At 41.8% G+C, this 113,402-nt stretch overlaps 7 protein-coding genes and 2 long non-coding RNA genes across 24 annotated transcripts; 6 read left to right on the top strand and 3 right to left on the bottom strand.

Moving 5' to 3' along the window:
- The first annotated feature begins 2,037 nt into the window (after positions 1-2,037).
- Positions 2,038-14,466, top strand: DGKA (diacylglycerol kinase alpha). Of its 3 annotated transcripts, XM_051962979.1 has the most exons (24): positions 2,068-2,190; positions 5,620-5,767; positions 6,274-6,350; positions 6,731-6,863; positions 7,093-7,173; positions 7,583-7,632; positions 8,033-8,107; positions 8,274-8,393; positions 8,539-8,656; positions 8,807-8,895; positions 9,057-9,176; positions 9,434-9,532; positions 9,844-9,915; positions 10,246-10,319; positions 10,502-10,576; positions 11,049-11,134; positions 11,220-11,309; positions 11,850-12,010; positions 12,377-12,441; positions 12,714-12,804; positions 13,168-13,363; positions 13,496-13,616; positions 13,826-13,886; positions 14,176-14,466. In XM_051962979.1, the coding sequence occupies exons 2-24, from the start codon at positions 5,704-5,706 to the stop codon at positions 14,257-14,259; spliced, it is 2,202 nt and encodes a 733-aa protein (XP_051818939.1). In that variant the 5' UTR covers positions 2,068-2,190; positions 5,620-5,703; the 3' UTR covers positions 14,260-14,466. The 3 variants fall into 3 exon arrangements, with proteins under 3 accessions (XP_051818941.1, XP_051818939.1, XP_051818940.1); XM_051962980.1 differs by lacking the exon at positions 2,068-2,190 and having other exon boundaries at positions 5,448-5,767; XM_051962981.1 differs by lacking the exons at positions 13,168-13,363; positions 13,496-13,616; positions 13,826-13,886; positions 14,176-14,466 and having other exon boundaries at positions 2,038-2,190; positions 12,714-13,161.
- Positions 14,467-14,557: 91 nt separating this feature from the next.
- Positions 14,558-22,179, bottom strand: PMEL (premelanosome protein). The gene is made up of 11 exons (XM_051962982.1): positions 22,036-22,179; positions 19,363-19,479; positions 19,063-19,209; positions 18,736-18,867; positions 18,272-18,433; positions 17,192-17,947; positions 16,740-16,856; positions 16,335-16,419; positions 15,976-16,181; positions 15,791-15,878; positions 14,558-14,806 (listed from the first exon to the last, which is right to left on the bottom strand). Exons 1-11 carry the CDS (start codon positions 22,133-22,135, stop codon positions 14,671-14,673), a joined length of 2,046 nt encoding a protein of 681 aa, XP_051818942.1. The 5' UTR covers positions 22,136-22,179; the 3' UTR covers positions 14,558-14,670.
- A 1,982-nt stretch (positions 22,180-24,161) lies between these two features.
- Positions 24,162-46,093, top strand: CDK2 (cyclin dependent kinase 2). 6 transcript variants are annotated; one of them, XM_052001810.1, is made up of 9 exons: positions 24,163-24,499; positions 25,326-25,403; positions 25,576-25,696; positions 26,270-26,440; positions 27,914-28,015; positions 29,006-29,161; positions 29,458-29,661; positions 36,861-36,916; positions 46,006-46,048. In XM_052001810.1, the coding sequence occupies exons 1-8, from the start codon at positions 24,384-24,386 to the stop codon at positions 36,888-36,890; spliced, it is 978 nt and encodes a 325-aa protein (XP_051857770.1). In that variant the 5' UTR covers positions 24,163-24,383; the 3' UTR covers positions 36,891-36,916; positions 46,006-46,048. The 6 variants fall into 6 exon arrangements, with proteins under 6 accessions (XP_051857771.1, XP_051857770.1, XP_051857769.1 ...); XM_052001811.1 differs by lacking the exon at positions 46,006-46,048 and having other exon boundaries at positions 24,162-24,499; positions 36,861-36,922; XM_052001809.1 differs by lacking the exons at positions 36,861-36,916; positions 46,006-46,048 and adding an exon at positions 36,728-36,823.
- RAB5B (RAB5B, member RAS oncogene family) lies at positions 46,085-56,417 on the top strand. The gene is made up of 5 exons (XM_052001815.1): positions 46,085-46,247; positions 50,066-50,217; positions 50,759-50,881; positions 51,342-51,435; positions 51,776-56,417. Exons 1-5 carry the CDS (start codon positions 46,085-46,087, stop codon positions 51,889-51,891), a joined length of 648 nt encoding a protein of 215 aa, XP_051857775.1. The 3' UTR covers positions 51,892-56,417.
- Positions 56,418-56,517: 100 nt separating this feature from the next.
- Positions 56,518-62,814, top strand: SUOX (sulfite oxidase). Of its 4 annotated transcripts, none has more exons than XM_052001797.1 (5): positions 56,518-56,814; positions 57,407-57,498; positions 58,484-58,564; positions 58,916-59,087; positions 60,333-62,814. In XM_052001797.1, exons 3-5 carry the CDS (start codon positions 58,500-58,502, stop codon positions 61,740-61,742), a joined length of 1,647 nt encoding a protein of 548 aa, XP_051857757.1. In that variant the 5' UTR covers positions 56,518-56,814; positions 57,407-57,498; positions 58,484-58,499; the 3' UTR covers positions 61,743-62,814. The 4 variants fall into 4 exon arrangements, with proteins under 4 accessions (XP_051857757.1, XP_051857760.1, XP_051857759.1 ...); XM_052001798.1 differs by lacking the exon at positions 56,518-56,814 and adding an exon at positions 56,957-57,327; XM_052001800.1 differs by lacking the exon at positions 57,407-57,498.
- LOC127564955 (uncharacterized) lies at positions 58,968-63,554 on the bottom strand. Its single transcript, XR_007954398.1, has 3 exons — positions 63,461-63,554; positions 60,247-60,351; positions 58,968-59,065 (listed from the first exon to the last, which is right to left on the bottom strand). It is a non-coding gene; the product is annotated as an uncharacterized LOC127564955 (long non-coding RNA).
- Positions 63,462-93,509, top strand: IKZF4 (IKAROS family zinc finger 4). 6 transcript variants are annotated; one of them, XM_052001803.1, is made up of 10 exons: positions 63,792-63,835; positions 75,813-75,867; positions 79,982-80,043; positions 81,651-81,774; positions 81,885-81,989; positions 83,056-83,316; positions 84,186-84,353; positions 87,342-87,491; positions 88,209-88,343; positions 89,833-93,509. In XM_052001803.1, the coding sequence occupies exons 6-10, from the start codon at positions 83,076-83,078 to the stop codon at positions 90,591-90,593; spliced, it is 1,455 nt and encodes a 484-aa protein (XP_051857763.1). In that variant the 5' UTR covers positions 63,792-63,835; positions 75,813-75,867; positions 79,982-80,043; positions 81,651-81,774; positions 81,885-81,989; positions 83,056-83,075; the 3' UTR covers positions 90,594-93,509. The 6 variants fall into 6 exon arrangements, with proteins under 6 accessions (XP_051857767.1, XP_051857761.1, XP_051857766.1 ...); XM_052001804.1 differs by lacking the exon at positions 81,651-81,774; XM_052001801.1 differs by lacking the exons at positions 79,982-80,043; positions 81,651-81,774 and having other exon boundaries at positions 63,759-63,835.
- LOC127564956 (uncharacterized) lies at positions 92,174-94,922 on the bottom strand. The gene is made up of 2 exons (XR_007954399.1): positions 94,609-94,922; positions 92,174-93,676 (listed from the first exon to the last, which is right to left on the bottom strand). It is a non-coding gene; the product is annotated as an uncharacterized LOC127564956 (long non-coding RNA).
- A 96-nt stretch (positions 94,923-95,018) lies between these two features.
- RPS26 (ribosomal protein S26) lies at positions 95,019-96,551 on the top strand. The gene is made up of 4 exons (XM_052001816.1): positions 95,019-95,037; positions 95,347-95,524; positions 95,934-96,064; positions 96,451-96,551. Exons 1-4 carry the CDS (start codon positions 95,035-95,037, stop codon positions 96,484-96,486), a joined length of 348 nt encoding a protein of 115 aa, XP_051857776.1. The 5' UTR covers positions 95,019-95,034; the 3' UTR covers positions 96,487-96,551.
- The last annotated feature ends 16,851 nt before the right edge of the window (positions 96,552-113,402 follow it).

The raw sequence follows: 113,402 nt of genomic DNA, 5'->3' as shown, positions 1-113,402 counted from the left end.
AGCTGAGCCTTCTGATTCAAAATTCTCTGCTTTTCCTACAATACAACTCCAGCATCTGAATGAATATTCTTTGCTGGGAAAGGAGAAGATATATAAGGACGTAGGAAAAAAAGAGAAATTTCAACTCATTCATGGGTTGAAACAGCCCAAGGGTTGTTTTTTTTATTTTTTTTTTTTTTTGACCTGTGATTTTATTGCTGCAGAAAAGTCCCAGTATGGGAAGCTTCTCTATCCATGCAGATTTGGCAATTGGTCTCTAATTTATGCAGTTGCCTTACACATTGAAAGAGGAAGTGACTTGGCCTCTCTCTTGAAAGGGGTTGAAATCTCGGGGATACTGGACCCCAGTATTCCTGACTCTAGGGTGGGATTTCTATCTTGTTTGCTACTCCACTTCCTCTTACAGTATTACAAATTACATATATATATCACATTTTAAAAGTATTTAAAAATAAATCGGGTAAAATTTTTCTCAATTATACACAACTGTATAACCAATGCAAGTTATTTCACCTGTGAATCTTAGTTTTATCATCTATTAACTAGAATAATACCCCATTCCTCAGTAGGGCATTATAAGGAGAGGGTTTTTCAAGACTTTAAGCTTGCTATGGAAAAAATGAATTATTTTTTATTCTTTCTAAAAATGGGAGGGAGCAGAGAGAGACTACATAGCCTTGCCTCTCAGATACCTGCCCCAGATCTTTAGCTAAGATAACCAGCAGCAACCTCTTCCTAGCAGAACCTTTTTACTTATTTAGCAGCTTCCTTTCTGGGGAACATAAGGGAGGATCCCCCAAGCATGTCTGTATTGGGGCTAAACAGAAACATCTTGGATATCTCTTTTTTCCAATCCCATTAAAAGAGAGACGTCCCATTTGAAGAGGCTGGTTTATACAACTCGCCCACTTTAGACCTCAAAGCAGGTATGAGAGAAAAGATTCCAGGAAACATGGGTTACTCTGTTCCACTTTAATAGAAAAAGGGAATCCTGGTTATTGGAGATAAGATGTGGCCAAAGAGAAGACAAATCTTAAAAGTCTAAAGGTTTTTAACTTTTTTTCAGTCTTCTAACCCCACTCTCTAGGGGTCCCAAAGTGTCTTCTCTACTGAGTCTTCTGTTTCTGGGATACAGAACCAGTCCTCTCAAACTCTGTGTTCTGAGGTAGGAGCAGCACAATATTTTTGCTTTCATTTTCCATTTCTGGTGAAGCATGGATAGTCATTCGATTGGTGTAGCAGAGAAGAGGGGCAGGAAGTAGAAATGGAATAAAAGGATTAGAGGGGAACACTGTGTACACATAGACACACATCCCTGTATTCCACAAAATAAAGTGAAGGTGAAGGATGGAAATGTTTCCAGAATAATGAGATGGTGTCACTTGGGATCTGAGAAATCTAGAAATCTGTGCAGTGTGAGGAAGCATGAGGATCTGGAGATTTTTTTTAGTTGTGCTCAGGTGAGGATTGAAATCCATGGACTCAGAGAACTTGAAAATTACTAGGGGAAGAGAGGAAATCGCCATAGCTATTATAAGATGTTTTAAAGCTAGAAGGGAATATAAGAGGCATTTGGTTCGACTCCCATTTTACAGATAAGAGACTTGAGGCACCCTCAAAGTACCCCAGGCATTAAGCTACGATTTGGACACAAGTACTCTTCCAAACTATCCATTTCGGATAAGATACTGCCTCCTTAAGGAAAAGGACCACAGAGTGGGGCGGGGTCCTTTCAGCCCCTTAGCTCTTCCTTTAATCTCTAGTCAGTCAGGGTCAGAAAAAGGTGAAAGTGGAAAGGGACGTCATTGGATGATCTAGCATTGAAGAGAAAAAAATGGGGAGGAGGATTTACTAAGGTCTGAGGTTTGAGTTGTAAGAATCAATGAGATCATCGGGACCAACAAAACGGCAGGGAGAATCTAGTTTGAGAGCAGTAAACCAGCTGGGTCCTTGACATGGGCTGGGGAATGGGGAGAGAACGGGGGTGGGGGAAGTGGAGATCGGGGTAGGGGCGAGTCCCGCTAGGCTGAAGGGCGGGAGCTGGAGGCTGTGTCGTCAGTCTCTGGGCGGCCCTCGGGAGGCAGAGCCCGCCCCGCCCGGCTCCCCAAACCCAGCTCGGGCAATAGCTCTGGCTCCTTGCTCCAGCGCTGGCGCCGCAGCACCCTCCCGCGCCGCTCCGCTCTCCTTAAGGTAAACTCCATAAACCCCTCATTAACTCCCCCACTCACCTCATCCCCGAAGGAGGGGCAGGGAGTGAAAACCTGCAGGCTGTCTCCCAATTGCTATGGCGGGATCAGTCGGAGAAAAAAACCCTTAGGATTGGAACGAATCGTAGGCTGTGAGGGGAGGCGGGGAAAGAAGGGGGGAAGGATTGAAGGTTGGGGATATTTGGAGGAAGGGAGTGGAAAATCAACCCTGAGTGGGGAGCAGAAGTGTCTGGCTGGGAGGAATGGACCTGGGTATCTGTTTTCCTTGGTTGGAAGAGCTGTGGTGCTTCTGGACTAATCGATCCCTCCTTCCTAGATCTGGGTCCGATTTTACACACGGTGACTTCGGGCGGTCCACCATCTCACCCCACCCTCCTTCCCTTGCCGCATTTATTGTTCTCGGTCTATACTCTGTTCTTACTCTATTTCGGTAGGAGAATTAGCCCGGTAGGCAAATCATTGCACTCAACCCCAACTTTTACTCCGGTGCTCCCTGAGGGTGAAGTGATTTAGAAATCCTTAATCTAAATCTTTGCCTCCGGGGTACCCATTTGTCAGCTAGGGAAGACCAAAACTTAAGTCCATTAAGTGGCCTAAGGACTCCTGCCAGCTGGTCTCAGAGCTGCTGCTGTTCTCGACCCTGGTGGCCTAGCTCCCAGTCATCCTTTTCCAATGTTCCCTTCTGCAGTGTTCTGCAATGTTTCCTTCTGCGCTCAAAGCCTCCATGGCCTTGGAAATCTTCCTTAAAGGTTAAGATACGTTGTTTCATGTAACAATTTGTTTCAAACTTCTTGAATGTGTTTTTTAAGGAAAAATACTAAATTAGAAAATGTTTTGAACGTACAGTTGATTTCTTTCAATACTAGTAGCCCTAGGCAAAAGAAGTGTTAAGATAAGAGTTAAAATGTAGAGGCAGTGTAGTAGAATAGGAATAACACTGGACTTGGATCAGAAAACAGGGTTGTAGTCTCTCCACTAACCAGCTGGAAAATGACCTTAAAACGCAAGTCATTTGATCTCCATACCTCAGTTTTCTCAATTCTACATTAGGTGAAGGGGAATTGGATTAAAAGATACCTAAAGTCACTTTAGACTTCCATACATACATGAGGGACTGACTCTTTTCCTTACCTTGCTGAACCTGGAGAGTCTGGGGAAGGAGGAGGGGAGGGAAGGATGAGTCACATAATGAAGAAAGCAGCAGACTTGCCCTGCCCCTACCTAGACTTTTGCTTGGACTAGCCCAGATTACAATTAATCAGAAAATTGTGATGAGGCAGGGCCAGAGGAATCCATGTATCCAAATTCCTAAATTCTGTTGTAGTCGTTGATTGATTTTTATGAGATCCAGGACTGATAATTCTCAATCTCTGCATGCACACACCACCCATAGTCTCTTTATTTTTTTTCCTTCCCTTTCCAAAAAAAAAAAAAAAAATTTTAAAGCAAACCCAAAATCTACAGGATTTTCTAGATATTCTGGTAGTAGTTCCTAGACACTTCCAGTTCCTGGGATTAGTTCTGACCCATCTGAAGTCTATGAGGAAAATGGAAAAATTTGGTTGGGAGCTGGGTGGACATTGGCTTTAACAAGTGCAGACAATTAAATGCATGAATCACTAGTTCACTCATTAGGGCTATGCTGTCTTCTCGCTCTTCCCTGAAACAAGTTTGGGGTACCCCTTGGGAGACAGATTGGATTGAGTATTTCTAGATCCTTTCATCCTCTGGGGACATTGAAAGTAGAGATCAAGGATGGTAAAGTAGCACAGTTGGGGAATTGAAAAGAGTGCTCAAGTTTGAGATATGGAAAAATTTAGAATGGGTCTTCTCTGCTATGTTGGGGAGTGATAGTGTGGTGAAATTAACTGGAGTTTAATTCTTCCTGGACTAAATAGCTCCCTTTTCCCATTCTCCTAGCACCATACAGGTTCTTTCCACCCTAGCCTCAGTTTCATCTTCTAAACTGAGATACTTTGGGCTCCTGGAACAAGAAAGAAACTGCCTGCCCCTTGTTCACTTTCCCCTGTCCCTTTCTTCAGTTGGTACTCCCTTTACATGTAGGGAAAGAGGAGGGTTGGTGTTTATGAAGGAAGTTCATTAATCCAACCAGATCTATTAGCTGTGACATTATGTCTTATTAGCTATTGATATCCATTAGATCTAATGGAAACAATGGCTCCAAGTCCGGGTATACCACAGTCCCTGTGGAAAATAGCCCTTTTTCTTCCCAGCAGCAGGAGGCTCTAAGTCTTTTGAGCTCCCCAGGAGCTTCAATTCCAGACACAGAGGGGTTGGGGAGGAGAACGAGGCACAGGAACCAGAGAGGACTGGCTGGGAGATACAAGCTGAGGTGCAGAATAGACAAACACTAGGCAAAGGCTGGATTGGGGTATGAGGGGGAAGCAGAGAGGTGAATGAGTACAAGTTTCTCGCTACCACAGGAAGGAAAACTGCCAGGGTTACCCCTGCAGACTTCAGCTGCCTTCCTGGGGCGCTGCCTCCTCCTTTTCCCTTACCAAATTTGCCTTGAGATGAGAGAAGACAGTCCTATAAACTTCCCCTCTGGGATCCTTTAGAAGGAAACATAATCTAGTTCCTAAAGTTTGCTGCATTCTCTGCAATCTAATTCAATTCAATAAGCATTTATTTTGCTCCAGGCACCCAGCGGGGCGCCAAAGATACAATAACAAGAAAAGAAAACAGACTGCACTCAGTTCACTCTTTTTCCCCCTAAGTGCCTACTGCCTAGAGTTGGAGAGGCTGGGACTAGAGCTTCCCAAGAAGTTCGGCCAGGGAATAATAAGGCCTCCCGCCCGTCTCCGTGTCTCCCTAGCTCCTTTTCCTTGAAGTTCTGGGGAACTAGTTAAGCTCTTCCCAGCCCTGCCCACTCTGGGTCCATTGTCTTCTTCCTCGGGCACAGCCAGGAGTAGAGCTACTGCTCTACTGGGCAGGGCGGTGGTCTTTGGTCCTCCTCCGCCCCTGGATTCAGGGGTGCTAGAGGTAGTTGCCCTACCCATGGCAGTGAGGCCTGGAGTGAACTTGGGACTGAGGGGGGCGGGGTGAGGGGGGTAAGAGGGGTGGGGGGCGGTAAAGTAAATGAGGGGAGAGGCAAGACACCACAAAGTTGGAAGGTGGGGCTAGATGCAAGTACGAGCTGGCCTCCATCTCCAAGAAAAGAGATCCCTTTCCAAGAGAACAGCCACCAGGGTGGGGGGATGTACAAGAGAGATGGGAAGGACCAGAGACCGAGAAACAGCTAAACATAGAGAGGAGGTGGGAGGAGGAAGGAGTAGAGAAGTGGTTTCCCCTAGTGGGGCAGGGCCAAGAAAGAAGACACATTTACCGGTACTAACATCCTCCCTACATCTCACTTCTGGGTAACCCATATTATTGTGCATCTTAATTTCAGTACCCCCCAACCCAACTTCTATTCTGGACTCCTCCAGAAGAAGGTCATCCTCCTATTCTGCCAATTTAGGAAGCAGTCGAAAAGATGTTGAAAAACGGGGGCCCCTTAAGCCCCAAGGACTTTGCTCAATTACAGGAATATATGGAATGTGAGTTTTCTGCACCCCCTCATTCCTGGGATACCCTACATGATCTCCATTTCTGAAGATGCTTTTTTGCTGAGGACTTCCCTCCTCAGGCTGGTCTTTAATCTTCCAAGTAATCTTGAGCTGTCCTCTGCCATGTTCAGGGCATGAGGAAGGAAGCCAATAACTGGGATTTGAAATCACTGATCCCTTGCTCTGTTCCTCAGTTTGCCCCACCCTGAGACCTTGAAATTGTCTATAACTACCTATTTCTTGGTTTCTATGTGTGTGTCTTTCTCCATATCTCTGTCACTTTGAGCAGCAGAGTTTATTTCTCTATGGGCTACTCTTTTGGATGTTACTTCTCAATGACCCTCCCTTTTCTTATCTGTAAAATGAAATGGTGGGGAGAAATTCTTTTTAAGGTGCCCTTCAACTCTGAATATCTAGAAATATATGCTTTTAAGGCAGATCTGCATATTGGGGATGAGAGGAGATTCTGCCCTGATTTTGTCTATTATCTCCTCCAGATTCAACCAAGAAAGTCAGTGATGTCCTAGCTCTGTTCAATGAAGATGGAGAATTGGCTCAGTATCTCCAGGGAGATGTGAGAGGCATCTACAAAATCTTCTCCCAGCTCCTAGCCCCTTCCCTGGGGAATTTCTGATATTCCTTCAAAATCCCCAACTTCCAGGGATCACTTCCTGTTCCCCCTATTTTGTATCCCCCACCTGCCAGAATCCCGTATCTTATTGTTTTTGTTCCCCTGCGGCCCTCATTCCCCATGGAACTTCCCATCCTCATCTCTAGACTCTTGTAACATAAAGGGTGGAAAGAGGATAAATAACTTGTTGAGTACAGAAACACATTCTTGACACAGGTGATCATGGCTCACCCTAAGATATTCCCAAGCTTTACCTTTGTCCCTGGCCCATCATTCCTTGTACTCCAGCTACACCTCTGAGGTAATACCCCTTTCTACTCTAGTCCATAGGATATGAAGGGTTTCAGCTCTTCCTGAAAGCCTACCTGGAGGTGAATAATGTTCCTCCACAACTGAGCCAAGCACTTTTTGGGTCCTTCCAGACTATAGAGTCTCAAAAACAAGGTGATGAACAAGGTATGGAATTGGGAGTTAACAAGTACTGAGCCTTGGAAGCAAGATCAAATCAGCTTGGGCCAGAACAAATTCAGCTGATGGTCTTTGCTCAATCTGTTTGAAGAAAGGAGGGGTGATTTAGGCTGTTATTTGACAGGAGGGGACAAAGATAAAGGAGGGGATGGGCTAGAAAGGACAGATTAGCTGGATCAGGGAGGACCTCTGACCTTGCTGAACTCTCCTCAACCAGAAGTAGCCTTGATCTGTCTCAGTGATGTCTCCTGCTATTTCTCCTTACTGGAAGGTGGACGGCCTGAAGACAAGCTAGAATGTAAGTCATTAAAACAAGAGAAATATTGAGGGGGAAGGTTGGGGTAAAAGGAAAAGTTGAAGGAGAAGGTATTTCCAGCCATCCTCCCCTAACTCTTTTGGGATTCTTAGTCACTGAAGCATCCATAGAAAGAGGTGGAATGGCCTTTTAAGTTCTTCTTACCACTCCCCTATTTCCTCTAGCTTTCTTTTACATATCCTTATTCAGGTATAATATATAGCTTACGCTTATCCTTAGTTTTATGTTCATAAATGTGTTAGCTCCCATAGCAGACTTTCTGACGGCAGAGTATAGTCTCTTTTTTCCCCAGCATGGAATTCTTCAAGGAGGGCAGGGAAAAGATTTAGGGCAGGCTGAGGGAATGGCTTTCATAAACTGACCCTAGCTCTGCTTCCTCACCAATTCACAGTTACCTTCAAGCTATATGATACAGACAGAAATGGACTTTTGGACAGCTCGGTGAGTTCTGAAGATTGGGGAAGGGGTTGGAGTATAGGAGATGGAGACATTTTGGTCTTTTTTCTCTCTTCCTTGGGCCCCCATCTTGTGTAGATGCAGTTGCTGCTGAGGGAAGAAATTGAGTTTTCTGGGCAATGTTGTGGAGTGGGTTCTGACTCCCAGAGAAAGGACATAAGAGGCATAGGACAAGACAAGAAGTAGGAGTTGTCCTTACTCACCATCCCATCCTACTCTACTCTACTCCCTCCTACACCATAAGATTTCCATAGACAGATAAGACTATGGGGGAGGCAGACTTAGAGATGAAGACTTCAGTTTCATGATCCATGAAAAAGGACTTTTTAAGGGAAAGTCAGTACCTTGTTCAGGATATGAGAGATTTCATCCTGGCTCTTCCTAGGAAGTGGACAGAATTATCACCCAAATGATGCGTGTGGCAAGATATCTGGACTGGGATGTAACTGAGCTGAGACCAGTAAGACGGTTTTTTTCTTTCCCCATCCATGTATATTGTTTCCTACAACCCTCCCATGGAGTTTGTATCTGTTTTGGGCTGGACTCTTTAAGTTGGGGACCTAACCAATGGGACCTTGAATACATAAAATCTTTTTTTTTTCTTGATGCTTTTCCCCAATATTCAGATTTTGCAGGAGATGATGAAAGAGATTGACTATGATGGCAGTGGTACAGTCTCTCTGGCTGAGTGGGTACGAGGTGGATCTACCACTGTGCCTCTGCTGGTGCTGTTGGGACTAGAGGTGGTAAGTCAAGGAGAAAGGGAGTGTGCATTTCTCTCCTTCCATCTCTGAGCTCTTTTGGGGAGGATTATGACTGCTGTCCAGGAAGTGGTACTGGGGGAAGGACTTAGGTGCCCCTCATCCAGATTACTTGTGGTACCCTCCACAGAGCTTGAAGGATGATGGGCAGCACATGTGGCGACTGAAGCAATTTTCCCGTCCAGCTTATTGTAATGTATGTGAGACAATGCTGCTCGGGATAACCAAGCGGGGACTCTCTTGTACCTGTGAGTGTATTGGGAAAAAGGTGGGAGGTTGGAATAATCTTTGAGTGATGGAGACTTAAAGACTTGTGCTTGTGATGAGTGAGTGACCTCAGGCGTTCCAACCATAGCTAAGAGCTTCCCCTCTCCTTTTTTTTTTTCTCTTTTTCCCAGTTTGTAAATTCACAGTACATGAGCGCTGTGCCAAGAAGGCTTCTCCCTGTGAAGTCAGCACCTATGCCAAGTCCAAGAAAGACACTGGTGTGAGTGACCCCTAACCTCAATCTCATGTTTTTATTACCCCTCCTCAGCCCCTTCTCTGGACTTCTCTAGATGTAAGGTACCCCCCCCCTTAGGAAACAGGGGTAAATCCAGCTATTATTCCGCTCTTTTGAGCCATCGGGTTATTCCCTACTTCCTTAAGGCCCAGACCCATGTGTGGGTTCGTGGAGGCTGTGACTCTGGACGCTGTGACTGTTGCCAAAAGAAGATAAGGAATTTCCAAAGCCTGACAGGACTGCATTGTGTGTGGTGCCATTTCCAGGTCAGAACAAACCTTTTCCTCCAGACCTTCCAGATCTTCCCAGCTATTTTAGAGTCTCCTCAACTTCTTGTCCCTAGGCTTTCTCCTGAAGTAACCCTTCCCCTTTGTTCCTTTTAAGACTTTCCTACTATAATGTCCCCCATATTCCTACCACATGGGGCTTTCTAAACCCCCAATTATTCTTCTGTCCCTTTTCTCTTCCCTGAGTTGGAAAGCCAGAAGGTAATTTTCCACTAATGGTTTCTCTTATTCCCTAGATCCATGAGGATTGTCTCTCTACCATGAGCCCTGAATGTGACTGTGGGATGCTCCGTGACCACATCCTGCCTCCCTCAGCCATCTATCCTTGTATCCTGGTGAGCACTTGGACTTAGGAGAAGAGAAGAAATATATATCAGAAAGAGAACCTGTAGAATATCCCCAAACCCTGTAGAAAGCCACACACCCCCTAGACTTTGCACAAATTTCATAGTTTCCTTAGAGAGTACCCATTGATCTCAGAGAGAGCCTATCACTCTTACCCATTTCTTTAGGGTTCAGGCCAGACTGGTACCTCTCTGTGGCTGAGAAATAGTGAAGGCCCCACAAAGTGGATTCAGCAGGGACACAGATACCCATACACAAGATTCAGCCTTCCTCCCTTCTGTTTACCTCTGCCTCTGAACAGGACCGCCAGAACTTGAGCTCCAGGAATGTGGATGAATTACAACATTTGGTCCCTGATGGGCAGGCCCTGCGGGTACAGGCAGCAGTGCCTGGGCATCATGGTGGGGGAAAGCCTTGGGGATTAGGATGGCTGGGCTCTGAATTGGGGGAGGATGAAGTTGGGGGAAATCCAGAAAATATAACCTGGTCCCCAAATCTTCATTCCTGCTAATAACAGGCAAAAAGGAAAGGGGAAAAGAAGGCATCTCTGAGTGAAGTCCCAGAAATGCTGGTGCCCCTGAAATGTTTTATAAATTTTAAACTCTCTATAAATGTGAATTATTATCATAATTAATGTTAGGGGTCTAATTTGGCTCTTACATAATATCCCTACCTTGCTTTTATTGCTTCTCCTCCTAAACAGATTATTCCAGTCCCCAACACCCACCCACTCCTCGTCTTTGTAAACCCCAAAAGTGGTGGGAAGCAGGGGGAAAGGTAAGTGGAAATAAGGAAGGAGGTGGAATCATAGGTTGGAAATACTGCTACAAGAAAAGTGGAAGGAGGCTTCCCAGGAATTAGATTTGATAAGAGGAAGGGGGCAGCTTGAAAAATGTTTCAGGAGAGAATAGGAAAAATGATTCCATAAACTTCATCACCTGCATCCTCATAAACCCTAGGGTCCTTCGAAAGTTCCAGTACCTGCTGAATCCACGACAGGTTTACAACCTTGCAAAGGGGGGTCCCGAACCAGGGTAAGTATAAGAATATTTACAGTTTAATATAAATGTCTAGGTATGTGTTGTGGGGAGCAGAGATGAGTGTGTGGGAAGGCCAGGAGAATTGTTTTATGTCCAAGGGGCAGGGAATTTAGAACAGGACCTCTGGGATCTCTAAGATCATCTTTTTTCCTGCTGGTCTACCTTTAAACATACAAATTGAGACTTTTTCCTGTGTTGTGGGGATCTTCAAGAAAGATCCTTTGTTTTCCCAGTTGTTAACAAGCCCCTCTTAAAGTTTCTTTTCTTTATACAGTTTCAAATTCTTCCCTTTCTCTACCATCAGTCTGATTTCAGTTCTTGCTATGAACAAAATCTTAGAAGTGGGATGTTGGAAGAGGTGATCAGCAAGGAATTTTTCTCATTGAGTTTGAGGGTCAAAGAATTAGGGTCCTTCCAACTTTATTAACCTTCATGATCCCCTTCTCCCTTCCTTTCTATATCTCAGGCTCAAGTTCTTCAAGGACCTCCCAGATTTCCGGGTATTGGTATGTGGAGGAGACGGCACAGTAGGCTGGATCCTAGATGCCATTGGTCAGTGTTGGGGAGAAGCATGGAGTCCTGAGGGTCAGAGAAGTGGTGGCCTTCCTGACTCCATTTCTGTCTCTTCTATTCCCAGACAAGGCCAGCTTCTCTAACCCACCACCAGTAGCTGTGCTTCCCCTAGGCACAGGGAACGACCTAGCTCGATGCCTAAGATGGGGAGGAGGTGAGTGCCATTGATAAGAGTGCAGAAGAGGATATAATAAAGAGAGCCTAAAGGAAAAAAGAGCGTAGGAGGCTGAGAGGATCATAAAAGTTGGGATGTGGATGGACAGGTAATGACTTAGAAGAGAATAAGAGTAGAATCAAGAAATATGGAAAACTATATTTTAAAGCCTGGAGGAGTAATTGTTTTCTTTACTGTTCTCCTGCTGACATGGACCACCATTTTGGGGGTTCACAGAGATAGGGATTCAGTAGGTGTTGGAGATGAGAATAATTCTAGTGGAAAAACTACTAGATTTGAGGAGAGAAATATCAGAGCCAGGCTAAAGCTTTGGGAAAAGGAAATAGGAGAGAATTAGAATATGATAACCAGAGAAAATCTTTCCAGTACCCTACTGTCAGTGTCACAGCCCATCTATACACACGTGCACAAAATTGGGCCATGGGCTCCTAAAGAATCAAGATGAGACATTCCCTGGTAATTGGTTGAACCTGAAATTTTCTTTTCAGTTGCCTCTCCTATCTCCCCTCTTCCCTTCAGGTTATGATGGGGAGAACTTATCGAAGATACTCAAGGACTTAGAGTTAAGTGAAACAGTATATATGGATCGATGGTCTGTGGAGGTGATTCCTCTGGACCCCCAAGAAAAGAGTGATCCAGTTCCCTACAACATCATCAACAATTACTTCTCCATTGGTGTGGTCAGTGGACTTTGCTTTTTTATGGAAGAGTGTGGGATCAGAGGAAAAAGTGGGTACTCAAATCATTGGGAATGGAAGTTATAAAAAGGAAACTAGAAGTCTGAAATTTTAGTACCCATTGAAATAGTTTAGGGAATAAGATTGCTTTCATAGACACTTGAGTTAATAGGACCATTGGCATCCAAGATCTAAGTTATTGTGCAATTACCCTCCTCTTCCCCTCCCTCCCAGCAACAGAGAAAAAATAGGAATGTTCCTAGATACAATTTTTTTGGATACTGAACTAGTTGGAGGGGTGGGATGAGGTCTTTGCTGATTAAGAAAGATGTTGGAACTTGTCTATGACCTTTTGCCTTCCTCACCCAGGATGCCTCTATTGCTCACCGATTTCATATCATGAGGGAGAAACATCCTGAGAAGTTCAACAGCAGGTGAGGGAGGTCTGGAAATAATGGGAATGGGGTAGGCAGAGCAACAGAGAGGGCCAGGCTTTGACTACTATCTATGTCCATGTGCCAAACAAGGCAGTGAATACATTAAGTGGACATCCTCCTACCCCCAAGCTCCCCTTGTACCTAAGAGAGACTGGAGATGGAGTGCTCTCTCGCCTCCTCTGCCCCCTTGCCCTCCCACAGGGCTTATGTAACCTGGCCTATGTAACCTGCCCCCTCCCCCCTGGGCCTGGGGTATGGGGCTGAGGCAGGATGAAGAACAAGCTGTGGTACTTGGAGTTCGCCACATCTGAGTCCATCTTCTCCACATGCAAAAAGCTGGAAGAGTCTGTTTCAGTGGAGGTGAGGTTTGGACACTTTTCAAACATGGCCTGAACCCCATACCCAAAAGACATCCCAACCACTCCCATATTTCTTTTGCTTTCTGATATATCCCAATTCTCTGACTCCTAAAAACCACACTTTGTCCAGACTCTATTAAATTTCCCCCAGGCTTCAAAGACCCTGACCTTCTCCCAGTCTTCCAAACAAACCTCCTATCCCATCCCATCAAGAAGATACCCAGTACCCAAGGCATAGGGTGGAATGGTGCCCAGTCATGGGGAGGGTTTAGGGAAGGGCATTAAAAGGAGAAGAGACACAGCTACCTCTATTAGTCTCTTTGGGGAATGGGAACATGAGCTCCAGAATACTCTCATTCCCCAGATCTGTGGGACACCTTTGACACTGAGTGACCTATCCTTGGAGGGCATTGCAGTCCTAAATATTCCCAGCATGCATGGAGGCTCCAACCTCTGGGGAGACAAAAAGCGACCCTCCAAAGATGCTCAGGGTTTAGATTTTGCTTCTGTGCCTCCTGAAGCAATCACCAACCCTGAAGCCCTGAAAACCTGTGTACAAGGTGAAGGGACCTTGGGAAGGTTATGGGTCACCTAACTAAATTGGGGGAGGGGGAGTTGAATGACCCTTTAAATGATGGGAACAGGGCAGAGAATATTCTTTCTTCTTATGTTCACCCCTCAACTTTCTCCAGATCTGAGTGACAAACGACTGGAGGTGGTAGGACTAGAAGGAGCAATTGAAATGGGTCAGATATATACCAGGCTGAAGAATGCCGGACACCGGATTGCTAAATGCTCCCAAATTACTTTTCGGTAAGGAAGAACCAGAGCTTAGTGGCAGAAGAAGGGAGGGACACAGGAGATATAGAGAGAACATGATAATGGAATAGTTCCAAGGGCTTAGATATTGTGCTCAGGTGAGAATAGGATCTAAGTTCCCAAAGGCAAATTGGGGGAAATCTGTATGTTAGGTCTTCTCTCTTCCTTGTCTTCTCCATGCAATCTGCTCTGGACTCCCACAGGACTAAAAAAGCCCTACCCATGCAGATCGACGGGGAACCCTGGATGCAGGCACCATGTACTGTGAGTTCTTCCCCAAGATTCTTTAGTTCCTGAACTTTTACCCCAGTGTCATCCAGTTCTTGACCTTGTACATGGTCAGCATGTTCCCTGAGTTTTCTCTGAGCTCCTAACCCAAATCATTTCTTCCCAAGTCCCCTCTACCACTATTTCTAAGCTCAGCAGTTTTCTAATGATGTTGGTAGGTCACATATGTCTCCAGATTCCCACAGCATTTCCCTGGAGCTCTCATTGCCTGATCCCTAAGTCCACCAGCTTCCTTCACTATGAACCTGGGCTCTTTACCTTTCAGATCCAGATCACGCACAAGAATCAAATGCCTATGCTTATGGGCCCCCCACCACGCTCCTCCAACTTCTTCAACCTTTGGTCCTGAGGGAAGGGCTCTTCAGCCCCTCTTCTTCATTTCCCTAGGCTTTCCTCTACATCTATGCTACCCACCCCCTGCTCCTCCCTTGGTGAGCTTGGGTGGGCTCCTTCCCCTCACAAATATTTATTGTCCCACTCTGCTTCCCTTCCTGCTCAACATAACACATTGAAAGTGCCTCATCTGAATAAAATCGTTTGGTTTTTCACTAAACAATCTTGTGTTAATTGAGGAAGAGTAAGTTTGTTCTCCTATTCTGTATTCCTACTCTACTTTGGGTTGTTGATAGACAAGAAAAGATCCAGTGTTGTGTTCAAAATTTTTAATTCAGGTGATGACAGGGTAGTTATGGGGGAGAGAAGTGAGGGGAAGATCTGAGTTCTTCCAAGCTGTGGACTAGTTTTTAGATGCTTTGAGGTCTCAGACCTGGTGCCCATTGAGGAGAGGGCTACTTTCTCCACTGGGGCCTGGATAGAAGGAAGAGGGTAATCTCAACCAGTGAACAGTACGTTGAGGCAGCCAGGATTGTGGAAGAGCTGAGCCCCGTTTTACCCGCCTGCAGTAATAGGAGAAGAAACAGAAATCAGCAGATGCAAAGTCTTTCTGAAAGCTGCCCTGGCCAGCCTACATGGGATTTTCAGGTATGCCATTCCAAAGAAAGGGATATATCACCCATTTTCAACATGTCTGACCACCATGAAGTATCATCACTTGGGACCTGAGGCCATTTCTCTTCCCTTTTGCTTATCCTACATGGGGATAAAATCTCCCTTTAAAGGCTTTATATTCACAGGCTACAAACTTCTGGGAGACCTCATTCTACTCAGCCTTCTCTTTATTTTATTTATCCCTCAAAAATAAAGAGCAACAATTTCCTTTTTGATGAAGAGGATATCTGTGGGAGGAAGAAGAACAATAGACCCTAATATAAGAATACATTTGTATAGGAAGTGCTCTATATACATTCTTACCTTTTCCTCATAATACTCTATCAAGAAAGCAGTACAAATTCTTAATTCCCATTTTGGAATAAGAATTTAGAGCTGAAAGGATCTTAAGAGTTCAGTTAGTTCAGAAGTTCTTCACCTGGGGTTTGTGAAATTGTTTTTAAAAATATTTTCATAATTTTCAATATAATTGGTTTCTTTTATAGGCCCATGTTTTTATTTTATGCAGTAGAAACAGTTCTAAAATCCATAAGTCCATAAGCTTTACCAACTGCTAAAGGGTTCAAAGCCCCTCTATTAAGTGAATATCATGTTACTGAAGGAGGAGAAGGGACTTGTTCAAAGTCATACAACCTGTAAGTTGGCAGATCTAGGACAGAAATTCTCACCACTACATCATACTTCAGAATACTATAGAAAAAGAAAATGAGATTTAGCATTTCCCAAGAAGTAAAGGTTAGAAAAGCCCAGAGCTCCTTAAGTTGTAGCAAGAAGGCTAAAAGATAGCTGAGCAAAGATCAAGACCTACTTCTATGTTCCAATCTCTATGGAGGACAGAATGATGGGCAAGGGCTGAAAAGAAGGTATCTTACCTGTACGTTAGAAATGCCAAGGCTATTGCCACTATAGCCAACATAACGCCTACCAGCAGCGGAGCCTTCTGGGTGCCTGTTTCTTGTCCTGTGAACAGAGCCCCAGGTATCCCCGCTATTAATACTCCTCTCTCCTTGAAATCTAATCACCACCAGCAATATCCCACCTTCCCTCAGATGCCTACCTGGGACTATGAGCTGAGTGCTGGCCATAACCAAGCTGTTGGTATCAGCCAGAGATACATTTAGGCAGTAGAGCCCTGCCCCTCCCTCCAAAACTTGGTGTAGCACCAGCTGACAGTCTGGACTAGACACTACAGGCTGGCACAGTTTCTGGACAGGGAGCTGACATCCAGGAGATGAGATCTCTGTGCAAACTTCCTCAGGCAACCTGAATATGGGGGATGGCGGAGGGGTGGGGAGAAGGGAATCAGTTTATGGCAGGGAACTGAGGAGAAAGCCTGAGCAGAGTGCTATCAATCAGGATTGGTGAGTCCCTTGAAATTAAACATTTTCAAGGGTCATTGTCCCAAAGACCACTCACCCGCCTTGGCAAGATACAGTCAGTTCAATTGCATCTCCTTCACTGACAGGCACAGCCTGCAAGATTTCAGCACTCTCAATGCCCTCTGTGGAAAGATGAACAATCACATAGGAATTCTTAGGGTTTATGTCCAGAAAGACCTTGGAGATAATCTCCAACTTCCAAGGAAACTGAGGCTCAGAGAATCAAGCTATTCCCCAACTCTGTGATATGGAAACTGCTGATTCTTCCAAATAAGGATCCCTTGTCTAAGTGTCCCCTGAACTTTGGAACTGGCTCAGAGCCCCAGAATTTTTGTGGAGATCTTGCCAAGATGTCTTTCCTTCTCAAGGCTTTGGGAAACTATTGCCTCCCTCCTGTTCCCCTCCAAGCCTCTCCTGAATTAAGCAGATAGATAGGACTCACGGACAATGTCAAGGGTGAGAGCAAATGAGCCAAACCGATACAGGATGCAGTCCAGAGGAATCTGACGCTTCACCAGAGCCAGTTCAGCTGTGCCAGCAGAGGGGAGGACTGATAATCCTTTAACATATAGTGAGAAAAGAAGATTGGGGGGGGAGGGGCGTTAATAATAAACAGGAGTTTTAGAATTTTTCTAGCTAGGACCAGGTCAATCAGATGCATTAATTAGTTGAAATGGGTATTTGGGAAAATTGGGGTTATATATCAAGGACCGGGGGATTTCTACACCTTAAATATGAAATAATGCATACAAATGAAATGTAAACCCAATGCAGGTTAATTCAGAGTCTACCACACATCCCTCCCTTCTTTTCTACTTCTAGGGACAAGCTGTTCTGTCCCTAGGGCAGGGACAGGGCAGGGACCCAGAATTCCTGAATCCCAAGCATACCCACCTGTTGTTCCAGGGAGATTGGTGGCTTCTGGTCTTAAAGAAGGGGTTGTGGGTACCTCTGAGGTGCTCTGTTCAGGAATAGCTGGGCTGGTGCCTGGGCTTACCATGACCATATCAGAGGTCTCCACAGATTCCATAGTTTGTCCTGTTCCTGTTACATTTCTTATTATGTCTGTGACTGAAACCCCCTCGTCTGTATTAGCACTTGGTGCTACAGTTGGCATTTTTTCAGCAGTGGTAACTGGGAACACTGCAGTTGGTACTTCTCCAGCTGTAGTCCCAGAGACCTGTATAGTTTGTGCTTCCCTAATAGTGGTGCCAGAGGCCACTGTAGTTGGTATCTCCGTGGCTGTGGGAGTAAAGGCCATTGTGGTTGGAACCTCCCAAGCTGTGGTTCCAGGGGTTTCTGAAGTTGTTATTCTTCCATCTGTGGTGCCCAAGGGTTGGGTGCTTGGGAGATCAGTGCCTGGAGCAGGAGAAGTCCTGCAGGAAGTTAGGGGAATAGCAGCCTCTAAAACCACCTGGGCAGTTACAGGGCCAGACACCTGGTATGTGTGAGTGACAGTGGGTGCTCGGGATATGAGAGTCCCACTGCCATCTCCAAAATTCCAAGTGTAGGATAGATCAGCCTGGGACAAATAGCTGCTAGGATCATGGAGCTGGAGGTTGAAGATCAAGGGCTGGTTTCTCAGAAAGTGTCTCTCTCCCCCATCCAGAGCCTGAAGCTGTGACACACTCACAGAGAATGGAACCTGGTCTGGAGTGGGATCAGAAAGAATAAGATGCAGGGTCAAAGACTTTTCTGACTCCTCCCATTTTCCCAACCCTCTCTGAAATTGGACATCCAGAATAACTGGAGAATCCATTTCTAAGACTATTTTATTTTTTGGTCTGCACTGATTCTTCACTAGTTCTTTACCCTCATATTTTCTATAATCATGCAAATTCCCTGACTCAGTTCCCACAACAAAATACTTCCCTACCCCAATATTAGCATCTGGCTAGTCCCTCTTGAAAACAATCCCTTCCTAGACTTCTTGTCTATTTTTGTTACAAACATGATTCTATTCTCTTCTCCTACCAGTAAGGGTGAAGGTAGACAAGCCTCTGGCAATGGGCACATAACTCCGAGGTCCTCGGTGATGATAAACTGTCACTTCCATGGTATGGGGACCTGTAGCTACTCCAAGTGTCTCAATACTCAGTTTGGACACTGGACCTCCCAAAACTTGCCAATATTTTCCTGTAGTCAAGATAGAGAGAAAGATTAAAGAATTTCAACTATGTGACCCAGAGAGGACAAAGGTGCATATTGGGGTATGGTCCCAATAAAGCTGATATTGGCAAGATGTTCAAAGGAGTACAAAGTGAGTTATCAAAAAAAAAAAAAGATCCAAGATATAGAACCATGGAATGGGGGAATCTTAGGACCAAAAGGGCAGAATAAGGTTCAAGGGAAAGAAGGTCAGGATTAAGCTGATCCCAGAAATGAATAGAGGGAAGGAGTTGAATGCCTTGATAGGTTCAGAGAAGACAATTTTTTACCCCAAGTCTTCCAGACATAGATGAAGCTCCTATGAGGTCCAGCCTTAGATGGGCAGGGTTGTCCATCAGGGAAGACACAGGCAGCATCAGAATCTTGAGGATAAACAGGTTGTCCATCCCATACCTGGCTCCCTGAAAGAAACATGGTCATCTTTGAACTTTAATATCTTTTTATACTCCAATCCCAATCACTAATAAATGGAGCCAGTGGCTCAATGGGGCAGCATTCTAGCCACATGAGGCATTATTAAATTTGTGAGGATATTAGGGAGAATACACAGAAAGGCTACTAGGAGATATACTCAGGCACAAAGAGAGGTCCCTTACCATTGATAGTACCATTGCCAGTCCAAATAATATGTCCATTGGGCAAGACCTGCTGGCTTGCAGGGAAGTGCAAGATAATAGAGAAGGAAACATGGGCACCAGTCAGAGTTGGGGCATCATTACTGACCTCCAGTGTCACCTGGCCTCCTGGATAAGGAAAGAGCATTAGTTGGGGATCCTGACCTCTGCAGGACCCTTTTCATTTTGATGGTTTATCTTCTAATCTTATTTCTAACTTTGCTCCTCTTACCATTTTTCTAATTCCATCTTTCCCCACATATCCCAAATCCTGTTTCTTACCTCTCCAGCAGTCAAGACCCCGAATTCCGGCTTCTGTCCATTCTGGATACAACTTTGAGTCCCAGACATTAGTCTGGGGTTGATTTCTGGCACCTTTCCAACCTGGTTCATGTGGCCCTAAAAATAATAAAATACAAGAAGCAGAGTTAATAATCCTCCCACTTAGGGAATATGTAGTTGGAAGAGAACAAGGAGGAGGAAGGTGATGGTTGTGGTTTAATATTTATTATTTATATATTTATATTTTGTTGTTTTGGACTTGTGATTTCATTGGTATGGGAACATATATACATATACTGGTATAGGTCTGCAACTCATATTTGAAGTAAGATACTACTACCCTTTCTTACCTAGGACTCTAAATACAGAAACTAACCCATGGTCACTTAGCTACTATGTGTCAGAAAAAGAATTTGAACCCATTTTCCAAATTCTAAGGTCAACCCCTTTATCTACCATGCTTTACTGCTTCTAGGTAATAAATGCCATATTGCAATAGATTAAAGAGAATATTGTGAGAGGTGGGTACAGTATCAAGGAAAGTGATCCTTTGTTTAGTAAGAATGGGAAATCTTTGAAGGATCTAGAAAAGGGCTAGGAACAGCAGAAGAAGATAACTAGAAGAATACATGTTTGTGGAGGAGAATGCTGAGAGAACAATAAAGCCCTTGTCTAGATGAATCTGATGGAGGACCCAATTCTGTACTCTAAATTTCTATGGAAAACAAAGTCATCATGGTTAAAACTGATACAGATCGGTGAACTTGGTGGTTTCCAACTTGAAGCAAGGAGATATTACAATGGGTCAAACAGATCTTTTACAGATTGAATAAATATTCAGACATACTACTTGTATCATCTAAGACCACAGTTTCCTTATCTGGATTGCCTCTGGGTTCCCTCTTAGCTCTGAAGCTATAATCCCATGAAATAATGTTGCATGAATTTATGTATCACTACATTTCAACTGTATATAGATATTGTTACTCATACAATACAAATGAATTTAAAAGTGTTACTGAATTCTTAGTAGCTTTTTTTTTTCAATAAATGGATACTAATAGTACAACTGCTACCATGTGAGGGACTTGTGAAGTATTAGTGATACAGAAAGAATGAAAAGGAAAAGAAGAAAGGAAGGAAGGAGGAAGGGAAGAAAGAAGGAAGGAAGGAAGAGAAAGAGGGAGGGAGGGAGGGAGGAAAGAAAGGAGGAGGACGAAGAGATAAAAGAAAAATCTATCAGACAAAATGTTCATATCCTTTGATCCAGATTCCACTCAGGCATATTTACCAGAGAACCCATATTTACCAAATGTTTATAGCAGCACACTTTGTGGAAATGAAGAACTTAAACAAAATATGTATCAACTAGAGAATGACAAAATAAATTAATGGAATAAATGGAATGGAATAATTGTGCTTTAAGAAATGACCTATGCAATGATGCATAAAAGGTTGGAAAGACTCATATGAACTAAAGCAGAATGAATTAATAAGAGCCAAAAAATATATACATAATGATTACAACAATATAAATGGAAAGAACAATCACAAATGAGTTTCAAAATTAGAGATCAAGAAGACATCTTTTGCCACTTCTTAGCCTAGATGTGGAAGTCTACAGGTATAGAATATCATATATTGTGAGGTTTTACACATATAAATTTATATAAATCTCTATCTATGTATGTACTAATTTTTCCTCTTCTGTTTTTCATGAAAAAATTCTTTGTTGTATGATATGGCTCTCTGGAAGGATGAGGAATATTTAATTTAAGGAGGAAATTTAAGTGATGAAAACCAAAAGCTGTTAATAATTTTTTAAAAAATTATCCTTATACTAAAAAAAAATAGAGAACTTCTGGGTCAGATATTAGGGAGATGGAGTTTTCTGATTTTCCAAGATTCAGAGGGACAACAGGACTAAAAAATGGGCTTGGAGACTTAGAGGTAGAGAGAAGGAACCTAGAATAATGTAACTGAGTAGCTCATTGTTAGGATAAAAGGAGTAATAAGCTCTCTCCTTCTTTCTCCTCTCCACTCTCTTCCTTACTGTAACTTCTGATATTCCAGACCACCACCCCCCTTCCCAGTCACGAGGTGCCAATCCCCCAGCAGATCCTTTTCATGTGATTCTCAGCTGAGACCCCCATGCCTCCCTATCCCTAGACCCAGCATAGCAGGCAGAGACAATAGGTGTCTCACATCCAAAGGAATAAGTGATTCCTTTTTAATCTTTTGATCTCATATACTTCATTCTTTTCCCCAAGAATTGCTTCTTTCACATCCCCTAAAGTGCCAGGTACTAGAAGAGGCAGGAACAATTGATTTATCAACTTTAGGGATTGTCTATTTTACCTTCAAAAATCCTGATATGATCTATTCTCATCCTCTTGGGATGAGAACTTAAATAACAAGTACTCCAAAATTGCTTCCCTCTTCAAGAAATGCTTTGGCTCAATTTCCCCACATTTCTGAAAAGGAAGGGATGTTTAATCTAAATGTTAAAGTCCTTCTGAATAGATGGGGAAATGGGTCAGAAGAGACCTGGGAAATTGGCTAAGGGAGTTGTCCCTAAGAGAATCTGGAATCTAAGCCTAGGAGATAGTTCCAGCTCAAACTGCCCATTCTCTCCCATCCTCCCAACATCTCCATACTTATTCTCATACTCACCATCAGCAGCTATTGTGGTCAACAGGACACAGGTCATGGCCGTATAATAAAACCAGATCATCTGTCCTAGTGTCATTCTTTCTGTTAGTGGAACAGCCATAGCACAGAGACTAGTGCTAGCTCCTATATAAGAAAGGGGTACTACTGCTCATTTGCATAGCCCTGCCTATAGTCTCCTCCCTTCAAATTCCCAGGGAAGAAAGGAAGAATTGAAGAGAGGTGGATGTAACTTATAATGGTGTGATAAAAGTAAGAAAGAGAACACTGCTCTATGTAGCAGAAAATGTGGGTTCTCTTTCTTTTCCTGCTTCTACCAACTATTGGCTGTATGACCACAACCTCTCTGTTTCCTAACAATAAAACAGAAATGAATGAAAATGCTTTGAAGTTTTTCTTTTTCCTACTTCAATACTTGCTTGTTGCTTTGAACCCCACTAAAAGATTAGATTTTTTTGGCTCCATTTCCCCCCAACAACCCAGATAATTGCTAATTATATGGGAGCCTGAATCTCTGGAATAGACAGGAATTAAGCAAAAATCAAGGAATATCTTTCCATATCTTCATTGTACCAATCACCTTCCTCTTCCTCTTCCACAGTTGCCCAAATAACTCAGTATGACAGATTCAGCCAAAGAGTTAAATTACATCAAATCAGGGACCTCACAAAAAGGAGACAGAATATCTTCATATGACAACCTGTGAGACAGAAACAAGAAGATTCTGAAAGACAAAGGTTAGTGGAGAGAGTAGTGGATTTATAGTGTGAAGGAGGGGAGAAGAGATTAAGAATTCTGGCTCTTATAAGCCTTCCGAAGCCACCTGGTTCTGTGATCCTCAAATTTTTCAACTATAAAAAGGAGACTCTCACACCTGTACTTCCTATCAAACAGTGTTGTTGTGAGAATCAAATGAGATTATGAGTATAAAGTATAGTTATCAACACTATCTATGACTATATTTACACCATCACAGGGCTGTTGTGAGGATTACATAAAATCAAGGATGAAAAGCTTTTTGTATATTTTGAGTGCTATATGCAGTTATTCAGAGCTTTAAAATCTGAAGTCAAAGGGGGATTTGAAGTTTGATTCTAAATACAGGAAACTATCCACTGTGCCCTGCTGTGTCCATTATTATTATAACAGAAATATAATCAAAAATAGTGGTACATTGGTAAATGCTTTACAACAAGTTCTCTGGAAAAAGTATGAATGACATACTTTAAAAATTTTCACTTTTGTAAGACAGTCAAAATAATCAGTCAAGCTCTGATTTTAGCATTTGCTGATTTCTTAAGTGCAAATTATTACACTGAAAATTTTACAATTGACTCTCATATAAGTTGGTCTGGGCTGGCTCCAGCACTCCCTTGGATATATTCTGGGCTCAGAACCACAGTTGTCCCTATTCAAAATCATTCTTTTCTATCCAGGACTCCCTTGGAAGAATGGAAAGTTATCCCAAAAAATCTGAACTTGGAGCTAGGAGAGACTTTTAGACCTAGCACAGTCCCTGGACCTATAGCACAGAGTAGGTGCCTAATAAATGATCACTTAACTGAGCCTCAGTTTCCTCAGCTGTAAAATGGGGATAATTAACACAATCTAGCTGACACAGCTGTTATGGGGATCAAATGAAATAAAGTATGTTTAACATTGGTGGAGATGTGCTTCTTGCAGTGTTTGAAAAAGATTTTGTAAATCTTAAAGCACTTATATAAATGGCAAATATTATTCAATTCCTTTGATCAAGCTTTGTAGATAAAAGGTGGACAAGAGATTATAGTCTCTGCAGACACAAGACACAAAGGGCAGAGGATATAGATTCCAGAGACGTACGTGGCTGTCTCTAGGAAGCGGGAGATTATCTACAATGGATGAATGATCATTGGACATAGAGAAGTACTATCACCAAAGTAGCCATTCTTTAGGTTTTTCAAGCAAGAAAAGTTGACCTAGGGAAGGAATTGGCAGGCTGGAGAAAAGGGATGGGGCGATAGAGTATTTTACTGGAGCCAGTAGGACAGGACAGGGCTCTGAGCCCCACCCCTGTGATGACGCAAACCAATAAGACACTCTGGGGGCGGAGCGAGTGAAACGCGGGAAGCTGGGGCGGGGCTTCTGGAGGAGGCCGGGCGCGGGAGGGGGGAGGCGGCAACATTGTTGCAAGTTGAAGAAACTGACTGACAAGGGGCAAAGGATACACAGCGTTCCATCCGGGCTCGGGCCACGGCGCCGGCCCCCTGCCCTCCAACTCTGCTCCCAGAGCCAGGCTACTCTTCTCTGGATTCCCACTCGTTCCCAAGTTCCCACTCCTGGGCCGTGCCGGCCTCGCTCCCCGGCTCTCCATGGATAATTTCCAAAAGGTGGAGAAGATCGGAGAAGGCACTTACGGGGTGGTGTATAAGGCGAAGAACAAGGTGACTGGAGAAGTAGTGGCGCTGAAGAAAATCCGTCTGGACACGTGAGTGGCCCCCTCCTACTCTCGACCCTACTACTTCGAAGATTCCTGGAGTGCCCCCCATCCTATATAGGAGTCGGCGGGACCGGAAGATGGAGGGGCAGTTTCTTTTGGAGTGGGGTTCTGGATTGTGGGGGCACAGGGCAGCGTGGCTTTCTAGGTGGTGTATTGGGAAGGGTCTCTCAGCTCCCGGTGAAGGCTTTGAAGCTTAGAACATGAAAAACCCTTTTCTAAAATTGCCTATGACAATGCCCCAAATGTGTAGGGATTAATTGAGGGAGAGGGGAAAAACCTCTAGAATGGCCTGTGAGACCCAATGGAGTTGGATTTTGTAGAGAGTAAGGAGGGAGAGGGGTGGCAGAGACATCAACTGGTAGGAAGCAGCTGCCAACAGGTCTTCCCCTCTTCCCCTACCTTAGAATTCTCCCTGCTCTTTCAAAAGAATGGCAGTTGAACCTTCACTGGCCTTTCTGGGGGAGGTTAGGATTACCCCCTTCAAAACTTTTCCCCATTGCCTCCCTTGCCTCAGTTTCCCATAATATAAAAGAGTTAGATAGAAACTTCACTTTCTAGGACCTTATTGTACTCTGGTAGGAGGGAGGAAATGGTGGCCTTTTATGTGTCCAAAAGCCACTCCCTGGCCTGTGAGCCCCACCCTGCATGGGCAGGAGTAGTTTGTAGGTTGGCATTCTCTCCTGAATCTCTTCCCCACCTTCTCAAAAAGTTTGGAAGGGCCTCTGTTAGCAATTGGGGTCTAATTAGGGAGATTGGGCTGTGGGGAGTGACCTTCTTGCTAAACTCCCATCTCTGCTCCCCCATCCTCTCCAAGTGAGACAGAGGGCGTCCCCAGTACTGCCATTCGAGAGATCTCTCTACTCAAGGAACTTAATCACCCCAACATTGTCAAGTAAGTATGTTTCTGAGGAGGCTCTCTGATATGTTGATATGTTCATTCCTAAAGAGTGGGCCTCTGATTCCCCCATCCCTTCTCATAGTGACATAAACTTGTCTTTAGTACATCAGTATCAATAATCCTTTTTCCTTGCCTCCCTTTGGTCATTCTGACCTCTCCTCTATAGGCTGCTGGATGTTATCCATACAGAAAACAAACTCTATCTGGTTTTTGAATTTCTGCATCAGGATCTGAAGAAGTTCATGGATGCATCCGCACTCACAGGCATCCCTTTGCCCCTCATTAAGGTAACTTGCCTCTCCACCTTTAATCTTCAACTCTCTTCTTTTTGATGATAACATCCTGAATATCTGTACCTATATTCCTTGTGTTCATAGCAAATGGGGGATTCTGCCTACAGCAATGGGTTTAAAACATAAAATATTTTGCAGGTAATTCAGGTTCCTTCCCTCCCCCATCTCATTTGTGCCTTATTTTGTAAGCTCGTTAATTAGGGCTGAGCTGGGCTGGGCTGGGCTGGAGAACCAAAAAAGTTTCAACTACACTGAGTCAACTCCTTATTAAATAGATGGTGGGAGAGTTTTAGATGAAGGAGGTAGACTAACTCATTTAACTGAAAGTCTAGTTTACTTACTCATCCCATCTTCTGACATGAAAGCAATTGTGAGTGCCTTCTTGGGAGGGACAATGGCTACATTTGAAGACTCGGGCTTTAGGTTCTTCCTAAGAGTTATTTTTAATGCATCAGCAAAAACAAAAAATCCTTTCATTGAATATCAACTGTATACAAGGAACTATAAGGAAGGAGAGCTGCATCCTATGATGCTTTTCTCTCTTCTTCCATATACTTCTCTTGCCAGAGCTACCTGTTTCAGCTTCTCCAGGGTCTAGCCTTCTGCCACTCTCACAGAGTCCTCCATCGAGACCTCAAGCCACAGAACCTCCTTATCAATGCCGAAGGCTCCATCAAACTGGCTGACTTTGGATTAGCCAGAGCTTTTGGAGTACCTGTTCGTACCTACACGCATGAGGTGAGATACCCATCCTCTGCTCCCCCTAATGATCTTCTTATATGCCCTTTATCATCACTAATTATGGTTCTCAAATTCTCAATAAGTATTTACTTAAAACCTACTATTTTATTAACACCACTGTGGGAATACAAACATGGAACAATCCCTGTCCTCACAGAATTTACATTCTATTCAGGGAGATAATATATATGTGAAGAAATATATGAAAAATAAGAGGTCATTTTTTGAGGGGGAAGGACATTGGCAGGTGGGAAGATAAAAAAAGCTTCTTTTAATTGTAACAAACAGTTTTAAAGAAAACAAAGGATTCTAAGATGTGAAAGTGAGTGGAGGGGGCATATTGCAAAGATCATATGAATAACACATATATCACATATATATGTGTTAAAAACAGCAAGAAGGCCAATAGAGGAAATAATTTTAATAAGATGTAATAAGGGAAATTGGGGCCAGGTATAAAGACCTTAATAGCAAAACAGATTATATGTGATCTTACAGGTAGTGAGAAGCCACTGGAGTTTGAGTAGGGGAGGGTATCGTAGATTATCTCATTTGAGGGAAGAAAGCTTCTACAATATCAGAGGTTGGTGCTATTATCCCAATTTTACATTTGAGGAAACTGAGACAAAGGTTAAAAGACTTGCCTAGACTTCCATAGCTAGTAAAAGTCTGGAGAACAGATTTAAATTTGGGTCTTGCTGACTATAGGACCTCGCATTTTATCCACTGTGGTACTAGCTGCCTCTAAAGTGACAATAATAAGATTTATACTTTAGGACTATCATTTTGGCAATTGTATAGGAGATAAATTTGAATGAAAAAGGACTTGAGGCAGAGAGATCAAGGAAGAAGCTAGTTCAGTAATCTTGGCAAAATGGAGGCCCAAACTAGAATGGTGGCTAAATAAAGAGATGGAAGAAATACTGTAGGTTTGGAAGTAAGAAGATTTGGTAACTGATTAAATATGTGGGGTAAGAGATTAGTAGAGTAAGAAATCAAGAATAATGTTGAAGTCATAAGCATGGGTTATTGGAAAGGAATAGAAATGGTTTGGGGGATTTGGAGATTTCTTTTATCAAATGGAAAATATTGGTAGGCCATAAATTGGCATATAAATTGTTTTGTTTATTATAATAGAATATATAATTGACAACCTTAATAAGGGGAAAGAACTTCTGTCACTCCAGGAAGATCTCAGAATTTAATCCCATTCACTGTAGAATCTGATTAATTAGACACAAAGCTGGAATACTTGTCTAGAAGCATATAGAAGACATGTAAAATAAAATGCAAAGCTAAGGACCATGTGTTAGACTAATTGGGGTTGGAAGAAATTGTTGGGGGAAAAAGGGAATCAGTGAGAGCAACATGTTGGGAAAGAGGAAAAGCTGCCCTAAAGAATGGAGTTTTAGAGACTGGTGTTAAGAGTTGGATTTCTCTACTGATTTCCCATCTTTCCATTTTATTCAGGTGGTAACCCTGTGGTATAGAGCACCAGAAATCCTCTTGGGTTGTAAATACTACTCAACAGCTGTAGATATATGGAGCCTGGGTTGTATCTTTGCTGAGATGGTATGTTATAGACCCTGACCCTAACCCTCACCAATCCCCACCTTTTCACTCCATCAAACACAGACATAACCCCTTCTATCTCATGGCATGAGAACACTTAAAAGAGTTGCCACACTGGTTAAGACCTATGCTCCATCCAGCCCTTCATTAGTTTCTGACAGCAAGGGAAGTATGGAAGTGGGATGGGGTGGTTGGGTATGATTTTCTTCCCTGATAAGGACCTTCAAATTTCAAATAGTAGGATAGTCTTCCCATAAAATCCTCACTTAATAGACTGCTGTAGATCTGTCACCATTAACTTATAAACTATTATAGCTATTTCGTGCACACCAAGAGTTTATTACCTGCTCTGAAAAAAGTAGTACTTCCTATACTGAAATTTTAGGTTTTCATTAACTTTCTAGAATATCTCTCCTGGATAGAACAGAATTCAGGGAGCTTTATATACTATTTTTTATTTTATAAACTTTGAGCATATGCTTAACTTTTGACTTTTCAAACAGAAAATTCTTAATATTTTAAATCATGTGCGAGGCACCCCTCCATCCCTTTGATTTTTTAAGTTATCCTTCTGAATCTTCTCCAGTTTCAATGATAATCTTTCTTGAGATACAAAGACCTGAACTGCACCCAGTATTCCAGGTACAGATGTACCATGATTTTGGGCAAGGGAGGACTAATGTTTCCCCCCACCTTTTTTTTTTTTTTTTTTTAAACCAATACCTTCCCTGATAGCTCCTGGCCTTTTGTAGGTCTTTTTGGCCAAAGCCACACAGTGTCTTCAAATCAGCAACTAATATTTATTGAGAGTTTATTCCCAGGGCCCTTTACTGGACCTTGAAGGTCATCTAGTCCACCCCCTCATTTTATAGATGAGGAAACTGAGCTAAGGGCTCAGAACCCATCATCTTAAAAATATGGTATGGGTTATTTGTCCCTTCATGCATTACCTTACACTTGCCCATATTCCTGTTTCAATCAATCAACAAGGATTTATTAAGCACCTACTGTGTGCCCAGCACTGTGCTAGGTGCTGTGGGGGATAACAGAAGAAGTGGAAGACACAGTCCCTGCCCTCTGTACTCCTATCTAGAAGTGGCTGCATCACAAGGAGGGGGGATGACTTCAATGCCCACCCCACACCCCGTGAGTGGCTTGGGATCCCCTTGCTGCACATCAGTGGCCCCCACTCACCCCCACCCCAACCCCTCCACCCCAGCCTAGGGGGATCTGAAAAGCCATGGTTGGGGGAGGGGAGGAGGAGGCATGGAGATAATAAAGGGGCTTTATTGTCTCAGGCTCATGTGTGACTGACCCCGTGAAGGGCCCTGGGGGGAGTCATGGGGTCCCATTGACCTTTCACTGCCTGTGGGAACTTCTACTCTTTATGTGCTGGGAGGGGTTCACCTACGTCAATCCTGTCCCCCTCTTCTACTTTCCAGATTACCCGTAGGGCTTTATTTCCTGGAGACTCTGAAATTGACCAGCTATTCAGGATCTTTCGGACACTGGGGACACCAGATGAGGTAGCTTGGCCAGGAGTGACCTCCATGCCTGATTATAAACCCAGCTTCCCCAAGTGGGCACGGCAAGATTTCAGTAAGGTGGTGCCTCCACTAGATGAAGATGGACGGAGCTTGCTGTCGGTAAGCTAGGGAGAAGGGAAGAAACTAACCTGTTCTTTGTACCTCACAATCCCAGAATAGAGGCTTCCCCTCACCCCAATGGAGAGTCAGGCTCCTTGGACATTTGCTAAAAAAGAGGAGTCTGTGCCTCCTCTTTCCTTGGTGATTTCCTAGCAAAATTTAGAGGGATAGGGGTTGAAGTTGAGTGAATTGCAAAAATGGCCCATCTGTGGGGAGAATGAAGGATAAGTGGGATCCTTTTTTCATAGCTTGTTCCTCACCCCTTCACATGTTCATAGACATACTTCTTAATAATAATTTCCTTTTCTTTTTCCAGCAAATGTTGCACTATGACCCTAACAAGCGTGTTTCAGCCAAGGCAGCTCTAACTCATCCCTTCTTCCTGGATGTTACTAAGCCTGTACCCCACTTACGACTCTGAGCCATGCTGTGCCCCTATCCCCCAATCCTATTCTCACCTTCTAGGGTAGATCAGCCCTGGTCTGACTCCAGAGCTGTTTGAACTTAGATAGGGGTCAGGGGAAAGCCAATTTGGCTGCCTCCAACTCTCAACTTACCTTCTCACTTTTCCCATTCTACCCAGGTGGGGAATGAGGAGGATAGGAAGTGAAAAGGAGATTCAGTATTCAATGCACTTAAGCCAACATCTGCCTTCCACTGCCTCCTTCTAGGGCATGAGCAGTGAGACAGACTCTGCAGCCTCAGCTCCTGATCTATGCTGAGGGGGATGGACAAAAGACAGGACCTCAGGGCTCCCCACTGTCTGATAAACCACCCCCTACCTAGGACTTCTGTCTGGTGATGATTGTCTCCTGAGTTTGGGAGTGACAACATAGGATTTTCAGCATACCCCTCCCATCCTCCTGCTGCTACTGTTTATATAGGACCTACTAGAAGCAGAGGGCTAGGTGGGAAGCTTTGAAAGAACATTCCACAGGGCCCCTTTTAAATAATTTGTGTATTTTTATTTTTGGGGTGTGTGTCTATTTTGTTGTGAATTTTTAAAAAAGAAAATAGATAAAACCAGATTTTGTACCCTAGAATGGCTCATCTCCCCTTACAGGGTGGAAGAATAAAAACTTAGTCCCAATAAGGGCTGCCACAGAACTAATTGGCCCTAGTTCCCCTTGTCTGCCACCCTTCTGTCCATGTGGCAGAAATGGAACTTGGGGTGAAGGATAGAGACAAAGAAGAGAGAAAGAATTGTTCATTTTAATTCATGACTACTTCACTGCTGCCTTATAAGGGTGGGAGGTGTTTGATTTTTCCATCCCTTTTGGAATTGGCTTGTAGTTTCAATTAGCATCTCTGCCTCCTATTCTCCAATGAAGGAAACTCAAAACTGGGGCAGAGGTTAGGGTTAGAAGTTATTTGAAGAATGCCTGAAATTTTTTTAAGGGAAGGTTATGACTGGGCAAAAGGAATGCCAGAGAATATTTGTTTAAAGGAAGGACATTACTATTTATATTCCAGGTTGTATTTTTTTTGGTGTGTGTGTGTGTGTGTGTGTGTGTGTGTGGTTTTTTTTTAATCGGGGAGGAATTTTGCTGCCATGTGCACCTTTAGGGTTTTGTAAGGGAAATCTTAAGAAAAAATATTTTTTGTCATTTTTGTCTTCCTATGGTCTTGTGTGTCCTCACTCCCTATCCCCACAACCAATTCCTGTTAATGTTATTTGTAATTTAGTTTGTAATTCATTAAAATAAAGTTCCTAGTTTTATAGCCTGTTTCTTTATCCTTGGGATTCGGGGTAACGGAGGGCAGGGTCTTAGTCATGGGTGAGGTCTTGGATTTTCCTCACCAGGGCTGAACCTTCGACTAAATGACTGGAGGCCAGAGCTAGGGAGGCAGGGCCACAAAGAAGCTCTGGAAGCTGGCGGGAGGAAGCCGGAACGGAACTCAATTATTCCCGCCTTGGACCTTCCCCTTCCCTCCCCCCACAAAAAAAATGTAAATGGGGTTACACAGACTATCGAGTCAGGCCGCTCGGACCCGGAAATAATACAGCACCTACACCTTCCTACCCTTCAAGTCCCAGAATGAAACCTACACAGTGGGGACCCTGTCAAAAAGCAAGAACCAAGCAAAGGGGGTCATGACCTTTGCCCCGACCCCGGAAGTGAACATTCCCTCTACCTCTATTCCCCTCTCCTTTCTTCTGTCCAATCCAATGAAAGTATCCACCTAATAAATATTTAGGGTTGATCTGCGAATTCCTCAGGGGAGGTACAACCCGGTATCAACCCCAAACTCGGTGGTAGAAGGTTAGCAAAAGGCTTCCTTTTTGTCCCGCCTCATTTGCCAATCAAGCTCAAGATCGTGACACGATTGGTCAGATCTCTTCCACGATCCTCCCCGTTTTCCTCACCTGATTAGATGTTTATGAGTCGAAAGAAGGAGGTGGGGGGGTTCATTGGGTGTCGAGATTTCATTGGTCGCTTCAGACGTCCGTTAATAACGCACCGCCTCCTACTCGGAAACTAGACTCTTTAATGGTTGCTCATTTACATGGAGCTTCGTTGTCTATTGGTTGCGTGCTTCGTCCGTCAGGGCTCCCTTTCGTATTCGTTAGCGACAATGCCGGAAGAACCCACCTTCCCAAAGACGATTGGCGAATGTATTGACGTAAGCTCCACCTCCAGCGGCGAGTGGAGGAAGCTGCTATTGGTCGAGGCCGCCGCCCCAGGGTGAAGAGAAGGAGGAGGTGGAGGAGGAGAAGAAGGGTTTGGTTGACTTGCAGCTGTTTGTTCGACACAGGCTCGGGCCCGATTGGGTAGACTGAGGCTTAGGTACTGGAGCTGGTGGAGCCAAAAGGGCTGGGGCGATAGGAGGCTCCGGTGAACTGGGGAGGAGAGAGGCCCTGCTTTGCGGGTGGTAAGGGGACCGGGCTTCGGCGCCCTCCCGGACCAGGGAGGGACTGGGGATGAAGGGGGCAGGGCTGGGCAGGCCTAACGGGGAGCTCCTGAGTCGGGGGACCGGAGCAAAGAGAGAGTGAAGTTGGTGGGTAGGGGTTTGGAGTATTGGAAAAGGTAAGAAGGTGGAGTGGGAGGATGACTAGATCCAGCTAGGCCTGACACTAGTTGGGGTGGGATATGATAGGGTGGGCCTAGCGCATTATGGAGATAAGGGGTACAGGGGGGCTGGGCCTGGCAAGCTAAAGGGGCTTGCTTGGCGCAGGGGTTGGCTTACTTGGGGATGACAAAGAAGGGGAACTAGATCTCAGCCCTGGAGGAAAGGAGGGTAGGAGGAGTGAATGAAATAAGTTCATTTGTAGGCACCAAGATAGGGTGGGGATGATGGGTGGTGGAGGGGCTACACCTGACAGATAGCCCTAATGGGCTGCAGCAAAGAGATGAGGGAGCTATGGGGGCAAGTCGCTTTGTGGGCAGAAATAAGGATGAATTGGTAGGATCCATGAGGGATCCTTATCCTCATAAAGTGGGTGATAGTGGAGCTAAGCTTAAGTGGAGAAGATCCCAAAAGGGGATGACAGGGTGGGATGATTTAAGGTGTTTAGCTGAAGGAGATTTGGAGCAAGTTGAAAGAGTTAAGGTGAAAGAAGTAAGCTTTATTTAAGCTATAGGAAAGGAGTTGAGAAACTTGACACAGACTTTGGGATCATTTAACACAGACAATTGGGATCTTTTGAGAGGCTAAGGGTTCCACAAAGTAAGAAATTATTCTTCTTGTCCATTTGAGTGACCCCTGTGTTGAAGAGAGGGTTATCAGCGAGTTTTGCTAGTGTCAGAATTAGAGAGCAGAAGTAGAGTGTGGTATGATAGGATTTTTTTTTCTGTTTGGTAACAAATTCAAACTCATGTCTCCCCACCTCATATGAAGCACAGCTGGGTGGAATATCCAGTCTTTCCTACTTTTTTTTGACTCCTTGAGGATTTCGTTTGGGAGAAAGAAAGATAAAAAGTTTGTATTGGGAGAGTATGGTTAGCTTCATTCCCATCTAGCTGCATGATAAGATAATGTTGGTGCTGTGTTCCCTACTGAGAAATAGAGAGTGGAAAAGTTTGAATTAATCATCTTAGAAAGATGCTTGGAGCCTTCACCAAGTCAGTTAGATGAAATTTTCTAATGTAGGACTTTAGGTTTTCCTAGCCAGTGATGGAGTTGGACAAAACAAATTTTTTTCCCAGAAACTTGGATGAAGTTCTGGAGATTATTTGGCTTTAGAGTAGTAAAATTCTACTCAGGAGCTTGGTTTAACTGTATAGGTACCTGTTTGCTAATGGACTTTATTATTGGGAAGCGATATTGGTCAGTGACAGCATCTGTAGGGTTTGGATGAGATGACAGATAGGTTGTACTCAGAGATAAGAGGCCCTGTTAATTATTCACTTCCAATATCCCTACCTAGCAAAGCCCAAACTGTATTATTGACCTCCTGAGAAGTCAATTCCTGAGAAGTTAGTTTAGAAGTGTTGAAAGTTGGGTGTATATTGATTTTTTCCATCTTTGAGATTTTTTTTTTTTTTTTACTATTTCTAGTTTATCTTGTATTATCATACTCTCCTATCATTATTTTACCCTGAAAAAGGAAACATGGCAGAGCACTTCAGATTACATCGGTTCTCTCCCAATCTCATTCTTGTTGCTTAGAATGCTGGGGAGCCAAAGATATATTGTCGACCCCTAACTTCTTTCTCTTAACCCATTCCATATCCATCTTCCTTTTTTGTGTGACTGTCGTAGGCCCTCTTCAGTCATTGATCTTCACAGTTATGTTTCCCTTTACCTTGCCTCATTGAGCAGACATTTTGTTCACTTTGCCTTTGCAACTATTCAAGCAGGGAGCTTCTCTGCTAATGTTCCTGTTGCCTGATACTCCAGGTGTAATTTTCCCATCAATATAGCTTTGCAGATTGCAACTTAAGACATTCTTCCCAACGAAATTGCCCAAATGCCTCTCTAATGTGGGAATGGCCACAAAATATAGTACTTAGGAAGGATCTGTTCTCCAGTGAGAAATCCAAAACCTTTTATCTTTTAGTTTGGAATCTCTGAATGCCATATGGGCTTTAGGACCCCAACAGATGGATTCACTCAAGTTTTGGATACCTTGGTCTATGTTTTGGTTTTATCAATGATTTAATATATCTTTGACTCTTCCTGGCTCCACAATTGATTTCTATATAGATTCAATGATATTTACTTGAATCATTTTGCTTAAAAGAAAGTATTTCATGTAATGGACCAGTGGTTTGTAAATTGTTTGCTTCATTGGTTATTAGGAAACTTCTGGTTAGCATTTTTTTAATGTCCAATTCCTTACTTTTCTAGAATTCCCATTCTCTCATCCACAGAATCAACCCTATACAAAATTGTGAGATAGACAAAGTTTCTTATATGCCATTCTTCTTTGTTTGTTTGTTTGTCTATTTTATCTCATAGTTGGTAAGTCTTTCCTTTACTTCCTCCCTTAGGTTTCCATTTTTGTGGATAGCCCACAGGTTACCACTCAAGCAGCCACAGAACCCAAATTGGCAGGTACATCTGAGGTCATTTAAGTTTAATTTGTACATGAGTAGAAGTCTTCTATGATAATACTTCAAAAATGGTTATCCAGCCTCAGCTTGAGTACTTTGTCATATAAAATATACTTTTCTATCTCACTTAAGTACTTCTAGTCATATAGAGTACACTGTTTTTAGAGTCAATCATGTCCATTTTTAGACATCTTAGAAAGTATTCCCTTATACTGAGTGAAAATTTAGTTTTCTTGCCATTCTGGTTAGTCTGCCTCAACTTCCTAAAATGTTTTATGAAGACCTAAACCAGTACTTAAGATTTGTTCCAACTGGGGCCAAGTAAACAGGATTATTACTTCCTTTACTTTGAACACAGGCTGCATTACCAGAAACATAAAGGTTCCAATAGCTTTTTTTGGCTATCATTGCACTCTGTTGACTCATATTAAACTTGCAGTCTTCTGAAACAACCATATCTCTTTCATATGAACTGTTCTGTAGTCATATCTTTCCCATTCTGTACAATTAAAAACCCATGATTTCATTCTTAGAGGGAATACCTAGTGAGAAAATTCTCTTTATTAATGTAGATCAGGTCCTTTGCAACTAAAGACACTTGCCCAGAAAGATTAGTCACATGCTGAGATTTATATATTTTAGTATGTGTCTGAAATTTGACTTTATTCTTGGGTGACTTTATTTTGAGATGGCTGTCCTCACTGCTACATTTGCTCAGTTAGAGGGATTTTACATTTATCTCTATTAATTTCATTATATTAAAGCTGGCCCAGTGTTCTAGGCTTTTTTTTTTTAATTCTTTTTTGGTTCTCTCATCCAAACAGATTTGTGTGATTTATACATTTGATAGTCATCTTATTCATACCTCTGAAGGGTAAATACTATATCTCAAGGAAGACCTTATCACTTTGACGTATTATAATGGTTACAAAGATTTTTTTCCTTGAAATTAAGCCTCTGTAACTTTCAGATATTGTTCTCTATTTCCATCCTTTTAAGTCATCGGAACAAGTATGGTCCTTCTTCTACATGATAGCCCTTAAAATACTTAAAGACTCAACTCTCATGATCCACCTCTTCTCCCAGCTAAATATTTCCTAGTTCTTTCAACTGATCTTCATGTCATGGACTCAAGGTCCTTTACCATCATAATTGGCCTTTGGACACTCTTCAGCTTATCTTCAGATTGTCCTTAAACTATGATGTTCCAAACTGAACACAGCATTCCAGATGAGTTCTGTCAAGAGCATTTAAATGAATATTTCTTTCTAATTGGGGAAGAATTTGATTCCATAGAAATAATGGAACAAAATTCCATCTGAGAGGCTCAAAAATAATTTAATTTTGTAATTCCTCTTATACTTACATATTTAGAAGGTCAAGCATAATGGTGGGGTCAGTGAATGTAGCCTGAAGAATAAAGGTTTTGATCAATTTCCTATACTCAGCAAGCAATCAGATATAGATTGAAAATAATAATATAACTCTTTTATAAAATGTTTTGTTAAAACTTTCTTTACAACCACCTTTTGAGGTAGGTTGTATAAGTGTCATCTCCATTTTTGCAGATGAGGAAACTGAGTCTCAAAGAGGTTGAAAATGGAGCAGCCCTATGGGAGGACAGAGGCCATAATTCATTTGCTTAACATTTATTAAAGTCTTCATATGCCACAACCCACTCCTCCCAACTTCTTCCCCCAGGATCTGAGAAAAGATGAGATCAGGACATGACCAATGCTGATCAAAGGGCAGCCCAGGTGAGGAAGGTGTGTAACTAATACTTGAACCAAGTTGTGATTTCTATCCAGAATTTTCTTTGAGTCCTTTCTGGCTCTACTATGACAGTTATTGCCTGAGACCTCTTCAGGGTTTCATAGTGGGATAATAATTCAGAACTTTCTGGCATTCATGTAGCAACTGAGAATGTTTGTGAGTGTTCTAGACCCTGTTGGGTTTGTTTTTTTCTTTCCATTTAAAAAATGATTACAATTATAGTCACCCTAATACTGAAGTTTAGAAGACCACTTATTTGGTGTGATTAGGACATAATAGGTTGTAGTAACAGGTAACAGGAAGCACAGTTAGCCCATGTGAATTACTGTAATGCCTTGTGGGTCATGTCCCACAGGCTGGTAAAGGGGGTGGGGTTCTATTCCAAAGGGCTTCTGAGGTACTAGACAATAAAATTGAGGTTTCTTATAGGAAAAGTCCATTCCATCCACATCATTAAGCCTTCCTGGAAGAGAAGAGAGGAATAAATAGGGTGGTGACGAGAGCAGAATTGATTCTGCTCTTCCCTCCCTAGTCTTTCTAGATTAATATTGGAAGGTTTGCACCACCTTGAAGACAAAGATGCTGCTTGTTTTTGGGGAAATGTAAACAGGAGTAGAAGTGGTAAAAATCATATTTAAACTAATAAGTGATTAAAAGATAAGGGCCATATCATCTCCTCTAAATATGCCCATCCACCCCTACCTTTCCATTTCATATTATATAGACAGACTCCCAAGCAAGATGCTTCCTTATTTTGTATAATAAAGTTGGACAGTTTACAGGAAAAATTAATCTTTGTTAATTTGCTCTATCATAGGACAGATCTGTGCCAAGTTGGATTTGATGCTTCATTTTTATTTTTATTCTTTGAACTCTTTGTAGAGTTCAATAAGTCTGGTTTCTCTGAGGGAATAGGATTGTGGTGTTAAAAAAAAATCTAAAAGTTGCTTGAGTTTAGTTTTTTTCTCTGTCCCTGTGTGATGTAGACAAGTCAATTGGTATCTATTACTTTTCTCATTTGTGAAGTGAAGAGATTATATTATATTATCTAATGTATTAGAAAGAGCCCTGTAATTCCAATAGACTTGTGAAGAAAAGAGCTATCTGCTTCCAGAGAGAAGATTATGAAGACTAAATGTGGATCACAACATGGTATTTTTTTACCTTTGTGGTGGTGGTGTTTGCTGGTTTTTTTTTTCCTTTGTCCTTTTTTTCCCCCTTTTGATCTGATTTTTCTTGTGCAACTTGATAAATGTGGAAATGTGTTTAAAGGAATTGCATGTGTTTAACCTGTTTTGGATTGCTTGCTGCTTTAGGGGGCAGGAGAAGAAAGGGAGAAAAATTTTGAACACAAAGTTGAAGTCAAAATCCCATGACTAAGACTTAAAATCTGTGTGACTCTAAGTCACTAGTCTTCTTTGACATTGACTCTTCTTATCTATAAAGTGAAGGTATTGAACTTGCTGACCCTGAGGATCTTTCCAGCTTTAGATTTAGAGTCCAATGATTGACAGGTTCCCTACCAGCTTTAATAGTCTGTCATCTCTGTGAAGATGCTATTGCTGCTTCTCTAAATGACTGGCTTTAGAGACACCAAGAGGGGGAAGGCCTAGATGATGATATTTTGGATCAGTTGATTATAAGTAATGCATTAGTTTGGGGGGCAAGAGCTTAACTTTATAAAACAGATTGGAGGGTCAGCTAGGTGGCACAGTAGCTAGAGCACCAGCTCTGAAATCAGGAGGCTCTGAATTCAAATCTTGCCTCAGACATTTAACACTATTAGCTATGTGACTTTGGGCAACTCACTTAATACCAATTGCCTCAGCCAAAAAAAAAAAAAAAAACAACACACACACACCCACAAAAACCCAAAAAACCAGATTGGATTGGACTACAATTCAGTTAACTTTTGAAACTGGGTTGGACTTTGGGAAATAACTTGCCAAGGAGTTGAAACCTACTGCTGGGTGACAGGTTCCTAGAGGGTTACAATCACAGATGGGATGTTTGATATGTAGAAGGGACACTTAAGATCTTGTCCTTGCTGGAGTAGCAAATTAAGAAAATGTTCCTATAAGACTTCCTTTTCTGTCCTGCTTGGGAATCTTCCTCTACTCAGCTTCCTTTAATTGACTTGACTGATCAAGTTCTAGCCCATCCTAATAGTTTTCCCTTGAAGTTGAAGGCCATTTTTTTTTTTTAATTTCTGTAGTATTTTGTTTTTCCAATTACATGAAAAGATAGTTTTCAACATTCATTTTTGTAAGATTTTGAGTTCCCAAAATTTTTTCTCCCTCCCTTATCTTTCCCTCCCCAAGACAGCAAACAATCTGATGTGGATTATACATGTAGAATCTTTATTTTTTTTTAACTATTCTTTTTTTTTTTTTTAATAAAGGTTTTTATTTTCAAAACATATGCATAGACTAGACAGTTTTCAATATCTACCCTTGCAAAACCTTGTATTCCAAATTTTTTTTCTTCCTCCCTTCTCTCCTCCCCCATGGCAAGTAATCCAATATGTATTAAATTAATATTAATCACTATTAATTATTTAATTAATTATTAATAAATTGATATTAAATATGTATTTCCACAGTTATTATACTGCATACAAAAAATCAGGTCAAAAAGGAAAAAAATGAGAAAAAGAACAAAATGCAAGCAATACTAATAACAACAAAAATAGAAATATTATGTTGTATTCCACACTCGGTCCCCACAGTCCTCCCTCTGGGTGCAGATGGCTCTCTCCATCACAAGAAAATTGGAACTGGTCTGAATCACCTTACTATTGAAAAGAGCCATGGCCATCGGAATTGATCATTGTATAATCTTGTTGCTAAGTACAATGTTCTCTTGATTCTAGTTACTTACATGTACAATCATTTAAAATATTTCCATATTAGTCATGTTGTGAGAGAAAAATCAAAGCAAAAGGGAAAAACTACAAGAAAAAAAGTAAACAAAAGGTGAAAATAGTATGCTTTGATCTGCATTCAGTCTCATAGTTCTCTCTTTGGATGTGGATGGCATTTTCTATCTCAAGTCTATTGGAATTGTCTTGGATCACTGTATTGCTGAGAAGAGCCAAGTCCATCATAGTTGACTATCACATAATGTTGCTGTTAACTGTGTACAAAGTTATCTTGGTTCTGCTCACTTAATTCAGCATTGGTTCAAGAAGTCTTTCCAGGCTTTTCTGAAATCATGCTCCTCATGTTTTATGGAGTAATAATATTCCATTATATTCATATGCCATAATTTATTCAGCCATTCCACAATTGATAGACATCCACTCAATTTCCAGATTCCTTGCCAACACAAAAAGGGCTACTACAAACATTTTTGCATGTTTTTTTTCTTTTTTTTGTAATCTCTTTGGGATATAGAGCCGGTAGTAACACTGATGGATCAAAGGGCATGCACAATTTTTTAGCTTTTTGGGCAAAGTTCCAAATTGTTTTTAAGGGTCATTTCCAACCAGAAATGCAGTGATTGTGACTTGGGCATTTAAAAGACAGTATCCCATCTTTTCTCCCTGCCTGTGGTGGTTAGTCTTTATCTATTACTGTCTCTTACTTCTATTCCCCTTATTTTTTTCCCCTGGAGTCTAGAATGATGTGACTGGCAAATTAGGACCTAGTTCAACTTGACTGCCATGTTTTTCTATTCCAGAACAGTGGTACTGTCACTTAGCATAGAGTTCTTCTCAGTGGTTCCAAAATAAGAGGAAGAAGGTTGAAAACATTCTAGCAGATGCCAGCAGAGATAGAAAATTTGGATAACACAGTCCTCATTCTTGAGTGTACAATATAGCACACACAAATGATTATAATATAAAATAATTTAGTAATGTACTATATATTATATATATGATAATATAATAAAGTATAAAATAAAGTAATGAATATGAAAGGTACAAATAGTTCTGGGTGAGTTTGGGAGATTACAATAGGCTTCCTGCACAAAGTAGGATTTGAATTGTACTGTAAAAAATGAGTAGAAATTAGTGGTCAGATGGGAAATTCTATGCATGGAGAACTTAAACAAAGGTAAAAAAGTATTAGGCATATACTGAGGACATTAGGCCATCACTTTGGGTCCTATACATAAAGAGGGAAGTAATATGAATTAAGATTAGAAAAGACTCAGAATAGAGCTGCTATCACAGAGCTAGACAATTATAGAACATCAATACATCAATAAATAAGGTTCATCTTTTCCTTTATCATCTTTCAAAACTTAAGGTGGCAGTTTTCCAAGGTATTCTGTACACTTTCTTTTTTCTCTATGTTCTCTCTTCTGTGGCACTCTATTTGTTCCCAACACTCTGTGCATGTCAGTCTCCAAAATCTGTCTTTTGGGCTTTAGGATACCATTTTCTCTATGTTATGTTCCACAGGCACATCAAAATGAACATGTCAACCACAGGTTGGATGATTACTTATACCTATGTATATCATGGGATTTCTGTTGGATGTAGGTTCGACTAAAGATGGTTGCTGCTTTTTTTCTAATTCTAAAATTTGGGAAGGGAGAGGGAGAGAGAGAGAGGGGAAAGAGAGTACTTACCTTTTCTCAAAAATTAGTTTCTTGACTTTACTATTTTTGTTATTAGTATTCATTCTTCTATGTTCTTCCCATCTCTGTTCCGTCTCTTTTTCCTCCTGATCATCTTCTCTTCCTAATTGTATGCAGCTTTGATCCTGGAATCCAAGTACTTGGGCATCTTCATTAATGGTGGATCCAGAAGACCTCTCCCTCTATAGCCTTCTATACCCTTTATAGATCATTTTCCCAGGAGAGTGAAGAAAACCAAAAGTTTTCCTCTGGTGTGTTAGTGTGGCACTGTCCATTTTTATCCCTCTCTTTTTATGCTACATGACAGGTCTTACTCTATTTTTGAAAATATACTCCTTGATGCTTTTTCCTTTTAGACATTGTAGTCTACTTATATTTTCCATAGATCTTCCCCGTGCTTTTCAGGTCACTTGGAATTTTGATTCTTCTGAACTCTTGCTTTTCTGTGTGTTGTTGCCTGTTGTATCATTACTTCATTCAACTATGGGTGGATGCAGATGGCCTCTGAGATTGCTTCCATCTTTGAGAGTCTATGACAAGGAGAATATAAGTACAGGTACAGTTGCATTGCAGAAATTCCCATATAGAATCCTTTTTCTTCCTTTTTATTGCTGAGTCCAAGTTCATTGTTTATCAGACGCCAACAGACTTTCTTTCTGACTGTTGTCATAATCAGAGCAGTGAAGGTAGTTTTTATCCACCCCTAAAGATGTTCAGGCAGATCTCTGGAGTGATAATGGATTTCCTATTTCTTTTGAAATTCAAATCAGTTAAAATAAGTTTTTCTTTAAAAAAAAAAGGATACTCTATTATACTTAGAACCTTTACATATTATAGTTGTGGAATTGCTTCCATTTTGACTCTGCTTTAACTTCCAGGAATAAGTGAAACTTATTGACCTTTTTCAAGGATCATTGACCTTTGATAGGAGAAAAAAAAAGTCCTTACTTCTGCCATTGGTATGCCATATCATTTCCCAAACCAGTCTTAATTCCAGGCATAGAATTTGAGGGAGTTAATAAAATCCTGTTCCTCAATCTAATTTACCCAGTTATTCCCAGAAAGACAGGACATGGGTTTGTAACCAATCTTGATTACTCAACAATATTCATCTAATATTTCCTGAGTACCTTCTATGGGAGATGAATATGAGTATTTTAAGGAAATTAAAATTTGAATGTTTTCATTACATAACAGCTACAAAATGCCGAGTTTGGAAGACAAATAATTTCCTACTGGGAGAAAGTGGGGAAAGCTTCATTTAAGGAGTTAATATTTAGTCTACTTATCCTTCATACCTGACATTCAATTTCTCATCTCTATGCTTTGCACAGACTATCATCCTGTGTTTGGCATGTCCTCCCTCCTCATTGACACCTTAGAACTTAGAGCATCTTCCTTCAGATTTCTGCTCAAGAGTTAATCTCCTCTGGGAGATAACATTCCTCATTCTTTCCCTAGAAAGAATGTACTCCTGGAAAACCAAACCAAATCAATCTTGTTTACTTTGTATATCTTTTGTATCTACTTGTATCTATTCTTTCTCTCAATCCTTTGACTTCATTTCCATTATTTTCTCCTTTACTCCATTCTCTGGTGCAAATCTCCCTTTATGTATACCTTTAATTCCATCATTCTTTCCTGTCTTCTTTATAAAGCTGCCCCTATTATCTCATCCCCAGTCTTTCCCAATCTACTATTTGCTTCTCAGAAACTTAAAAATTCATTTAGGTTTCTGATATCCTTGAAAAATTCTTATCATCCATCCCATTTCTCTCATTCCTTTCTTAGCCAAATTCCTTGAAAAAGCCATTCATACTTAGTGCCTCTGCTTATTCTTCTCTCATTTTCATCTAAATTTTTTACATTTGAATTTCCAGTCTCATTATTCAATTGAATTGTTCCCTCCAATATTACTACAGATCTGTTAATTGTCCAGTCTAATGGCACTTCTCAGTCTTCACCCTTCCCAACCTCTCTTCAGTCTTTAACACTGTTGAGCACTCTTAGAGAGATTTCTCTTGAATTTTTCCCCCTCAAACCCACTTTTCTTCCAAAGTGTCCTGTTACTGTCAAGGATACTACTGTTCCAGTATCCCAGATTCATAACGGCAATCATTGAGTTCATACCCTTGATATTCCTTTTACATTAGCTATCCAGTCAGTTGCTAAATCTTGTCATTTCTGTCTCCATAAAATTTCTTGCATACATTCTCTTCTATCTATTCACAAAGCCACTGTCCTAGCGGAAGCCCTCTTCACTTTTCACCAGGATTATTACTGCAATAACCTTTTAATTGGTCTCCCTTCCTCTATTCTCTCCCTGCCTCTTTTCCAGTCCATCACCTACGTAGGCAGTAATGTAAATTCCAGTAAAATTCAGTTGTTATACCTCTATAAATTCTTATGTTTAGATTTTAAAGCTCCTCAAACCCCAGTGCCATCCTCCCTTTCTGCTCTTGCCCCTTACTTTCCTTTGAGCAGCTTATAGTGGAGCCATACTGGCTTGCTTGGGTATTCCTCACCCTTATCTCCCCACTTTCACACTTGCTGACTGGCATGGGCTTTCCCCTCACTTTTGCCTCATAGAAGTCGTCCCAGTTTCCTTTAAGGCTTTTCTCCATGAAGCTTATCCTGATTCCCAATTGCTAGAGCCCTCCCTTCCTCCCGTTCTCCATCTGAGAACTTATTTGTATTCATCTTGTATGTATTCTGTAGACAGGTGCATATATATGCATATATACAGGTTGTCTCCTTTGTGGAGAGTAAGCTTCTTGGGATCAGGGACTTTTGTACTTCTGACTTTGTAATCACAGGGCTAACACAATGCTTAGTACATAGATGCTTAATGGAGACTTGTTGATTATATTTAGATGTTATTTCTTCTGGTCACTGTCAGTTCCTTGAAGGCCAGGACTATTTCATTTTTGTCTTTATCATCATGAATAACTAGCACAATAACTGGTACACAGTAGTCACTCTAACAAATACTAGTTGATTGATCTTGTGATGGGCCTTAGAAAATGTGAAGGATTTTGACAAGTGGAGATGAGAGAGGGAATACATTTCATAAAGAAAAAAAAAAGAATGTGACTGGAATCTCAGAATTAGAACACAAGATTAGCTATATTTGGGTAATGGAACATAGTCTGATTTTATTGGAAAGTAAATGAAAGGAATGTACTATCTTCCAAGTGATCCCTTAATATACAAGTAAACTTGATATATTTTTCCCCCTACTCTCAACCTGGTATTGTGGTTGCCCAGCCCACAAGGAATGGAGAGCGCAATCCATTCTTCAGGCACCAGGAGAACAGCTGTGAGACAGTAGGAAAGATTTGCTGACTCATATGTGATAAAACCTAGCTGTGGAGTTGTTTTTACATTTCTTCTTCCACTTCATCAAAAGCAGTTATAGTCTACTGAGCAGTTTGATGGCACTTTCTCCAACTTGTGTTTGAAGAGTTTGAACTACAACTGGAAAAGATAATAGTAGTCTGGGAATTAATGGCTTTTTTTAAACTTGTATTTGAAAGAGTTGAACTACAACTGGAAAAGATAGTAGTAGTAGGCTGGAAATTGAAGAGTGGTTTGGTTGGAATGTTTAGAAATAACCTTTTATTTAAAAAAAAAAAAAAAAAAGGAAAAATCTAGATCGGTATGAAGGGTAGACGACTAAAAACTGCATGGAGTCCTAATTACTCTTCAGAGAGGACTCCTGCCCCAAATCCCTGGAGGGCAGTTTGGAAACCTGCACAAAGGTATCAAAGAAGTTCCTGGGGATGTACCATAATAGTTAAAAGGTAGAATTAAGTTTTCTTTAGACTGATTAAGGTTTGATTTTACTGGGACCTAAAATGATTTGTGTAGTTTCAAAGAAAGTTCTTGGAGGTTATAAAATCCCGGGAAGAATGAATAAGGGATAGGTCTTTTCTCTCATCTATGACTTTCCATCTCAAATTTCATGTCAACTTTCTTGTTAGTAGAAATCAGGTCAAGGGTTAGGTGGGGTCTATTTTGGGGGGCTTTGAGGAATGATATTAGTTGAGTTTTATTTTATACATATATACAAATACACACATATATATGTATTTCTTGTAACATTTCCATTTATTATAGGATGTCACATTCCAGGTACTCCCAGAGGAATGTGCTTTGGTGGAAAGATCATTGGATTTACAATCAGAAAATCTGAGTTCTAGTCCTACAAAATCTGAGCTCTAATCTATAATACTCCATTTAACCAGCTTTAAGACTGTTGACAAGTAACTTAATCTATGTGCCTTGATTTTCTCATCTATAAATGGAAATACTTTTACCATTGACTTCATAGGACAATTGTGAAGGAACTGCTTTGCAGTCATAATAAATATTCCATAAATTTAAGCAGTTCCCTTTATAATTTTGAAGGTAGATAAGAGTTTCCAACCCTTTCTTAGAGTGATTGGAATATGTCTGCATTGTAACTACCTAATTTATTTTGCAGGACTGCTGAGAAGCTGGGAAGCCCCGTTCCCCTCCCCCCCCTTCCCCATCCCCACCCCACCCTACCCTAATATTTGATCATGACAAGCAGAGGCACAGCTCGGCCCAACGGCCAGCCTCAGGCCAGCAAAATCTGCCAATTCAAACTCGTCCTGCTGGGAGAGTCTGCAGTAGGCAAGTCTAGTTTAGTGCTGAGATTCGTCAAGGGGCAATTCCACGAATACCAGGAGAGCACCATTGGAGGTAAGTGTTACATGAATCCTACAGACTAGGCTCCACATTTCAGCCCTCCAAGGGCTGAATGAATGTGTGTAAAAGCATTAGTGCTTTAATGAAAAACTATCTGAGATAGCTGTGCCTGCCATCCAGCTTTAAAATCATATTCATTCTTTATGGTTTAAGACTTCTTGAAGAAGATAGATGTTTCTTTTTTTCTATCATTACATATTTTTTTTTCTTCTGTCAACTTTAACCTGTGGTTGGAAGTAGAGGGATCTTGACACAAGATACTCCCTCAATAAACTTCAGGGACTCCCCACCGCCTCCATGATTAAATACAAAATTATCTAGCGTTCAGAGCCCTTCCTAACCAGTCTTTAATGCCTCCTTACCCCTACGCCTCTGCTATTCCACAAATAAAACATTCCATCTTTGGTCTGAGTATTTTCTCTAGCTGGTCAAGACTAGACTAAAATCCCATATTCTACAGAAAGTCTTTTTCCAATCCCTCTTTAATTTGGTTTCTCTGCCTTCTCTCTGTTAATTGTTTTCACTTTAACCTGTATACAGCTTGTTTGTACATAGTTGTTTAATGTCTCTGTCATCAGATTGTGAACTTCTTCAGGATAAGGACTGTCTTTGTCTTTTGCCTTTCTTTGTATCATGATCACTTTGCACAGTCCCTGGCACTAATTGCTTATTGACTCATGTTAATAGAGGTCCAAATGATGGGGGTGAACTCGGAAACTCTCCTCTGTCAGAGACCCACCCTTCAGGGCAGTTAAGTGGTCTCATTCAATTGGAGATCTGGCCAGAGATGTGGTCACCCTCTTTATTGAATTGAAGACTAATCTGGGACCACTCCCAGTTTATTTGAGAAGTAATCAATACCCATTAGGGCTCCCAAAGCCTGTTCTCAACTTTCATCCACATACAGAGTGAAAGGCTTTTCTAAGTTAGGTAGGGCCAGGTCAGAGCGGAGTCAGTTTGGCCTTCAGGGTTTTAAAAGCCTTGGCCTGATCAGGTCCCCATTCAAGAGGAAGATTATCAGGGTCTTGAATAGAATCTTAGAGAGGTTTGACAATAATTCCAGAATTAGGAATCCAGACTCTGTAGAAACAGCCATGCCTAGGAAAGGAGCTGCCTCTGTGAGCAAGGTCTAGAAGACCTAAAATGGTCTGTTTTCTCAAGAAATAGGGATGAGATTGTGGCCCAAATATTTGACAGACTGGCAGGCAATGTGGGCTTTGGGTAAGGAGACCCTGTAGCCCGTGAAAGCTAGAAAAGAGACAACCAGTTGGGGATATCCCAGAGTATGGCCCTGCTTGTCAGGTCAGGTCAGGTCAAGATAAGATTGCAGTTAAACTTCTCCAAATCTCTTAACTCTCTAACTAAAAGTTCATGCATAAGATTTCTCTGGAGGTCTGAGAAGAGAAAATCAAGTCCCCAATTTCACAATTAAATCACTCCCCAATAAGGGAGCAGGATAGGAAGGAATAATAAGAAACAAGCGTTTAAATCACAGGTCACCAAGCTGTTGAAGCAGAGGAAAGGTCTCAAGGCAGCTCTTCAATTCCCCTGCAATCCCCACTTTATGGGGGGAGGGTCAGGTGAGACTAGAGTGCCAGAGCCAGAGTGAAAGAGTAGCCTTCTGGGCTGTTGTGGTGGATGGAGGGAGAACTTGACCAAGCCCCCAACTCCTGCTGGAGGACAGGGCATGGAGTGTGGAGTAGCTCATCCCTTGTAGGCAGTCTCCCCTCCAGTGTTCCTCCTGCTTGAACTCAGGACAAGGACTGGGGAGTCCTCAGACAGATTTCATGACACGTAAAGCATGGATCTTTGTGGTTCCTGGCAATGTCAGTAGCCAAGAGTAGGGACTTTTCTCCAAATTTCGTTTTAATTCTGAGGCCTCTCTCAGCTGCAGTTTGATCCTTATCATTAAAGACTCCAACAGCTGTTTCTAAGGGAGAAATTTGAGGGACCAAATCTGACCTCTGCAGCTTCCTCCTTATTTCTGGGGCAAATTGTTTAACATTAACATCTCCCCAGGACAGATCAAGGAGGGTGTTGGCTTTGGATCCCTCAAAAAGCTGGGTGGAGTCCCCAGAATAATGGCCAGATTTTTCTTCAGTCTGGGAGAGATTTGATATTGAAAGAGGCACCTCTGCTCTGAGTGTCTTTCCCTGAGAGTCTGCTGTTTCTCCCAGGGGGCAGAAATTAGAATCAATATCCTGAGGAGGAGAAAAAAAGCTGGGAGTCTCAGGATCTGGTTCAGGTGAGGGAGATAGAGTTAAAGAGATATTGCCGGACATAAAGTCCCGTTCTGGAAGGGATATGCAGAAGCCTCTGCATAGAGATGCAGAGGAGGGCTCCTGTGTCCTAGAGGATCAGGAATGAGGGAGTTTGATTTCCTTCTAGCAAACTTAAGCAACATCCTGCAATGCTGTTTTAATTTAAGCTTTTTAATCTTGAGATCTTTCAAGCTGAATTTGTCTCTGTTTTTTAAAAGACTTTCTAAGGAAGGATCCTTAGAAATAGAGGTGGTTTGTCCCATTTTGCTACAAGCCTTAGTTTCCCCAATTTGTCCTTCTCTAGACATCTTTAGAGATGGAGAGATGACAACATGTTCCCTGATTAAGGGGATTTTTGTTAGACCACAGGAATTCCCATTTCAAGCATCCCTGAGAGAATTCTGCTCAAGGTTGGGCCTCCAACGACCCAAATCTTTCCTGGAAATTTTTGGATGTCTAGCTATAGAATAGAAAACAAGAACCTCATCTTTTACCTCATCCAGATTCTCAGGGATTCCTGGTCAGGGAACCAGAGTGATGCAGTGCTAGTGGTAGTGAAGAGGTTCAAGAATTGGGTTGGGGAATCCCCTCTGGTTAGTGCAGGTCCAATGCGAAAGAATTCACAAACCCAAAAAGTCTGTATGGTAAAAGAGATTTATTATTGGCACTAAGAAGCCAGCTTTGCTAGGAAGACAGACTTCTCAGTGGGTAAGGTCCTATCAAGGAAATAACAAAGGTTAACACTGAGAGGAGAATATCTTCTCAGTGGGCAAGAGTCCTGGCAGGCAACTTTGCCAAGAAGAAAGTTTCCTTGGCAAAGCATAATCCTGTTTCGGACTTCTGCAAAGATTTGGAGTTCAGAATTGTCTTTTATTAGCAGTCTGAGGTTCGGGTTTCCTTTCAAAATTGAATGAGATTCCTTCAATGTTGTCAGTGCCCAGGGTTAGATCTCCAATAGAAAAGAGATCATTTATCTTAGAAGTTTGAGTTACTGGGAGTGGTCCCAGACTAATCTTCACTCGGTAGAAGATGTGACCACATCTCTGGCCAGATCTCCAACTGAATGAGACCACTTAACTGCCCTGAAGGGAATAGTCTTTGTCAGAGGAGAGTTTCTGGGTTCACCCCCATCATTTGGACAGTTTCAGGGTTTACCCCCATCAATATCAATTTTATGAGAAAAGTGGTATGTATGTAAATGCAACTACTTCAATTTGTCCTCTTCTGCACTCCGCAGTTTCTGGTAGTTCACGAATTGCTACTATTTCCCATTTGTTAAAACTGCTAAGAAAGAACTTTAATCTCACACTTTGGGGGTTGTCTCTCCAATCTATGAATCATTATGGAAACTGTGGAAGAAAGAATCCCAAATTCTTGAATTTGAATAATACCTACCCATAGAAGTGCTAAGTATAAATGATAGGGGGAGGGGAAGGGAGATTAGAGAGAAAGAGACCATTTCCCTGTCACCTCCTCATTCACTGCTTTTTCTATTTCTCTTCTCCCTTGGGCCCTCCCTCCCTTCCTCCCCAACAAATTTTTTCTCCACAGCTGCCTTCCTCACACAGTCAGTCTGTCTGGATGACACAACAGTCAAGTTTGAAATCTGGGACACAGCAGGACAAGAACGATACCACAGCTTGGCACCTATGTACTACCGGGGTGCCCAGGCTGCTATTGTGGTCTATGATATCACTAACCAGGTAAGTGATGTGAAGATATTGTTCTTTGATTTTGGAATTCTGAGAAAAGATAATCATAGTTTTGAATCTAATCTATATAGGCAAAACCTAAGAAAAGATACCATAGGAGAATATAAAAGAATAATAATAGCTTCCATTTATGTATATACAAAATACTCTTCACACAATAAAGTGTGTGAAGCAAATGCTACAGTGTTATCTCCATTTTATATACTAGGAAACTACAACTCGGAAGGGTAAGTGATTTGCCTAGTTATGTAGCCAGCAAGTATCAGAGCCAGAATTCTTTACGTGTATTGCTCTTTCCACTATATTTTTGAGTTTAGTTGGGAAAATGAGATACACACATTTGAAGTAGCCTATCCTGGACAATTGAAATCCCCGGGCAAAAATATATATAAATATACACGTGTATGAGAAATGATCACTAACATGATTTCAGGGAAGAAAATCTTGGTATAGGAGGGGGATTTAGAAGATGAGCAAGAATTGGTGGAGTTCAGAATGCACCCCCCCTTGCACACTTCCTCTGTTTCCTCAGGAAACCTTTGCTCGAGCAAAGACATGGGTGAAAGAACTACAGCGACAGGCCAGTCCCAGCATTGTCATTGCCCTGGCAGGAAACAAGGCTGACTTGGCCAACAAGCGCATGGTGGAATATGAAGTAAGGGGGCCCAGAGTTCTCCCCAAGAGCCTCACTTTTTCCCAACAATTTGTTCTTATCTCTTCCTTCTAACATATAAGAATTGGTGGCTTTGTGAATTGTTGGGAAATGTCAGAACAGAGGTTTAAAGGGAAAGGAGTATCAATATGAAGAGAAGAAGGAAGGCAGGTAATTGAATATATGAGGTTCCCAAAGTCTCAAGGACATCTCATCCCATCCCTTACTACCTTATTCTCATAAACAGCTCTCTGTCCAAGAACATGAATTTTGAATTCTATAGATGACATAGTTCCCTGCTGAAATAAACAACAAAATGGTCTGGCAAACTGGAGTGGGACAGTACAATTGGTGGGAACTAATTAAAAGGGAAGGAACCAAAGGGTGGCCTAACCCTAATGCAGATCTAGAAATGCAGATCTATCTTTTGAACATCCAGATGTCTTACCCTGATCCTTTGCAGGAGGCCCAGGCATATGCAGATGATAACAGTTTATTGTTTATGGAGACATCGGCCAAGACAGCCATGAATGTGAATGACCTCTTCTTGGCTATAGGTAAGGGCAGAATAATCCAATATCCTGTTTGAGTGTTCCTTAGTTCCATGATCAATTGGCCCCAAGGTAAACTACAAAAATAATCTCTATATATGGATATGTTGTGTCTCTTATTTGTAAGATGTACAGTAAAGAAAGTCCTTAGCATGTTTTTAATAGAAACTTACAGATGGAGAGTCCTTGGTGTTATCTGGTCTTTCCTTTTTTAATTGTAGTATCAGCCCCTTTTAGCCTTTACCCTCTGTCCTTAGAACATTTCACTGGTATCCCCTTCCCTGCAAGGTTCTCTTTTTGAAGTAAAACCATCTATTTTTCTGTCTTTCTTGTCTCTTGTCTTCAGCTAAGAAATTGCCCAAGAGTGAACCTCAAAACATGGGGGGTACAGCAGGCCGAAGCCGAGGTGTGGATCTCCATGAGCAGTCGCAGCAGAACAAGAGCCAGTGTTGTAGCAACTGATGGGGTGGCTGGCACCAAATGAGTGTGGAGCAAGCACGAGAGCTAAGACATAACTTCAGTCCCCACCCCTCAGCACACAGCCCCTTCGGTAACAGCACACTGAGCCCTGGCTCCCAAAGGCCACCTCCCAACAGCTCCGTCATGGCACTTGTTAATGCTTCAGCAACCAACAACAACAGGCAGCTGTTGCCACTGGCCTCCCACCCTCTGCCCTGGGGCTTAAGGGGGTGGTTAGTTCCCCCTGGAACTTATCTTCCAAAACAAACTTTCTTCACTTTGTATTATAGGTGCAAGACAATAACCTACTTATCTATCTTTCTCTTTCCATCCTTCGTCCCCATGTCTAAGGATAACATTTTTGTCACTTGCTCCTTCTGCTTTCCATCAATAACTGGTTTTGGTCCTTTTCCCCACCTTGATGTTCCCCTCTCCCCAGGATTGGAGAGGTGAACTTGATGTTAACAGCACATCCACATTGGTAACCTGGGGAGGAGAGGGGAATAAGGGTCTGGAAGGAAAACAGCTCCTTTTTTTGTCATTATATAATGGGTATTTCCCACATTTGAAGAAAGCTGCAATGTCCTTGATCCTTTTCTTCTACCCCTAGGTGGATGATGGGAAACTTCTGGGTAAAGATGAGAATTAGGGAGAAAAGTATGCAGGGTCATGCTGAGTTAGTTAACCTGGCCAGAGGAAGAAGCTTTTAGGGTTCCTTGTGAGCTCTGTAGTACTTTCTCTGCCTTTATTTTCCCTTGGCTTTTGGGAGCATTTCCCCCATGGTGATTCAGCCCCAGGGTCTTCCAAAGAACTGTTATTGGGTGCCTTTTTCCTGGCTCTGCTGTGGTCTAGTTGGAGGAGGGACCAGTCTCTGATACCCATCCTCTGATTGATAATACATATAGAATTGTTTTCCTCATTGGCCACAGCCCCATCACCTATCCCCTTCCAACCCTGGGCATGGCCTGTGTATCATTGCGGTTTGCACTTTAGTTGATGGTTGGTTTATTTGGAATGCTTATTTTATGTTGTTTTTAATGCACACACCTTCCTTTTTTATAACTACATGGAAAGTGAGGTGTATATGAGGTCTGTGGGGTGGATGAGAAAGGGCAATGGCAGTTACCCAAGCCAAATCCTCTCTCCTCCTTAACCCTACCCTCAAACTTTGATTCCTTTCTACCTTGTCCACTCCTTTGCTGTGCTTGAGAACACTCTGAAGACCTGGTGGAAAGACAGATTGAAGAGTGCTCAGGGAAGCACAGGCCAAGGTAGAGATTAGGCATGTCCCAAGCAAGAAGCAGGGATATAGGGAAGAGGAGAAGACAACTACCTTTTCCTCAGATGAGTCTCTCATTTTGATGCCCTATCTCTGTTGTCTTTTCTACTTCCCTGTAAATAGGTATGGTGATCGCTTTCCCCTTTGTATAGTCTGTCATGCCATTTGGCTTCCAAACAGGCCCCAGTCACTCCCTATTCTGTGGGGATCCCTTGCCTTCTACCCCTACTCCTTTGGTTATTCTTTAACATCTCGCTTCTGAGGGAGAATGACAAATCATTCTTTCTATCTTAATCCCCTTTACATTTATTCCTAGGAGCTATGGCCTCCATATCCTGCTCTTTTGTCATTAAGCCACAAAGTCCTAATTGCAGTCCCATAGACCATATGAGCTGCTCTTCTGGCATGAAATAACTGGTTTTGAGAGTTTTTTTCATAGTAGTGTTAGTCTTCTCAAGAAGGATTAACACATGCTGCATCCGGAATATAGATTTCTGAGATGAAGGTGGGTAGAAAAGGTCCTTGTCTTAGAGTATTAGGGAAAGCCGTCAAGGGAGCAGATGTCAGGAGAAGATAGATTATTGTTTCTCCAAGTATCCTCTTGTCCATTGTTAGGAATGTAGTCCTATTTAGGAGAAAGCTGTATATAGGACCATGGCTCACTTTTGTGTCCCAGGGTTTAGAGTCCCACTTGTTTTTCCTGATCCATAGACACTTAAACTGCCTTATCTGTCTCAAACACATAAACATGCCAAAAAAGAAAAAAAAGCTATGAAATTTATAGACCTATGTCCTCGTTGGAGTCATCTTAGGCCCTTCAGCTGAGCTTTTCCCAGTGACATCCCCAGGGGCCTGGCAGATTCTTTTTCCTTCCTTTCAGGTTGCCATCAACTGATCAAACATGCAAACAGCCAGCATACTTCAGAAAAGCTGGGGAACGGAGGGATCTCTGGGTCTCTGCATATTTGTGTGTCTACACTTTGGGGTGAGGGTATCTTTTTGCCTTGGGATTGGAGTGTTTTCCCCAGAAGATTCTCTTTTCTGCCTCCATCACTCATTCCCCATCCTTGTACACATACTTAAGGAACAGGATTGGCCTTAGCTTCTTTGGCTTGTCTACTGCCTTCCCATTCATCCAACCTTTTCTGCTTGCCTTTGGGCTCAGTGAGACTAGCTTTACTGGGCTTTGGGAGTTTTTTAATTTTTCTGCTTTTTTTTTCTGATCAATTGTTTTTATGGGGTTTTTTGACTTTTTTTTTTTTTTTTTTTTTTTTTTTTTGCTTCCAAGAAACCATTTGTCTTTCTCCCTTTCCCTTCCCTAAATATAACAATCGTGGTAACAGAATGCACCTGCTGATTTACCAATGTATTTAATGTAAGTAAAAAAGAAAAGAGGGAAAAAAGAGGAACAGAGTGTATTAGTATTTCTTTCCTAATATTTTTCTAGCTGAAGCTAGATGTTGGAAGAGAAGGGGGCAACGAAATTGAATCAAAATGCCTAGTTTGATTCCATTTTCCATCTCCTCCAGGACATTGAAGGACACTTCAAAAATGACCAAAGTTACTATTTTGGAGTGGTGGTTTTTTGGGGTAGGACTTTCTCTGTTTTTAAAGCAGCAGATCACTTATTAGATTATCAAATTCCTTTGGAGGGTCTCCAATAAGCTTCTAACCTTTTTTGTGTCATGAGTCCCTTTGGCAGTATAGTAAAAACAATAGCCCCCTTGTCAGATAATTTTTTTAAATTGAAAATTGAGGGAAATAATAAACTTCAGTTAAAATTTGGTGAAAATAAGGTAAAAAATTTCCCATCCAAATTCACAGACTACTTGTGAGTGTCTCTTGATATTCTCTTTTCTTAATAGCCCTTTCCTGTACCAAAAGTAGAAAGCAGGATTTCCACATGTCCAAGGAATAGAAAGTAGAAGAGTAGGAGCAGATTTTTCTCCTTATGCATTCCTCAGTACAGCACTGCTTTCAAATGTATACCAGTAGGATAGGTGGGAATTCGGCCTCTTGGACCACTAGTTAGTGCCCAAGTCTAGTTTGCTACTACATCAGCTTTTTATTATACTTTATAAATTGGTTTAGTGCACCCAGGCCTTTAATATTGTAATCAGTACTTCCAGGACCCTCTAATTCATCATTCACATTACTATTACTTTTATTCACCAACCCGGCATTTTTCTGTTGAGAGAGGAGCATGACTGAAGCAGTCTGACTTATCATGTAGTTGAATCATCCTGTCACTGGGGGGCGATGTGGGAATGTCGTAAGACAAGATTCCCCCAACTGCTTGTTGACCCATTGATTTCAGTTCTCCCGGGACCTGGAGAAGTGAGAATCGAATTTTGACCTCCATTCCATATCCTCGAGGGGTAAACTGTCACGGAAGGAAACTGTAAGAAGGCGAAAGCAGGAGCCAATATAGCACTTTTGAAAACGACGTTTCGAAATTGCGGGCTAGAGAATTTGCCTGCTCAGAGGGTGTGCCCAAGAACAAGGCACCGCACTAAATGCTGGAAATTAAAAACAAAAATGAAATCCTGTTTAGATTCTACTCTAATTATCTGGTTCATGCAAGGAGAAAGTAGGGAATTGCTGTCCGGATGGATTTCAGTATTTCAACTTGTTTCCCGCTAGTTCGTGATTTGGGGTATTGAGAGGAAGAATAGCTTCCAAAATAGCCATATAGAGGCATAGATGTGATCTCAAATCTATCTGTAGCTTCCTTTTCTAGCCTTGGTTCAGTTACTCGCTCCACCCCCTTTGCTCTTTACGATGCCACTCAAACAGGACATACCAGTTCTGTGGATCTCCCCGGAATGCAATCCCTCGATCCTCCGCCTCGTAAGAATCTGACGTCTGCTTCAGATTAAACTTCCCTGGACCCCTCAGCTGTAACTGTTCTCATGATACTGGCTCTCTCTTTTGCCTCCATCACTCTCCACTCTTTATTGATACCTAAGACATATCGCTAGAACGCAAGAAGACTCCTAATCTGGTGGACTCTCCAGTGGCGGATTTGTAGGGGTCTCGCAATGGTTTGGGTTATTATCAGCATTGTTTGAGGAAATAATCCACATACATGAGTTCTGAGACCCAATTAGTCTTAAAGCTCACATCTATCCTTTCCAATAGAATGTAAGCTGCTGGGAGGCAGGAACCTTGTTTTTCTTTTTTGTATGCTCGGCGCCAAGCACAATACCTTGCACTCAGTAGATGCTTAATAAATATTTCTTGAACGTTGGCTATTGATTAGAGTTATTGGTGGGCGTCGTCCCCAATCACCTAATCTTCGACATATCCTTAAGGTCCCTTTTACCTTTTCCTACTCCGGTGCTGGTACTAAATGGGTCTCCTTCCACCTGACCTGTTAATTTTCCCAAACCTGTTGGCCCCCTAATTAGGACTAAAGCATTAACCCAGGGAACTTCGGAAGACTTAGCATCCGAATTCTCAGCCCTCAATTATTTGCTATTTCCGTGGGATTCCTTTTCTCTTCAGTAGTTGGGAAATAACTGCAGGGCGAAAGTGGTCCTTTAAATGCGACCCTGACGTCACCATCGGGAATCTCCGCCCTCTCCGACTAAGGTTCGAGCTGAAGAATCGCTGCTGCTACTGCAACTGCTGCGACGTTGCTCCGGGTAGGAAACTGGGGCGGGGGCGGGGAGGGCAGAAAGAAAGGGGAACGGGGGAGGGGGAAGCCTAAGAACATCTCCGGGGAGGATGGGGAGGGCTGTTGTATGGGGATTCTAGTATGGCACGTGCCTGCGTCATAGGTGGGAGTGGGGTAAGGGTGGGGTGCAGAAGGTTGCTTTAGAAGCCTTTTCTCTTTTCCCCTCTTCACATGTTCCTTCGGTCAGGGCAGCTGCCCCCCTATTCTAAGAGCCACCTCCTGCTCCTGTCCCGCCTTCGAGACCAGAGAAAATAGATTGTAGGTTACCCCCACCGACTGGATGTTGCTTTTTAGAAGACTGCCTCGACCAAACCAGGACGGGGAGGCATTGACAGGGTTCACTTTAGAAAAAGTAGTTGCTCCTCCCAAAGGGCCGCGTATGTGATGTAAAAGATGCTGGGAGTCGGGTGCTAAGAACTAGAATTAAATTCCTCTACTTTTCCCAGCGTCACAAATCTCCTTGCCTGATTTCTTTTCCCAGGTATCTGCTCATAACTTTTTCGGGTTTCTTGGACTGATTCCCCCAATAGTTTAACTCTAACTTTCCTCTCCTTCCAAAGGCGGAACACTCCAGGTGGGCCCATATTTTCCTTGTCCATTGCTTTCCGTCCTTTGATTCTATCTAAAGGATTAGGAGACAACGGTTGTTGAGGTGAGAATTGTGTAGTTCTCTTCTTCCCTATTCTAGAGAGGAAGTCAGTCTCTTCAGTGACACTTGGGACAATAACCCCTTAGTTTGCTGAGCTCAGGAAGAATTGAATGGCTAGGATGGGGTGGGGACTCAGGAATATTGATCTTCAGTTAATGCTATTTTGAATGGAGAATGAGGGGTCTGCTTTATCTTATTTCTCCCTACTTAAACTTGCTCCCCAATTAAAACAAAGCAAAACTTGCTTTCTGGTAATAGCATAAGTACAGTGTGGGCACTTAGACCAGAGGGAGGTTGAAAGAAAGAAGATAATGTTTAGTATGGTTTGTTCCTCTGACGACTGTGGTGTTGGACTCAATTATCTTTTTCCTAATGAAATTTGGTAGTAGTTCATCACCCCTCTTATTGTTGAGGTCTAGATTTGGGGTACCTAAATGAAATTAGAGTTTAGTTAAGGTCTACTGGCAGGTTTGGGATACAGGGAGTCAAGCAAAGCTCCCCTACAACGCCCTTGGATTCGGTGCAAGGATATGGCAGTAAATGGGGTCTAGTAGCGCTGGAGTTCCCAATAAAAGCATTTGTTGTTTATTAGGTTTGGAAGTAAGGAGATAGATGAAGATAGAGATAAGGAGGGCACTGGACAAAGGGTCCAATGGACAGAGGGTCCAATGGACAGAGGGTCCTCACATGGCTACCATGTTTGGAATCTCTGCAAAGAGGAGTTCCCAGCATGGACTTTTTATAATAGGAGACTTAGCTCTAGGGGCTTTTGGGTGTAGCCCCAAAATTGACTCAGATCCGGATCTTCTATTGGAATTCAAGGGGACCAGGATTTGTGAGTTAAAGGGTAATTTACATTATCAACTAGGAGAGGGTAGGAATCTAGAAAGGAATCTTTCCCACTTCATTATCTTATCTCTAGTCTTGCTTCTGAAAGTCTCTCCTGTCCTTGCTTCAGGGTAATTGATTTTTTCTTCTCCTCCCCTAGAAACCCGGGTTCTATAATGCTGTTGCTACAAAGAGTTGCTGTCTCTGGCCTTCGAGTTTCCAGATTTGACAGTTATGCCAGGTATACCTAGAACAGTTTCTCACTCCTGTATTTCCTCTTGTTTCAGTATTTTATGATGTATTATCTTATCTGCCTGGGGAAATTAGCTGTCTTTAATAACCAGGAGTGATTATAAATCAGAGGAGGGAAGCTGCATTCTTCTAATACTACCTGCTCCTGGGAAAGAACAAGTTCTAGCTTAGGAAATTAAAAGACAAGGCATGTAGTTTCCTTTATCGCTTAGTCCAGGACATCTTGTTCTTTCATCCTTGAATATGGTATGGAGGGCATCAACCTGACAAACCCTTGCATGAAGCTCCTTCATTTTGAGGCATGGTAGGGAGTATTACTAATAATCTCCCCTCTTTACAGGTTCGTTGTCCCAAAACTGTATCCCCACGTCTTCTTTACCAGCAATTCCTCTCATCTCCAAAGGCGCACACCTCACTTTTCTAATGGCAGCACTCCTTCTGGATACTGGGCAGCTGCAGGGGCTCTGCTGGGTGTTGGGGCTATACTAGCCTATGGAAACCACAGAGAAAAGGTAAATTGGAAAGGTGGCTAAGTTCCTTGATTTGTAAGGTAGTAATACATGTTTGTTGAATTAAATAACAGCTAGCTAACATTTATATAGTACTCTTAGGCTTGTATAGTACTTTACAAATATCTCATATAATACAACCACCCTGGGACATAGGTACTATTAAGATCCTCATTTTACATTAGAAGAAACTGAGACAACCAGAGATAAAATGATTTGGCCAGGATCACATAAAATACACGAGGCCAAATTTGAACTCATTTCTCCCTGACATTCCATTCACTGTGCCGCACTTTGGAAAGAAGGAATTGCTGCTAGGGCTAATTCTAACACATTTTCATGTGAATTTCACATTTACAAAGTATTTGCCCAGGGCAACACTGTAAGGTAGGTAGAGCAAAAATGTTTGTGGCAGCCCTTTTTGTAGTGGCAAGAAATTGGAAACTGAGCAGATGCTCATCAGTTGGAGAATGGTTGAATAAACTGTGATATATAAATGTTATGGAATATTATTGTTCTGTAAGAAACGATCAGCAGTCTGATTTCAGAGAGGCTAGGAGATTACATGAACTGATGCTAAGTAAAACGAGCAGAACCAGGAGATCTATATATAACATGGTACACGGCAACAACAAGATTAATAATGATCAATTCTGATAGATGTGACTCTTTCCAGCAATGAGATGATTGAGACCAGTTCTAATGATCTTGTGATGAAGAGAACCATCTACACCATGGTCCCAGAGGACTGTGGGAACTGAATGTGGATCACAACATAGCATTTTCCACTCTTTTTGTTTGTTTGCATTTTGTTTTCTTTCTCATTTTTTCCTTTTTGATCTGATTTTTCTTGTGCACTAAGATAACTATATAAATATGTATACATATATTGGATTACTTGTTATCTAGGAGAGGGGGTTGAGGGAAGGAGGGGAAAATTTGGAACACGAGGTTTTGCAAGGACCAGTGTTGAAAAATTATACATGCATATGTTTTGAAAATAAAAAACTTTAATTAATATATATATAGGTTGTACAAGAGTAATACCCATTGTACATCTGAGGAAGCTGAGGCTTAAAGAGAGTGACTTATCCAGTAACACATAGGTAGTATGCCACAATTTGAAAATCTAATCCCAGTCCCAGATTCCCTGGTTCCATACCTTATCTGGATTGGATTGGGGGAGAAGAAAAGGCTTATAGCATTGTTAATAATTTTTCCTTCTGTCTTCTCTCCTTCACTCCACAGGCTGCTGAGGAATCACTACCTATGTACACAAAGGCAGAAGTGAACTATCATCGAAGTCTTGAGAAGCGGGTTTGGGTAACCCTGGGCAATGAGGTCTTTGATGTCACCGATTTTGTGGCCATACACCCAGGTGGACCATCTAAATTAATGCTTGCTGCAGGGGGACCGCTAGAGCCTTTCTGGGCTCTCTATGCAGTACATAACCAGCCACATGTTCGTGAACTCCTAGCTCAATATAAGATTGGGGAGCTAAGCCCTGATGAGGAAAAATCTTCTGATATAGTTTCCACTGACCCTTTTGCCAGTGATCCCCCAAGACACCCTGCTCTCCAGATCAACAGCCAGAAACCTTTTAATGCAGAACCACCCCTTGAGCTCTTGGGTGAGAGCTATATCACACCCAATCCTCTCTTTTTCACCCGAAATCACCTGCCAGTACCCACCCTAGATCCTACCACATATCACCTGCAAGTGGAAGGGCCCCCAGGAGGTCAGACATTGAACCTATCACTAGATGACCTCCGTCGCTTCCCCAAGCACCAGGTAACAGTCACCCTGCAGTGTGCTGGTAATCGGCGCAGTGAGATGGCCCAAATTAAGTCTGTAAAAGGGTTAAACTGGGGAGCAGGAGCTATCAGCACAGCCCAATGGGGTGGTGCTCGGCTCCGAGATGTTCTAATTCAAGCTGGTCATTCACCCTATGGTCCTGAAGCCCATGTATGCTTTGAAGGGCTGGACTTTGATCCCACAGGGACAGCCTATGGAGCCTCCATTCCCCTGGCCCGGGCCATGGACCCTGAAAGTGATGTGCTGCTGGCCTATGAGATGAATGGGCAGCCATTGCCCCCTGACCATGGTTTCCCAGTGAGGGTGGTGGTGCCTGGTGTTGTGGGTGCCCGCCATGTCAAGTGGCTGGGGAAAGTGAGCATCAGCCCTGAGGAAAGCCCTAGTCATTGGCAACGTCGTGATTACAAAGGCTTCAGTCCCTCAGTAGACTGGGACACAGTGGACTTTGACTCTGCTCCAGCCATTCAGGAACTCCCTGTCCAGTCAGTCATTACAGAGCCCAGGGAAGGGCAAACAATAGAGCCAGGGGAGGTGACTGTGAAGGGCTATGCTTGGAGTGGAGGAGGCAGGGCCATAATCAGGGTAGATGTATCTCTGGATGGTGGGCTGACCTGGCAAGTGGCAACTCTGGAGGGGGAGGCACAGGCACCAAGGAGAGCTTGGGCATGGCGGCTGTGGCACCTGACAGCATCAGTGCCTCCTGGGAAGAAGGGACTGAACATTATATGCAAGGCTGTAGATGATGGATACAATGTACAACCCGACACTGTGGCCCCTATCTGGAATCTTCGAGGTGTACTTAGTAATGCCTGGCACCGTGTCCATGTTCAGGTAGTCCCATAAAAACAATTGCTGCAGCCTTGACACTCTATAAACCACCCTTCTCAATCTTTTAATTTTCCTAACTATTTCTTGAATTCTTCCCTTTTCAATAGATAATCAAAAATTCTCCTCTGGTTTTCTCTACTTCTCAGACACAATCTCTAGGGTAGCCCCACTCCTCCCACATACACAAATATATGTATCCCCTTACTTTCAAGCATACACATTTCCATCCTGCTTTCCTCCTAACTTCAAGGATGAATACTGATTTTTGCTATATTTATTCCACTGTGATATCTACCTCATACTCATGTTTCTCCAGACTCTGAGTGAGCTGAAAGCTGTCTGGACAGAAATAATGTAATTATACCAGCCACCATCACTTTTCTCTCTCCAGTCTTTTAATAACCCTGTTGATTCTGAGGCCTTATTTTGTCTTCCTTTATACATAATGTATATAGAGAGACACTATTACCTGTTCCCAGGGTGGGAAGAGGAAAAAAAGGGGGAGAGGAATTGTAAGCCTCTCTCTTTTTAAATTTTATCAATAAAGTATTATGTTTATATAGGCTTGTTGCCTGGGCAGAAGGGTCAGGAAAGGAATAGGAAAGGAAATACAACATTGGAGGCTGTGTACACCTTAGAATTGTGTACACTAAAAGAAGGGGTGGCAGCATGGTCACACTAGTTAACATAGGAGATGCCTAACAAAATTATACTGTGCTATAAGAAACAATGAATATTACTATAAAGAAGCAGGGGAAGAGTTAATGATCTAAAGTAAAATGAAATAAACCAAAACAATATACATAATTACAAAACATAGATGAAAAAAAAATCCAAGCCGAATTCTGTGAAGATTTGATCTCAAAGAAGACGCCTCCTGTTCTGCTTTTGGAAGTGGGTGAACTTGGGTGTGGAATACTGAATGTAATGTATTTTTTTCCTAATATTGGTTAGTTCTGCCTTAATTTTCTTTCCCATTGTTAAGGGATGGTTTTCTAGAGGATGGGGAGGGATAGTACCTCTTTGTAAATGTAAATAATGTAAAATCAAAAAATTTCAATAAAACTGGTTTTTAAAACTTTCTTAATTTTGAATCGGCCGACCTGAGTTTTAAATCCTGGTTACAATTTACTCAAAGATATATATAAGATTTAAGGAAACCAAGTCCCTCAAGTTTTCTTTTCCCAGTCTATCCTCACAGCTTTTTGCTTAACCTCCTCAGCTGCAATTTACTCCTCCGTAAAACGGAATAAATAGTATGTAGAGTCCCTTCTAACTTGGGCAGAGAGCCGACAAGCTGGGAGATCTTCCTTTGAGCTCTTCCAATGAAGCCCCCCCCCCCCCATCCCAGGAGAAAGTAAACTCTTAGAGGGCAAGGGCGCTGTCATTTTTACTCCTTGTTTCTCCGAGTGTGAAGGCACTGATTTAAAGCTTGAACTGAATCTTTGTGAGCGAGCCAAAGATTACCTCAAAGCAAGAGGGATTGGGACTCCCCCCCCCCTTTCTAAATTTCTTGTTAACAGACCGGAGACCTTCGTGAAACTCCCCAGGGCAAAGGAAAAGAGATGAGTGGAGAAAGCCTGGGTGGGAGTGGCGTGCCAGGGGTATCCTACGGTTGAACGCGGATGATGCCGATCATACGGGTAGATACAGAGGCTGGTACAAGTTCCACACTGCCACCCCCCGGAGGGCGCCAGTTCGACTCGATGCCCTCGGTGTTCGGCTGCTCTCACCTGGCTCCGCTCCTTTTCCCCGGCAGCCTCCCCGGCTCCGGAACGCTCGGTGTTCGGCCACGAAGCCTGTCGCCTGGCAGTGGGACCGGAAGTTGTTCGGGGGAGGGGGGGACGGCTGTGATGGGGGGGGGCCCAAGGGGGGGGTCCGTCCCTCCTCAGGTGAAGCAGCCGATGGAGATGGAGCCGCCGCCGAACGCCCTCACCCCGGCTCCGGCTTGGCTGCCACCGCCTCAGTGACCCCGCCCCCCGTGACCCCCCAGCCCCAAGCCGGCCGGGCCGGGGGGCTTCCCCCCCCCACTGCCCCGCCCCCCTCGTCCCCAACACTTTCCCCCCCCTTCCCGCCCCTCCGCTCGCGCGCGCGCGGCGCCGCCTCAGGTGAGTGAGGGGCGGGGCCTGGACGCGCGCGGGGGGCGGGGGGCGGGGCCCAAGCAGCCTGGGGGCGGGGCCTAAGGGGGCAAGGGCGTGAAGTGGTGGGGGTGGGGGGAGACCTGGGATGCCTCGGGTCCCCTGGGCCTGGGCCTGGGGATAAACAGGGCGGTGAAGGAAGAAGGGATGGGGAGGGGGAGAAGGGGGCATGACCCCCTGGGCCTGGTGGGGGAAGGATTGGTCAGTAGTCTTGGAGGGAGGGGAGATTGAGCTGGATGAAGAGCTAAAGAAAGAGGGGCAGAGGATGGAGGGGGAGGAACCCTTATGGGGGAGAATCCTAGTAGGACTGGGAGAGAGAGCACAGGGGGCTGAGAGGCGGTGGGGGGGAGGGAGGAAGAGGAATAGGAGGGCTCAAAGGATGGGGCAAAGTTAAGGAAACTGAAAGAATGGGGGGAAGTACAGAGGAGTTCAAAGGATGGGACAGAGGACAGAGGGACTGAGAGTATGAAGGGGAAGAGAGAACAAGAGGGTTGAGAATGGGGGGAGAATAAGGAAGGACAGCGAATAGGAAGAGTATAGTGGGGCCCAAAGGATGGGGGGAACGAAGAGCGGAGCTGAGAGGATGAGGGGAGAATACTGGAGAACTGAGAAGATACCAGAGAGACTAGTGAATAATCTGGGGGGGATGGAGAGAATGAGGGAGAAGAGTACAGGGGAGATGAGAATGGGGGGAGAAAGCACTGGAAGACTGAGATTGGGGGAGCAGAGAAAACAGAGGGATTGAAGATGGGGGGATAGAGAAGATAGAGGAAAGTGCAAGGAGACTAGGAAGATGGGGGGAAGGATAGGGAAACTCAGACTGGGGGAGAGAGAGCACAATAAGGCTGATGGGGGAAAATAGAAAGTTTGAGGACTTGGGATCCTGCCTAAGAAGTAAAAAGAAAGGGGAAGAAACACCAGAAGAGGAAGAATATTAGTATGGTAGAAAGAAATGCCTAGAACAGGAGGAATAAAGTGGGCTTTATCTATTGAGAGATCTAGGAGATCCAGAAAGCAGGGCTGGGAATGGGACAGAATCCATGAGACAAAAAAAGGAAGAAATGTCTGGGAGAAGGGTGGGAAGTTGTTTCTTCCTGAATACTAAGGGGATCCTATAACCAACCAGTCTGTCTAATTCTCCCTCTGCAGCCCCCTTTTCTTATCTTTCTCTCCCTTCCCTTCCCCCATAATCTGGGAATTTAAGTTTTCTCACTTCTTTTGTTTTTCTGATGTTGTGACAGTTAAACTTGGTTCTCACTTGTTACTATTCTGAAATGAAACATTTCTTAGATGTAAAGCCTTTAGGAAGTATGATACACCCTTCTGTCTACAAGGCCTAGTACATTGGGGGTTTCCCCACTCCATCTGGGTCTCAGCTTATAGATCTTTTATTCTTCAAACAAGTTAAGTTGTCTAGTAAGGAACCTCAGTTCTTTCTTTACTTGCATGCCTCATTACTCCTTCCATTATGGACTTCCTGTCTTTCCTGTGATGTTCCTGTTGTCCTCTACTGCCCTGCATTGGTAGTTGTCAGAATTTGATTTGTTAGATCTCTGAGCCCCTAATCAGGGGTCCTACATATGGGAGATATACAGTAATGGGACAAGCCCTGTATTTGAATTTAGAAAGCCAGGGTTCTGGTCCACAGTGTGGCATTTGCTACCTGTATGACTGAGCAAGCCATTTTACATCTTGGGTCCTCAGCTCTAAAATAAAGTTGAAGTAGATAAATTAAGAGGTTCCTTAGGGCTTAATAATTTATTGTTTGGTAGATGATTATGTATATGTTTATGTGTGCAAAGTTGCCTTTCCCATCCTTTGACCTTTATTCATATTTCCTCTAGCATTATGGCTTTTGAGGCCCAGATTCTCCTGGTGTCACCTCCCCTTTCTGCTTCCTCTTTATCACTTTGCTCTAGGAGGCATCTTTTGCTTCTTCTTCTGCCTCTTCCATATCCTTAGGTAACATAAAAACCTGCCTTTCTACCATAGTTCCTTTTGCATTAACCAGCAAGTGTCAACTATATGGCTACAGCTAGTACAATATGGAATATTTCCATCCAAGGTGACCAGGAGTGTCATTAAGAAAGATAATTCATATTTCCATCATCAGGCAAAGACAACTCCTTTGGAAAGTAGAGTTCCAGTTAGCAGAAGACATAAGTTCTTGGATGATCTTTTCCTCTCTTGCTTTTCCCCCTTCTCTCTCCCCACCCCAACAGTATTGCAGCCAAGAGAAAGGGTTTTTCAGCTCCCCATGTACTTTCCTAGTACAGACCTCCTCTATAGGCGGGGGGATCCATATAGGGTCCTGGATCAGAAGAAGAGACAGAAAAGAGGCTCTTGAATTAAAAGTCTTTAGCAATTTCCAATAAACTTCAACTAGGTCACCTTTTACCTTCTTGTGATGCCACTGGTGCTGACTCACCACCTTTTGGCCCTTGAATGAGAAGCTATCAGTCTCAGAATGAAACAAAAAAAAAGAAGTGCTTGTAATGCTCCTGGCCAGTGGCCTTTATTAAAGAGGAAGACTTGGCTCAGCTGAGAATAAACTAGACTCTCTCTCAGGGACCCATTTTCTGTGTGAGTTTGAGAGGTGCTCCGGACTTTTTCCTTCCTACTGACAGAAAACAATTAGAGTCAGGGTAGTTTTCAGTAGTGTTCTAGGTTTCCTTCTGTATGGGAACACAAGACTTAAAGGCTGTTCTGACCAAGATTTGACTCTGATGATACAAGCTCTTTTGGTTTTTCTTCCTGACCTGTGATTTCATTATTATAAGGGACTTCAGATGAGGAATTCCTTCTCCCAATGCAAATGAACCTCTGCTCTGCAACTGGCAAAAGTCTTAAAGTTGCCCAGGGATTCATATTTTATGTAAAAGGTTAGATTCTGATATCTAAAATCTTCAAATCATCTCTTTTCCTTTCTTTAGAATATTTAATCTTTGGGGATTTTTTTTTTTCCTATAGTAAAGATGACTTAGTGACTATTCCTTCATTTAAAAAAGTAATAAATCTGAATTTAAAAATTGTTCTTTGTATAACTCCTAAAAAGTTTAACTTTATTTTTTAAAAAATGGTTTTACTAGAATGAATTAGGGTCTTCCTAGAGCTTGTGGAATATGCTTTGCAGATGTGAAAAACGTACTGAATTAGAAACTTTAGTATTATCTCTTGGTTTTTAGCTTCCTCCATAGAAGGTGAAAACCTGGAAGAGAGAAGGTAATAGGCATTCTGTAAAAACAATTTGGATCTACTGGAAGTCCCTCCCAAGATTATCCCCTCAAAGAGATTAATTAAAGTGGGAAAGGACTTTTAAGTACAAAAATATTTATGGCAATTCTTTTTGTAATGTCAAAGAACTGGAAACTAAGGGGAGAACGGTGCCCGTTACTTGTTTAATGGCTGGACAAAATTATGATATGTGAATGTAATGGAATATTGTACCATGAGAATTAATAAAAGGGATGGCTTTAATTAAACCTGAGAAAACTTAAATGTTCATTTAAGTGAATATTCATTCACTTATTGAGTGAAATAAGCAGAACTCAGAGAAAAGTTAATGTAACAACATTGTAGAGAAAAACAACTAAGACTTAACTCTTGATCAGTGTAATGAACAACTAGAATTTCAAAGGGTCAGTGATGAAACATGTTGAAACATTTACCTCTTCACAGTGAAGTGTGAACAACTCAAAGTGAAAAATAAGATACACATTTTTAGACAAGCCCGAGGAAAGGGCTTAACAACAGGGTCAGAGTTACCAAAATGGAAGGAGATAAGAAAAAAGGGTCATTGAAGCTTTTTTTCCTTTAGAAAAAGTAGAAGGAAAGTCAACAGGAAACACAGACAAGGAGGGCAGCTTTAAAAATAATATGTTGAATTTTTATACTTTGAGAGAGAAGCAGTGGGCAGAATCATGGCTTCAAGTGCACGTCTGTAATTTTCTGCTTTGTATACACAAATTTTCATCTTATTTAGTATTTATTAAGTTCAATTTTTTATGATAGAATTTGGAAATAATAAAAATGTTCATAAATATTGTTTTTAAAAGATTTAAAGAGAATAAAAATCAGTTCAGCAAAACCAATTCATTAACCTATTGTCCTGCACTTAAGCAAAGAAGAAGAGAAGTTTATTTTCTCAACTCTTCCCCAGGACCAGACTTGATTGTTATAATTACATATCATTCAAGGATTTTTTTCTTCCTTCCTTTCATATTTTTGTAAGTCATTATTTCTATTGCCTTTCTTGTTCTCTTAATTCTGCAGCAGTTCATATGTTCTGAATTCTTCATATTTATCATTTGTTGTACTATATTCCATTACATTTATGTATACAAGAGAAGCAAGGGATACTATTTTTCTGTTCTATTTTGTATGTGGAAATGCTCATTTGGTATTAAATTCAAAATTTTAAAAAAGTGACATTGTTATACTACAATTTTTATAGTTCCTTAATTGATGGGAATTTACTTTGTTTCCGGTTCCTTGCCACCATAAGAATGCTGCTATGAATATTTTGGTGTATGTGGTACCTTTCTTTTTGTCTATGACCTCCTTGGGATGTATATAATATAGGAGTGGAATTTTTGAGTCAAAAGATATGCACATTTTACTCACTTTGTTACCATAATTCCAAATATGCTTTCCCAAGTGGTTGCACTAATTCACATATACACCAGTAGTGTATTAGTGTGCCTATCTTCAGCTTCTTCAACATTACTTTTTGTCATCTTTGCTGATTTGCTAGATATGAAGCAAAACGAGTTATTTAATGCTCTTTTCTTTTGTTTTGCCTCACTGTCTTTCTTTTGCCTATGTTCCTCTCTTCCTTATAAAATCTCCCTTTACACACATAAACACAGGCAAAATAAATCCTCATGCTGACCATGTCTGAAAATGTATACTTCACTCTATATCTGTAGTCAGATCATTTCTATCCTGAGAGGTGGAATTCATGTTTCATCCCCAGTAAAGTTGGATCATTTTTCCCCCAAAACAATATTTTTGCTCTTTGAGAACAAATCAGAGCATGGCATGCTGGTAGATTCTGAGTAATGACACATAAGTGAGATATACATCCTAATTTGCCTGTTTACCCTTTGTATAAATGGGATGAGTTTTACTTCCAGACTATTGGGGTCTGTTTTCTTTTCCACACAAAGGTTTGGACTGTGGATTCATCAAAAATCAAGATTCATCTATATAAGTACTCTAAGGAAAAGAACAATTTTGATGCAAAATAATCTTGTCTTTTCATTGTTTGTTGTTTTAATTGTGTTCAACTCTCTTGACCCCATTTGGGGTTTTCTTGGAAGATACTCTGGACTGGTTTCTTATTTCTTCTCCAGCTCATTTTACAGATAACAAACTAAGGGAAACAGAGTTAAGTAACTTGTCCAAGGTTATAGAGCCAGATTTGAACTCAACCTTCTTGATCACAAGCCTGGTGCTCTATCCATTGTGCTACCTGAAGAATATAGCTACCTGAAGAATATAGATAGCATACTCACTCACACTTCTTATCAATTGCCTAGTCTTTAGGAGTCTGCCTCTTCCACATCTCTCTTGACACTACTTCCAGTCATTTCAGTCATATTGTATTCTTTGTGATTCCATTTAGGGTTTTCTTAGCAAAGATAGGCCATTTTCTTGTCCAGTTTATTTTACAGATGCAGAAAATGAGGCAGACAGGGTTAAGTGACTTGCCCAATATATGACACAAATTTTGATCTCAGATCTTCCTGACTCCAGGCCTGTTATTTTCTCCACTGCATCGTAGGTGCCTTGTCTTTTCACTGGGCATCATATTTGGAATCAACATGGCTAGATTGCATAGCAGAGATTTACAGGCTGTGTTCCCAGATTGTTCATTGAAATAGAAGTGGAAATACAAGTTTTTAATGTCAACCAAGAAATGAAGTGTTCCGTTGCAGAAGTTGTTTTTTGTTTTTTGGGTTTTTTTTTTTTTTTTGAGATTGGATCTCCCTATCTTGCCCAAAATGGAAGCGTATTGGCTCTTCTCAGGCCCAATTCTTCTGCTGATTGGTACAGAATCTTCTGATATGGGTCATTTTGATCCTCCCTAGGCAGCCTGGTAGCCCCTTGCTCCTGAGGGTTCTTCAATTTGTTGTTAGACTTAGTTGGGACACCTGATTGATTTTAGATCTGCTATAGTGCGGAACTCCTGAACTCAAATCGAGTCTTCACCTCAACTTGCCAGGAGCAGGGACTACAGGCCTTGTGCCACTGTACCCAGTAAGAAATAATTTTTCAGGTGAGGAAATAAATGGGTAGTTGAAGAAAATGCTATAAAGAAAGTATAATATATTTAATGACAGCATGATATTTGACAAAAAATTTTCCTTATGTGGACAAAATAAAGAGATGTGGCCTAAATGAGAACATAGTAGGACAATGAGCTAAATCTGATAATGTACAGTCCAATACAGTTCAAAACAATCAACTTTATGTAAGTAGGGGAAGCATGGTTCACAGCATTGTCTGTGAGGGAGAAATGGGGGGATTTTAGTATACAGTAAACTTAAAATGAATCATCAGTGTGATCTGGTAGCCAAACAAGAAGAGATCTTTGCTTTAACAGGCATTGGTTCCAAAATGATGGAATTTTATAATCCCATTGAACCCTATCATGAGTCATTCTACATTTGGGATACTTTGATTTTGGATAATACCTGTTGAGAAAGACTTTGAGAAAATGGAGCATGACCAGAAAGAGAATTCAGGATAGTGAGAGAACTAGAAATAATGTCTTACAAAGATCAATTAATTAGAAGACTAGGGTATGTTTAGGGAAGAAAAAACTTGAGGGAAAACATAGAAATTGTTCAGGTATTTTAAAATCTGTCAAGTAGAAGGCAGAAAGTATTTGGGTACAAAATTCAGAAGTAGAGGGTATGGGTAGAAATTTCAAAGATGCAAAATTAGGAGTCCACAATAAAGAAGAACTGTGGATTAGATGATGTACTAAAGCAGAATAAGTTGCTTTAGTAGGTAATTAATTCCATTCTTTGGATACCACCTAGCTCATGCTTGGTGACTATCCTGAGTCCTATAACTCCTATTTAGATATGAATTAAACTAAAAAATCTCTGAGGTCCATTCTAAATCTGGAATTCTGTGCAGCTGGTATGGTTTAGTATGGGAAAAAACACTGAACTGAGAATCATCTAACCTCTCTGGCCTTGTTTCTTCACTTCTCAATGAGAAGATTCAACTAGCTGATTTTGAAAGTACATTTTAGTGTTAAAATTATATGATTTTATTGTCTAGGTAGGACATAATATGTTAAATGCTATGCTAAATAACTTACCAGAAGTCTTATCTGATCTGAATTAAGTGTGGTAACTGTTCAGACTAATTCTATGCTGAAATGCAAGAAGATATATGTGGATAGCACAGAAGGTGTTACTACTTTCTTCTCATATGCCTTAGCCCCCTCTTTTTTTTTTTTCTAAAATACACATGAGAAAAAGAGGCAAAATGAAGGGGCAAGAGAAAAAATATAGCCATAGGAGATCTAAAAGAGGGTGACATGGTATTTTCCTACCTCTTTGGTACTGTGGTATCTTCCTAGTTATTATCCCTTATTTTTAGAATAGCCATTCTTAGGATGTCTTGGAAATTTCTTCCTTTCACTCTCCAAATATTTAATGAAACTATAATGCTTTCTTATGTTGTCTGTGAATATGAAATCACTATTAAAGCCTGAAGAAAAAATTATTCAGGCATCCTCAGCAGAAAAGATAGCCACACAAACTAAAAAAAGGCTGTCAGGTTACCTCTTAGGGTGTCAACTCCTGGGGGGGAAAAAACAAGCTAACCCTAAAGGTCATTTCAGAGCAGCAAAGCTCTTTGTGTCTAGATTTGTTTCCTAGAAGGCTCTGTGGAGCTAAGCAGAAGATGATACTTCTTTAACCAACATCTTTCTATGAGAAACCTGCCAAATTTACTCCACCCAATATGTTTCCTTTATGAAAATACAGTTTTAAAGCAACAAGACAACAGTGTCATTCCCAAACCACAAGCTTCCAAACTTTGATTGTAAAAGACAGAGGCATTAGTGAGCAGGTGTATTTTTGATCTGCTTGTTCAACTGGAACTGTGAATACATGCAGGGGTGAGGGCATTGCCTATTGTCAGTGAATCATGGTGTACTCGAGATCCCATATCTCGAGAGATTAGAAGAGATCTTTCTGCTTTTCTATTTCTTGTTCCTCTTGTACTGAATGACAAAAAGAACCTAATTTATCTCTGCCCCTTTATCCTCTCTATGAGTTCCATCATCTCACAGAAAAATGGGGCTAAAGCATTTGAACATTAACTTGCCTCCAAAGTCATTTCTCAAGGGGGAAAAAAAAATTTGTTTCTAGCCAGAGAGTGGAATGCTTATCCCTTTTTCTCTTTAGGAACAAATCAGAATAGGGGACCCTGATGGAGACTGAGTAAAGCTACAGTAAAAAGGGAGATCTCCTTTCCCAATTAATTTGTTTATTTTATCTAGGCAGCATGTCTTTTTAAAAGTCCCAGTTTGGGAGTGTCTCAATAACACTGGATTCTTTGGGGGATTTGAAGCACTTTAATTATTTCCATTGTCACTCTTTATTTCAACGTTTTGTAATATGCAGCTAGGTAAACTCAACTCTGTCATTTTTGTCATTAACAGTTAGAGCTGTGGGAATATTATTTCGGAGACATAGAAGGTGGCAGCTATTGGCAGAACTGTGAAAGACAGACACTGGATTGGGCCACCAAGTTACTGGCATATACAAGTCCCACCCTTGTGGGCTTGGTTACTGGGCTTGGCGGGAAATCTCCAAATTAGATAATACGGATTTATATTAATATAGTACTGATAGAGGTAGAAAAATATCTGGCTAAGCTAAAGTTTAGTTTAGTGGAAATAAATTGTCATTCTAGTCAGAAAAACAGAGAAGAAAACTCATTTTGTTGCTGAAGATTAACAATCTTCTTTCAGTTTAGTTGAACAGATTAATATATATATGTTCTCTCCCCCCCCCCCCTTTACTATATGCAAGGTGCATGGACAAAACGGTTCTCAAAGAGCCTGCATTCTACTTGGGGGTGGGAGAGGATAAATCAATACAAGGTAATTTGAGAGGGGAATGAGGATGAGGGGAATGAGAGAGCTGAAGGATTCGGGAAGGTTCGCACATGAGGTGGCATCTTCTACACATTTGGTATACCCTGGTTTCCCTTCAGAAAGGTGGTTTTTATCTAGTTGATTGTAATTGCTAATTGAGCTGAATTTGGCCCTGTCCATTATCCGTGTCAAGTGGAAAGATTTGTTGTTGCCATTAAGTCAATTCTTTCCCAGGGTCTTTTATCCAAAGCTGTCTTGTGTAACCAAAACTTTTCCTATTTTTATCCTTTACCTAAAATAGTGTCTTGACTCTTGGCAAAGCAAGATTTGGCCCAGTTCTTCTGCCCAAGGAGATACTAGATTTTGCCTGGTCATGAAGAAATGGAATCCAGATTAGAGGAGGAGGAGTTTATACACATTGGGTGGAATGAGATATCTGGCATTCTCATCTCTTTCTTAGAAAAGCTAAGATGCACTTCAAGGGTGCTAAAGTTAAAGCAGTAACTGAATCCTCATCCTCTCAGTTTTGACGTTATCAGTTTGCATTGGTATCAATTAAAGATTGCTTTCCTGCCTTCTAACATGTTATATCTGTTTGAATGGTTAGAAGGCAGGAAAGTTCACTTTGATACTCAGTAGCACTGATTCCTCTAAATAGATGATTAATCTAAATTCCTTTAGAAATCTAACAGGGATTATTTGAGCAACTCCCAGTCAGGAATACTTCATAATCCAATGACTAGAGAGCAATTTTTTCATATGTCCTTTGTTCACCTAATTGTTGCTTAGTCTCTAATCCAGGGAATTACTATTGAGTTATCACTTCTTCCTGGGAAGTTTGTTGGTTCAATTGTTTCTACTTTTGAAGTGAATCCCCACTCTCCTGTAAGATGACACCAAAGGAAAAATTGGTTTAATTGATGTTAATGCTAGAAATAAGAGAGAAAACAGGAAGAACTATGAAGAAGATCCTGAACAACTTGACTGTTCGAGTAGTTCAATGGAAAAGAACCAGCAGATGTCCTACATTCTGGTTTTGGACTCTCACCATGTGACTTTGCACAAGTCACTTCATCTCTACTGGCCTTATTTTCTCTAAGTAGAAGACAGAATCTTACTTTCTTTTTCCTATTTTCTTTGGGTACTGTGAGTACCAAAGAGATGTAGGCAAAAGCATTTTGAGGAGCTCTCTTGAGCTCTTGTAAATCCCAAAATGGTGTTATGATGAAAATGGTTTGGGAAGGAAGAAGTCTCCATGGCTCTCCAGAGTGTTCTTCCTATGATTTTGATCACCTTAGGGAGCTATGCCTTGAGTACTGTGTGTGAATTTCATAACATGAACAATATTTAAATAAATGGGCTAGGTCTACTGTTATCACTATTAATAGAGAGATTTAAGAGGCCCCTTTTTATTTTGGCTTGTGTGTTAGTTCTGCAGCTCATTGAACTCACCTAAGGGAAAGACATTAAGAGATAATGGAGGGGCAGCTAGGTGGGGCAGTGGATAAAGCATCAGCCCTGAAGTCAGGAGGACCTGAGTTCAAATATGCCGGCAGACACAACACTTCCCAGCTGTGTAATCCTGGGCAAGTCACTTAACCCCAATTACTTCAGAAAAAAAAAGAAAAGAAATTATGGATTTGGAGACTTGCTAAATATTTCTGGAGAAGAGGGTGAGGACCTGGAGTTTAGTGCAATAGAGGTGAAAGCTGCTGGATGATCAGAAGTCAGTTCCTGGCTATGTATCAGTCTTTTTTTTATTAACTTTATTTGTGTTCTCAAGTCTCTCTCTGAGCTACAAATAATTAGAAAGAGATGGAAAAATAGATGCTCAAGGGATCTTTTCCCTGATTTGGTATGAGTTACAAACTGGATAGCCAGGAATTTGCTCAAATGGAATTCTTCAAAGTGGTCAGTCCTACCAATCTCACCACTTCAGGGTCTTTTACTTCCCTCCACCTTCTCTTTCAAATCATCCTGTGATTTATTGTTATGTGGTAAGGACAATTTTGGACATATGCAAATTTCCTATAAATCACACTCATTTTTCTCCCTCCCATTCAGCTCCTAAGGAGATAATTCATTGCAACAAATTATCACTTTTAATTGTTCTCAGCACCAACTTGTTTAGAACATGCTGTTGGCAATTATTGCCTGCCTTCTTCAAACAGTTCAACCTGTATTTTAAACCCAGACTCAGGTTTTGTTTTTTAACACAGCAAATGTAATTGCTTAGAGGGGGAAAAAGCCACTTAAATGTATAAAACGTTCATTAGCACTGTAGGGAATCCAGCACTAAATTCTATCATGGTTGCTCTTCCCCATCTCCCTCTTCGCCATTATCACCCTTTTCATTGCCTGGCAATGAAAATCCTTAGTGTGACCGTCTCTCAGCATCACTGCCATATCACTGATCTCTTCTTGGCCAGAGGATGGAGCTTTCTAGGAGAGTCCTGCTATCTCCCAGTGGATAGGATGTGTATATTCCCTTTGCCATGTTAAAGACCACTGCTGGAGGGATTTCTTCCCCCACCAAAACAAGCCCAGCTAGAACAGTTCTGGAATGATCTGAAGCTTAATTCTCATGGGTTGCAGGCGCCCATACTTCTTGGAGTTTAAGCCAAAATATTCTTTTCCTCCTCTTGTCAGAGCACAATATAAATTTTCTCCTCTTTCTGGAGCTGTATCAAATGAGGCCTGCCACAAGGAAGAAGATCTTGATCATTCTTCATGATTCCTTCTTATTCAAAAATTATGGGAAGGCACTTCTGCTACTTACCCAGAACTCAGCTTCTAATAGCATTTTTTTTTCTCTTGCAGCAAAGTCTCTTTAAGATGGATATAGAGAACTGCAATGGCCGCTCGTATATGTCTGGTATGTTCTCTAATTTGTTCTGCTTCTAAAAAGCTGGGAGTAACACTCCTTTTTCTTAAAGGAGCCACCTTGGACCATAAGGTCCTTAAAGCTGCTGGCCAAAGGTCTGGCCTGGTAGTGATTGCTTGCTTCCTTATTTTATTTCTGAGATCAAGAGTAATTCCTCTCCCTAAGTTTTCTCTGTATGTAAGGAGATGATGAGAAGAAGCATTGCCCAAGTTGGAAATATGGGCAAAGAGGAAAGGAGTGATTCTCACTTATTAGATTGACTCTTACAAGCAAATAAGTAAAAGAGATGCTAGGTTCCCTTTTCCTCTTCTGAGGTCAATGGTCTCTTTTTGTTACCACCTGAATCAATCAATCAATTTGTTTAATTGATTTATTAAATACCTACTACATGTCAAGTACTGTGTTAAGTACTTAGGATAAAATAACAAAATGTTGAATGATGGTGAGCCAGATAAAAAATGAATCTGTTTCCCATCAGATAATCAGAGCAGAATGAGTGAGCATAGGCCCCACCCAGCATCCTAAAGAAATGTGTTTTTTCTTGCCTGAAGATATTCTGACTAGGGTGGATGGAGAGCCTTTGCTTTTAGTGTGATTTTCAGTGATGCAGAAATAACCACAGACTTCCCAGACTCAGATACAGTGGGTAAAAATGGGAACCTCTCTTCAGCCTCTTTTTAAAAAGATGAGTGTAAAGGAAGTGAAACCAGGTTTTATCTCTAGGACTCAAGGATTCATGATATTGAAGCACTGGATAAGAATCTAATTTAGCGGAATGAGGCCAGGTACAAGTTTTAGGATCTTGAGTTGTTCCCTTCCACAATGTGGAAAGAAACTTATATTTGTTTTTTGTCCCAAAAGAGGCTAATATAGGAACTGATGGGATGAGTCAAGGACTAGGAAAAAATAGAATGGGTAGGAGATCAGTTTGGAATTCATTGGTAGTGTAAAATGAGATTTAATTAAGGACATCTTTAAGCTAATGTTTATTTCTCACCATTCAAGACCTATATTTAAGGAAGAGAAGAGGGTCTAGCCAAATGGAGAACCAACTGATAGCTATTTCCATGGACAGAGTTAACAGGAAAGAGATAGACTGCTTTGGATAGAAGAAACCTAGCTTAAACCTAAAGTCATTGTCCTCCTTATATATCTGTGAATCTTCTAAGCCTCCTGCTTCATGAAGTCAAAGACTCAGAAATACAAATGCATCCTCCTTCATTGGTACTTCTTTCCTTGAGCATCCAGCATTATATCTAACTTCATTATTATCATATATTCCTTCCCTCAGAGTACTAAAGAATCCAGAAAGGTGACCATCAAAAGTCTCCTTCCCAGGAATTCTTTTAGTTCCCAGTCGAACATCAAGCCTGGAGACTCTTTCACTGCTCTGCTATGAAAGTAAACTTTTTTCACTTCCTAAATAGATTGAGGTTTCCTTGTATAACCAAAAAAAGAGGCTCCTACTCCAAATGATTCTTAAAAAATAAACGGAGAAGCCAAAGACACCTCAGATATGCCTTGAGAATATTCACCTGGCATTTCTGGGGGACAGTTGCGATGAAATGGGACTGGGGAAAGGGGAAGAGGGAGAAGAGCTGATAGGATAACATAGTGGACCTCAAAGATGTCCCCTGTCTGTCTGAATAGGGAGACTTTTCTCCCTAGATGTCTGGGGGTCTATCAGCAATCCTTCTTTCCTAAAGGTGATATGAAGTATTGAGGATTGACTGTAATTGTTGAGAGTATCAATCTCAGTTTTAGAGATCATGACGTTATCTTTATTTATCTGAGCCAAATAAACTTAACCTAGTCTGGTCAGTTGATAGGGAAATGCCATTTTGTCTCATGACTAATCTTGACATTTCTCTAGAAGAAAAAATGAGCAATTCTGCCCCACTTAATGTTTAAATCTCAGGAAATTTTTTCTCTCTACTTTTTTACTATGTAAAAGATCTGGATAAGTTGAATCCACATAAATTCCATTCTTATCCATATTCTACTTTAGAAGAAACTATCTCAAAATCAGTCTACATCTATCAGAAACATTTATTACTTCAAACCTTCAGGAATAATAAAATGCTAAAAAAAAAAATAGTTAAAAAAAAGAAAGGGACTTGGGAATAGAGGATGCTGTTTTTCCTTTTATTTTTTATTTTTACAAACTGGACACTTTCTCTCAAATTTCCTGTCCCTTCTTCCTCCATGGTCTCAAAATCAGAGAATCTAGTCCTTCAAAGTAGGTCAGCACTAAAGTGCTCAGCTCCTTTGGAAGGGAGCACAGCCAAAGCCTCATCCTGCTAGAAGGCTGATTCCTTGGGGGAGGGAGGAGTGGCACAGGGGCCCCAGAGGGCAGTCTTGGGAATGGAAGGCAAGCAGAAATGGTACAGACACATTTAGTTGTGCTCAGTGATTTTGTGAATTAACAGATGTAGTTAGGGTCCCTAAAAAGGCACAGGACAACAGAGCAGAACATGCCAGGAGCCAGAATGTTATTGGTCCCCTCAGCTGTTGGGAAAGAGGGCTTTGTCTTCACTAGCCCTTAAGAGAAAGACCTCCCTTTTGCTGGAGAAAAAATAGGGACAGAATTGTCCATGTTTATTGCAGGGAGTGGCTTTGGCCCTGTCCTGGAACCTCAGCAGCTGCTCTGGGTCCTGGGTCCTGTGGCATCTGGGGCCTGAGCTGGTAAAGGGCTGGCTGGCCTGCCCCTTGTGGCCCCCTCCAGCCCAGCAGCTCTGTCTCTCCCTCCTCCCTTGCACACACTCCCTGGATTCTCAGGTATTTGTTGAGTAGTTGTTCTTTGTCTGCTGGGCATGAGGGCATCTGCCTCCCCCCGCCCTCTCAGCCCTCCTCGCTGCCTTGGGAAAGAGCTGTTTTAGCCTCAGCGCCCCCCATTCTTTCTCCCTAGCCTTTTCTTCAATCATACATAGACACACACACCCCCCCAAGCCGAGCACTTCTTGCCAGCTGCAGCTGTGGGCCCCTGCTCACCGAGCTGTTTGCTGCTGGTGCCTATGAAATGACGGCGGTTCCCCTCACTTCCAGGAATCCATGCTTCCTGGAAGGTGAGTGGCTGGGCTCACCCCTGCCTGCCACCCAGACGCAGACATGCACACACCACCCGCACTCCAGCACCGTTTCCAAGGCGGTGGCTTGCGCTTGCACCCTGGGGTCTCACCAGCAAGGGAAGGATAATGTAAGTTCAGGCAGGAAGTGGACAGAGGGAGGGGGAAGGGGGTTGCTGGGGCTAAGGAGCCAATTCAGAAACAACTCCGGAGCCTGAGGAAAGGGAGAGGGGTAGAGAGAAGGGAGGAGGGAAGGGGGAGGGGGCGTTCCTTGCTATGCTTGCCAAGGATGGGAGAGGGCGTTTGGCGTTGCTAAGCAAAGACAACGGCTTGAGCCGCCTGAGCTAGTGGTGACATCTCGATTAGGCCTTAGGGACACAGATGGAACTGCTAGGGGTAAAATGCCAAAGCAGGTCTGGGTGGGACAGTGGGAGAAGAAAGGGAACCTGGTTAAAGGGATAGGGACTCAGCACCAGATGCCTCAGGTTTGAAGAGGTAGAGGGGGCTTCTTTCTCTTCCCAGCCATATCCCCACAATGGGTGTGGGTGTGGATGTGGGAAGCAGGGAGCTTGGCATTTATCTTGCTTCTTTGGAGCAGGCCAACTGCCCCCATCTTAGAGCCCCACTGCTAAGAAAGATCTGCCAAAATGAAGGCCCTAGAAGAGAAGTACGAGGATTCAAGGTTTTCTTTAATTTCCTGACTGCTTCTTAAGAGCAGATACCATTGGAGGTGGATGGGGGAAAAGGCAAGAACAAAATACTAGCTTTTCTTGAATGTCAAACTAGATACCTGTGAGCTCCTTCTTCCCCTAATCCTCAAATATGAGTCTTAGAATATGATTCTGATGGCTAAGAAACTAGCCTTATTGTGATAGCCTTGTCCAGGAACATTTTTCTGGGATATGAAAATAGCCTCAATTTGATTAGTTTGGAGTTTCCAGAAACTTAGGATATTTGAAATTCCCTCCCCTGAGCTGCTGATGCCTTGAGGTGATCTAATGAATTTCCCAAAGCTATCTCCTGTTCCCTCTATTTCCTAGGAGGATTCAAAGTCCATGAGTTTTCCAGATTGATTCCTAACTCCCGAAACTAATTGTTTCAGGTAATTAACCCTTCAAAAGTTATTTTGAGTATAGAACAATCTTCTGGTACTCACCAGGGAAGAAGTGGATGAGAATATTCTTTACCTCATTTTTATCTTAGAGACATTAGCCTTATCTATCCAAGGGCTTCATGAACTGGCACCATTTGGCTGTTAAGGGAATGCTTTGTCCTCATGCTCAAGTCTATCTGAGGGGAACACAGAGCCAATGACTTTTAACCAAAAATCCACAGACATTTTCTAATAAGTTCACTAATCTTTGTGGAGTCAAGCCCCATATCTCTCTTCTTCCCCTATTAAGTTGACTAGAGCAGTTTCATATTAAGTAAATAAATAGTTAGACATAGGCCCTTGTAGTATAGAAACTGTTTTGAGTTCATCTTTTTCCCTACCTCTTAGTACTATGTCTGGCCATGTATTAAGTGCTTAATAAATGTTTGTTAATTTATTTTTAAAGGTTAAGACAGACCCTTTTTCTCTTCCTCTCCCTAAATTCTATATAATGCCTCAGGGAAGGGAGTCTGAGAATAGAGGAGAGGACCCATCAGTCCACAGCTCTGTATATATGTGGTTGTGTTCTTATCTGATGTTTTCAAAAGACAGAAGCTATCCCAGAAGAGGGAACTGAGTCTTAGGTCATGAGGTATTTTTAAAAAGATCTAAAGATAAAGAATTCATATTTATTTAATGCATTAAAAGCTCATAACAACGCTATTGTTGTAAGGTCTGGAAACCTCCAGAAATTGTATAGAGAATGAAAAGGGGGACTTTGATTAAAAAAAAAGATTCTGAATGATTATTTTCTCTTCATTAATTGGAGCAACAGAATGGGGAGAGGCCTTGAATTTTCTTGAATTTGTAAGCAGGGACGGATGGTCCAAATTCTGGCCTTTTTAGAATTCAGTCCTTACTTTGTGAGAATGAGTTTTTTCACTATAAAATATCTGGATAAAGTAATAGCTAGATTTCCAGACTGGGAATGGTATAAGTTCTCTTTGCATGTCCATATAACAGGGGTCTGTGAATGTCTGTATAAGCATAGAGCTAGATCATTCATGATTGTCTGAGTATCTGCACATATCTGTAACATGTATATCTAGATATATACTTCTCCTCCTCCCAAATTAACATGATCCTTCTCTTCAGGAAATCATATAATCTAGTTAACAAATACACATGAGACTAAAGAATATTTGTATAAAGCAATATATCAATCAGCAAATCCAAACCAGTAGACCATAGTACAAAGTGAGTGTGCAAGTGCTTAAGGGACACTAGCTGAGAAGTGAGCAGAATCGGGTAGAGTCTCTCATAAAAGGAAGACATCCTGGAAGAGACAAGTTTTAGAATTGAGGTTTGGGAATCCAAAGATGAGTCTGTGGCTTAAGAAAGACAGAATTTTTAGTCCTCACCTAAGAGGTGGTCTGCCTGCCCATCACCTCCTTTAAGATGACTTCTCATGACTGGGTAATATATGTGGAAGTAGCTAGAGAACCCTATAGCTGGTCTTCCCAGAAGAGCCAGGAGGTACCTTTGGGATCTATCGGGGGAGACATTCCCAAGAAAATGTCTCCCTCCTGAGGCCCCTATTTGTCTCCTTTCCTCAGCTCTCCAAGCCGCAGTCCCACTTCGCTTCCTGTGGGTGTCAATTGATGATGCTGTTCTTCCCCTCAACCTTATAAAGTGAGGTAGAAAGGGCCCCAATCATCCTGTTCCCCTGAGGTCTGAAAGGTACACATGTGGCTCTCTTCTCAGTGCTGAGGGACAAGAGGACACACCGAGTGCTGGGTGATATTCCTCTAGCTTCCCCCGTTAACCGTGTTCTACTTTGTCTCCCCAAGGTAGTGGGGACTCATCTCTGGAGAAGGAGTTCGGTGGGGCCCCAGTGGGGCCCACTGTGAGCACACCAAATAGCCAGCACTCTTCACCCATCTGTTCGCTTAGTGGTAAGTATCAGCTCTTCATTCCCACCCCAACTCTAGTCACATCCCTGTATCAAACATTGCCATTTGTATTCAGTTCTATTTTTCTTTTTGTTAGAGACTATTTCCCTATTATCTTTTTCTGACTTCTATAACTCTTTAAGAGCATTGGGGAGCCCAGTGTCCTTGGTTCCCCTGGTTTCTGAAAGGAGAATGATTAGTCACAGTTAAGAAAAAATGAAGTTAAACTCAGTATAGATGAGGGGTGGAAGATGTACACAATGATTAGGGAACTAGAACATGTTTAAGTGCTGAAGAAACTTCTTGATTCTATTAGACAAATAGAGATGGTGATGAGATGTTGGGAAGTTGGTAGAGGGTGGAGGGCCCTCCCTGTTCACCCTCACTGTCCTGTTCAGGTGGAGTCCTTGTTACTTCCCCTCCTCAACTGGCGTTGGATCTCTGACATTCTCTAAATGATTGGAATAGTCAGGAATGTAGGTCAGAGCCAAAGTCAAAGCTCTTTCTCCCACAGACAGCTCTTTTACCCTCCCTACCTTTAGCTTTATTGAGAAGAGGAATGGGTAGAGGGTGGGAGGATAAACTGGGTCATATATGTCTTCCACCTATATTTCTTTCCTCCCTTGCTCTCCAGTCCACCTACACCTTCCCCTGGCCCTCACCAAATCCTGCTAAGCCCTTCTTGCTACCAATGTCTCTGATTGGCTTTTTGCCTAGGGCTGAATCAGACATCTTGCTTAATGATAGAAAAGTTGTTGAAAGGAATTCCATCTTCTTTAACAGACACATACACACACACACACATTTTTTCTTCTCCTTGTAAGAGAAGACATCTTACCAACTCCCAATCTTTTTATTCTTGAAGCTTAATTTCCCAGTGGGTGGATTGTACAGAAAAAGATATTCCTGGCCTCAGCAGGACCAATTGCTCCTCACCATGGCCACTGTATACTCGATACTGGATACTGATGCTTCTTGAATTCTCAAAAATCTGACCAATTTCTTCTGTACTGGACCTAAATTGTTCCTCTTTGCTTTTCCTTGTCCTAACAAAATGTTCATCTCTCAGGTAATTCCATCAAGGTGGAGATGTACAGTGATGAAGAGTCAAGCCGACTGCTGGGGCCAGATGATCGGCTTCTGGAAAAGGAGGACAGTGTGATTGTAGAAGACTCATTGTCTGAGCCCCTGGGTTATTGTGATGGGAGCGGCCCAGAGCCTCACTCCCCTGGTGGCATCCGACTGCCCAACGGCAAGCTCAAGTGTGACATCTGTGGTATGGTCTGCATCGGGCCCAATGTACTTATGGTACATAAGCGCAGTCACACAGGTGAGCAGAAATGGGGCTTCTGGGATAGTCTTTGGAGTGGGATTGCAAGTGGGAAAGGGAGAGTGTTTCTTGGGATATTTTCATAAATGATACCTGTGAAATAGCTAAGGAGTTATTGGGAGAAGGGGGGAAAGCATTGATCAGGAAGGGTACTAGAGGAAGCCACAGTGAGGGGTGAGGTCGAGGCAAGAAAAGAACAAGCTTTCCCATGACTTATTTCAAACTGGCAGAAAGGGGAACTTGGGCTCCCAGCCTCCCTTGCTCCTTTGTGGTACCTATCTCATTTATCACAATGAGAAGGTGGTGATAAGAATTGTTCCCATGAGGTTTGGGGGAGGTCCTGTGTTGAGACCTCAAAGGGTGTCCTAGGATAAGCTAAGATTGGGATTCCTGGGTACTGTTTCTGATTCTTACAACCCTTCCTAGGGCCTCCGTGCTCCCGTTCTCCCTTCTATTTCCCCTCCCCCACCTCCATTAATCTCTTCTCCAGAAATGGACATATGCCTTCACTTCAATGCTTCCCCCCTGGCTTCTAAGACAGAGGAGGTAATTTGGAGCTCAGACATTGATTAAAGCCAAAAGGCCATCTTGTGCCAATGCTCTTGGAGAGACACACTGGACTGCCTCTCCCCCTCCCTCCCATAAATGCCTGGCACCTATCCCTGCACCATTACACTATTAATGCCCTGAGAGAGACTCTCCCAAGAAGTAATTAGATAAAGCAGGAATTCCTAAGGCACAGTCCTGCCTGGCACCATAGACCCACCTTGCCTATTAGAAAAGTGTTCTGAGCCAGTTAGGTGGGGGGTCGAGTCTGGCCTTAAAAACCCTCTCCCTCCCCTCCCCTCTGGGGTCTGTCTCCCTTGCAGGTGAGAGGCCCTTCCACTGCAACCAGTGTGGTGCCTCATTCACCCAGAAGGGGAACCTGCTGCGCCACATCAAGCTGCACTCAGGGGAGAAGCCCTTCAAATGCCCCTTCTGCAACTATGCCTGCCGCCGGCGAGACGCTCTCACTGGCCACCTCCGCACCCACTCCGGTCAGTGAGCCACAGAGAGGGGAGTAAAGGGAGGGAGGGTTGCATCTTGGAACTACCTACTCTCCTCTAGCTCCAGTCCTACCCCACACAAGGCCCTATGGCTCAGTCAAATAACATGAAATCCCAGCCATACAAAAGAAATAGGAAGTTTGCTCTTTGTTTTTAGAGAGCCAATAATTTAGTTGGGGGAGAGAGAAAGTAGCAAAGCTTGAAAAAAAGCAAACCTAAAACCTTAACATTTACTAAATTGATGGTGCCTTGTATCTTTGCCCTTACCTTCTGATCCACAGAGCCCTTTTGGGAATTTTCAGGGAATATTTGGCAAGACATTTAATGTCTACCATGAACTAAGCAGAGGAGCAAAGGGGAATAGGAGGCAATGGTGGTGTCTCTTAGCTGTCATCCTCTCTGGTGCCAGAGCCATCTGTTCCCCATTACATCCCCACTTCTGAGCCCTGGGGGAAACCCATCCTCCCACCCCACCTGTTCCAACTCTTAAGTCCCACAGGTATTAAGAGGCCCACCCTTTGGTTCTTTAGACATTGACTCGGGATGTAGGAATGATTTCTAGACTTTCTCCTCCATTCTTTCCTGTTTCCCATAAAGGTCCTCCTAGTTTGGAAGGAAAAGAGAGCAGGTAATCTACCTATAAACTTCTGCCTCTTCCCTCTCCTTAGGTCAAGTGCAGGGCCAGAGGGTGGCAAGGGCTCAGGATCTGGAATAAATTGATGGCGGCCAAAGTAATGTTACTGGCCAGCCCAGCCTAGAGAGAGATGCTTGGTAGTGTGTGAATCCAGGGAGCAGGCTGCACTTCCCAGCCTCCTCATTTAGTGTGGGGCTCGTGGTGTACACAGAAGACCAAAGAGCTGTTGAGAAGCTTCTGGGGAGCTTCTCTCTGAAAACTCTTCCTGATGTTCTGTCTTCTAAAATTCATGGGGTTAAGAGGGATATGAGAGAAATAAGTTTATCATTTCGCCAACCCAACCGCTTCTTCCTTGTTCTTTCCTCAGACCTCTGACTCTTCAGAGCTCTTCTTCAGAGTTGGGTGGGACCTTTTCACTCCAGGGTTGGGGCAGCAGCTATAGACAAAATAGTCCCCTACCTAACTTTCTAATCCATCTGCTACACAGATACCAAGCAGTTACCCTTTGCCCCTCAGGTCCTGTGTATTTCTCCCACCCAGGGAGGTCTGCACTTAGAAGTGAGTGGGGCTTAGATTTGAAATGGGAAGAAGGAGTGGAGAGCCTCCCCCTGCTGGTTTGAAACAGGTTGTTTGGGCTCTAGGCTTAGGGACTACTCACTGCAGAGGTGGGACGGGCTGGGTAGGTGTGGAGACATTTTTTCTTGGGAGATGTGTGACTGATGAGCAAGAGCAGAAACAGATGTTAGACAGAGTCCACCTCTGTGGAACTGTGCCTTCTCAACCCTCACAACAACCAAAAAGGTGGTTCTTCCCAAGGCCTGAGCAGGTTGCCATTGGCCTGAATGGAGAAACCAGGGGCCGTCTCAGGGATGGTTTTCATCTCATCCCTGCAGAATAGCTGCAGACCTGAGACAGCCCCTTTTCCCTCATTGTGGGGGAGACCCACCCTCCTAGCGATGCTTTCTCCTGGCTTCCTGATGACCTTTATAGAGGAATCAGCCACATATCCTCTTGGGCCCCCTTCTGTAGTGGCAATGCTTTCTGTTTACAGTGATGTAGTTGTGTGTATTGCTTTCCTGGCTCTGCTTCCTTGGCTTTGCCTCTGTTCATGAAAGGCTTTCCATGCTTACCTGCATTCTTCCTATTCATCATTTATTACAGCACAGTAACATTTCATTACATGCAATAACAAAACGTTCACGATTTCTTATATAAACTTCCTCCCCCTACTCACACACCCTTTTCCTTTTCCCCACCCTTTTCCTTCAGCTCCAAGCTCCCTCATGTTCTCTTTAAGGATAGAGTCTAGACCTAGAATTTCAGTGACATAGGGAGTCTCAGGTAAGATTACCTTTTCAGGTTTACCAATGCAGCTTGGCACATATTCTACAGTGTAGTCTTAGAAAATTGCCTAAGGAATCGAAGGATTAAATGACTTGTCCAGGGTCACACAACCATGTGTGAGGGGTCTTCTTGAAAACTGAAGTCAGCTTTCTGTTATACCATGCTGCCTCTTTAATGGAAACTCTAATACCTGTCACCAAATTCCTTTTACCTATCCCCTAAGAATGTTAATATCTAGCCTTTAAAAAGAAAACTAATCAGAGTAACTATATAGTTTCTCATGGGGTGAAGAATCATGTTCTTTTTTTCACCTTCTTTTTCTTCTTTGTGCTTTTCTTTTAAATCCCGAATTCTCTTTTTATCCCTTCCCAATTCAACTTCAGTATCTATGAAGGACACATATTCTTGATGCATTTCAGGAGGGGATCAGTATTCAGAAATAGAAAAATAATGTACAGAAAACTCAGTCTAGAAATGGAAGTCAAAACTAGGAATGGCATGGAGGGGGGGGCTAACTCCCCCTTGACACCCCACATAAGTCCTGAGGGCTTTTAGTTCATTGCCAGCAGCCCAACATTTCCCCCTCAACAAAAGCCAAAGGTGCGTAAGTGAGAAATCCCCTTTTCTGATAAACAGCCGCTTTCAACCATCCGCCCTATAGAAAGGTTAAACCACAGCCTGGGGCCCAGGTTCTGATGCCCTGGGGTGTGGCCAGCCTGCCTACCAGGGGACTTTGTCCCTGTTCTCCCAACAGCAGCAGCTGGCCGGCAGCTCCAATCCTATGCTAATTGGCAAAAGGGTCCCTTCTCTCTCTTCCTGCTCTCCTATTATTATTATTAGTTCCTAGGCATGTATTTGCCTGTAGCAGGTGAAAGAGTAAAGCTTTGAAGTCAAATTTAGGGTCCTCTGAACGCCAGATATTGAGGGTTTATTCTTTTGCTTTTCTGTGGATCATAAATGACCCTAGTACTTTTTCTTCTCCATCTCACCCCAACCCCTAGTCTCCTCCCCAACGGTGGGCAAACCGTACAAGTGCAACTACTGCGGCCGGAGCTACAAGCAGCAGAGTACGCTGGAGGAACACAAGGAACGGTGTCATAACTACCTGCAGTCTCTCAGCACTGAAGCTCAGGCCCTAACTGGAGCACCAGGTAGGGTGTAGGAAAAGCTAAGAAAGGCAGGAAGAAAGGAAGATGCTGGTTAGTGAGGCAAGGGTGATCACATCAGGGAAGATACCAGGTCACCAACATCCCAACTTATGTGCAGAGCTTTCTGGGTATTAGGTGCAATGAGAGAGCCAGAGGATACCTATTTTGTGCCCTGGGCCCTTTGGGAAATGATTGGTAAAACCCATGAACCCTTTTGCAGGAGAATGCCTTTAAATATACAACATAATATAAGACTACAAAGGAAATCAATTTTATTAAATTATAGTGATCAAAACCTTTTTAAACATAAGATCATAGACCCCCAGTTAAGAACCCCTGAACTAGAGGAAGGAGACACAATCCTTACCCTTAATCTAATAAAGGAGACAGATAAAATCTAGATAGAAGATGAGTGCAAACTACATTGGGCAAAATGATCTCTAATACATCTTTCGTCCCTGAATCCATGCTCCTCTATATAAATATCTACAAAAGTACTGGAGGAAAAAAAGGGAAAGGACAAAATACTGAAAATATTGAGAGAATGAATTTTAGATGATGGCAAGCAAAACACTGATAACTTCTAGAGACAGGGCATTTATATATTTTGGTCACTGTCTTTTTCTGGTCTTTAAAAGTTCCCTGAAGCAGGCTGCCCCTGTCCTTTCCTGTCCCAGACTGATCCTCTTTCCTCCCTTCCTTCTCCCACATCTCCTCCAGGTGATGACATGCGTGACCTAGAGATGGTGCCAGATTCCATGCTACTACACTCATCTTCTGAGCGGCCGACTTTTATCGACCGTCTGGCCAACAGCCTCACCAAACGCAAGCGCTCTACCCCCCAGAAGTTTGTGGGTAAGACACTCAAATGAGTGAAAAGGGTGGGGGAAGGTTTGTAGAAATGTTAGGGAATAGTTCTCTGTAGTCAAAGCCCTTCTGAATTGTTGGAACCTGAGATAATAAAAAAACAACTATACAGTGTTTGAGGGTTTGCATGGAATCATGGCTAAAGTACCTGCTATAGCTGGGTCTTTCTTCCTTTTCCCTCTATACCAGCTCTAAGTACAGACTTTCAACCAGCTCTGCTGCTAAGGTGGCCATATTTAGATAGCACAGTGAATAGAGCCAGGCTTAGTGTCTGGAAGTCTTGGTTCCAAGGCTTGCCTCAGGGACAAACTAAGTCTGATTCTGGGTGGGTCCTTGATTTCTCAGTGCTGCAGGAAGCCCTCTCAGATTACGAGCTGCAGAGCACTGAATAAGGAAGACCTGCATTGGTAGGGGGAGCTTCCTCACTTGGAAGGTCCCTGTACCAATAAAATCACAAGACCCAGTCCCAATGTTTGCAAATCATTTGACAACTCTTATCTCATCTGGTTCCCTCCACCCTTCCAATGAAGGATGATTATTATCACCATTTTGCAAATGAGGAAACAGATTTTGAAGATAAATGTCTTGTTTGGGGTCACACAATTAGGAAGTGTCTGAGGCATGACTTGAACTCGGCTCTTCCTGATGACACCTCCCCCCTGCCAATCCTAGCACATTTTCCACTGTGCCAGAGGTATCAAATCCTCAGAGGCCTGAGACACAGATTAAAATGTAACTGGGAAATATTTACACAATAAATAACAATATACTAAAACCAAGATGATATTAATATGTAGTTTTCCCAGTCAGCATGAGACCCACAGGGATCTTTCTATATGGATTAATGGTTTCATCTTTGGACACTGTCCCCTCCCCCTTTCCCTAATGTACTTCCCTAAACACAGCTGCCCTGGGAGCAGAGCTGCCTAGAAAGAATCCATGTCTTTAGCTGCTGTAGGTGGAAAAAAGAGAAAAAAACATTACAGCTAGAACAAGAAAGAAGGAAGTCGGACTTCACTGGAAGGATCTCAGCAGTCAGGAATCTGATTCTCCTTCCCTGGAGCCTTTGACAGGAAGCAGAGACAGTCCATCTATATCCTGGCCCCCCACAGACCTCAGAAAGAGGGAGGCAGATCATGGCTGCCCACTCCCATGGCCACCTCACTTCTTCATACCTTTGTTTCCTTATCTTCTCTTAAAGGAGGGAGTTGGACAATATGATCTCCCGTGGTCCTTCTTGATGTAGATGACATGGTCCTTTGATCTTAGAAAATAATCTACACTAACATCCCTAACTTAAGATCCTAGACTCTGGTTTGAATAAGGACCCCAATTAAGATCCTGAACTCTCATGGATGGCAGAACTAGAAGTGGGCCTCCATGGGCCTGAATAGAACACTCAAATAGCCCACAAAGAAATGCCACTCTTGGGATGTTCTCTGATTTGGGAGCTCAAGTGCTTTCTCCTTCCTTGCAGGTGAGAAGCAGATGCGCTTTAGCCTCTCCGATCTCCCCTTTGACATGAATTCAGGTGGCTATGAGAAAGATGTGGAGCTGGTTGCACACCATGGTTTGGAGCCTGGCTTTGGCTCACTAGCCTTTGTGGGCGCAGAGCACCTGCGCCCACTTCGCCTTCCACCTGCCAATTGCATTTCAGAGCTCACACCAGTCATAAGTTCTGTCTATACCCAGATGCAGCCCCTCCCTGGCCGACTAGAGCTGCCTGGAACTCGGGAAGCCAGTGAGGGGCATGAGGACCTGGCTGATGGGGGCCCCCTCCTCTACCGGGCTCGGGGTCCTCTAGCTGACCCTGGGGTTTCCCCCAGCAATGGTTGCCAGGACTCTACAGACACAGAGAGCAACCATGAGGAGCGGGGTGGAGGGGTTGTAACAACTCCTCAGTGTCCCTCAAATCAGTCAGCCCCTGCTCTGGTTATGGGGAGCCGGCCCAGCCCTGCCTACGCCAAAGAGGACCCCAAGCTGCAGGAAGGGCTCCCCCGGAGTGCTCCTGGCCCTGCCAAGGATGTGCTACGGGTGGTAGGTGAGGACGGAGAGCCAGTGAAGGCCTTCAAATGTGAGCACTGCCGAATCCTCTTCCTGGACCACGTCATGTTCACCATCCACATGGGCTGCCATGGCTTCAGGGACCCTTTTGAGTGCAACATCTGTGGCTACCACAGCCAGGACCGGTACGAGTTCTCCTCCCACATTGTCCGAGGGGAACACAAGGTGGGCTAGTGATGTCTGGCCTTCCCTCCAACCCAGTCCTTCCTGTCTTTTACCCCTATCTTCAGAGGTGTCCACCCCTCCTCTCTTACCCCTGCCTCCGCTGTCCATTTTGCAACCTGACTAAGTTTTGCTTTTGTAGCCTGTCACACAGATATAATCCCTGGCTGCTTGATTTTACACTTGACTCCTCGCCATTTCTACCCTCTTCTTTATGCCAGTTGCCAAGCTGATTTATTTAAGCATTGTGATGAAACAGGTCTTCTGTTTTTATTAGTCCTTTTTTTTCCCAACCCCTATGACTTCCCATATTCACACTAAGTTATTTAGTAAGAGGGTTCTTGCCCTCTATAGGAAAAGTCTATCAGAGAGCTGCCATTCTTCACCCTAATTCTCTTTTCCAGCCCAAGCCTAATTTCCCTTTCTATCCCTGCTTCCTCCACTTCCCTAGGACAATGGGGTGGGAAGCTCTCTAGTGTTTGGAGGGGCATTGGCCTCCTACTGTCCCTGATCCTTACCCCTCACTTACACTGCCAGATTCCTCAGTTCCGGTGCCGGTGCCTCCTGGCCCCACCATAGCTCTGTGGCATTATCTCTCCTCTCTGGGACACCCCTACTCTGGCACTCCATACCTCTCTGCCCTCTCACCTTGGGCAGCTTGCACTGTTCTTGAATGAATGAATGAAAGATTCTCCCACTTAGGGGGGAGAAGAGGGTTGACAGTTCACTCCAGGGCACTGTGAGGCTCAGAATCCTCTCACTTGTTCCCCTAATAATATGAATACTCTGAAGCCTGCATTTGCACTCTGGGTCTCCCACTAGGATGTGATGGTCCTCTCCCTTCAACCTCATAGGGGCTGTTCTGGTCCTCCAACCAGTCTGTGTGCTCGGTGGGGGCTTTCCTCCAATTTGATATCCTCAGGGGGTGAAAGCTGGGTCTGCACCTTTTTCTGTCTCTAAAGCATTGGGGAGTAAAAGGTCCTCCACCAAATTAGAACTAGGGGACAAGGAGAAAAAAGTTTCTTCTCTTCCTTTCAATACTTCTTTAATTGACTCCTTCACCCCAGAAACCTCTCTAGGCACTCAGGGGCTTTCCCACCATATGAAAAACTAGTTAAGTCTATTGCTGCCTAAACACAAGGAGAAGACCCAGTCCTTCAGTCTTGCTGCCTTCACCCCTTCCCAGCAGGGATTACCATCCCATTCTTGACTCTGAGGTTCCATCCTCAGGGTCAGTGGTCATAAGAATGGGAAGTTTCTTTCCTCACTTTTAATTATTTCAATATAACCAAAAATGATTGCAGGGTGGGCATGTGCCCCTGCCCCTACCCTATCCCTGCCCCAGGGAGAGTAGATCCAGCACATCTGGACCAAGGGCTTGCTTCACTGCCTCCTTCATGCCCGGTGCCAAGGAAGCAGGGAAGGAGGGATTCACTTCCCTCCTGGTTCCTGAAGCATGCTTGGCTGTTCTTGTTGGTCTGGGAGATAGGTGAAGGCCCCTGGGAAGGGGAAGCATCTCTATGTACATGGAGTCCCAGCCCAGGGCCACAGCCACCTGGCTCTCTTGCTTCCTTGAGGTTCAAACCAAAGGCTGTTTTTTTTTTTTCTATGTTAAAGAAAAACAAAAACAAAACAAAACAAAAAACAAAAAAAACAAAAAACAAAAAAAAATATAACACAACCACCTCACAAGTTGCAACACTTGGTCCTTCTCTCTTTCCTCTCACCTTTCTCCTCCAACTCCCACTCTTCTTTCCACAACCTTTCCTCATTGCCTCTTCTGCCTCTTCTGCCTCTTCTCCCTTTTCTCCTTCTTCAGGGATCTCTTGTGGTCCCCAGGGAAGGATGCTGCAGGGTTGGCTGGGGGAACAGAACCCAGGATTGTGGTGCTTGGGCCTTTGAGAGGAATCTGTCTCATCCCCATGTGGGGAAGAGATCCTAAAACAGTTTTCTCCTCTTCTACCTTGAGGTCTCCTTGATAAGACCCAGAGAGGTGTAGAGTGGAGCATCATTGTGAAGGAAATATCTGTTCCTCCTGGACAATGTAGCAATAAACAGATGCTGCCAAGGTCAGGGAGGTGGGAGGTAGGGGAACAAAGACAGGAGTAGAGGAGAAGGATGGAAGGATCTGTAAGGGAAATTTATTTCTAGCAGGACACTGTTCTCCTACCTCCCTACTCTACTTTTGCAGAGCAGATTTGGACATTGAGCCCCTTTCTACTTCCTCCCCTTTCTTAACTGGGAACTACTACAGTATTCTGCTTGTGATAGTGACTCCCCATAGGGACTATTCCTTCCAGGGAGATCAGAGCCTTACGGTCCTACCCACATCCTTTCCCCATTCTACTCTGGCAAACCTGTGGTCCTCTTACCCCTAAAAATTCAAAAGAAAACAAACAAAAATATCATGTTCTGAGGCTATTGCTATGCCCAGGAGAGTGGAGACGTGGGGGCTGGGAGCAAGATAAGATTCTTAAGTAGGGGAAGAAGGGGACTCCATCATTTTCCAGATCATCACTGCACTTTAACCAGGGTCTTAAGGACAAAACCCTACTTCCCCAGAGTCTCCTTGGCTCTGGGACCTCAAATGTGCTTACCCCTCCTCCCGGCTCCTTTTGTAAAAAATTAAAATTAAAAAAAAAAAGAAGGAAAAAAAGGGGGAAAAAAAACCCTGAAACTTTATGTGGAAGAAAGAGGTGTTTTCTAACAAATTCAAAAACAACAACAAAACCCTTTCTAAACAGATACTTTTCCAAACTTTTGGGTTTTTTTTTCCATGTCTTGTCTCCAAGCTGTGGAGGGATTTTTGTAACACTCCTAGCAGCTTCTTTCCTTGTGTACATATTATATATATATATATTTTTAATCAGACATTATGATGGACAAAACAAAAAAAGAAAAAAAGAATAAAGTGCAATACCAACTCTGTCCTCTTTCCCAGGGTTTTCATTTGCATCCTAGACTTGGTGTCTTTCTTGATTCTTGTCCTCTCTCCTCTTCTGGGTCCCCCTTCCTTTTTTTTTTTTTGAGAGTTCTTTCCCTTCTTAAGGGGAGTCAAACTTGCTTTTGAGACTTAACTGCGAAGCGTTTTGTATCTGTAATATATTGTAAGTAAATATTTGTGTAAGGAAGAATATACTACTGTAAGTTTTGTACTGTACTGGCTGAAGGTCTGTTATAAATAAACATGAGTAATTTAACACCGCCTGTCTTTTCAAACTTCCCCTGCTTTGCTGTTCTGGAGAGGAGGAAAAAGACTTTATTGATATGTTTGTCCTTCGATAATAAGCAGTTTGGTCTATGTATCAAGAGTTTTGGGAGAGACTAAGCAAGAAATACTACCCAAAGGAAACTGCTACAGCTTGAGAGATTGACTTTAAATGTCAGGATGGGCTCTGGCACAATCAAGAGTTTTTAAATCCTGGAATGGGAATTGGAGAGAACTATTCATTCCTGGATTGCTATCAGAAGAGACTTCTTTTCTGCCTCAGAGCGGGAAGAGAGAAAGCATGGGACTTCACCGAGTAATAGGCTAGCTACCGCAGACAGTCCGGCACAGCGGGGCCAGGAAGCAGCTGCTGAAAGCTTCCACTGAACCCAGGAGGGGGGTCCACGCTTCGGGTCAAATGCCTCAGCTCAGCTGTATCAAGTCTAGGCCCTAAGGAGAAGTGAATCGTAGAGAAGGAGGAGAGGAAGGAGGAAAAGAGTTTTGGAAGAAAACTCGAATGGAATAAGGGGACCAAGCTGTCAAAGGAGAATTTTTCTATTTCATCCTGGGAGTAAGAGGGAGCCCCTGACATTAATATATATTAGTAAGGGAGTTTTTTTTCCTATGGTGGGAGTGGGGAATAGCTTTTTCATCGTTCGCCTTTCTGTCTCCATTCTTAAAAGGATACTGAGACCACGATGAAAGATTGAGGGAACAGAAATGCAGCATATGGAAGATAAGGTTTGGGGAGGGGATGAGAGAGGAGAGGCCCAAGGGTCACCTCTGAACTACATCCCTCAATCGCACATGTAGGCTTACCTGCTCATTCAAACTACAATTCCCAAAAGGCAATCTTTCATGTTGACTTAATTTAGCCAGCGGACTACAACTCCCGGCGTGCCCTGAGACACTACAGCTGACCGGTTATACTTCCCAGCAAGCGCTTCTGGGAAAGTCAAAGCTTCGAGGAGCCTCTTGGGAAAGTAGTTTTACATGTATTCTTCCACGAGTAACGAAAACAGTCCCTCGGGGTTCTTTCTCTAAGACGAAAACAACACCAGAAATCTCTTTGAACTTAAGGGATTGGTCTCTTAAGGAGTAAGGCCTTTTGTTGAGTGAATCCTGGGATTGGTTTATCTTCTGATGATAAACTTTGTCTGCGCGCATGTGTTGGCGCATGGATCTCTGGATATATAAGAAGGACGGACGCTAAGCCGGATCCTTTTTCTTCTCCCGGCTTCCAAGATGGTGAGGAAACAACGTGGGCTTGGGGGGGGGGGGGGGTGGTCTCTGACTTTGGGGAAAGTATCGGAGTGGGGGGGATGGGGAAGACCCCGAGCCCGTGAAAAGGGGAATGGTGACACCGGGCTCAGGCCGACGAGATAGTACGTTGGACTAGGGAGAAAGGATGGGAAGGCCGGACCCTGGCGGGCCCAAGGCATAAAGACGCTGGGCCCGGAGATTGGAGTGAGCTTGGGTAGTGTTACGGAGGAGAAGGTAAATGTCTGAGGAGGAACCTTGGCGGGTCTGTGTGACTCTGTCCCTCCATTGCTTCAGACCAAGAAGAGGAGAAATAACGGACGCGCCAAGAAGGGCCGCGGCCACGTGCAGCCCATCCGCTGCACCAACTGTGCCCGCTGCGTTCCCAAGGATAAGGCCATCAAGAAATTCGTGATCCGCAACATCGTGGAAGCGGCGGCAGTCAGGGACATCTCCGAGGCCAGCGTTTTCGACTGTAAGCCCTGCTGGGTGCGCCCCCCGAACGACTAATCCGAAACTTCCTAAGGGCCTTTCACCATTTTATAAAGGCGGGGACAGTTGAGTGCAGGGGAAATGAAAAGAGCCCTGAAGTTGTAATGGTGTCAGGCCCGGTCAGGTTTTTGGCTTTTTTTTTTAAAGGAGCAAAGGAAAGTTGGGAGTAGGCGCCATTTTTTCCAAGTTAGTCTACAGCTAGCAACCTTACATCTTGTAAAGGCTAAGATAATTCGTGTGGCTATTTACACTCATTTGGCCAGTTAATGCCGGAACTGGTCAGATTTCTATCTAAAGCCCCTTTTACTGACTTGGCGTTTTAAATACGATTAGTGTGTACATTGGAGACCCTGATAACCTCCGGAGGGTGCTAACATTTGTTCTTTTACCAGCCTATGTGCTGCCCAAACTGTACGTGAAACTACATTACTGTGTGAGCTGCGCGATCCACAGCAAAGTAGTGAGGAATCGGTCCCGGGAGGCACGAAAGGATCGGACACCCCCACCCCGCTTCAGACCTGCTGTAAGTCTCTTAATGGGAGTGAGAGGAGAGGGAGTAGGCTGTTGGGATGGCTTGCAATTAGAGGTTTTAGTAGGGAAAGGTTCCTGCTCAGAGAGGGTAGTCCAAGAGGGGACATTAAAAAAAATGAAAACAAACTTGGTTCAAACTAGACTGTATATAAAAGAATATGGGTACTTTTTTTTTTTTTAATCTCGTGATAATACCTTCTGATGGTAGGTATTTTTCAGTTAACCAATTCTTGACCAGTATATAAGCATTATTTACCCTATGTAACATTTTTTCCCCTATTGAGGTCCTGAAAGGTCTATTTCTGCTTTCCACAATAGGGAAATTCTAGGGGTAACATTTTCCCCATGTTGCTCACAAACTCTCTTTTATTTTTCTAGGGTGCTGCCCCCAGACCCCCTCCAAAGCCCATGTAAAGAGATATCTGCCCATCAACATGCCTGAACCAATCAGAGGAAAATAAAATGGCTGGTCTACCCTATGTTGTGCCTGGTGTATCTGTGGGTTAGGGGGATTGTAAATCTGTATAAAAATATTTGTGTCTTTGGCACAGCCTACTCTGGAAAGTTTTCTAAAGAATGTAGTTAAACCAACAACAGGTGAGAGAATCAAACTTGATAAATGGTTGGAAGGCTGTTATAAGATTTGTGCTTGGATAGCTGGGAGATTTTATGAAATGTTAAGTACTGACTCTTTGACAGTGAAATACTCAGTTTGTTTTACATATTAATTATTAATAGTAATTATGAAGATTTTAGTGCCTAAGCTATCTTGGACTTGTGATTGCTTGACCAGAAGCTCTTAGATGGGCTTCTTGTAAAGAAGGTAAGATACATGAAGCCAAATGGGGAAGGATGGTGGTTATGGAGTTGGTGACGTTGGACACTTTTGGAAATAGGGGCTTGGAAGAGTGGGGGGAGGGCCGAGTAGATTAGATTGGTTACTATCAGGTGATAATTTTGAGTATTTTTAACGTTTCCATTTGCCTTTATGTAGCCATATCAAGCATATATTTTGACACAAGGTGATATATTAAAGGTTATGACCTCAAATGTTACATAAGAGCTCAGTAGCATTCAAAAGTAATTTGCAATTTAATTGAACTCAATAATTGACTTGGATTGTTAAGTTTTTGAGAATTCTAGTTGTTGTGAAGCTTAATATGTTAGTAAAATTGGCTCCCTTTTGACTTAGCTGAATCTAGAGCAGGATGAATAACTGCTGAACTGCCATAATGATGATCTGTGTGGTTCATAGCTGTGCAATGGTCCAAGATATCACTTTTTGTCCCTTTCTCATTTCTTGGATCCCGGATCCCTAGTTTGTGAAGATTGTAATGAGACAGTGCTGTTATTAAATGCCTCTAAAATTTCCATTTGGGTCACAAAGACCCTTGGTAGTTAGGAAGATAGAAGTCTTAAGTACTAAGACTACCTGATATAATCCCCATAGAGAACTACTCTTTTGCTCCAAATTCGATGGCTATATTGTGAAACCTTTCTACAAAATGTGAATTAAAAAGGGACATTAACCCTTTTAGAGAAAGGGAATATTTCTATCAAATATGCCAAAAATTAAAGTAGCCATTGAGCACAAAAGTGTAAGAGTTTTCCCTAACTGCTGCAATTTTTTAGAATGGGAAAGACATAAGACTTAAATACTCAAAAGATAGTGTTGAGGGGGGAATATGTGGTGCATAATCACTAAGATATCTGAGAAATTAGTTGATGTAGACTGGAATGTGTTGGAAGTATTGAAAAGAAAGATGAGTTGGGGTCAGGTTACAGCCTTTTTAAAATGCTAAGTAGGAGAATTGGAATTAGAATAAGGGAGTTATTTACTTTCCCAAAAGCTGTTTGATTGATTAGAGTAAGGAGATAGACCTCTTAGGATATGAAGCAAGATGGGAACTACAAAAAGAAAAACATTTGCATTATTGTGGGATGACTCATAGTTGATGTCATGATCATAAACCTGAGAAACATAAAGAGAAAGGATTTTAGAGTAAGAATGAGTCACAGTGTACATGTTGGTTTTGAGCTCTCTGGAGCATCCATTCAAGATGATGAGGAGCTTTTGCTCCGGAAACTAGCTCTGGGAATCCTCGACTTAAATACAGCTTGCTGAACTGAGGATATCTCCAAGAGAGATAGCCCAGGTATGCATCTACAACTAAGGGATGTTGTGGTCCATTCTGTAATGGAGCAATTGACTAGGAGTATTGAGAACAGTTGTTGCAGAAAAGGGTGAGGAGCCTGAGAGGAAAATGTGATCAGATTTGTCAGGACTTTGTGACTTTGGAAATGTCAGAGTTTGTTCAGATGCTACTTTATACAGTAATATTTTGAGTGAGAAATTGAAAATGGGTATAACAAATCACAGGTTTTTACCTCTTATGCAAGAAGGGGCAGATATGATAGCTTTCAGAGATGGTAGGCTGGTGAGGATTTTATAAGGAAAGGGAGGAGGGAGGTAATCAGTGGGTGCAGCCTACATGCAGGGCATCATTTTTCACTGGGACAGTTCAGGCCCTCCATAGGCAACTTGAATATGGAATAAAGAATGGGGGAATGTCACAGGGCTATGAACAATATCTTATAGTAGATGGCCTCTATTTTCACATAAATGTATAAGGTGATGGTTGGGATTGTAATGCAGTTTACAGGCTAAGGAAGTGAGAATAAACAAATCTAAACTGGTCAACTAAAGAAAGTAGACTGGGAAGAGGGAAGGAAAGTGGAAGTCTGGATGGATGAAATGTTATAACAATGTTCTTGAAATACAATATAGTGCCACAGAATGTTTCATAATACAGCCTGTTATTCATTTTTGGACCTGTTCATTCTCACCATCATAAATGAATTCACTTCTAATTTCAAGTATGCTGTTTGTTATCATGACATAATTTCATCTTTACCTATGCCTTAATCCTTAAACCTTCATCTTTAACATGACCTCCAATCCTTCCATCTTTATGGACTTATTCTAGGAGACATCGTTATTCCTTAGGATATTCATCCTAAGAATACAAGGAAATTTGGATAATAAAGGATACCAAGTGACATAAGTAAAATGAGAATAGTACGTGTGTAGAGAGAGGATGTATTTAGATTTTTTAGAAAATCAGGACATGATATTTTATTTTAGTTAAGTGGAATCCTGTGATGCCTAGAAGGGCACAATTTTAAAAATTCTTTTAAAGTCGTTTTTCCTTTGCCCAGTTCCTCCTAGAAAGTATAAATGATTTTTGTTGGGAGCCTTTTAGGTAAGCAGGGTGGGGTGGGGAAATTATGTGCCCCAAAAAAGGGATCTGTTGTTTAATACTGCCTCCTTAGAATTAACAATTTACTTTCTGCTCTGCTGCTATGGAAAGAACTCTCTAAAGTCACTAATACTCTCAGTGTACATCTTTAATCATTATGCAATATGATAATAGGAGGTAGCTAGGTTTAAATTTGGTCCCAGACATTTCACAGTAACTTCTCTGCCATTCCTTCATCAGAATGTAAATGCCTACATATTTATCATATATAGGAGTGCTTGCCATCTTGGGGGGGGGGGGGGGAGGGAGGGAGGGGAAAAACCGAAACAAGCGAGTGCAAGGGATAATGTTGTAAAAAATTACCCTGGCATGGATTCTGTCAATACAAAGTTGTTAACTAAAATAAAATTTAAATTAAAAAATAAATAAATAAATAAAAAAGCATGTAAATGCCTACAAATAAAGATTGAAAATTCAGTGATAACAATTTGTAAGTGCTTAGAGCAGTGCCTTGTACGGACTGCCTTTTCAGTTCAGTGTCTCCAAAGGTATCTCTCAACATTCCTTTGGTATTCAAATCAATTCCCATGGCTATTGGCATCTGTTATCACAATTATATTTCCTGACTAAGCTACTTTGGCACGCTAGACCAATTTAGACACCAAACCCCAAGAAGCTTGTTATTGCTTCTGATGGAGGGGAGGGCCATGAACTCCCAAGTCTCCATTTAAAGAGAAGTCAACTCAGATGACTCCTTGTCTTTTACCTGGCTGTATTACTTTGAGAGTTCTCTGGATTTCTCCATAGTGTACTCCAGTGGGTACCTTCTCTCCTGCTCTCCCTCCCTTTCAGTTTCCTTTTGTGTGTTGTAAGTTTTTTGAAAGCAGGAGTTGCCTTTGTATCATCTAAAATACCACGTGTAAGTATTAATCCTTTGTGACCTTGGGCAAGTCACTTAACTCCAATTGCCTCAGCAAAAAAAAGTATCGATATCTAAGTATACATATCCAGCCTCTGCTGAAACTTCCCACCCCCTACCTACTCCCAAATTCTCTGGATATTTTTCTTGTGTAGCAGCACACCAAAGGCACTAAGGGAATTTTATTGATGAATCTACTCTAGTGGTAACATTAATATCATATGATATATTAGGTGTTGCAAATATTAATGGCAGGGTCCTTCCCCTCAACATTTTACTCCCAAAAGTTACTCCTAGATAGGCAAAACTTGACTTTCTCTGTTACCAGAGCCTTATGACTATTTCCACAAACACTTGCTTCTAGTTAAAAGAATTGCTACTTTCACTGGAAGGTTTTATTTATATGCCTTTTCATACTTTCCCTTTACTTTGTTCATTCAGATTTATAGTCTACTAATTGGTCTCCTAGCCAGATATCTCTTCAATACCTTTATTTTTTATTTTTTGACAATTGGCAAAAATCCTTTTTTCCTTCCTTCACAATGAATGGAAATATTAAGGATCTGCCCCTGCCAAACATTTCTGCACATCTAAAAGAAATACATGTATGTGACATCTGTGTCTGAATGGATATCTCATGTACTGGTCTCATTTCTATCAGAAAGTAGATTTTAACTATTTACAATTGTGATTGGTCATTGTGTTTGTCTTTAACAATATAATTTTTTTAAATTGTAAGTTTATTGGAAATTAGTATGGCAGAAATTAGGCAAGGACCCACACTTAACACCACATACCAAGATAAGATCAAAATGGGTCCATGACCTAGGCATAAAGAACGAGATTATAAATAAATTAGAAGAACATAGGATAGTTTATCTCTCAGACTTGTGGAGGAGAAAGAAATTTGTGACCAAAGATGAACTAGAGACCATTACCAATCACAAAATAGAAAATTTTGATTATATCAAATTAAAAAGCCTTTGTACAAACAGAACGAATGCAAACAAGATTAGTAGGGAAGTAACAAACTGGGAAAACATCTTTACAATTAAAGGTTCTGATAAAGGCCTCATTTCCAAAATATATAGAGAACTGACTCAAATTTATAAAAAATCAAGCCATTCTCCAATTGATAAATGGTCAAAGGATATGAACAGACAATTTTCAGATGAAGAAATTGAAACTATTACCACTCACATGAAAGAGTGTTCCAAATCACTATTGATCAGAGAAATGCAAATTAAGACAACTGAGATATCACTACACACCTGTCAGATTGGCTAAGATGACAGGAAAAAATAATGATGAATGTTGGAGGGGATGCGGGAAAACGGGGACACTGATGCATTGTTGGTGGAGTTGTGAACGAATCCAGCCATTCTGGAGAGCAATCTGGAATTATGCCCAAAAAGTTATCAAACTGTGCATACCCTTTGATCCAGCAGTGTTTCTATTGGGCTTATACCCCAAAGAGATACTAAAAAAGGGAAGGGGACCTGTATGTGCCAAAATGTTTATAGCAGCCCTGTTTGTAGTGGCTAGAAACTGGAAAATGAATGGATGCCCATCAATTGGAGAATGGCTGGGTAAATTGTGGTATATGAATGTTATGGAATATTATTGCTCTGTAAGGAATGACCAGCAGGATGAATACAGAGAGGCTTGGAGAGACCTACATGGACTGATGCTAAGTGAGATGAGCAGAACCAGGAGATCATTATACACTTCGACAACGATATTGTATGAGGATGTATTCTGATGGAAGTGGATTTCTCTGACAGAGACTTAACTGAGTTTCATTGGAGAAATGATGGACAGAAACAGCTACACCCAAAGAAGGAATACTGGGAAATGAATGTGAACTATTTGCATTTTTGATTTTCTTCCCGAGTTATTTTTACCTTCTGAATCCAATTCTCCCTGTGCAGCGGGAGAACTGTTCGGTTCTGCAAATATGTATTGTATCTAGGATATACTGCAACATATTTAACATATATAGGACTGCTTGCCATCTTGGGGGGGGGGAGGAGGGAGGGAGGGGAAAAAACGAAACATAAGTGATTGCAAGGGATAATGTCGTGTAAAAATTATCCTGGCATGGATTCTGTCAATACAAAGTTATTATTAAATAAAATAAAATTAAAAAAAAATAAAAAAAAATAAATTGTAAGTTTATTTTATTTTTTGCAGAGGCAATTGGAATTGTGACTTGCCCATGGTCACTCAGCTAGGAAGTGTTAAATGTCTGAGACCAGATTTGAACTCGGGTCCTCCTGACTTCAAGGCTGGTGCTCTACCCACTGTGCTGCCTAGCTGCCCATGTAAGTTTATTTTTAATATACATTGCTTTATGAATCATGTTGGGAGAGAAAAATCAGAACAAAAGGGAAAAAACCATGAGAGAGAAAAGCAGAAAACAGTGAACATAGTATGTGTTTTATATTGAATTTAGATCTTTTTGTGGATGCAGATGGCATTTTCTGTCCAAAGTCTATTGGAATTGCTTTGAATCACTGAACCTCTGAGAAGAATCAGGCCTTTCATAGCTTGCAGATTCTTGCTATTGTATACAGTGTGTTCCTGATTCTGCTTATTTTGTTCAGCATCAGTTCATGTAAATCTTCCGCCCTTCTATGATCAGCTTGTTCATTTTTTATAGAATAATAATATTGCATCACAACTTGTTCAGCCATTCCCCAATTGATGGGCATCCACTCCTTTTCCATTTCTTTGCTACCACTAAAAGAACTGCTACAAACATTTTTGCACATGTGAATTCTTTTCTATGATCTCTTTGGGATACAGATCCAATAGTGGCACTGTTGGGTCAAAGGATATGCACAATTTTATAGCCCTTTTGGTAATAGTTTCATACTGTTCTCCAGAACAGTTGGATCATTTCACAACTTCACCAACAATGCATTAGTGTCCCAGTTTTCCCACATCCCCCTCAACATCTTTTATCTTTTTTATTAACAGTAATAACTTATTGTCCTAGTTCAGTTCACTGCATCAGTTCACACAAGTCTTGAGTTTCTTTGAAACCATCCCATTAATTTCTTAAGACAATAGTATACCATTATTGGTGGAATTGTGAATACATCCAGCCATTCTGGAGATCGATTTGGAACTATGCTCAAAAAGTTATCAAACTGAATACTCTTTGATCCAGCGGTGTTATTACTGGGCTTATATCCTAAAGAGCTTTTAAAGGAGGGAAAGGGAACTGTATGTGCAAGAATATTTGTGGCAGCCCTGTTTGTAGTAGCCAGAAACTGAAACTGAGTAGATGCCCATCAGTTGGAGAATGGCTGAATAAATTGTGGTATGTGAATATTATGGAATATTATTGTTCTGTAAGAAATGACCAACAGGATGATTTCAGAAAGGCCTAGAGAGACATGAACTGATGCTTGAGCAGGACCAAGAGATCATTTTATACTTCAACAACAATACTACATGATGATCAATTCTGATGGACGTGGCCCTCTTCAACAATGAGATGAACCAAATCAGTTCCAATAGTGCAGTAATGAATAGAACCGGCTACACCCAGCGAAAGAATTCTGGGAAATGAATGTGAACCACTACATAGAATTCCCAATTCCTCTATTTTTGTTCACCTGCATTTTTGATTTCTTTCACAGGTTAATTATACATTATTTCAAAGCCTGATTCTTCTTGTGCAGTAAGACAACTATGGACATATACACATATATTGTATTTAACATATACTTTAACATTTAATATGTATTGGTCTATCTGGCATCTTGGGGAGGGAGTGGGGGGAAGGAGTAAAATTGGAACAAAAGATTCAGCCAATGCTGAAAAATTTCCCATGCATATATCTTGTAAATAAAAAGCTATAAATTTAAAAAAAGACAATAGTATAATAGTATACCATCATTTATATACAATAATTTAGCCATTTTACAATTAATATACACTTCACTATTCTTTGTCATTTCAAGAATTATACGTATGTTTATCTTTAGAATTTGTTTTGTATGGGACTCTTAGAGGCACTAGATGGCTCAGTTGATAGAGCATTGGTTCTTGAGACCAGAATTTCAAAACCAGCCTCAGATACAGGTATCTCTGTGATTCTGGGCAAGTCACTATAACCTCTGTTTATCTTAATCTACTGGAGAAGGAAATGACAACTACTCCACTATCTTTGCTAAGAGAACTTTATAGACAAAATGAGACAATTGGACAGAAACAATCTCTTGATCTCTCGTTCCCACTCCCTCCCCCCAATTCATCCCCTCCTATTTCCTTGAGTGAAATGTATATATCCAGAAATGTGTGTATGCTTCCCTCAGTTCAGATTAGGGTAGAACTATCAAGTGCTCCTCTCTTCCCAAACGTACTCCTGGCTGGTAATACATTTCTACCTGGACATCCTGGTTATGAAATACAATTTTCCCTAACTTTCCCTTCCCCTGTTAATAGTGTTCCTCTCTCCATTTTTAAAGGATCATTAAAACAGCAACCATTCTCAGGTCTTATATCTAATAAATTCTATAATCCTTGATGATAGGATTCGGAAGATACACTCAAATTATTGTACCATATTTAAAATAAAGTGTTTATTTTTTAATCCCTTATTATTGTGTTTGCCTTTATATGTTTCTCTTAATTTCTCCATTTGGATTTATTAATTTTCATATAGTTCTGTTTTTTAAATAAATACTTGGAAGTTCTGTTTCATTAAAAGTTCCTTTTTTCTTCTATAGAATCCTATATATTTGCTGGGTAATTTATTCTTGGCTATAACTGTATGTGTATCTCCATCTCCCCTTTGCATTCTGGAATGTGATTCTAAGCTCTGTCTCTACAATGATGGCTGCTGGATCAACTGTGATCTTGACTGGCTTCTCAGTATTTGAATATTTTCTTTGATCTGAAAGTTCTGGATTTTGGGTATCATTTTCTAGTGGTTTTATTTTTGGTGTTTCAGGAAATAACTGATAGATTTGGTTTCCATGTTGTGCTCTGATTCTAGCAAATCTGAGTAGTTTGTTTTAAGTTTTTTTGAAATGATTTGTCTGGGTTCTTGGTCATGGCATTCAGTCCCATGATTTTTTTTCCCCATCTGTTTTCCAGGTTGTTTTTATGTTTCCTGTTATTTTCAGTTTTTGTTATGAAATCCTTTCTTGCATTTTTTTTTCAGTATTTTGATTGTTTTAAGATTTCTTCTTGCCTCAATCCTTTGTTTCTATTTTATCCATTCTAATTTTTAGGGAAGCTTGTTACTTGAGCAAGATTTTCTACCTTTCGTTCCAAACTGTTTTATTTTCCCATTCTTTATTCTGTAACACTCATTTCTTTTCAAGAATCCTGATTCTATTTTTTAAAAATTTTATTTTTAAAAATGTTGCTTCATCTTTTCTAGAATTCTAATTAAATTTGTATCAGGTTGTCTTTGTCTGAGGTTTTTATTTATAAATTTTTGGAATTGTTCTCTTCTGTGTTTTGTCTTGTATCTTTGTTACCATAATAGATTTTTATAGTGAGATCGTTTTCTTTGATAATTCCAACTTCCCTTCTGCCTTTGGATTTAATGTTAAGGTCCTATTTTACACACTTTTAATTTTATTTTTTTGCTGAGGCAATTGGGGTAAGTGACTTGCCCAGGATCACACAGCCAGGACGTGTTAAGTGACTGAGGTCAAATTTGAACTCAGATCCTCTTGACTTCAGGGCTGGTGCTCTATCTGCTATACCAACTAGCTGCACCCTCCCCCCCCCCCCATTTTATACACTTTTAGAAGAAATATCTGGGCTATCCTAGTTGCTGTTTTCTTAGGGTGTTGAATGTTTAGATTTGTAGGCTCTCTGGGAGAGCTCAAGCTGTGGACTTGCAAACTTTTAGTACTCTTCCAAGTGATCCACTGATTGTGAGCAATTTGAAAACTAGTAAGAAGGAACAGGAAAAGTAAAACAATGAAGCTAGAGAGACAGGATTCTACAAGGACCTATCCCATGACATCTTTTTGAGCATAGTCCTGCCTGCACTAGGTCCCTTCCCGTCTATTTAGGAATCATGACAGAACTTCAAGACTTCCCTATGTCTGAAATTCCTACACTGGTTATTCCTCTGAAGGCTTCAGACTGGGCTAGGAGCTGGAACTGAGATCTAGCTATGCTGCTGGTGTCTTTGAGTATTCTATGGCATATTCTTAGCTAGATCATCCCTGGTATTCACATGGAAAGCTTGGTGGAAAAAAAGATTTGAGGTGACACTTTTCCCACCTTGTTTTCTAGCTCTAGAGGAATTGGGATGAGAGAATTTGCATTTTTTAGGGGGTGGGGGGTGGGAGGGGAGTGTGAGGCAACTGGGGTTAAGTGACTTGCCCAGGATTACACAGTATGTATTAAATATCTGAGGCTGTTTTTGAACTCAAATGCTCCAGACTTTAGGGCTGGTGTACTGTACTATTTAGCTGCCCCAGAATTTGCACTTCTTTCTGCTACTCACTCAACTCTAGGTTCTTCCCTTTGCAACAGTTCCACAACTATTCATCAGCATCTTTCTAAATCTTGAGTTTGGCTTTGATGCTTGCTCAAAAGCTCTTTTGTCCTTCTTAGTCTGACAAAGGGATATTAGCTATAACCTAATTTCAAACTGCCTTCTGACCCCTTTTTCTAGATCTCACTTCATTTTCACTTCTGTTAGAATTTTCTTCAAGCTCCAGATTAGCTTCCATCTCTTTCATGAAGTTTCCCTTTTCCCACTAGCTATAATTTTCAATTTTTCTATGGCATTTGTTGTGGGTCAGTACTACTCCCAATAACATTCAGCTTTGTATTTCTTTTAACTCTGTATATGCCATGTTTTCCATTATATCGTAGGTTCATCAAGGCCAAGAGATATATGTTGAAAAGAGCCATGTTCATCAGAATTAATCATCGTATAATCTTGCTATTGCTGTGTATGTACAATGTTCTGATTCTATTCACTCAGCATCAATTCTTGTCTCTCTAGGCCTCTCTGAAATCATCCTGCTGGTCGTTTCTTATAGAACAATAATATTCCATAATATTTATATACCATAACTTATTCAGCCATTCTCCAATTGATGGGCATCCACTCGGTTTCCAGCTTCTTGCCACTTCCAAAAGGGCTGCCACAAACATTTTTGCACATGTGGGTCCCTTTCCCTCCTTTGATCTTTTTGGGGAGGGATAGCTAGGTAGAGTAGTGGATAGAGCACAAGCTCTGAAGTCAGGAGGACCTGAGTTCAAATCTGACCTCAGACACTTAATACTTAGTAGCTGTGTGACCCTGGGCAAGTCACTTAACCCCAATTGCCTCAGCCAAAAAAAAAAAAAAAATTCTTACCTCTAACAATCTCTTTAGAATCTAATCCCAGTAGAAACACTCACTGCTGGATCAAAGGGTATGCACAATGCATACCTTTTTTATTTTGTTGAACATTTCCCAATTATGTCCCTGATATCTGCTCTTTATAAATACTGGCATATCTATATATATAGGACAGAGATTCAGGGAACTTCCAAATTTCTGAGATGCCTGCTCCAGAAAAAGAGTCCATTTCTCAGAATAAACGTTTGAGGAAAGAAACAGAACAGAGCAGGCAGCCAGAGGCTCAGACTTCTGTTTGCCTAAGTGAGCCCCTCTTCAAGCTGCCACATAGAAGAAGGCATTCAGAAACAGCTATTGGGAAATGACCCTTTCATAGACAGATGGATGGTATATGATGAATTTTTATGTTAAATTTTTTGAATATAAATATAAACAAGGCAGTTCCTGCCCCAATGGAGCTTACTTTCTAAGAAGACATGACAATACAAAAGGAAGGCTGAGAAAAGGTAGATGTGTGTGTGTTGGGAGTGAGGAGTCACCTGTTGAGGACATAGCTGGGAAGGGTCAAGGAAGCCTGATTTCTGGCAAGATAATGAAATATCATCTGGAGTTGAAGAGAGTGACTTGATTCAGGTCACTTACTTAGAAAGTGTCTGAGACTGGATCTGAGCTCCTCTTCCTGACTCCAGACCTACCTGTGCCATCTAGCTGCCAAGAGCTTCTGGAAAAGTTGGAAGAATTCATCAGGTACAAGAAAACTATCTGCTCCCATAGGGTCCTAAACCATGAGAGCTGGGAAGTCCAGTGCTCAGTGCATAGCTTTAAGTTTTATGGCATACAGGTAATTAGTAAATGGGAAATTAAATTATTGAATTGAGTCTACTGGGAATCTGGCCACCAACACCATTTCCCTCCTCATCTACAGAGACTTCTGGGGTCATGAGGGTTAAAATTCACTAACTCATTCACTAAGGCTAGTACACAATCTTCTGACCTTCCAACAGGCCCCAGAAGACATTCAATGGCCACCCAAGACTCTTTTCCCAAACCTATAATTAACTTCTTGGCTAGCCTGGCCAGATGAGAAGTGGCAAACTGCTCATTTGCCTGGAGTTGGGAGCTTGTCTGAGACCTGGAGGGAACTCGGGAATAATAACTGATATTTAGTTCTTTAAAACTGGCAAAACAATTTATGTGCATTATCTCATTTCAGCCTTACCATTACCCTGAGAGATGGGTACTAAAGGTATCATTAACCCCATTTTACAGGAGAGAAAATTGAAGTTTAGAGAAATCAAGTGATTGGTCCATGGACCTTTAGCTACTAAGTGTAAGTCAGAGGCCAAATCTTTTCATCTCTGAGGGCAGCATTTTTCATTGTGCTAAAATCTAAAGCTTTACTGAGGGAGGAAAAACAACTATGAATAGTCTGCCCTGGCTCAGGTTGCTCACACATAGCTTTGTTCTGAAAATTTATCCGGATGCTGGGGATGTTATTTTACTCTGGGGTCTTGGAGGATGGGAGACAGGGGACAGAATAGAGGAGGGTGTCTAATAAGCATTTATTTTTGCTAGGCGTTGTGCTAAGCCATAGCATACAGTAAGAGGGGGAAAAAAAATCCTGCTTTCAAGTAGTTTACAGTCTAATAAAAACAACTTGCAAAAAAAAAAATGTACAAACAACAATTAACACAGGAAACACTACAGTTAAGAAGGTTATTTCCTGTAGAAGTTTGGATTTTACTTGTGACTTCAGGGAAGCCAGTAGGCAGAGATGAGAAGGGAGAGCATTCTAAGCATGAGGGACAGCTAGAGAAAGGGAATAGCTTGTTTGTGGAACTCCCAGGAGGCAGTGTCATGGAATGAAAAGTACATAGTAGGGAGTAAAAGATTGGAAAGGTAGGAAGGCAATAAGTTATGAAGAGTTTTGCCAAATAATGTTTTGTATTTAGTTCTGGAAGAACAGGAAGTCACTGGAGTTCATTGACTAGAGGCAGGTGATAACACAATCAGAACTTTGATTTAGGATGGACTGGCTTAGGAGAAAAGAGGCAGGCAGCCCCACCAGCAGGCTAATCCAGGTGTGAGGTGATAAGGACCTGGACAAGATGGGGACAAGAGGTATTACAAAGATGAAATGAACAGTCCTTGGCACCAGATTGGATATGAGGGGGTGAGAGCTAGTGAGGAATCCAGAATGACATCTAGGTTGCAATTCTGAAAGATTGAGAGGATGATGTTGCCCTTTCACAGTAATGGGGGTGGGGGGGAGAGGAGGATTTAGAGGAAAACGTAAATTCTATTTTGGACATGTTGAGTTTAAGATGTCTCCTGGTCATCCAAGAGACTGACATCTATATCTAAAAGTCAGTTGGAAATTAGTTGAGAGGTTAAGGCAGTAAAGATGGATTTGAAAATTGTCAGCATAGAGGTGATAATTAAACCCATAGGAGCTAAATGAAATATTAGAGAGGGAGAAAAGAAGAAGGCCTCGAGAGACACCATGATTACAGGGCTTGATCTGGAAGAGGATATAGCAAAGGAGACAGAGAAGGAGCAATCAGATAGATATGAGGAGAACTAGGAGAACATGGTGTCCCAAGTGACTGAGAGAGAAGAGAGTACCAAGGAGGAAAAGGTGATCAATAGTGTCAAAGTCATGGCAGATGTAGTTGTCTGAATAATCTTAATAGGTTAAAGCACTGGGAATGAGTAAAAGCAAGATGATTTCTGAGACCCTGGGTTTAAGGAAGGGGAAATGGATCCAAGGGAAAGATAACACAATAAATCCACATAAATCATCAATATTTTCATATATTACCAACAAAGTCCAGCAGTGAGATAGATAAAAAGAGAAATTCCATTTAAAATCACTGTAGACAATACAAAATATTTGGGGATCTATCTGCCAAAACGAACCCAGGATCTACAAAAACAGGATCTACACTTTTCACACAAAGATCTAATCAATTGGAAGAATATCTAGTGCTCATGGATAGGCCAAGTTAATATAATACAACTGACAATTCCACCTAAGTTAATTTACTTATTCAATGCCAATCACATTACCAAAAATGTTTTATGGATAGAAAAAAATAACAAAATTCATCTGGAAGAATAAAAAGCCAAGATCAAAGAAATCAATGAAAAACTGTGAAGGAAGATGGCTTAGTAGTAGCAGATCTCAAATTGTATAACAGCAGTAATCATCAAAACAATTTAGTATTGAGTAAGAAATAGAGTGATAGATCAGTGGAATAGATTAAGTACACAGTATTAAATCAACATAGTAATCTAGTGTTAGGAAATCCAAAGATCCAAGATATGGGGACAAGAAATCACTATTGACAAAAATTGCTGAGAAAACTAGAAAGCAGTTGGGCAAAAATCAGGTAGAGACAACATATTACACTATGGGTACATGATTTAGACATAAAGAGTGATATAAGCAAATTAGGGGAGAATGGAATTGTTTACCTGTCAGAACTATAGGTAAGAAAAGAATTTATGACCAAACAAGAAGGAATATTATGATATGTAAGAGATCATTCTGACTAAATCAAATTTTTAAATTTTTATACAAACAAAACACATGCAATCGAAATTTAAAGGAAAGCCAGAAACTGAAGGGAAATTTTTTTTACAGTGTTTTCTGATAAAGGCTTCGTTTCTCAAATATATTTAAAAATGAGTAAGATTTATGAGAATACAAGTCATTCTCAACTGAAAAATGGTCAAAGAATATGAATAGTCAGTTTTTAGAAGAAGAAATCAAAGCTTTTTATGACATAAAAAATATTATATCATTATAGGTAACAAGAGGTCTTGGTGGAAGCTCATAAACTGGATTTAGAGATACAGTAGTGGAACTCTTAATAAATGATGCCTTCATCTGGGCATCTTAGAACAACAAAGAATCCTTTGTGATCATTTTAGAATAAAAATAGAATAGCTAATATGGGGTTTTTATAGGTACACATAGGGGAAATTAGGTTGGCTCTCATTCTCTTCACTACTGGTTTATCTCTTTATTCATTCTCTCTCCTGTTTCAAAGGTGGCGTAGTGGGTAATATCTGGATGTTATCAAAAATAAAGAAACTCTAAATGGATGGGCCTTCCCCCCAAAATAAAACCAAGGCTGTCTCTTCTCCCATGGAACAGTTTCCCTTTTCTCATTCTCATACACTGAATTTATTAGTTTAGATTAAATCAGTGTTTAATGACCATGTAATTTATTAGCATAATCAGGAAGAGTAGAAAACTCAAACAAACATTAATCAAAAGCATTTGAATAGCAAGGTTATATTAGCTCCTCTTCCATTCCAACCTCCCTAGAAAAAGAATTGGGCAGCTTCTAACAACAGTGGAGTTTCCCCAACACAGGGCTCTAGGAGAACAAGGGAACTTCTTCATTGGACTTCATTGTCACCAATCACTGGTACTGCTACTTCAGTCTGGCCTAACTCCAGGCAATCCCTGTCCTATGCTCATTTTTCCTAGCTCTCAGGTTTGTGTGCTCATCTCTTATCGTAGGGTTCCTCAAACTTTTTAAATAGGGGGCCAGTTCACTGTCCCTCAGACTGTTGGAGGGCCGAACTATAATAAAAACAAAAACTATGAACAAATTCCTATGCACGCTGCTCATACCTTATTTTGAAGTGAAGAAACAAAACGGGAACAAATACAATATTTAAAATGAAGTAATGTTAAATCAACAAACTTACCAGTATTTCAATGGGAACTATGGGCTAATGAGATGGTCAATGTCTGGTTTCATATTTGTCAGTGCTAGTTGTAACAAGTGATGCAAGTTTTCATCCTTTAGTTTTGATCTGGTTGGAGATTTCAAATGTTTCATTCTAGAAAAAGTCTGTTCACAGACATAAGTGCGGTCAAAGATCATTGCCGTTTTGAGTGCATGGTTTCTGACATGAGGATATGTCTCAGAGGGGAGAGATGCATAGAAATTATGAAGGCTGCTTGACTTGAATGCGTCTTTCAGAGAGTCACAATTCTGCAGTTTAGCCAGTTCCATTTGGTAAATTGTATCCACATTTTCAAGTCAATAGAAAATGGGTTACGGAAAAGCTGTATGTCCTGTTCATGGAGATGAAGCTCTTTAAATCTTAATTGGAACTCCTTTTGCGATTTTTCCGGTGAATCTACACATGTTTTGTTTGGGAATGCAATAAGTGATTTTTCTGCTAACAGATTTTGAGTTGTGGGGAGATGGCAGAAGTTTTCCTAATTTTACTTCAAATGCTTTGACATGTGATTGCATGTCACAGATGAGCTTCCCCTTTCCTTGAAATTGCATATTGAAATTGTTGAGTATCTCTGTTAGATCTGTCAGAAAGGCAAGGTGCCATTTCCATTCTGCATCACTGAGTTCTGGTACTTTTGTGTTTTTTGAAAGCAGAAAAGTTGTAATCTGTGGAAATAAGTCATAGAAATGTTTCAAAACTCTCCCTCGACTCAGCCAATAGACTTCTGTGTGATATTGAACATCTTTATACTCAATATTTAGCTCAGATAGAAATTCCTGAAATTGTCTATGATTTAGTGCATTAGCTCTAATGAAGTTAACACAAGATGCCACAATTTTCATAACAGAGTCCCACTTCAGTGATTTACTACACAGCGCTTGTTGGTGGATGAGGTAGTGTATGGCTATCAGATGAGAATGGTTATGTTTGTCCATGTCTTGGTTAATGCGAGCAATTACTCCTTTCTTAGACCTCACAATACTAGGAGAACCATCAGTTGACACGCTGGCTAGTTTAGCCCAGTCCAGCTCCAAACCATTCGTAGTTT

Source organism: Antechinus flavipes, chromosome 5 (assembly GCF_016432865.1).
Source record: "Antechinus flavipes isolate AdamAnt ecotype Samford, QLD, Australia chromosome 5, AdamAnt_v2, whole genome shotgun sequence".
Classification (NCBI taxonomy): Eukaryota; Metazoa; Chordata; class Mammalia; order Dasyuromorphia; family Dasyuridae; genus Antechinus; species Antechinus flavipes.
This window is presented reverse-complemented; position numbering and strand designations above follow the sequence as displayed.

What these genes read in the sequence shown, in the direction of transcription:
- DGKA (XM_051962979.1), top strand. Translation starts at nt 5,704, where the DNA reads ATGTTGAAAAACGGGGGCCCCTTAAGCCCCAAGGACTTTGCTCAATTA. An exon ending in CTGGATCCTAGATGCCATTG is followed by an intron (nt 11,135 to 11,219) that starts GTCAGTGTTGGG and finishes TTCTATTCCCAG; the next exon opens with ACAAGGCCAGCTTCTCTAAC. An exon ending in AAGAGTCTGTTTCAGTGGAG is followed by an intron (nt 12,805 to 13,167) that starts GTGAGGTTTGGA and finishes CTCATTCCCCAG; the next exon opens with ATCTGTGGGACACCTTTGAC.
- PMEL (XM_051962982.1), bottom strand. Translation starts at nt 22,135, where the DNA reads ATGGCTGTTCCACTAACAGAAAGAATGACACTAGGACAGATGATCTGG. An exon ending in GACCACAATAGCTGCTGATG is followed by an intron (nt 19,480 to 22,035) that starts GTGAGTATGAGA and finishes TATTATTTTTAG; the next exon opens with GGCCACATGAACCAGGTTGG. An exon ending in GTCTACCTTCACCCTTACTG is followed by an intron (nt 17,948 to 18,271) that starts GTAGGAGAAGAG and finishes ATCCCACTCCAG; the next exon opens with ACCAGGTTCCATTCTCTGTG.
- CDK2 (XM_052001808.1), top strand. Translation starts at nt 24,384, where the DNA reads ATGGATAATTTCCAAAAGGTGGAGAAGATCGGAGAAGGCACTTACGGG. An exon ending in TCCCTTTGCCCCTCATTAAG is followed by an intron (nt 25,697 to 26,269) that starts GTAACTTGCCTC and finishes TTCTCTTGCCAG; the next exon opens with AGCTACCTGTTTCAGCTTCT. An exon ending in CAATGCCCACCCCACACCCC is followed by an intron (nt 29,162 to 29,457) that starts GTGAGTGGCTTG and finishes TCTACTTTCCAG; the next exon opens with ATTACCCGTAGGGCTTTATT.
- RAB5B (XM_052001815.1), top strand. Translation starts at nt 46,085, where the DNA reads ATGACAAGCAGAGGCACAGCTCGGCCCAACGGCCAGCCTCAGGCCAGC. An exon ending in CCAGGAGAGCACCATTGGAG is followed by an intron (nt 46,248 to 50,065) that starts GTAAGTGTTACA and finishes TTTTCTCCACAG; the next exon opens with CTGCCTTCCTCACACAGTCA. An exon ending in TCTATGATATCACTAACCAG is followed by an intron (nt 50,218 to 50,758) that starts GTAAGTGATGTG and finishes CTGTTTCCTCAG; the next exon opens with GAAACCTTTGCTCGAGCAAA.
- SUOX (XM_052001800.1), top strand. Translation starts at nt 58,500, where the DNA reads ATGCTGTTGCTACAAAGAGTTGCTGTCTCTGGCCTTCGAGTTTCCAGA. An exon ending in AGATTTGACAGTTATGCCAG is followed by an intron (nt 58,565 to 58,915) that starts GTATACCTAGAA and finishes CCCTCTTTACAG; the next exon opens with GTTCGTTGTCCCAAAACTGT. An exon ending in ATGGAAACCACAGAGAAAAG is followed by an intron (nt 59,088 to 60,332) that starts GTAAATTGGAAA and finishes TTCACTCCACAG; the next exon opens with GCTGCTGAGGAATCACTACC.
- IKZF4 (XM_052001801.1), top strand. Translation starts at nt 75,828, where the DNA reads ATGGATATAGAGAACTGCAATGGCCGCTCGTATATGTCTG. An exon ending in TGGCCGCTCGTATATGTCTG is followed by an intron (nt 75,868 to 81,884) that starts GTATGTTCTCTA and finishes TGTCTCCCCAAG; the next exon opens with GTAGTGGGGACTCATCTCTG. An exon ending in ACATAAGCGCAGTCACACAG is followed by an intron (nt 83,317 to 84,185) that starts GTGAGCAGAAAT and finishes TCTCCCTTGCAG; the next exon opens with GTGAGAGGCCCTTCCACTGC.
- RPS26 (XM_052001816.1), top strand. An exon ending in CGAGGCCAGCGTTTTCGACT is followed by an intron (nt 95,525 to 95,933) that starts GTAAGCCCTGCT and finishes TTCTTTTACCAG; the next exon opens with CCTATGTGCTGCCCAAACTG. An exon ending in CACCCCGCTTCAGACCTGCT is followed by an intron (nt 96,065 to 96,450) that starts GTAAGTCTCTTA and finishes TTATTTTTCTAG; the next exon opens with GGTGCTGCCCCCAGACCCCC.